Here is a 135,039-nt window from a genome sequence, read left to right as displayed (position 1 = left end):
GTAGGAATAATAAAAACATAGTTCACAAGAGTTCGAGTTCTTAATAAAATGTCTTAGAAAATACAACATCACTATATATATATATATATATATATATATATATATATATATATATTCACAGGGTGTTCCGTTTAAACCTGCAGGACCTTAATTTTCGCAATCGTTAGTCCTAGATATATACTTTCCATTGCAAAAATGTTCAAAACCAGATGCAGAGGTAAGATACTGAAAATTTGAAGCAAAAATAAAAATGAGTCAAAAAATACGAAATTTAAATTTTTATACGGGTCCTAGGTCCCCTAACTAATATTTAGAGAAATAATCTCCATTTAAAGCTATTACTGATTGACTGCGGATTGTATGTAATTTGGCAATCTGCCAAGTAAAGACTATTCCATCTGAATTAATCTAGCAGGGGAGAAGGGAAAATATTGGGATTTTGATACACGCTTTTTATAATGTAACTAGTGCCTTATTCATTTATTGCATTCTCTAAAATAAAATGAGGGGAAGCAAAATTAGTTACCATGGAAACAACAAAAAGAAAAGAAAATATTTTCATTTCGTTCAGGAACGTAAAAGCAAAATGGTAAGCTCAAAACTTAATTGTGAATAAATAAATCAATTAATTTTTGCCGTGAGAATATAGATCGAATATACTTCAGATTTAAAAAATGTTGCTGTGAGCAAATTTTCATTTTTACTAAACTAAGGCTAAATAATAGAGAAGCAAAAGTGCACATCTGTAACAAATCAACTAACACCCCTATAAACTAATAGATACGTCCATTTCCGCCTATAGAACGGATATCAGCCTTTCCATGTAATCGATGGTCAAACAGTACTAACACAAAAAACTTGACATTTGTGCTACCAAAACTCAAGGAGATATTCCAGTTTAAAGTTTTAAGGGACCATGCAAAAGATGAGATTGGAACTTATAATTTGAATAATAACATTCTATGCACACACATAATTTTAAACACTTGTTAACCACTATATTTTTCCCCAAAAGGTGTTAGTGACGGCGAGTGAAAAGTGGTGTAAGTCACAAAGCGCTGCGTTTCATATCTCGGTGAATATTGGTTGTACTTATGTCAAACTTTTTGCGTTGGAATTATTTTTCAGTGGAGATTATTTCCCTAAATATAAGTTAGGGGACCTGGGGTCCGTATAAGAAGTTATTTTTTTTATTTTTTTACTCATTTTTTTTTTTCTTCCAACTTTCAATATCCTAACTCTGCATCTGATTTTGTACATTTTTACAACTGGAAGTATACTAACGGTTGCGAAAATAAAGGTCTTGCAGGTTAAAACGGAACACTCTGTTATATATATATATATATATATATATATATATATATATATATATATATATATATATATATATATATATATATATATATATATATATATATATATATATATATATATATATATATATATTTGTTTGTTTGTGAGGGGGAGGGGTGACACCAAAAATTATCACCCGGGGTGTCACCCATGCTAGGTGCGCCACTGATTATGATAATAACGTTTTTGAATTACAACTTTCAGGATTTTTTTTTTTTTAAATAGGCATAAGTTGTTTTTCCTACGAGTAATAATAAACAATCCTTGCAGCAAGTACATTTTAGGAAGTTTAAAGAAAAATCGGGAACATTTTTGCCAATTTTTTGGGGAAATGATAATTTTGAAAAGAAAGAAAAACGAAATAATACACGTTTTAAAAATGATCGGACAAGTACGATTTTTATAATCGTGTATGAAAAGGTTTCGTTTTGGCAATTGTTTTGTTGCGGGGTTTTGTTTCCCCCGAAGTTTTAATCACATAAAAGTCGTTTTTCAATCAATTTCTTTGTTTTGATGAAAATTCGGGAAATATGTATTTGTTTCATTATGGAGTTCGTGAGAAGGCATCAAAATTCGGGAGTCTGCTGATCGATTCTAGAGAGTTAGCATCTATGTAAGATTAAAAAATTCAAAATGTATTTTTAAAAAAAGTCAACGGAAAAAGTTTTTTTTTTAACTTATTTTCTGTAGAAAAATTTTGTTCCATAGTGCTCAACTTCACCTGAACGTTTTGCTATTTTATCTTGCACAGGTTTTCCTTTGAACACTGAGTTGAGCCACGCCCCCCCCCCCCCCCATATGTGGTCAATATAATTAGTACTCCAAAAATCAGAATTTGAAACGGAAGCTAATTAGGATTGCCGAAACTGATTATGAAATAAATAACGTAATTTTTTAAAAAATACTAAGCACTTTTCATAATGCACTCAGAAGGATAAAATAACTTTTCAGAGTCGGACAGGACATTTTAAGTATTCCTGTAGTTTTCAATTATTCCAAGAAAATGACACCACAAACGAAGAAAAGTGCGGCTTAAGTCATGTAGAGAATTTCTAACCATTTTCTAGCTTTCAATCATAAGTTTGAGTGTTGAAACATGCATATTTTTCTGGGAAAGTTTGGTTTAAAATGACTTGAGTCGAACTTCAATTCGTTTGCGGGGTCATTTTCTTGGAATAATTGAAAACTACAGGAATACCTAAAATGTCTTTTCTGACTCAGAAAAGTTATTTTATCCTTTTGAGGGCATTATGAAAAATGCTTAGTATTTTTTAAATTCTGTTATTTTATTATTTTTAGTTTAAATGTATTTCAGAAAGAGATTTTCCATCACGGGGAAACTTCACCTTATTTTTTCATATAAATGCTCCGTACTAAAAAGAAAAAAAATATATATATACGTGTCTAAACCTTTAAGCAGTTGGCACTAAAAATTAATCCTCCTCTCTAGGATTCATTTGGATCATTCTACAAAAAACGCACTGTGTAAGGTCCAGGGTAGTTAGTTTCAAAAATATTTATTTTTAAATACTTTTTTATTTGATTTAGAAAAGTGTAACTAATTTTGAAAATAATCAATACAAATTAATAATGTTATAATATTTTTTAAATGTTTTTTTTCACTGAAAAGAGGGATACTTGTATGCATCCGTTACGTGTCTCAACACATTTCTTCCCATGTACTTTTTCATTTATTTCCTCAATGCAAAAAAAAATATAACAGATTTTATAGTGAAATTTGATTTATTTAATGTTTTTTTAACAGGTTAAAAGAATCGTGTAATAAAATTAAAAAAAATATGTAGCATTAATAATCTTTTAAATCTCTGTCACAGTATTTCTTGTATCCTCCGTTCAAGATTTGATTACATAATAGAATTTCCTATAGACCCAAAGTATTCGTAAATTTCCAATCACAAACACCCCTGAACACTAAATTTGCAATTTAATGTAGTCACAAATCACAATACTTGAATTGAGGCAGTGAGAAGCAAAGTCATGTAAGTGGCAAAATTAAATATTTGGAGATAACCAGTACACATGGTAGGTAAACCTCACCTCTGTCTTGGAGAAAGAGATAGGACTAGTAGCCCTGGTAGGTTCTGTTTTACAGCATGATTTAGAAAAACTTTCCAATGAAAGTCTACCTAAGACCTTATCTTTAAACGCGTTTTACTCAAAACTTGAAAATGTCAACTTACATCCTTTTGCTTCTCACAGACCCCGAAGTGTTTTTTTGGGGGGGGGGGGGGAAAGTAGGAAATAAGGAATCAAAAATTGAAAAAGTAGGAAAAAAAATCACTTAAAAAAGCATAGGCGGATTTAGGACTAAGTTCCTGGGGGGGCAGGATCTTTTTTTGAGCAACATCTTTAATTCCCCCTCCCCCTGTTTTTGTCTGTTTTCCTGTGATGAATAAGGCCATGCTTTACCTTTTCTTTTGTGTGTCATTTTCATTAATGTGTGTTTTCATGCTGTCCTTTTTGAATTGACCTTAAGAAGGGTGACTGGTATCAAGAGTTACGCAGGGCTCCCTTTTAAGTTGCATATAGAGTATCTCCAATTTCAGGGGGTCCGGGGGTTTCTCCCCCGGAGGATATTTTGTAAAATGGATATAAATTTCTGCATTTTGAAGCCTTATAAGGGTTAATTGGATAGACAAAAATCCCAGGAAAATATAGAAAATTTTTTTTTTTAAAAAAGTTTTATGATTTAAATGTGCTTAGTGATGTAAGTTAATACTTTAAAAGAAATGGTGTACAGATTTAGAAAATAAGTAACATGAGAGTAACATACTACTTATTTGAACAATTCCTAGTTTATACACATGATAAGAAATAAAATTGAAGCACACTTTGATCAGGAGTTTCAAAGACTTGTTTAATTATTTTCAAGGTTTGGTTGGTTAGATTGGGTGTTTTGGTACAAGAGCCCTAGTAGGTTATACTGCGGCAATTCTTTTCAAGGATTTTAGAACATTTAATGATTTAAGGCAACTCATTTGCACTTTCAAGTCTCTGAAATTGAGTACTAGGTTATACAGTTGTACAGTATTGTTCAAACTTAGTAAAAAAAACAGCTATTTTAAGTTTAAAAGAAAAAATAAACTACAGAATTCTCTTTACAATAATCTTTTTTGAAATTATAAGTAGTGCAGAAAACGAAAAGGAATGGAGGTAGTGTATCATTTTTTTTTCTGGGCTAAACAGATTAACAATATGCAGTAGAAGCAAGATAAAAGCAATCAATACAAAAGAATTTCCAAAATACTGCATTTGGGATTAAATAAATAGCAAGATATGAAACATGTGAGTCAGAAAAATTTATTTCAAGCAATATGTTAAAAACGTAAGCACCATGATTTTTACAGTTTTGATGCAGGATGTAGCAAAGAGCTGAACATATTTTGGAATTCCTCCCCCTACCATTTGTTAGAAATTTTAAAATTTCAGGTTTGTAGCCACACGTTTCCAAATATTCAAGGCTTTCAAGCTCTTGAAAATGAAATTAGTTTTTTCAAGCACGTTCCATTTTTAAGGAGCAAATGATGCATTTTTTTGCAAGTTACGGGCCCACTTCAAAGTAGTGGCCCTAAGCCATAACTTGTTTATCTCATAGGCAAATCCTTCCCTGTATGTAATTTACTCTTACCTGCAGATTTTTGTAATTTTTACGAGAATTCGTCAGTTTTTACGGTTAAAGGATTTTCACAATTTTACCAATCTAAACGTGTGAATTCAGAAGGTTCTTCAAAATCTTTCTTCTGTAACAACACAAAATATTTAGTTTTTGAAATCACGCAAATTGAAAATAAACATTCTGAAAAGAAAGAAAACAAATTATAACAAGTAGATCGTTCTGATAGCGGAGCGCAAATGGGGGAGGAGGGTTTCCTTTGTTTTAGGTTCTAATTTGTAAAAATAATCGTCAATTATTATAAGTGTTGCAGCTGAATGCATAGCTCGTTTAGCCTATATTTCCATTTATATACTTTCCAAAATGGTTTTCAGTCAAATAGTGAATTTAGACATATTTTCAGCTCCCCAGTGGCAGCTGTACTAGGGTAACATCCCCAGTAATTGGCACTTCCAGCAAAAATGTCCTAAAAAAAGACTCGTATCCAATTTTTTTGAAAAAGAAGGCTATATACCAACTGAATGTACATTAATTTTAAAGATTATAACTTCAATTCATGTTACTAAATGACAGCAGTTCGTAGAAAAGAGAAACAATTGTGGCTTGTGTCAAATCAGCCATTTTTGTTGCAAAAGCTTCTTCTCTGGCTTAAGGGAAGCATGCACATAAATCCATTACAATCTGACTTAAAATATATTTTAAATTTTCGTTGTCAAAAGTTTTGTTTAGTTGAAAGGTGTTACTTTAATTGTGTAGAAGTATATTTTCGTCCCTATTTGGAATTTTAAAATAATGATGGGTGCCATTTACTGGTGCTTCAATTTTGCTAGTCCCCAGTAATTGGCATGTGTGCCAGGTACAGTGCCCGCCACTAATAAAATCACTGGATTATAAAATCAGCCGCTTTATAGAATCAAATCTGGAAGAACAGAATCATTTCTATATCAAAACATGTTAGGTTTATCCTTTAATAAAATCATCCTCGCCGTTTTATAAGATCAAACTTTTGGAGAGCATATGTTAATTTTTCTCTGAATAGAACCAGGATTTTTTTTTTCAAGGATTTAAAACATTGCAGCATTAATAAAATAACAAATTCCACATTAACAAAAACGGAAAAAAAAGGTGAAGGGTGTACAATTTTTTTTTTTTTTTTTTGAAAGAAGTATCTAGCAGTCTCAAGAGATTTGTTTCAGAGCCATATATTTAGTTGTTGCTGTTTGTTTCTACTTCGCAGAACTGTTTCGACATGCAGCCCTGATCACTCACCACTGAGTCAATCAGTTCGTTCTCATTCAGCTATCTACAAGGGTTGACAGTTCATTTTTACAATTGAGTTAAAATTGTTAGCTAGCAAGTCGTGACTACTTGAGTGCGAAAGATTAATTCGAAATTTTGAATTAATATGACAAGCTTCCTAAATATAGTTAGTGTGATGCTGCAATTAAATTAGGGATTTCTCAATCTTTACTTTCAAATTCTCTTCTTCAAACATACTTAAAGTCAATATTTTAAGACCCTTGAGAAATTTTAAAAATGCACCTTTTGTAAGTTAAAATGTCAACTGTATTTTGCAACTGAACTAAAATAATACAATACAACTAGACTAAAAATAAAATACAACTAATCGTAATTTGTTTCTTTTTTAGAGTATTTATACTTAAAAACCTTTTATTTTTTTCAGTGTATGAGTGCCGGTTTATAAAATCAGCCGCTTTATAAAATCAAATGTCCTCAGAACGAATGTGATTTTAGTAAGCGGCGGGCACTGTACTGGGGAAATAGTCATTTACGCGATAAAGCTGAGTGAAGTGTCATTATCTTCAGTTTTTTGCGTAGATTACGAATATGATAAAGCGGAAATTGAAATCGATAGCTTTTGTACAGTAATAGTCAAAAAAAAAAGCATCAAAATCATCAATTTTTGAAGTTGCGGCTTTTTGTCAATTGGAGTGACTTTCACCAGAAAAATATCCAAATGAAAGTTAGTCAGTAATTAATTTTGTACTGGGGGCTCCGTCCTCTGCTCGATTCGCTTGCTAACCCCCGTTCACCACCTACGGTATCTCAATGCCACCTGCAGCGGGTGGTTTTTCAAGAGAAAGAAAACCGACTTGTTGCATTTGATAAATAAAAAAAGAGGAAAACTTATGCAAAAAAGTATGCTATTTGAGTTTTTAACTATACTTGGGGCAAACCTAACTTGGTAGCATTCGTAAAATCAAAACTGTAAACCGAAGGACGAAACAGCATTAATTTCAATATCTTTTCCATGGAACATTCCAAATTTATGTTTTTATTTCTCTAAAATACTTTTCCAACATGAAGAAGAGTGATTTAGCATTAATTTATATAAAACTAGTGGTACCCGCACGGCTTTGCCCATAATAGAAAAATTAAAAGATCTTTTGGTTCACCTGTGTGGCGAATTTTCTCTCCAATTGGCTTGTATCCATGTTACGATTCCACGTTATGATAATTTCGTATCTCGCCAATTGGCTTGTGTCCATGTTACGGTTCCACGTTATGATAATTTCGTAATTTACTCGTCCATCTTATGATAATTTTGTTCTTAAAATTGGAATAGGAAAAGAACTACATCGAATTTTCAAAAAATCGCTTCGAGCTGCACACCCCCATGCTACAAACTAATTTTGTGCCAAATTTCATGAAAATCGGTCGAACGGTCTAGGCGCTATGCGCGTCACAGAGATACTGACAGACAGACAGAAATCCGGACAGAGAGAGATCCGGACAGAGGGAGATCCAGACAGAGAAACTTCCAGGTTTATTATTAGTAAAGATAAAGAAGAAGAAAGATAAACACATTCTTCCCCATATTATCAAATTTATATGAAAAATGGGCTTAAAATTGGAATAGAAAAAGAACAAAATCGAATTTTTGAAAAATCGCTTCGAGGTGCACACCCTCATGCTACAAACTAACTTTGTGCCAAATTTCATGAAAATCGGTCGAACGGTCTAGGCGCTATGCGCGTCACAGAGATACTGACAGACAGACAGAAATCCGGACAGAGGAAGATCCATACAGAGAAACTTTCAGGTTTATTATTAGTAAAGATAAAGAAGAAGAAAGATAAACACATTCTTCCCCATATTATCGAATTTATATGAAAAAAGAACTTAAAATTGGAATAGAAAAAGAACAAAATCGAATTTTTGAAAAATCGCTTCGAGGTGCACACCCTCATGCTAGAAACTAACTTTGTGCCAAATTTCACGAAAATCGGTCGAACGGTCCAGGCGCTATGCGCGTCACAGAGATAATGACAGACAGACAGAAATCCGGACAGAGAGAGATCCGGACAGAGGGAGATCCAGAGAGAGAAACTTCCAGGTTTATTATTAGTAAAGATAAAGAAGAAGAAAGATAAACACATTCTTCCCCATATTATCAAATTTATATGAAAAATGGGCTTAAAATTGGAATAGGAAAAGAACAAAATCGAACTTTCGAAAAATCGCTTCGAGGTGCACACCCTCATTGCTGCAAACTAACTTTGTGCCAAATTTCATGAAAATCGGTCGTACGGTCTAAGCGCTATGCGCGTCACAGTGATCCTGACAGACAGAGATCCAGACAGAGGGAGATCCTAACAGACAGAGATCCTGACAGACAGAGATCCAGACAGAGAGACTTTCTGCTTTATTATTAGTAAAGATTACCTACTTTACATTATCATTACTCATGTTTCTTATGATGATAAAATTTGTATGTAATTTAAAAGTAAAAAATAAAGTTATTTTCCAGTTCTATTAACATGTGCCAATTACTGGATCACAAGGTGTCATACACTGAGGTATCAGGTGCCAATTACTGGGGATTTTGGTAACTTTTTATATACATATTTTTATAAAAGTATCGATTCAAATATTTTTGATTTTAGTGAACCAAATAGATGCACAGATGTGCACTCTTTGAGACAAAAATATTTGCAAGAGAGTATTTTTTTTCTAAGTACTGAAAACAGAGGTAAGTTTAAGGTCAAACTCTTAAAGTGCCAATTACTGGGGTCTTTACCCTATTTGTATTTAATGTTCTTTTTTTTTATTTCTCCCATCAGAAAAGGGCATTCGCTAATCTCTTCATTTTCATTGAACTATTCAAAAAAAAAAAAAAAAAAAAAAAAAATTTTTTTGTTCTTAAAATTTTGGAAGATGTAATGTTACTATATGAAGTCCTCCCAAAACTGGGGGGCATTGCCCTCTATGCCCCCCCTCTTATAAATCAACCCATTCCCTTCTGAACTATTCAACAAAGAAAAAAAGTAATTTTTTGAAAATTTTTTGGAAGATTTGTTGTGACTATATAAAGTCCTCCCAAAACTGGGGGGCATTGCCCCCCTCTGCCCCCCCCCCATAAATCCGCCCATGTAAAAAAGTAGGAAAAAATAGGAAGCGATGGGACTACACACACGTCAAGAGGAAACAAATTTAGAGTAAATTTTATTTCTAATGTTAATTCTAATATAAACTAACAGTACTTTTGAAGTATTAAAGGGATTTAATGAAATTCTGAGTCGCAAAAACAAAACGAAAGAAACAAGCTGACAAACATTAGTATGAAAAATAAACTGGTGGAAACAAAGATATTGTTACAAATTCTGTAAATAGTAATTATTGTAGTAACGTAACCTGTAAATAGTTTCTCATAATGAATATACAACCCCTTAACATATGGCTAAAGTATACAACCCCCTATCCTTTTTTTTCTTATTTCATTCACTGATTTTATCAATGAAAGTGTAGTTGTAGAACGTTGTAGCATTTTCTGGAATCTTTGAGAGCTCTCTTTTCGGTGTGTATATAAATGGTTACGTTGGATAAAGAGTTGAGTTTCGATTGAGAATTTGTACTGAGAGTGTGTATTAGCTCTGTTTATAGCGAGGCATTTCGCTGTGTTGTTTTCGTATTTGGAAGTAAATACGTGTGTAAACGTTGAGTTTACGGTGTTGAGTGATATTTGTTTAATTGCTGATGATTAATTTAGCAGTTGTTGACGCTCTTTCCTGTACATAGTGTAAATAAATTTCCTGTATTTTTAATCAAGAACTGTGTCATCCTTTCGAGAAAGTTGGAAGCCGCAGCGGATCCGTTACAATTTGGCGCCCAACGTGGAGCTTCTTCTGGACTTTCTTGGAGTAAGTGTGACTTTGGACATTTTTTTTTCATAAAGACTATTAGAATTTATAGACTTTGTTTTTATGGTGATTACTCGCGCAATGGATGATCAATTAAAACAACTTCTGACAGCAATTAATGCTGTGAAAAGTGACTTGACCGAAAGTTTGGCGGCTAATCAAGAACAATTAAAAAATGATATGGCGGCTAATCAAGACCAATTAAAAAATGAATTGACTGCAAATCAAGTACAATTGAAAAACGAATTGGCGGCTAATCAAGAACAATTGAAAAATGAATTGGCGACTAACCAAGAACAATTAAAAAATGAATTGGCGACTAACCAAGAACAATTGAAAAATGAATTGGCGACTAACCAAGAACAATTGAAAAATGAATTGGCGACTAACCAAGAACAATTGAAAAATGAATTGGCGACTAACCAAGAACAGTTAAATAGTGATTTAACTGCTAAAATTACTACAAGTCAAGATGAAATAAAAAGTGACCTAACGTCGATGAAAACCATGATGGAGAATCAACTAACCGCCATGGGAGATAAAGTTGATGCTCTGGAAGAAAAATTTGATACTGTGGAAGAGCGTATCGCCAATGTGGAAAATAAGTTGGAAGAAGAAGACAAGAAATTTACTTCATTTAAGGAAGAAATAATTAAAGACATAGAAAGGAGATTGGCGACCGCGGAAAGCAGCTCTGTACAGTTTGGCGCTCCCACATCTGTTGCTCGACCGTCCATTAAACTGGCCACATTTGATGGAAAAAGTTCGTGGCAGGTGTACAAGACTCAATTCATGATAGTGGCGGAAGCGAACGGATGGGACTCTGCTACCAAGGCCTGCCATCTTGCAGCATCCCTGAGAGATGACGCAGCGGACATTCTTCAAACCCTTCCGGACAGCCAGCGCCTGGATTTCGCCGAACTCACATCTGCGTTGGAGCTTCGCTTCGGTGAGAAGTGCCAGAAAGATTTCAGCCGACTCCAGTTGAAGTCCCGTTTCCAGAAAACCGGGGAAACCCTGCAAGAGCTAGCGGCGGACGTCGAGAGACTGTCTCATCTTGCTTTTTGCGACTGTCCTGCAGATGTTCGAGACAACCTGGCACTCAACTACTACATCGACGGGGTTCGAGATCCGGAAATCCAGAAAGCTCTACGGATGGCGATGTCAAAGACCTGAATTCTGCTGTTGTGTATGCGATGAAGTTGGAGGCCGCCCAGTAAGCAACCCGCAAGGATCGCCATTCAATCCGCGGCGTGAAAACTGATGAGCCTGATCCGGTTTCGTCACGCTTTGCTGAACTGGAAAAGCAAATAAAAGAAATTGCAGGAACCCTCAAAAGGATTTCGGCTCCCAAGGACCAAAATTGACAACCACTTAAGTGCTGGAAATTTGGCGGCGAGGGTCACTTGCGAAGAAACTGTGAAGCTCGCCAAGAAACCGGAGGGAAGAGCGCCTTTCCCTCTCAGGTCCAGGAAAACTAAGCCATGGCAATCTCGCGGGGCGGAGGTCGCCAAATTGGAATGAGCCCCATCTTAAAGTTTTCCAGATTTCATCGACGAGTGGCGGCAGTAATGGACTGTTTGTTTACGCATATGTAAACGGGTTTCCCTGCGAACTGATTATTGACACTGGAGCCAATGTTACAATCATTAGAACAGATGTGGCTCGTCAATTTGGACTCAACATTCTATGGACGCCGCCCTGCGTTACCCTCCAAACTGTGACAGGTGACAAGATCGAGATTGAAGGTAAAGTAAACTTAGAAATTGTGTTTGGAAATGCCACTTACCATCATACTGCATTCGTTGCTGATACCACAGACCCCTTCATTCTCGGATTGGACTTTTTAAAGAAGTATGACTTCAACCTCGACTTCAAGACTAATGAGCTGCACTCGATGAGAGAAGACATAGCCGTTTTCCCCGCAGAAAGTGATGTAAAATCCACTTATCAAATAATAGCCCAAACAGATTTATCGATTCCCTCAAGGTCAGAATCATTAATACCTGGCTCCATTGAAGAAAGCAATAGTTTTCGATTTGGACTCATCGAATACCCTAACCTAGGCAATAACCTAAAAGGAGTGCTGGTAGCATCTACACTTGTGGACCTTTCTAAGGATGTAATTCCTGTGAGAGTCGCCAACGTGAGTGAAAGGCCAAGGAATATCCGGAAAGGTGAAGTGTTAGCAACTTGTACTCCAGTAAACTGCATCATTAGAAGAATCAATTCCCCCGAGACTGTGTCTTCTGAGTCCTTGACATCGAAGTTAATTGGGAGTGCACCATTAACGAAAGATCAAAGAACTGCTGCGGAACAATTGGTGGACGACTTCAAGCATCTGTTTTCATCTACATCGGAGGATGTGGGCCGGACGAATTTAACGCAGCATAGGATCTACACTGGAGAACACCCCCCCTATTAAACAGCATCCAAGACGACTACCGTTCGCCAAGAAGGAAGAGGTTGAGACCCTCCTGAAAGAGATGAAGGAGAATGATGTAATCGAACCGTCATCCAGTCCTTGGGCCTCTCCCATCGTCTTGGTCCGAAAGAAAGATGGCTCCACCAGATTTTGTGTCGATTACCGACGGCTGAATGAAATCACCAAGAAAGACAGTTACCCTCTTCCACGGATAGACGACACCTTGGACACTCTTTCCGGACACAAGTGGTTTTCGACCCTGGACTTGAAGAGCGGCTACTGGCAGGTTGAGATACACCCTGATGACCGAGAAAAGACAGCGTTTACAACTGGACAAGGCTTATGGCAGTTTAAAGTGATGCCCTTCGGCCTCTGCAATGCACCAGCTACGTTCGAGCGTCTTATGGAGATAGTGTTAAGAGGACTTTCCTACGAATCCTGTCTGGTCTACTTAGACGATATCATCATCGTGGGACGCAGTTTCGAAGAACATCTGGCAAATCTTAGGAAGGTGCTGCAAAAGCTTAAGGAAGCCAATCTGAAGTTAAGCCCGTCCAAATGTAATTTGTTCCGCCGGGAAGTGAACTACCTTGGTCACATCATCTCTTCTGAAGGAGTACAAACCGATCCAGAAAAGGTATCTGCTGTCAAGAGTTGGAGTCGTCCCGAAAACATCCATCAGCTGCGAAGTTTCCTGGGGCTCTGCACGTACTACAGGAATTTTGTAAAGGGTTTTTCCAACATTGCACGACCTTTGCATAAGCTGACGGAGAGCAAGCAAAAGTTTGAATGGTCCAAAGAATGCGAAGATGCATTTCTACGACTGAAGGAGGCTTTAACATCAACGCCTATCCTCAGCCTGAAAAATCCTTCATCCTGGACACTGATGCGAGCAACGAGGGCATCGGAGCTGTTTTATCCCAAGAAATTGACGGAAATGAACATGTCATCGCTTACTGGAGCAAATGCTTATCAAAGTCGGAGCGAAATTACTGCGTCACCAGAAAGGAGTTACTGGCCATAGTGAAAGCTGTAGAACACTTCCATCATTACCTCTACGGCCGAAAATTTCTGCTTCGGACAGATCATGCCTCATTAACTTCTCTTTTGAACTTCAAGAATCCAGAAGGCCAGATAGCCAGGTGGATACAGCGGCTCCAGGAATATGACATGGAGATCAAGCACCGAAAAGTGTTATCTCACGGTAATGCTGACGCTTTATCAAGGAGACCCTGTCCTGAGAACTGCCACTATTGTTCCCGAATCGAGAAACAGTATGGAACGATTAGCCCTACCGCCTATCAGGTGACAGTGACTCCAATATCATCAGAACCTGATTCATGGAGTGACGACCAAGTTCGAAAAGATCAACTTAAAGACCCCGACATAAAACCAATTTTGGAGTTCATGGAAAGTGACAGTCGACGCCCTAGCTGGCAGGACGTTTCCATCTTCAGTCCAGCAACAAAAAGATATTGGGCTTTATGGAACTCACTCCATTTACGGAACGGCGTACTGTACCGAAAATGGGAATCTGATGACGGCAAAACATCTAGGTGGCAGTTACTACTTCCCCGATCAAGGATTTCAGATGTTCTGAAAGAAATACATAGTAGTGCGACTGGAGGACATTTTGGTGTCTTGAAAACCCTCAATAAAGTTCGGGAGCGCTTCTTCTGGAGCAAGGCGAAGGATGACGTGGAGAAGTGGTGCCATTCTTGTGACGCCTGTGCTGCTCGTAAAGGACCGAAGAAAAGAAGCAGAGGGAAGCTACATCTGTACAACGTTGGAGCTCCTTTCGAACGAATTGGGATAGACATCCTGGATCCTCTACCAAGAACTGCTAATGGGAACAAATACATTCTTGTTTCCATCGACTACTTCACCAAATGGCCGGAAGCATATCCCATTCCAGATCAGGAGGCTACCACCGTAGCAGAGACTCTAGTCCAACATTGGATCTCGAGATACGGAACACCTTTGCAGATTCATTCCGATCAAGGGAGGAATTTCATCTCTGCTGTGTTTAAGGGCCTATGTCAAATTCTCGGAATTGAGAAAACTAGGACAACACCACTACACCCACAATCGGACGGCATGGTGGAGAGATTTAACCGCACAATCCTGAATAATCTCTCACTTATGGTCTCCAGAAATCAACAGGATTGGGACAAGAAGCTACCTTTGTTCCTGCTGGCCTACCGCAGTGCTGTCCACGAGACTACCGGATATGCCCCATCTCAGATGCTCTTCGGACGAGAGCTTCGGCTACCTTGTGATCATGTCTTCGGTCGTCCTCCGGATGCGCCTGCATCGCCTGAGGAGTACATCCAGGATCTCCAGGCCCGGTTGGAAGACGTTCATAACTTCGCACGAGAGCGAATCAACAACGCGGCGGAGAAGATGAAGACCCGATACGACACAAGGTCTACTGGACATAAATTCAACGAAGGCGACAAGGTTTGGTTACGGAATCCCATCCGACGGAAAGTTCTTTCACCCAAATTGCAGTCGCATTGGGATGGACCCTACAAAGTCCTTAACCGACTGAATGACATCGTAGTGAGGATCCAAAAATCACCTAATGCAAAACCTAGGGTTGTACATTATGACCGGTTAGCCCCATACTATGGCCATAGTTCATGAGTATTACGTAAACAACCATGGTTGATAACATAAAAGTTGGAGATAATTTTTTTTTTGCTTTTAATGTTTAGTAATATTTCTTATTATTATTGTGTTTCCTATGCATTATTGGTTATTATTTAATGTGTGTATTTGTGAACTTGTGATAGAAGTTTGCACCCTTTCTGGGGATTGTACTGCCCGGGACGTGCAGTCCTTGGGAAGAGGGCAATGTTACAAATTCTGTAAATAGTAATTATTGTAGTAACGTAACCTGTAAATAGTTTCCCGTAATGAATATACAACCCCTTAACATATGGCTAAAGTATACAACCCTCTATTCTTTTTTTTCTTATTTCATTCACTGATTTTATCAATGAAAGTGTAGTTGTAGAACGTTGTAGCATTTTCTGGAATCTTTGAGAGCTCTCTTTTCGGTGTGTATATAAACGGTTACGTTGGATAAAGAGTTGAGTTTCGATTGAGAATTTGTACTGAGAGTGTGTATTAGCTCTGTTTATAGCGAGGCATCACTGCCACTACTAGAAGAGGAAATCTGCAGAGCTCTGGTGGTGGTGATTTCCTTCCCTCGCGTAGCTTGGCGAGCCGGACAACTCCTTCGCTACCGCATTTCCAGCACTTCTGTTCTTGTTTCTTTTGGGCTGTTATGCTGCTCAGATGTCTTGTCAAGTCACCGAGTTGTCTCTCAAGTTCAGCGAGGTGGGACGACCTGGAATCAGACTCATCAGCTTCCTGAGTCCGGATAAGATGGCGATCCACACGGGTTGCTTCTTGGGCGGCCTCGTATCTCATCGCATACACAACAGCAGAATTCAGGTCTTTGACATCCGCCACCCGTAGAGCTTTCTGGATTTCCGGATCTTGAACCCCGTCGATGTAGTAGTTGAGTGCCAGGTTGTCTCGAACATCCGCAGGACAGTCGCAAAAAGCAAGATGAGACAGTCTCTCGATGTCCGCCGCAAGCTCTTGCAGGGTTTCCCCGGTTTTCTGGAAACGGGACTTCAACTGGAGTCGGCTGAAATCTTTCTGGCACTTCTCACCGAAGCGAAGCTCCAACGCAGATGTGAGGGCGGCGAAATCCAGGCGCTGGCCGTCCGGAAGGGTCTGAAGAATGTCCGCTGCGTCACCTCTCAGGGATGCTGCAAGATGGCAGGCCTTGGTAGCAGAGTCCCATCCGTTCGCTTCCGCCACTATCATGAACTGAGTTTTGTAAACTTGCCACGAAGTTTTCCCATCAACTGTGGCAAGTTTAATGGACGGTTGAGCAACCGATGTGGGAACGCCAAACTGTACAGAGCTGCTTTCCGCGATCGCCAATCTCCTTTCCAGGTCTTTAAAGATGTCCTCTTTAAGTTGATGAAATTTTCTATCTTCTTCTTCCAGTTTATTTTCTACAGCATTGCATCGGCCTTCAACGGAACTTAATTTTTCTTCAAATTTCTCTTCGATTTTATTTTCCACTGCGATGAATCGGCCTTCAACTGCCTCAAACTTTCCTTCAATAGCATCAACTCGATGCTCTATCTCATTAAATTTATTTTCCATCACAGTCTTTACCGAAGTAAGATCGTTTTTAATTTCCTCTTGGTTAGAAACTAGGTCATTTTTCAGCACCGTTAAATCACTTTTCAATTGGTTTTGATTAGCCGCCATATCATTTTTTAATTGTTCTTAATTAGCTGCCATATCATTTTTTAATTGTTCTTGATTAGCTGTAAAACTTGCAGTCAAGTCACTTTTTAAATGTTCTTGATTAGCTGTAAAACTTGCAGTCAAGTCACTTTTTAATTGTTCTTGATTAGCCGCCATATCACTCTTCACAGAGGTGATTGCGTCAAGAAGTTGTTTTAATTGTTCATCCATTGCGCGAGTAATCACCATAAAAATAAAGTCCTCATTCAAAAAAAGTCTTTATGAAAAAATGTCCAAAGTCACACTTACTCCAAGAAAGTCCAGAAGAAGCCCCACGTTGGGCGCCAAATTGTAACGGATTCGGTGCGACTTCCACTTTCTTGAAAGGATGACACAGTTCTTGATAAAAACACAGGAAATTTATTTACACTATGTACAGGGAATATCGTCAACAACTGCTAAATTATTCATCAGAAATTAAGCAATTATCACACAACACCGTAAACTCCTCAATCGAAACTCCCTTTTTATCCATCGCTAACGGCTTATATACACACCGAAAAGAAATCTCTCAAATATTCCACACGCTTCTGGAAAAAAGTAGACCGTTATCAAATTTTATCAATGAACAAAAAGGAAATAGGGGGATCGTATACTTTAGCCATATGAAAAGGGGTTGTATATTCATTACGGGTAACTATTTACAGGTTACGTTACTACAATAATTACTATTTACAGGATTTGTAACAATATGAAAATAAAATCCGAACGAAAAAAAACGCTTTCGAACAATACAGTAATAAAATTTTTAAGTGTGAAAGAATAAAATGCAATATAGCAATCGCAAAAAAAAAAAAAAAAAATAAAAAAAAATAAAAAAAAAATAAAAAAAAAATAAATAAAATAAAATAAAACTCATATTTTGGTGCAATAAAACCATTTTTGTCAAAGATTTGTTTTGTCAAAAACGAAAACATTCCTTCGAGAGCATCCATTTATCATTTGAAAATAGTACTAACATTTTCAGCTCCGGTTGTCATCAACTATGATACAATAAGCAAAGCAAATATTAAATTAGTTTTAGTTAAAAATAATCAGCAGCTGACATGTATTCTTGCATAAACAGGGGCAGATGTTTGAATTTGAAGAAAAAGGAAAAAGACTAAAAATGCAGAACTAAAATAAATTTGTTCCTTAATATGCGACATAAAATTTATAATAAAATAATTAAACTAAATAAATAAAATAAGTAAACTATAGGGTTTGTATTATGTTGTGTACTTTTAGCATTCAACATAAATTTTTAGTTTCTTGCACGTCATTTATGGGGTGTCAGTGGGGTAATTTCTTCCCTCACTGGCTTTGGCAAATTAAAGCTTAACTATACAAGTTTGTGCGGTTTTTGTTGTTTTCATATAAAATTTGCATTCAGTATACATCCTTTGCTAGCCACCACCTGGGAAAATCAGAATGACGGGCCAGTTTTAATTTGAATCAAGCAATAAAAATGAATAGTTTTATTGGTTTGATGATTTTTTTACCTCTTTCTTGTTCCAAAATTTGTCACTGAAAAAAAAAAGGAAAAATACATGCATGGTAAACATAACATTTTTATCAAAGCCAGAGATCAGTTACTAATGCTTCTCTGTGCATAAAAGCAAAGACATGTAGTTTCGTTCGATCCTCATCATACGACAAAAATATTCATTCGGAAATTGTTCACGAAATTGAGAGTGAGGGGGGAGCACCTGGTATCAAATGCCAGCATGTATCTCTTCCACCCCCCTTGATCAGGCGCCCTGAGTACAATAACTTACAGTAGATACGCCGCATCGGTATAATTGCCGCACCCCGAAAAGAGTAAGAGTCGGTCAAAAAAAAAAATGTATATGTTCCGAAATGCCGCATTGTCATAAATGCAACACACAAAAATATGAGCTACTCCTCGATATTGATGATATATCAGAGTAGAAAATACCCATTAAAAAGTAAAAAAAAAAATACAGTACATATTTACTTCTGGCTCTATCCCCAAACTTTTAAAAATGTAAAGAAATAAAAACGGAATCTCGCATTTAAATTGATTTCCGGTTTTTCTCCAAAAACTCTTTGCAAGGAAAGAAAATGAAATTTTAGAAAACTTTGTAATCATGTTTACGATTTAGAATGAACAATAATCATGTTTATGTATGAAAAAAGTTTGTTTCCGCTATTATTTTTGAAGTGATCCGTTTTTGCGAATTTCTGTTATCTGTGCCTTTTATTTTGTACTAACATCAATAAAATATGTATGGAGCACAGGTTTTTCATTTTTTGCTTCCTTAAGTTCCTTTTATGGTTTTTCATTGCCTTTCTGTTTAAATAGAGCTTCATTTCACTTGTAATCAACTATACAAAAAATTGGCAAATAGGAAATTCTTTTCCCGCACTTTTTGGAGAGTTGGCCGTTTAATTTAATTAAAGCTTCTAATTGAGGGGTAAAAAACATATAATTGCATCAGAATGGGCCAGTATCTCTTTCTTTATTGTTCCGTTAAAACAGTAGAACTGAAGTCGGGGCGATAAAAAGAAAGGTCGATCATAAACACCGCAACGCCATAAAAGGCACTTACGAATATTTAACTTTTAAGCACTCAGACGTCGCAGTGTTCCTTCCAGAAATTACTGTAGTCAGTGAATTGAAAACTTTGGATTCGCTCGTTTCTTTTGCTTTTTAAAATTGAAACATGCAGAAAATTATTAGTGCGGCATTGTAAAAATAAGAAAAAATGTACAATTAGAAGTGCTTTACTAAAGAAAGAAAAAGTAGGAAAAAAAAGGAAAAAGTAGGAAAATAAGGAGAGAGCTCTAAAAAGTAGAAAAAATAGGAACTCTTCGGGGTCTGTTCTCAATGCATAAATGGGGTCGTTTCGAAAATTTTAAAAGTATTTTTTTTCTGAAAGAGCATGCTTAAAAGCATAGGATCTGACCATTTTTAAAATAATTTGTTTAAGATTTTTAAAAAATTGCTTAAATCTGTGCGCTTTCATTATTTACATTTCTTGCCGATGACATCACAAATGATGAAATGCCATTCTGTGTTGCCATTCATAGAGCAAAATATTTAATTCGCATCTTTACTCACGTGTATTGGCAACGACATGGTTGATAGCAAGCGTACAGCGCAATTTTAATTCGCTCCTTTATTATCATAACGTAGAAACACGGTACTAAGATGCGCCAAAGAGCGTCATTTGTGACGTCATCAAGACCACGCCTTGTTTTCAAAAACGTACATTTAAAAAAAATAATTAAAAATAACTGTTGGGAAAATGAAAGAATTTTCTGGATCCATGTTTTTTTAAATTTATTATTCTATCAATTTTAGTGACTAAAAGTACTACTTTCGACTGAAGGAAACAACCCCATTGGTTTTGATATTTTGCATCCCTTATATTTTTAAAAATTTTCATCGCTTTTCATTTTTAAGGATTTTTCTTTTGTTTCTTTTTCGAATTATAATCTTGTATAATAATGACATTTCTTTAAGGTGTGCATCCCTCATAAAGATTATGTGGGTACGTACGCAAGGTGTTGAAGGAATAAATACACAGCCTCTCTTTTTCTTCTGATATTTTATTTGTGTAAGATACACAAAAAGCACATTCTTCCTGCGCTTAAAATACATATATAATGATAAATCTTTTACACAATGTATTACACTAGAAATAAAACAAGCACAGACAACTGCAGATCACATAAGTACTTTGCAACTTCAAAAATCTAAATAAGTACAAAAAGTAACACAAAGATAAAAAGTAAGCTTTGATAGGAAATTCAGTCTTAAAACGTACATTTTGTACAAGTCACTTCAAAAGAATGCATAAAATGTTCCGCTGATAGCAAGAGATAAAATGAGCAATAGTTCGGTTATTGGAAATACTTTGCTTGTAAAAGTTCACGTTTATTCTGTAAATTCTAAAACGATATTCAAGTTATTTTGCGCAATTTAGCTGCCATTTGTTTGTGCATGGGCAAAAAAGAAAGAATGCAACGTCGTAAAATTTTATAGGAATGCTCTTGGTAAATATATTTAGAATAATGTTAAAATTTATAAATGAGTAAAAGTTTTAGAAACTTGTGGTAAAAAATGAAGTAACTTTTTAGTAAAAACAGTTTGAAGCTTTAGAACTTTAATGTATATTTAAAAAGTATTTCAGTGTAAAAATTAGTTCAAACAACGTTATTAATGGCTTTATAAAGACCAAAATTTGATTTATAAAAGTTGCATGTTTTAGAAAAGGTTTATTACAGATGAAAAGTTTTTAATCCGAAAATTTAATTTTCTTTTGGTTGTTATTGTTAGCCTCTATGAGTTAAATTAGATTGTGCATATGATTCTAATTAGTTGTTTGAATTTTGGTTTAAGTAAAATGGTAGGCCAAAATTTTCCAATCATTTTTTGTTGCAATTTCGTCCAAAATAAGCAAATAAATTTAAGATCAGGCGTAATATGAGACCATCATACATCTAGAAGCGTTCTACCTTAGAGGATGGTAGTAGAGCGAAAACGAAAATGAATTCTTGAACAATTTATTATCAAACCACAGAACGAACACTTAGACTTTTCGATTTGTTTTCATTTTTATTTAATCAGCAGTATATTTACAGAATAAGGTTTGTATAAGCATTTCGGATTAAAAACTTTTACCTAGATAGCTTATTTCAAAATCCCCCCTGGTTTTATCTCACCAATTTAAGCATATTTTGAAGAAAACTTCTTTAAGCTTTATTTGACATTTTATTCTTGAGATTAACTGCGATTATGTTATTTAGATCAAAATGAAATTGGAACAAATAAATATGAAATCATAGGTTTAGCGAAGATACAATAATTATTTATTTTAACACAAACTTCAATACTTCAGAATATTTCAAATTAAGGATGTATAGCGCCATTTCATATTTAAATTAATATCTTTGGAATAACAATTCAGTTCTTTCGACTTTGGTTACATGAAGATAAGGATACATCATTTTTACAAACTTAGATTTGTAATAAAGCAACCAAACTTGTAAACTACACGTTTTAAAATCGTGCATCTCTAAAATTGAGCATATATTTCGAAACTCACACCTGTAGTACAAAATTCTACGCGTTTAGAAAATGACGTCAGTTGCTTAAAAAAAGCACCAGGCATTTAAAATCCGCTTCCTAGGATTTGCCGTTTTGGAGCACCAGAATCTGCAGTAGCCTTACATATTTTCGAAGCTCTATTGCCAGAGCTCTTCATAGAATTATCCTCTACTTAAATTACAATCTAAAAATTCAGAGTAAGGACAGCGTGGAACGCGGAAATCGGCCCGATTCACCGCGTTGATTCTGAGTATGTTCCAAACACATAAAAATGGCGAATTATATCTTTATTTTGAATGGAATTTTTCGCGATGCTTTGCAAAAGTTTTTGTCTTGGTGAAAAACTTTTCTGTACGATTTTAGCCTTCATCCTTATGAAAACACATGCTCTAGATTTTGAAAGAATTGTTTTTAACCAAAGAAGGGGGGGGGGGGAGCAAAAAGAATGCTTTATGCACTAACAAAACGACCTGATATGTAGAATTTCGCTACATAGCAACAATATCTACAGTTTCACTCAACCAGACCAATCAACCCACGCCCCTCTTCCAACCAATCTTAACCCACCAATCAAAAGACAGTCATTCATATGTCAACGCGATTGAAATCGTAAAGAATCAAAATTCAAAGCTCTACCTGTAGACGAATCTAAATTAGCTTCAACTTCATAAAAAATAGCTCATTCGGGAAATTTGGAGACAGCATTGCAAAGTTGCAATTTCCAAAAAAAATATTATATATATATGATGTTAGGGGTACATATTTATCATTCGGCTTATTATCCCCCCCCCCTCAAAAAATAAGTTTGGTACGACTCTGAATATTACATCAACAAATAGTTATTTGTTGTAAAAAACGGGATAAATCAATCTGCGATTCATATATTTGTATTACAGCAGTTTATTTTTCTTTTATAGAATCAACGTACATCCACGCTGCCCTCACACAAGTATGGAATACAGAACACAGATTCGACCTTAAAAAAAAGGAGAAAAAAGAAAAAAAAGGATGCAATGGAGTTTTTCCATTGTTCATTCGCACTAAGGCTTTCACTAAACACACTTATATACTAAATATTACTTTAACACTTACTCTAAAGATGTGTGGAGGTTAAAAAAGTAGATTTTGAAAGTGCAGAGTCGCCTGCTAACATGCAACGCTTTAACACAGACATTTACAAACGAGCAAGGTAACAGGCGGCGTGGTAGTCATCGAAGGATTGTACGCTGGGCATGCGCAGAGCAGCATGCGTTTCCAGATCGATCATTACCACCCAAACAACAACAGTGTACAATGAAAAAGATGATCACAACATTCAGCAGTTTTCGGTACCAGGGCTGCCTCGAAAGCGGTACAAAGTCCCGTTATTAATGGCAGTGTGGTTCTGATAACAAGACGCCTCATCTTAAGCAAGTGCATTTCTTCTTGGGAGAAAGAGGAGGACAGGCACAAGGCCAAAGAGTATCGCAGTACGACAAGGACGGATCAAGAAAGTACTTAAGGAGAGGGCGATTGATTTCAGACACTTAACCTTTTTATGAATTCCCAAACCTCAACCCCATAACATCATGGAAGATCTTATGGTTAATTATTTAGCTTTATTTATTTAAGCTTTTAAATTTATTAATTAAGCTTTATTTATTTATTTTTTTTAACTTCCATTTCTAAAACAGTCCGGAGGGGTGAACTGAACCCCATCCCAAACCTTAACGTCATCAAAAGTGCCCTATAATTGCTTTTTTTGGACTTCAGTTACAAAAACTTTCCAGGGGAGAGCCCCCGAACCCCATCTAACATGATCTAAAATTTAGTTTTTGGAACTTTGAAACACTTCCTACACAAAGTTCTGATCTCTGTCACGAAAGTGTTAAGAGATGATACGATGCGTTTTCAAAACTACAATTCTGAAAAAATTCCGAGGAAGAGCCCCCTTTTTCGTAACATTAGTGAAGATCGTCTAAAATTCCGTTTTTGGAACTTCAGTATCGAAAATATGCCGAGAGAGAGAGTTCCAGCACCTCGGCTCAAGGAGAGGCCGATCGCCCCTCCCTTGTATCTGTCCTTGCAGTACGATATTGGCGAAGTAAACCAGCTTTCTCCTCATTTCTATTTTTTGACGAATAGACTTAATCTTTCACCCATCGGTGTTCACGTTATCAAAGCGAAACATTATTCAAATACTCCACAGTTTATTGAGTACTAGTAAACACATGTTAACTGCTGTCAGCGGCAACATCTTAGACTCCAATAAACTTGATTATTGCATCGTAAAGAAAAATTGTTAACTCTTATATAAAAAGATGGAATGCAGTAATTCCTTGACTATAAGTTATTTCTCTAAAGCAGTGCAATTTAAACTCTTCAGGTATTTTTTTCAAAGTATTTTTAGAAACAAACTTGGTTTCCTCTCTTGTTTTATCCCTAAACTAAATTTAGCGGTTTCATTCTCTTTTCTTCTTCTTTATTTAAGCAATACCACTACTATTTTTAAAGGAAATACTTGAAATAAATAATGACTGCTTCTTAAAATCATTGTATTTCTTAAATTCTTATTTTTAAAGAAAATATTGTACGCAACAAAAAATTGTTGCCCTGAGATGAATCAGGTTAAAAAATTAGAACAAAAAGGGCTGACTCTTAAATTTATATTTTGTGCGCGCTCTGGAACTTATTAAAAAATTAAAAAGCTACTGCTTGCACAAGTTTTCTTGAACAGCAAAGTGCAGATAACTTTGCTGTTCTCACATCAATTTCATGTTTAAAAATCTCAGTAATTCTAAAATTTGAAAATAAGTTTCTAATTTGGAAATTCTATCTTTTATAAATCTGGTGAGGCAAGTTTCAACTGTGCACACATGCAGTTCACATAAATATACAGGCATCCTTCGTATAATACGGTACTTGTACACCAAGGTTTCGATATTACACGGTACCAAATTTGCGATTAGTATTACCTGGTACGAAACTTGAATTTAATACTTCATGGTTTTGATATAACACGAAAGTTATGTTTAAAAAAGATGGAATTTCATTTTTGTTCAATATATTATGTTAATATGAGGAGATAACATTTCCGGGCTTATTGGCCGTGGTCTAATTGGAGTAGAAATTCCAGACGTTTCGGCTTGCTTTGCTGCAGCCATCATCAAACCACTGATGATGGCTGCAGCAAAGCAAGCCGAAACGTCTGGAATTTCTACCCCAATTAGACCACGGCCAATAAGCCCGGAAATGTTATCTCCTCATATTGACGCCGGCCGTGAAAGCCTTAAACAATATTATGTTAATGTTTGATAATTACTCTAATAAGTTTTAATTTTGTTTTTATGAAGCTTGGTTTCGTATAACACGGTATACTGCCGTGTGCAGGTAAACGGCAGTATCTGCAGAAATGACTTTTCCAGATATTTGAAGAAATGTGTGTCGGATTCAATACTAACAATTGGAAATGTTTGGAATTAGACGTTTGATTTCACGCCTTATTTTCAGCGGAAGCCTAATAAGCGAGCTTGTACAGTAAAGGTAACGTACAATAGATGACAAAAATGCAAAAAAATGAAAAATTTGCAGTTACTGCCAATTACCTGCACACGGCAGTATACATCCCTTGATTCACATTATTTCTGAGTCTCGTATAACACGGTTTCGATACTTCACGATACATATTGACATGATTTTTACTATGTACATGATTAATTAGTGACAAATAAGCTAAAAAGTTATTTTTAAAAAAGTCGTGTAACACGGTTTCGATACTACACGGAATAAATTAACCGTGTTATACGAGAGACGCCTGTATGTGCAAAAATAAGCAACATATTATGATATTTTTCTCGATTTTTTCCCCTATCGTGATTCTGAAACAATCGTGGCAGATTAAATTGTTTCAAACAACGACAGCCCATGATCGGTTGGTCCCAAACATCTCACGAATTGTAACAAAGAGATGCAATTAATTACAATTAATTACATCTGCTCACTTTTCTTTCACACAATGACTGTAAGGGCAAAAGCACACCATTGTACAGTCAAACTACGAAAAAATGAGATCATTTTGAATACTCGGGCCGATTTTATAATATATTTTCCAAAATTGTACCATTTTTTCAAAATGTTTCATCACATTGTATACAAGTCAAAAAATTTTAAGCATTACTTTGAAATACTTTGGCAGTAGAAAAGTGCAAGAGATGTACGCTTTTGAGGAATCGCGAAATGAAGTGGTGTTAAAACGAAACGTTGTATGAAATATGAAATCCTTCTCGGGGGAAAAAAAAGGCTAAGTCGAAAATTGGAATTTTCTGAACCCTGAATTTTATGTTAAGTTTTCCTCAAACCTTCACGGAGAAGCAAAAAGTATTAATAAGTATAAATGTCGGTTTCGTATGCTAATTCAGGGTTCCTACACATTTTTGGAAATTTCAAGTTTTTAGCGTTTGAAATTCATAAGAAATGAGTAGAAAGTATATCTTCTTAAAAGTGATTCCTAGTAAAGAGAGAGAGAAAAAAGTAGAATTTGTTTTGGATAAAGCGCTTGAAATATATGATCTGCATATTTAATTTTCATGAATATATGTGGAAGTAATATTAATAATAAAAATGAAATAAAATTGAACTCAAGGTTCAGAAAATTCGAATTTCCGAATTAATTTATTATATTGAATATATTTGAAATATTAACAGTTTGGTATGTACTTTTAAAACGAGTGCATAAAGTTAGTGTTTTCTTTCTTTCCGGGGTAATGAAACTGTTGCACTCGCGCATTTAAATTTCCTAAATTTTCTTTAAAAAAAAAAAAAAACATTTTTTTTGTCGTTGTTGAAAGTATAGCAATATGTATCTTGATTGCAAGTATCAAAATTGGACGTGAGTCAAACTTCGCTAATCTTTTATCTCATAGTGGCTAAAAAATAGTTAAATTAAGCTTTGTCTGTTGCACTTCAAAAATTTTTTTATCCAAAAGCTTTGTATTTTTATAATCTTAGCTTTAATTAATCTCAAGTCATATTTTCTTTTTTTCACAAGTAACGAGATTTAACTGCACGTTCGTTACAGATTATTAAAAAAAAAAAGGAACTTCATCCCACTGAATGCGCCATCATTGTTATTTTTGAGCAATAAAACAGACGATCGAATCTTGACCGTGCTTTAAAAATGTGAAACAACGTGAAATGCTTTTAGTATTCTTTTTGAATAATTACTAATCGTTTGATAATTATCATGCTATTTCTTCATTAAAGTAATGTATGGAATAGACTTCAAAATCGAAAGATAGGTTTGTAATTTCTTAGAAATCGTGGATAAAAATATTTTTGAACAATTATTAATCTTTTTTTTCTTGGAATAATTACTAATATTTTTGAACGGTTTATTAATCGGTTTTTATGTCGGTTATTATCGGCTCGGTATTATCGTTTTTTTTTCGTCAATTATTAATCTTTTTTTTTTAAATTACTAATATTTTTGAATTATTACCAATCGTTTAACAATTATCATGCCGCCTCTTCATGAAACGTAATGTATAGAATAGATTGCACGATCGAAAGATTTGTTTGTAATTTATTAGGTACCGTGGATCAAAAATATTTTTGAATAATAATTTTTTTTTTGAATAATTACTAATATTTTTCAAAAATTACTAATCGTTTGATAATTATCATGCTATCTCTTAATAAAGTGTAATGTATATATATAATAGGCTTCACGATCGAAAGATAGTTTTGTAATTTCTTAGAAACCGTGGATAAAAAATATTTTTTGTCAATTTTATGAGATGATCAAAAATATGCCATACAGGTATAAAATTTTCTATCAGGAATGTTGCGCATTACTTTAAAAATTGGTCGAAATTTATTTCGAATGTTTGTAAATTCTTCTTTAAAAAGATGTAAATTGGAATCGTTTTTTGAATGAAACACAATATCTGCATACAATACACGATACATTAAATAAACAAATTTCCTTCTCAAATGAAAAATGATGCATGAGTTTAGGGATGAAAACTGAGAAATATGAGAATGCCTGCATCATTAACGAACATTGTATCACAGATCTTAAGTAGTATGTCATAACAATGTTGTAGTAAAAAAAAATGAATGGAATTTTTATGCCATTTTTCTTTTTCATCCAACCTGAGTTTTCCAGAAAAATAATCATAAATGACTTCATCCGTACAAGAAATCATGAATAAAAATGTAATCTTGTGATGTAAGTTGACGATAAAAAGGATTTTGATGGACATGTATATCTTCAAATACTGCAAAATAAAGGAAACATTTTTCTGTCCGCCTCCATCCAACTCTGAAGCAGTTAAAGTATCATACAAGATATCTATAGCTAAGCTTAAAGTATTCAGAGGATCATTCAACAGTTTTAAGCAATGCCCCCATGATTTTCCCATGACTGTTGCTTGAAAAAAACATCTAAATTTGAAATAACTTTTCGCGAAAACCAATCTGCATAAATGGTAACACTTAACGCTAATTCGTGAAACACCATGTTTTCTTAGGTTTCGTTCGCATACCTTAACCGGTAGCCACTGGTCGGTTGATCACATGACAACTAATGACGTCAGCGGTTATTAACCAGTGGTTCACCAACCAATGCTTCATCAACGCTTTTGGTTGATCACCTTGCTCAGACTATTCGTCTGCGCCAGGTGAAAAATACTTATTATTGATCAAAAATGTCACGTGGTTCAATCAACCAATTTAAATTGCGGTCGACCAACCAGTAGATCAACCGGTGAAGTTAATAGAATAACATCGGTAGCAACCAGCTCACCGGAAAAATCTCCGGTTAGTCATCGGTAGACCGGTTGAGGTATTCAAACGCAACCTTAGAGACAGCTTTTATTCCTTTTTTTAAAAAATCCTCTGAACGCTTTCAGTTGAGATACACACATCCAGCATTTCCAAGCGATATGTCTATTTTTGTTTCAATTTGAGATTGCATCAAACATTGATTAATACCAGAAAACTGTATGAAGGGACTGGATGCACTTGCCATGTCATGTACAAGAACTTTAGAGTTGGATAGGCTGACTCTCCAATAAGTACATTAAAATTCAATCCAAAAGTCTTTTTCACTCCACACTTAATTCATTTTAGCATACGCTGGGTAAAACATATCGTTATTCCACAATTGGCAGTTGTCGTATGGAGACATCTTGCTTTGAACCTGGTTACCGATGATGTTGATGAAATGCGAAGACATCAGGACTTCGCCTCGAATAGCCGGCCTACCATGGTACACGTAGCTGTAGAACAAGTCCTGCATGTTCTTTTCGAATGTTTTGTCCGACGGGGACATGTCCTTAATGTACTGATCCATGATTCCGAAGATGGCGACGATGTCTAGTCCATGAACTGCCAAGCGCACTGAAGCACTTTCATTGGAGAACTGGACCGGAGCGCTTGGCTTGTATTCCATCACATACCACCAGGACGAATCGGTCTGCAAAGCCTCACCAAGAGCATCGGTCAGTCTCTCCAGCGGGCAAATAGTTCGCACGTCGGAAACCTAAAATCAAAACAGATGCGTGATTAAATGAAAAATTTTACAGAGGAAACACTGATGTAGATGCAGTAGCGTAACTATGGGGTCTAGCGCCCCTGGCGGACTAAAGAAATTACCCCTCCTCTCTGGGTCGCCCATATGGGAAGTAACCGGAGGTCATTGTTAACTAAAAAAAAAAAAAAAAAATTTTCTTTGGAACATTCAGATTAATTGATTCGACAAATAGAAGGCAGCATTGTAATTTTTTTTCTTAGTTTCTTTTTTAGAATGAGCTTTAATGATGCCTAATGTTCCTTCTCAGTAGATTCTTGCGAGTTTTTTGAAGAAATTTTCGCATTTTTCGCAATTTTATAATAATAATAATAATAATTAAAAAAAAAAACAAAAAAAACCCTCTTTTTTTTAATCAGTCGAAATGACATCCGGCTGTTGCGCCCCTGGCGAGAGCCACTCCTACCAATCCCTAGTTACGCTACTGTGCAGATGAACTTAAAATGCAAAACTACAATTAAATCCAAAATGTCATTCAAATCGTTAGAGCCGTTTCCGAGATACGAAATATATATATAGTCACAAGAATTACTCATTTATAAAAGATACTTGCAAAAATACCCGGCGTTGCCTGGGTCAGAAATAAATGTAAGAAACAATCGCTACTTCCTTTCGTTTTCTGTTTTAACTGAAAGAACTCAAAGCATATCACTTTGACGTGATTAAAAATCGAGCTTCTTCCTTACCCATTAAAGTAAAATAGCAATAAGTATAAAGAACGAACGAATATTCATTTAGAAACGAAAGCACGAATTTAAGCATATAAAAATTTGAAGAATTTCCAAAATATGAACTAACAAAAACAAAGATCACTGAAAAAACCGTGCGCTTTACTTAATTAAATAGTACACACTCAAAAGAAAAAAAAGCTCTCTACTATGTTTCTTTAAGGATGCAAAAAGTAGAGTTTCTAAATGTTTAAACGATTTTAAACTCATGTCTGCTCCGTAGAAGCCTTGATTCAAAAATTTCATTATGATTGCTTTTATTATTGCTGTTGTTAGGCAACGAATTATTGTAACAATGGGTTTTATATTCGCAACTTCAAAGCTCGAATACGCTACCTTGCGGTGATTACCAATACTAAAGAAAAAGGTAAAACATTCCATTCCACGAGTTTTCTTTGGGGTAAATTTCCGGCTTCAAGCAGTTTGTGGTGTAATGTAATTTCAGAAGAATAAAAAAGAAAGCTTCGCACAAATACGATGAAAAAGTACTGTCATTCACTAAACGTCAAAGCAAGTAATAAGTTCTGGCATTTGTTTGTTTCATCTTTTTTCATCCGCCATTAGACAGTGGCTGCTGAGCCCCCTATAATTTATTGGAGTTGCGAATTTAATTATTTATTGGGGAAATGATATGAAATTTACTGTTTTCCACCATAACTTTTTAAAACTAAGTTTTTAAGGAATAAATTACAGCCTAAGTTGCTCCCTCATAATGTATCTATCTATGGTGAAAAAATGGTTAAAATCCGTCCAGTAGTTTTGAAGTTTACCCCAGACATCCGGTCAGAGATTAGCCCTTTATGTATAAAGATGAGGATGCAATTCCTAAGAAAGCAATGTCATGCTTGCTCCAGAGAGGCCTTGATTCAAATTTACATTACGATTACTTTTAATATTGCTGTTGTTAGGCAACGAATTTTCGAAACAATGGGTTTAATCTTTAATCATTTGATGTAGAAATTACATGACATTTACTGTTTTCGATCACGACGTTCTTAAACTAAGTTTTTTAGCGATAAATTATAGCCTAAGTTGTTCCCCGATTATGTAGCTATCTATGGTGAAAAAATGGTTAAAATCCCTCCAGTAGTTTTGAAGTTTACCCAGGACATCCGGACAGAGATTAGCCCTTTATGTATAAAGATTAAGAAGACGTTATACCAGTGGCGTCGCTGGGGGGGGGGGTGTTCCCCGGGTGTCATCCGTCTGGGGGGTGACACTTAAAGTGGAATTGCAAGTTTTTGAAAAATATGAAGCTAAAATGCATTTTTAAAACTACAATTTAGCAAATTTTCCAGGAGGAGAACCCCCGAACCCGGACCCCTACCCACACTATGAAGTGAATATTATACTTAGGTTAGGTTCAAATTGGCAATACTTAGACCTGCTAGTGACTTCCTCTTATACGAAAAATTTAACTCCATTATATTTCCCTATGTTTGACATAAGTTTGAAACAATGAAGAAGCCATCAATTTCATACACCCCTTTACTTTTTTGATCTTTCAACGACCTGTATTTGCGTCAACGGCAAGTTATGTAAAAAGCGCCATAGTTTTTATTTGTCTTTTGTATATTAGACCACTTAAAATTTCGTTATTGCACAAATGTAATTGTTTCTGAAAATTGTATCCCTACAAAACATAAATGTGAAAAAGAAGCCAAGTTCGGTTGAAATGAGGTGCAGGAAAGACGGTGTCACCGACAAAAAAAATTCAGATCTAAACAGTTACCAAGTTTCATAGCAGTTCCTCATAGAAGTTGGATTTTCCCATGTTCTTCAATTTATTTAGAGAACAATTTTTTACTTTCTTTGATATTGGATTTTAAACTTGCGGCAAGTTTTAGTCATCACTATATATATATATTTTTTTCCAAACTTGCCAAGTTTTAAATCCAATATCAAAGAAAGTAAAAAATTGTTCTCTAAATAAATTGAAGAACATGGGAAAATCCAACTTCTATGAGGAACTGCTATGGAACTTGGTAACTGTTTAGATCTGAACTTTTTTTTGTCGGTGACATCGTCTTTCCTGAGCCTCATTTCAACCGAACTTGGCTTCTTTTTCACATTTATGTTTTGTAGGGATATCATTACTTTTTGAAAAGTTAAATCAAAGGTTATTTTCTAATTTAGACAGTTATAAACGCAAAAGCGTATATTACAAATATATGATTTCCTTTTTTATCCTAGCTGTTATGGTGCTATGGTTTGCGGTTTCTTTTTATTAAAAGTTATGAAGATATTTTGATAACTGGGGACTTGGCGCGATCGCCAATTTCGGGCAATAGTCATCTGTTTTCCCATTTATCCGCAAGGCCGACGTACATTAGCTCCTGGTCTTTAACTTCCCCAAATTTATCGACAACCAGGAAAATTGCTAAGACTGGAGTTCTGTCTGGAGTTTCTTTATTGTTCGGGGGGGGATTATCATAACGTAGATCGTAAAATATCCAGAATTTGCGAAAATATTTCTCAATTGTTGAAATTATTGCTGTCATTTTTGCTCCTCCTGTAAAAGTTTGCATTTAATTGAGATCTAAACTTTTTATAAAATTTTAAAGCCGGTTATTTTTGATTTTAAAGGTTTAGCTCTAGATTTGCAATTTTAATTATTTGATGTTTCATTTTTCATTTTAGCGGAACTTAAAGTATTGTTTCAAGCCCCATTTTGGTTAGAAATGAAATTGTTAATTTAAAACTTCAACAACTTTGTTTTGGCAACGTTTGACGAGCCCATTTGTTTTGATTTATTTGGCGAAATATTTTGCAATCGCGCGGTGAAGTGATTACGCCGTGATGCTCATAAAAAATAGCGTAGTTTTTTGCTATTTTAATGTAGTTTTTTGAACTTTTTAGATCTTTCCCTTTACATATACATGAAAATCTATCTTTATGCCAAATTTCAAGTATGTGAGACACTTGGAAATTCGTAAACATTTTGATGAGTGAGTGAGTCAGTGTTAAAAATGACACTTTTCAGATCTTAATAATTCCATATCTATAAGAGGTACACTCATGAAATTTAGGATTATAGGTCTGCTATGCAGCTCTATTAGACATACAAAATTTCAAGCACGTAGATTTAATAGTTTTTGAGAAATGATAGGGTCAAAAGTAGCTTGAAATGGTTCGTGTAAGATACACACTGGCAGATGTGTCGCCTGATTTCCGAACTTGGCTGACACACTGCCGTGTGTCTAAATAAATTTCATGTTTACCTAGAATATTTAAAACTGTTTGTTAATTTTTTTTTTTTTACTTTTGTAGGAGGGGGTGACACCCATGCCTGGTACGCCACTGGTTATACTCATTCAGGGAAACTTAGATGGGCCATTCCACAAAAAACGGTCATTTTTGTCCCGCACGCGACGCCTCATATATTTCATTAAAAATAATGCTTAAAAATGTTAATGAACAATTTGTTTCTGCTTAACAAATTACAAACTTATGTGTGGTTTCTTAAGAAAAAAATTTCGTCATTATCCTTAAAATTTATCACTTTTTAATGAAATATATGAACCGTCATGTGCGGGACAAAGGATTGACAAGAATCATCAAAATAAATCATATCAACAATCATAATGTCAAGTATAAACATTTGCACGTAGAATTTCATTTTGATTCAGTCAATCAATCAGTAGCTAGTTCAATGTTAAATCTACATTTGCCTTAAATTTTCCTGTAAGAGCTAATGTTGTTTTTTGAACCGTTTAAAATTAAACTAAAATTTCGTTCAAATAAAAAAAAACGAATAAATGAAATGTCCTAGCCGATTATATATACCTTAAAACAAATAAAAAAAGTTTGTTCGAATTTCACTACTCCCTCAAAAATTATTGGGGTAGAACAGACTTATAGACACTTTTTCCCACCTCAAAATTCTTCTTTTTAATTTTTTATTTATATTTACATTATTTAGTTTGATCTTTTTTTGCGATAATGTTTTTGTCGTTACTTTTGCGATGTATCAAGCATTCTTTCATGATTTTCCCTTGAAAACCTCATTTTTGGATAAATACTATAGAGATTACAGAGGGATCGCTTCCCTGCATGGACACTACATAGGCAGTGAAAAAGGTTCTACAGAGTTCATTTATTGATCGTGAAATTTGAATACGGTAACGGCTTGGCGATTAGTTCTGTAATAATAAGTTTCTGATAAGTACTCTAATAGCCGTAACTCATGAGTTACGATTGTGCTCTGAATAAATAACTTCGAATGCATAATTTTAACGTTGTAACTTCGAAAATTATAGCACGTGATTCGTCTTTGAAAACTTCATTTTTGAGTAATACTACAGCGGTAACAGAGAGATCGCTTTCCTGCATGGACACTACGTAGGCAGTGAAAAAGGTTCTACAGAATTCATTTATTGATCGTGAAATTTGCATATGGTAAGGGCTTGGTGAAATATTTACCCTGCTTTTAGTACCACCTATGTAGTAATATTTAAACTATACTGTTAAACATGTAGTCTATTTCAGTTAAGAAAAAATTACCTCTTAAAATCAAAGAATGTGATAATAGAAGCAATTTTCAAAAATTGATACACAATTGTAATATTTTGTAAGTCAAAAATTACCTTTGACTACATAAATGATCAAGTTCTTGTTATTAATATTTGAAATCGAATTTAGACCAACTAATATTCGGTGCAGTCTTTATTTGATTAATATTATGCTTTGTGCAAATGGTCAAGTCCATACGAGGCAAAGTGGATGAATGCAAAAAAGTGAAATAGTTTCATTTACTTTTTCAGTTTTTTATAAAATCTTTTGCGTATTTATTTATTAATTAGTTCACTGACATTTCTTCATTTAATAATTCATTTATTTATTCCTCCATTTACTTAGTTTCTTATTAATTTACTATTTTTTTCGTTTATTTCTTTTATTTCCTTTTTATATATTCATCTTTTTATTTACTCATCCTATTTTATCAAAAAAATTCCTAATGATCGAACAAAAAAATATTGTATCAGAAAAATATTTTATTTTCCACTTTGCCCCATGGAAAAAAAAAGTGAAAATTTTCCATCTTTTTTCGAAGGTACAAATTTACCACCGAAAATAAAAAATAATATTTCAATGAAAGTTTTATTGTAAAATATATGTTTCTTCTTGATGTACCGTAATTTTTAGAACAAATTTCCTATTTGTTCACTTTGAAAAAAGTAAGCCATCTTAACTACTTCACTTTGCTCCACATTCCTCTACTATAATAGCCGAAACTCATGAGTTACGAATGCCTTCAGAGTAAATAACTTTGAATACATAATTTTGAGTTCACAACTTCGAAAAATCATAGCTCGTGATTCGTCTTTGAAACATTTTTAATTGTATGCTGTGACCGAGGCAATACAGTAGACCTTCGTTTTACGCGGATGTGGCAATGCAAACAGATAAAAATTTCACCTCTTTCAAAATCCAAACTCCCCAAGATTGCATATTACACGTTATAAACAGCATTTTGACGTGCTGATAATGAGCCACTGGAGACATTTTAGCGCAATTGGTTCAAAAGCTATTTCCAGAAGTAAAGTTATTGAACTCACACAGTTCAGAACTCACTGGAAGGAGAGCTTTTAGGAGTGAAAGGCGGCCAAAACCAACGAGGATACTGACATCGGTGACGCACAACCAAAAACGTTCACATTGAAAATTTTGAGCCATTCCTAGACAATGGAAATGATCTTTCTGATTTGTTAGTGAAGGAAGATTCTATCATGGAAATGAGGCAAGTGATCATGGATGCGTTAATGCTCTGCAAAGAATTACAGAGAAAAATTCTTAATGACTGCCCAAAGACTATCCTTGCCAGCTCCTCTCTGTAAACAGAGCACGAAATTAATTAATGTTTTTTTATGCATGTTGTGCCTAAAACTCGATATAAGTACACATTAAACTTATTATACAATTAGTCATGACTAGAATGTAGTTTTTTTTTTACCCACGGAACCAAACCCCTATTTCAGCACCAGTATTAGGTCTCAATTTACGCGACATTTCCGTGGAACGTAACCCCCGCGTAAAATGAGGGTCTACTGTACTGCCGTGGGCAGGTCAAGGGCAGTAACTGCAACTTTACTTTTTTTTTTTTTTTTGCACTTTTATCATCTATTGTATGCTAACTTTATTGTAACAAGCTTGATATTTGGTTTCCGCTAAAAAAATCGCGGAAAAACCCCCCGTTTAATTCCAACGTTTCCCGATTGATAGCATCGAATCCAAACCGCGTTTCTTCGAGTATCTCAAACTCATTTTTTCAGATACTGCCGTTTACCTGCCCACGGCAGAATATTGCCTTTACTGATCTTGCTGAACCACCATTTTTCAAGGAAGATGAAACAATTTGTGTTATGGAATTTTTTGAAATCAATTGCTAAATAAATATTGTACATGTAAAAATATTTACCATGGAATGAAACTGTTGTAAAGGTGTTGACAAATTTTGTACATAGAACTGTAAAGCGTTTTCTGTGACATTATTGTTGAATACTTCTAACTTTTCAGTCACATAATCCTTAAAATCTGACCAACTCCATCTCTCCACATCGGGAAGGAGTTTAGATGTCCCAGATTCTTGAGCAGCAGCACCTAAAAGCAAAACAAACGAGTTAAAATTTGCTTCCAAGTTTATGAAATATGGAATAACACTGTTAAACATAATTTAACCTATATTATTTTTTTTTCTTGAAAGTAAAGCTAATATTTTGGTCATAAACACTCGTTTGTGCATAAAAATAACGGTAAAAATGTTTTACTTGGTTCTTATTTTTATGTCGAATGGAGAATTTGTTTTTATAAATTATTACAGAGATTATACACAAAAATTTTGATTTACCTGCAGTGTATTGGTATACAGTATACATTTTACGCAGCTGAACACATTTGAATGGGGTCGTTTCCAAAATTTTAAAAGTATTTTTTTCTGAAAGAACATGTTTAAAAACATAGGATCTGACCATTTTTTAAATAATTTGTTTAAGTTTAATATTTTTTTTTAAATTACTTAAATTAACGCGCTTTCAATGTTCATGCTTCTGTCCGATGACATCACAAATGATGAAATGCCATTTTGTGCTGCGATTCACAGAGCAAAATATTTAATTCGCATCTTTACTCACGTGTATTGGCAGCGATATGGTTGATAGTAAGCGTAGAGCGCAAGTTTAATTCGCTTCTTGATTATCATAACGTGGAAACGCGGTACAAATATGCGCCAAAGAGCATCATTTGTGACGTCATCAGGACCACGCCTTGTTTGAAAAATCGGACTGTTTAAAAAAACTATTTAAAAAATAACCGTTGGGAATATGAAAGTATTTTTTTTGTGTCCATGTTTTTTTTTTTTTTTTTTTTGATTTCTATTTAATTTCAGTGACGAAAAGTACTACTTTTGACTGAAGGAAATAACCGCATTGCATTAAACCAAGTACATTAGCACTTGTTTACATCAATATTTTCTTTCAGCTGTCTATTGATGAACAAAAAGTAGTTGTCAATCATTGTTCCATTTTTGGGCCCTAAAATTAAAATTTGAACAATTTGGTGCTTTTCCTGTCCAGAAGAATCGAAATCACATTTCGTTTTTGTCAGCACAAATTTCCCCATTTGAAATCAACATGTTTCAATGCAAGTAATAGTTATTTCAAGGTATCATAAGTTTGATGAAAAATTATCAAAAAACAATATGAATAAAGTGAAAAACCAACGTAAGTAATAAAGCACAAAATCTCAAGAAAAGATATCTCTTAAGTTTTTTAAGTTAAGTTCAATCATAAGTTTGTTTGCAAAAATGAGAATCCAGAAAGGGACGATTTGTCATGACCCCTTAATCGACCAAGTATAGCCTAAAGCTACATTTTGGGGACTTTTATTCATCAATTTGAGATCTAAAATAGAAGTTAGTGGGCAATTTTTATGAACAACCTCATATTTGCTTTGTGAGTGCTCACGCAAATTCGCCTTTAAATATTCATTTTCAAAAGTTCATTTTTTCATGATGTGAAATGCTATGGAGATCAATTATTTGTTTCAAGTCCATGATAAAATTTAATATGGAACTTAGTGTCAGACGAAACCCATCTATATGGCACTAAACACCATCGTCATGATCATTTTTCTGCAAAAGCCAAGCATTTTAAAAGACAAAAACTATCACATTTAAGCCAGGATATCTCTTGAAAGAGAATCAACCAACTTCACTTTTTTATGAATATTTTCTTAACCACCACATGCAGGACTACTTAAATTTGTTCAAAACGTCCAAGAAAATGTTTCATGTTTATCAGTGTAATTTAATATAGATCAATATTCGATACTAGTGTTTCATAATTATTAAACATTAATAAAGCGTCAACATTATCAGATTCATTAGCATTTTCAAAAATGGATCTTTAAAGAATAAAATACTATAATAAACTTTCAACTTGTAAGAGAAATTTTGGAATAGTCCAAGGAAAATTCAAGTTTGGTCAGTTTGGTGAGACTCAAATCATCCTGGAGTACTCCTGCCAATAAGCAGTTGCTTATTTAGTGTTAAAACGGAGGCAGTAAATATACGGGGAAATTGAATTTTTGTTTAAAAAAAATTGAAACACGTGACAAAAAATGTTGCTTTAAAAATTTTTCTAGTGCCTTTGGGAACCTTTTTTTAATTAATAATTTTGTTTATATATTTTTTTCCCCAATTTTCATTTAAGTGTTGTTAAAGCGGTAAGGATGACGGGCTTATGCACTTTTTTTACTCTACAAATGATCGCTTAAGTAAAACAATTGAAGATAATTAAATCATATATTTTACTGTTTTGATGAAATTCACTAAAGACAAATAATAAAAAAAAAACCTCCCCCCCCATATTTGGTTGAATTTTCATTGATTGAGCAAAACATACATTGATTGAGTAAAGCATAATGCACTCAGTTGCTGAAAAAATAACGTACCAATAACAACGGGAACTTGCTGAATCGTTCCAGATTTCCACATATTTGTAGGAGTGTCGAACAACAATACACCTAAAATATATAAAAAGACTTAAAAAAGGAAAAAAAATAAATCGATAATTATACCGACACTTTACCAGTTGAGTGTTTCAATCATAAATATAACTACAGAAACTACGTACACAGTTATGTGCTAGAAATAAATTTTCTATTCATCAGTTACAGAATGACAAATTAAATACCAATTTTTACTTCCTTACACGTGGATAAGTGCCTAAGAACGTATAGACACGCGAAATATCCATTTTGACGATTCCCGAGTTAGTTACAACGAGTTTTCTCATGACGTCTGTATGTACGTACGAGGCGTGTTTTAAAAGTAAGTTCCGTTTTGAAATAAAAAAAGAACGAGTACAAATAGAGCAAAGAAATTTATTGCACAAAAATCTACCACCCTTACGCTATTTTTCGACATTACTCCCGTGATTTTCCGAGCATTTGTCATAGCGTGGTACAGGTTTTTGTATACCTATTCCTACAAAGTTGCCGCCCGTGTAGTCAACCATGAGACTCTTACAGGGCTTTGAGTGGGACGTTTTTGAACATCCTCTGGTCTACCCCCACCTTGCTCGCAGCATCTTTCATTTGTTTCGGCATCTGAAGTCTTTCCTAGGTGGTCTGTGGCACAACAGCAATAATGAGCTCAGAGAACATGTTATTCCAAGGATGACTACACAGGCGGCAACTTTGTACGAATATGTATACAAAAACCTGTACCACGCTATGACAAATGCTCGGAAAATCACGGGAGGAATGTCGCAAAATAGCGTAAGAGTGGTAGATTTTTGTGCAATAAATTTCTTTGCTATACCTGTGCTCGTTCTTTTTTTTTATTTCAAAACGGAACTTACTTTAAAAACACGCCTCGTATATATGTCGCATAACTCTAGAACAGTATGTCCTAGAAAGTTGAAAGTTGTCGTAGACTCCTAGTGGAGTCTAGTTGTGCACCTCGCTTTTTGGTTGCATTCATGTGTTTCTAAAGTGGTCTTTTGCCCCTTTTGGGGGGGGGGGGGAATCATTGTTAATTTTGATGTAAAGTTAAGTGGTGTTACAATTTGGCGGACATTTGACGATATATCGCCAGACTTTTGTTCGCCAAGTTTTGTCGCCAACTTGGCGACTTTTCTTTTCTTTTTTAAAAAAAATCTGGTTTCAATTTGGCTACTGTTGGTGATATTTAGAGAGTAAACTATTGAATCACATTAAAAATGCCAATAATGGGAAAATGATATTAAATTGGAGTAAAAGGAAGTCATGTGAGGCACACATCAGCTTGTTATTTATAAAATCAGAATAAAAACCAGTTGCCACCTTAGCACTTTAGAAAACCAGAATTGATAAATCTTATATTGAAGAGAATAATCCTTCTTTCAAGTAAAGACAAAAATAAACCATAACTAGCACACTTATTTTAAAGCTACAAAAGCATCCGTTCAGTGAAAATAAAATATCATTTAATAGAGTAAAAACAAATTTTGCACGAAATGAATAGACATTTCTAAGAAGCTTATATAAATTAAAAAATAGTGAAATAAAATTATCCAGCGGATGTCAAGGTGTTTCAGAAGATGTGACAAACTCAATAGAATGTACACAAAAACTTCTGTGGTTATTCTTTAGTGTCATTAAGATAAAAACTCCATTAAGGATTGAGTACAAGTGAAAACATATGTCGTTCCAAGGCTGAAACGGTTATAGAGTTTAGCCTGGATCGTATGAACTTTAAAATGCCAAAAAAAAAAAAAAAGAAAAAAAGAAAAAAACCCTCAAAACGAACATTTTGCTTAATTGTGGTAAAAAAAAATTCTCTTTTAATATAAGGTCTAATTATTTACCATCAACAACAGTCATAACAGGTGATTGTTCTTCATCCGAACTAGGCAGATCTTTGGACCAATCAACTTCCCAGAAGCCAGGAGTGGCCGCCAAAATTTCTTCGGATGTTTTGTTATATAAACATGATATCGAATCGCAGTTCAATTTCCTAGAAAAAAATGTTCAAATTGATTTTAATCATTACTGCAAATATATATATCTGATTTTTTTTTTTTTTTAAATTGTACAGAGGAAATTGATGAAAATCTGTGAAATCTCGAAACGTTCCGCGGAAATAATCAGTGACGTTTCGAATTTTTTTTTTTACAGTGCATGAATCACACGAAAGTTACAAGCGTACGGGCCAGTCTAGACAATGGGGTTGTTTCCTTAAGTCGAAAGTACTACTTTCAGTCACTGAAATTGAAACTTTCATTTTCTCAACGCTTAATTTTAATTATTTTTTTTTTAAATGTCCAATTTTGAAAGTAAGGCGTGGTCTTTGTGACGTTACAAGTGATGTACTTTTGCGAATCTATCTGCCGCATTATGATAATCAAGAAGCGAATTAAATATTGTGCTTTACGCTTGCTATCAGCCATATCGTTGCTAATACATGTGAGTAAAGAAGCGAATTAAATATTGTGCTCTGTGAAAGGCAACAGTGAATGGCATTTCATCATTTGTGATATCATTGGCAAAAGCGTAAACAATGAAAGCGCGCCGATTAAAATACTTTTTTTGAATACTAAACTAAGTTAAATTATTTAAAAATGGTCAGATCCTATGTTTTTAAGCTTGCTCTTTCAGAAAAAATACTTTTAAAATTTTGGAAATGACCCCATTGCCACCACGTTGTCCCGCACTTGACATGACAGCTCATATGTGTCATCACATAGTGATGATTTTGAAGGGTAGTGAACGAAATGTTTCGCATAAGAAATCATACACATCATGAAAAAGAAATCATACACGCGTTTCGTGATTTTTTAAGCAACAAAATCTTGTTCAATTACCCTTTGAAAGTAGCAAGATAACGGCACCAGTAACAGACAGTCATAAGTTTGGATTACAATAAATAAAAAATTTTGGCAGGTAGAACTGATGTTGATGTGGCCCATGAATACGGTGCAACCATCATAGTGAATTTTATGAGCCAGTTGGTATTTACAAGGCAGTGGTGGAACGTTATAAACAGCTACCACGAGGTCCGCTGTTGTTTCATGTTCATTTGAATTTAATAAGGCTTTAGTTCTAAAAAATAAAGAACTTTTGCACATTTTGTAGAGAAAAAGGGAATTTTGTCGAATACTCATCTTTTCCTCATTCAATCTGTTGCTTGGTATCTTCAGATTTTTCGGCGTCTGTTATTGAGGGTCGGACCTTTTTTCGAAATTGAGTAAATAAAAATAGACTTAACTGATTCGGAGGATCCAGAGGCAGCCAAACGTTAGATGAGATGTAGTTGCATAAGAGAAAAATAGTTTAAAGAGTCTAAATACGTTAAAAGACTCAGAAAATTGAGTTAACCTGAGAGCGATGTCTTAAGAATGTCTGTTACAAGTGCCGTATTTTTAATAAGATATACTAGTCGACCCGTGCGGAACTCCGCACTGTGCTTCTAATCGTTTCATAAGGCATTTCGCTCTTTAAGAATTTCAAAGGAAGAACATTATGACGAAGAACCGAAAAAAAAGTAAGCGCAGAAGAGAAGGCATGTAATTTAAAGACATCAGTAACAAAACCTCGTTAAATACAACGTTGTGATAATTTGATCATGGATCCCCTTTTAATCGTACATATTTTCAATGCAAACATAAATGTCATTAAAAGTGTGGCTGAGTGGTGACTCGTGAAAAAGCAATAATTGTGCATGTAAAAAAACAGGTTGTGGCAAATACAGTCCTGCACATGTCAGCATCTGACGGGAAAAAAAGAAACATTAAAAAGATATTTATAGGCACGTATTCGAATTGGCGCCATTCTGACTAACAACCCGACACCCCAACAAACCTAGCAATTGCGCCTTCCTTTTCGAAAGCTATTCATTGAAGGAATGCGTAGTAAAAACAGCAAAAAAGCTTTTTGCCAAAAAAAAAAATAATAATAATAATAATAAGATCATGCATCTGTGTTTTATCATTAACCAGCATGATACGATTTAAAATTATTCGCAAAGCATGGAATTTGATTAAAGAATGACGAAGATCTCACGTAGCGATTGAAACAAACATTCTAGAGAAGTAATAAATTTGATTGAAAATAAGTGTTTTTATCTTTGAATATTGAACTATTTCACATAGAAGGTTGCTTTAACCGTTACGGCTTAAATGCCCTCACATGTTTCTCTTTTAATCGAACACTTAAAATTCAAAACCAAAACCAGTTGAACTGAGTCCGTTCTTAAGTGTAATTTTTCGAACGTAGACAAAATGTATTTTTTTTTTCAGCAGAAAGCAGATAAGTAGAAAATAATTTCTTGCTAATGAAGTTGATAATACTTTTAATGCTTTATATCGTATTCACGCGAATAAAAAATTAAAGGTTTACTGCGTGAAACTCGTTGTTTTAATCGGGCGTAGTATTTTTTCATTTGTACAAAAGGTCGAACACTGCTATTAGAAACATCTACATTTTAGCATACAATAAAAATGTTTTTCTGCACAAAAAGGATTTCTTTAGGTAAATCTAATACTTTTTATGCTTACATTATGTTGAGTGGTCTGGATGTAGTCAACGAACACAGTTCGATTAACAATCAACTTATCCGAATGATAACTGTAGCGTGCATAAAGGAGTCGAAACACCAAGTAGCATTCCCACTGCATTTATTTTATTAGGTGTGTATGTTATGAGCACATGTAATGCGTAATACAAATATAAATTTGATATTATGTCGGACAGCCCAAGCTTGCCCGAAGTTCAGATAGTTTATAGCCGAACGCTCTACCGAAAAAAACTTATCAATTAAACCGAACAACTAAGTCCAGTGCTGTTAAGCTTTATTAAAATATAAACACACACACAGGCTTTTTTTTTTTTTGCCGAAAGCGACGTAAAAAATTTAAAACTGCATTAGAACTTTGCTTTAAAAAATGCATAAGAACTACAGGCAGCATCAAGGTTTTGAAACAGCAAGAGGCGATTTCGAAAACTTGAATTTTCGACCGTAAGTCTTTTTTTCGTCATTGGCCAGCCTGATAAGTTTTAAAATGAGAGGGGACTAATATATAAGATAAGATATTGAAGAAAAATGTTTTTATTTCTGAAAATTTTTACAATTTGTTATCGCAGGCTGCTTAAACCGTTATAACTTAGATGGCAGCACGTGTTCATCATTTAACAGCACGGTTAAAATACAAAATAAATTGAACTATGCTTTCGAATGTAGTAAAAATGTGATAAGCTATTTGTTTTTTTTTGCAAAAAGAAGAAAAAATATATATTTTACCCTTCAAATTGAGGTAGTATTTTCTTTATTTGTACAAAGAGTCAAAAACTCATTAGAAGAATATATATTTCAATATACGATTTATTATTTTTTTTCTGAACAAAAAACAATTCTATTGTAGTCTGAAATCTTAAACCTGTTACTTATATTTTCGCTTACATTATGCTTTAATTTTCTTTCCAGAGCAAAAGCTTCAAAAAAAAAAAAAAAAAAAAAACGTGCAATTTCGAAGTAATTTAGCACAAAATCACTGAATGTTTTCGTATCAGCAAGGAGCATTTCCTTCTCATTTATTTTATTCCCTCACAGTTGTTATTCATTTAATTCAGTGTTCATGTAATGCGCGCTATTTCTCTAATTTTTTTGTTGCAGATTGTTCGGACGTGGGCCCGAACACGTAATCTCCTGGTTACGAAGAGAACGCTCTGCCGATCAAGCTACTCAGCTCTGTCGGTCATAGCGCAAATTAAAGTTATAAGTTTGACCGAAAACCTCATTCTGGTTCTTTAAAACAGTTTTTTTCGGCTAAAAGAAACAATTTTCAGACCTTGGGTCTATTTTTCGTCAGTAGCCAGCACCATAAGCTATAAAATAAGCCGTAAATCAAAGAAATCGATCAAGAATTGAGGGAAATTTGGCGTAGAAACCAAAAACAGGCTACAGAAATAATATATAAGGATGAGCAATCCATACGTGCGGATCCAAATGTCCATTTTCCCGTGGAATAGCCCGCATACGTGTAGAAACATAATAGAATGAAACAAATAAAAAACAGACATAAAACTACGATAAAACCACCAATTAGGAACTGGTTATGTACCTAAGGAAAGCAGCATTTTCTGATCCAATATTATCCAAAGTTTTGTTGCTGAAGTGAGCTGAAGGAGCAGTAAGCCACATTTGGCTAAATAAACCATCAGCTTTCTTGGTGGAAAGTAGAGCAAGTGCAGCAGTCGCAGCACCCCCGTGGGCTAACACAGTTACCTGAAATATTAGAAGGATATTCATAAGCTAAAAGGAGAAGAAATGCCATCCTGAGAATTGGTTTACCCAATATTTACAATCGTTATTCAGAGATGCTAGCATTTGAAAATCGAAATTTTACAGTTAATGTGCCAGAACTTGCGATTTTTAACATTAAAAAAGAAATATCTGTTAAAGTCACGAATTAAATTCCAAATAGCAGCATTAGGTGCAAGGGTGTAATATTTCCTTTTGGTCAAGTTCCTTATTTTAGAGCTGAAAATTAAATTCCTTCAGTGAAAATTAAAAATAATATTTTGTACCCAGTGTAGGACATTTAATTCCAATGATGGATAGAAAAACTTCTAAAATAGAACGATTTTTGTGTTTTAATGATTTAAAAAAAAAACCTTATTTTTCATTGGTTTAACTTTTGTCTAAAACTTATCCTGAGAAAAGTATAAAAGTCTCTTATCTATTCTTTAAGTATGTAATAACAGGAACATTTCCGACCTCATCGGGGTTTTGGGGGGGGAGCAAGACCCCCCCCCCCCACAATTTTTTTAATGCAGAACAAGAGAAGCTCTACGCATTGCCCGAAAATGATTTCTGAATTTAGCTCATTGACATGACATAAATCCCACGTGATGTAACTGTATTCACTTGTTTTTCCTTTACTTTCTTTTTCTAATTTTTTCCCGAACGTTTTGCTATATGTATTTTAGGTTGAATGTTTGATTGGAGTTAATATTTTATTTAGGTTAAATATCACATTTTAATTTTAAAATAACTTTGGCAAATTTATAAGGGAAAAATATAAAAATATTTTATCATCGACATTCAATTCATCGAAAAGCACATGCATCACCAAATCTAAATTTGCTGTATACTGTCCTTAAAATCAGTTCTGTTTCTTGTTGCATATGAAAAAAAAAACTATATATATATATATATATATATATATATATATATATATATATATATATATATATATATATATATATATATATATATATATATATATATATATATATATATATATATATATATATATATATATATATATATATATATATATAATTTTCTATCTGTATCATGAAATCGTATGATGAATAATCTTAAAAGAAATTTCATTTTGAAATTTGGAACTCGAGGCGTACATCCACTAGCCGACAAAAAAACTTAAGAACTTTTCACACATTGCGTACCGCTTAAGAATCTCTAAGACAACCAGGTCAAGGTCAAGGACCGTACGTTTTTGGGAAAACGACACATCATAACGTAATTTAGGATTTATTTAAACAACTGACGTTTATCGTATTTTGAACATTCCCTTTCATAAAGAGAGATGAAACAAAATTTAATTACCTAGTTTCGCTCATTTTTCCATAGACAACTCGATTTTTTCGAAACGAAATTTCTTTCTACTTGCTGGAATACATGAACTGTTATGAACATCTTAGGTCCATAGCAGATGGCGTGTGGAAAACGAAAACATTCGTGAGAGGCAGGGCCTGATTACTGAATAGGTCAACTAGGTCCTAGCCTAAGACCCCCAAGTGGCCTATACTCTTTTATCCAATGTTAAAAAATGTAAGGATTGACTACGGAGGGATCCCGAAAAGCCGTTTGGCCTAGGGTCCTCTGATATCTTAATCGGGTCCTGATGGTGAGCTCTCTTTAAGAGATGGCACGCGAAACGTGAAAAAACTTGTGAGCGTACGAAATGTGTTAAGCACTTGAACGAAAAAAATGAAAGAACTTCAAAAACCAGGTTCGAAATTCTACCTTTTGTGGATCGCCTCCGAAGCTTTGGATGTTCCTCTGTACCCATCTCAAAGCAGACAGCATATCCATGATGCCATAGTTCCCAGAGGTAGGCGGCCTCATCCTCTTGCTCAGCAAATCGAGGGTCATGAAGCCAAACACATTGGTACGGTAATTGATAGTCACGAACGTGACGTCCCTGGCATCGGCAATACCCGTGGTGGGCCTCCACTTGATGTCGTCTGCGGAGTGACCCCTCAAGGGGTGGTCTCCGGGAATGTATACGACCACCGGCCTGAGGATCGGGGGTGACAAGCTCGGCGTGATGATATCCAGGTACAGACAGTCTTCGCTCATCTCCAGGTTATGACCAGGTATGGGTTTCTGGAAGCAGACAGCGCTCGAGTTGTAAGCTTCGTAGGTGTCCGTCCAGCATTCGTTGAAGCTGGGGGGCTGCATGGGGGGCTTCCATCGCAGCTCACCGATGGGGGGCATGGCGTAGGGGACTCCCTTGAACACGTAAATGCCGTTTTCCTTGAATCCCTTCACTGCCCCGCATTCAGTGATGGCTAGCGGCTCTCCTAACGGACCCCTGGATGTGTGTCCTGAGCTAGTGATGACAGAGATGACGCTCACCACGACCAGGGCGATGATGATGCAGATGAGGCTGATGGCCACCCTTCTCCAGTAAGTGCTGCGCTTCTGCTCGCCATCTTGCAGTTTGGCGTTTTTCGCGTCGTCGCCAGCAGTTTCGTTGTCGTCTGTGATGGCGACAGTGACGTCAGTGCCGCTGTCGTTCTTTTCGTTCTTGCCGTCCTCTTCACCCTTGATTTCAGCTTTTCCGTCCTTTGCCAATAGTTCAGTCCCGGCCTCAGCATCTTGTTGCTTGTCAATATTTTCTCGTCTCTTGAAAAGTCTGGAAATAAATAAATTAATTAATGAAAACTTTTAAATTTTAGTTTATAAGATTGAAAGTCAAAACAATGTTATTTTTTCTCTCATGAAAAGCAAGAAATTGGTAAATCGGCCTGTCGTTGATACATTAAATACCTGAAATTTTCCACCGCCTCAAAATTTCCGGAAATTTTACAGCTCAAATAATAAAAGTAGTATTTTCTGTTAATTTCACAGCAATATCGCGTCTTATACTCAGGGCCAACTCTAGTAGTTCTGCCACCCTAGGCAATATTGAAAAGTGCCGCCCCCTCCCATTGAAAAATAATAATATAAAATAATAATTCATTAATTTAATAAAAATAATTATAAAGTGCTTAAAATAAAGTGAGTTTATAGTTAAATTCCAAACTAGGTTTTGCATATCCAAGCACTGGTACACACTTTAAATTATCTTTTTTAACATTAAAGTAGTGCAACTTATGGCACTGAAACAGATATTAATATTTTTAAAAGACTTTTAAGTCAAGCAATTTTCCGCCTCCAAAATTAAAGTGAATTTCTTGTTAAATTCCGAACTATGTTTTGCAAATCCAAGCAGTAACACACCCTAAATATATTTTTTAAAGCTTTGAAACAGTGAATTTTATGACGCTGAAACAGATATTCATACTTTTAAAAAATATGTTTAAATTTCGAAATGTGCTGGCCCTAAAATCTGCCGCCTCAGGCGGCCGCATACCCCAAGACCCGGGCTTGCTTATACTACTGAAACACTAAGTCTAAGCATATCTTATTTTTCAGAAAATAGTGAGAAGCCTTTGAACACTGCTTTTCCGAAACCTTACTCTTACAACCAGAATGAGAGTCTATAAACATAAATTGACCAACGAGTGTGCAACTGACCTTGCAAAAAACCCTGGTGCTTTCTTCTTTGGAACAGCAATTTCTTCATCCTCCTGTTGCTGGCCCTCGCCATCGGTTTCAGCAGCCTTCTCTTCCTGAGCAGCTTTCTCTTCCTCCGCCACCTCCTCTTTATCAGATTTCTTCAGATCTCCTCCTCCATTTTTAGGCGCCTCCTCTTCCTTCGGAGTAGAAATTTTCTCCACTTCAATCTCCTTCTCACTTTTCTTGTCTTGTTCCTCGAGTTCGGCAGTCATGCTTTGGGATGAGCAGTTACACCAGAATTAATGGCACCTGTAAACAAAAAGGTATTCTATAAGCCAGCGTTTCTTAAATTGTGTTTCGTGGAACTCCAGGGTTTCGCGGGGATCAATTAAGGGTTCCACGTTCTTTTATTAAATTCAAAATAGTCCCTTGAAAATCGATAAATAAGTTCTGAATGAAGCATTCAATCAGTATTTTCTGAATGTAGCGGAGAAAACATCAAAAGGAATTGAGGATTGAAAATTCAATTTTTGTCCATGTGTGACCAGCGGCTACATAATTAGTACATGAATACGAAATTTTTATTGAAACGATTTTTAGTTTAAAAAAAATAATTAAAAAATAGATGACAACAAGTATTACAGTAAAACCCCTCCTAACGGACACCCCTTAAAGGCGGCCACCCCTCTCATGCGGACAATTTTTATTTCCCCAGTTCCAATGCAAATCTGTCCTGCGAACACCTCTCTATTGCGGACAAAAAAAAAAAAAAAAAAAAAAAAAAGTTGTCCAGTTAGTATCCGCATTAGAGGGATTTTACTGTATTTGGAATAGTATTTTTTCATTTTTAGTGCAAAAAAGCCATTTATGAATTTAGCCTGGCTTAGGGGTGGTAACTTACTGCTTAATACCCAAGCTTTGCTTTTAATTCACGAGTCAAACCGCACCAGGCTGCGGACACCCGCTGGTGAGATAAATTCACTTTATCTACCAATTTGTTGGCACTCTCAGCTTCAATGAGATGACATCTGCCTCCAGCTCAGTTATTCACCATTCCTGACTGAGGAGCTCTGATAAGAATGAAACTGCTGTCTAAGGATGTGATAACCAGGCTGTCTCGTATATTGCGCGTAGTTCTGCCTTAGGACGGTAACTTACTGCAAATAATTCTCTGAATGTTTCCTTAAAATTCATTACTGTTATTATAATTATCACTATAATTACACGAAGATCATTATTATTACATTTTCAAACCAACAAAATACTTGACACATATTAGAATAGAGTTTCGAGTCTGATTTTTTTTTTCTTTTCTTTCTTTTTACATTTTGCTTACACGCGTCAGTTTTAAGTCGTTAGTTTTTTTTTATACAAACAAAAGTCCACATTGCATTCGACCCATATTAAAATATATCGAGTGGAGCGTGATGCTTTAGTTACTTTATTTATTTATTATTATTATTGCTTCAGTTTTGTTAAATAAAAAAGCAACATCTGAGACAAACCCCATTACCATTTATTTAAAAAAAAAATTGAATTCTGACGTCTTGAATTCAAATTATGTTTTTTCGAGATTGCGAATTGCGGTAGGACCCTACTCGCTAGTTTTCTTTTTTCTACAAATGGAATAGAACGGAAATGGCTAAGAAATTTGCACCCGTCATATTATGACTGGTCATTTTCCAGAATAGGTAATACGATGCACATCCATAAAAAAAGTCATTAGGATGCGTTAATAAAGATAAAGATTTTACTGTCGATAAACACCAGTAAACTTATAAAGATTATTTACAGCGTATGACGTTAGGCATTATTATTTCTCATCAATCTTAAAATATGGGAATTAGTAATCTGGAAATTTTGTATTTAGATAAAGTTTTTATGTTTAAGTTCATTCCTGAAAAAAAAAAAAATAGTAATTTTACACAAAAGAACCCCTTTTTTAATGTAAAGTCTTATTGAGTTTAGCCCTGAAAAAAATATGAATAAAATCAAACCCAGGCGATTTGTTACGATGGCAACGAAAATTTCGCTCTCTAAATAAATATTAAAAACAACCGTCGTAATCTATAACCATGGTAATTTGAAAAATCACAGCAACATAAACTTTGGTGGTCAAGTGAGAATGAAAAGCAACTCGTGATTACTCAAAAAAAAAGTCTCGAGACATGCGGAAATTGCCTACATTTGCTTGAATTATCCAAGCAAGAAAAAGATCACCGTATTACACATCCCCCCCCCCTAATACGCCATGTGCTGCCGCATACATCGACAAAATATTACTAGCAGAAACATAACACCGTTACAGAAGTATCTTTTCAAACTAACAACTTCAGCTTCCAAAACGATTAATTTAGCATTTGTCGCTCAGCGGTCCGAAACAGTTCCTCATCCGCTTCCGGTCAGGGCTATGAATTCGTAGCAGTTTCCAACGTACGCTTAGCGTACCCTTGACCCGCATGAATGAATGCCTAACAGCATCCGCAAGCATACCTGTCACGAAGAGTTTTTGTTTCAGCATCGTTTGAAACACAAGGCAGGAAGTCCTACGATGGGTCAATCCAGAACTAAAGAGATTCATTCTGATACAGTCGAATTTGCTTATTTGCTCGTTATAAATGAGTGTTCATAAAAAGCGAGTTCGTGAAAAAAATCATAAATATTCATCATAGTTGCTTTTTTACTTTTTCATCTCTGTACAGTACCAAATAAGTTAGTAACTTTGCTTTGAACTGTCTGAAGGTATCTTAAACATACACACACTTATATGATTTTTAAATGTTTTATACTCCACAAATTAAAAATAGAGTTGTCATCGCTTGTTCTCAGGATTTATGATTTATCACTAATTTTTGACTGTTAAAGAAAATTTATCAAAAACAGATAAACTGAGCTGGAAGACAACAGAAGTTTTTACGAGTCACAAAATTATTGCTTGCTTTAAGCGGGGTTTGCTCGTTGAAAGCGAGTTGTGTAACATTGTACCGACCAAGTATTTCTGATTTCGTCGCTAAATCCAGGTTCTCGTTAAATCAGGGCTTGTTATAAGCGAGTTCGAATGTAGTAATTTTTCAGATGTCAAACATTATTTCAAAAAAAAAAATTATGGTGACAAAATTTTAAATTGCTTTTTTCCCCCTTAATTTCAGAAGTAAATGGTTTATAGAGCAGGGGTTCTCTCCAACTTTTTCGACTCGCAGCACCGTTTGAAGAATTAGAATTTTCTCCCGTCACCCTAGTCCATCTCTATTATTTGAGGTATTATTTGAGTAAGGGGCATAATCGAGAACTTTTGTTGAAATCAAGATCTCGGAAATCGAGTCGAGTACTTCTCATAATCGAGCGATTGACAATCGAGATGTTTCGAAATCGAGAGCCCGAGCGATTGACAATTGAGATGTTTCGAATCGAGATCTCGAACGATCGATTTCTCGATTATCTTGAATCGATATCTCGGGATGTGATAATCGAACTAGAGCTGTGATAATCAAGAACTCGAGATGTGATAATCGAGTAATTGAGATCTGATAATCGAGTTCTCGTATGATCTTGAATAATCGAGTGATTCGGGTGTGAGAACTCGATTATGCCCATCACTAGTTAGCTTTCAATGAATTCATGCACTAAATTTGCAACGGAAATCACATTTCCTCAATGGATTGAGTACTGTTTGTCTTTCACGAGAAAAGCTCCCGCCGTCAAGTCTGAGCCCGTCTACTAACGTAGAAACGGACTCCGTTCATCTTCTGCAAGGGTTAGCAGGAAGGCCTTTTGGCGCTATTTCGCCACTCGTCTGCTCGCCTTTGTGCAGTCGTAAGGGCTTTTCCAACATTTAAGCTTCCCTTAGAGAAATGAGACGCACCTCGTTGCTATAGCAGTAGACAGACGCAGACATTTCGGAGGTTGTCTTTTCTCGTGATGGTCGGACAGTTGTTAACCTAACGAGTAGGGTTGTGGATTTTCTTAGTACGTGCGGAGTTGCTCCTCACGTTCCAGATTTTTTCAAAAAATTTCTCTCTAAACAGACTGAAAGAAAATGTTTCACTTTTCCAATAAATTTCCTACATAACGCAAATTTCTAAACACTGTAAAACATTTTAAATAACAAAATCATAACTAACTTCAGACGTGACTTTAAAAAAAAATATTTCCGTTTAAATTACATTTCACAACATCCGTTGCAACTCCGACAAAACATTTAATAAGTTGCAGATATTCAAGCAATCAATTTCTGTGCATTTTCTCAGCAAAGCCGTAACGAGTCGTCGTGCACCCACTGGAAAAAGTGATCATGTCGCAAACTGCACGTGAACGTTAATCCCTCCCCCCCAATACTTTTTCATCAGCCGGCGCCTCGACGACCATACAAATGTAAATGACCCTGCTTCATGAGAGATATGAATTTCGAAACGTGACTTTGTGCAAGTGTGTAGTAGTTCCCTGTTGTTTATGTCGCGAATTTCAAAGTTTCAGCACAGTATTGTTTTGGAAGCACTTATTTCAAGGTTGAACGTTTGCGGTATCTTTGAATAATGGGTGATGCCGAATAAGAATAGGAAAAATATCTATTTTAAAGACAGAAGAAAAAAATTCTTCTAGTGTGAAAATAATACAATTTCTTTTATCAAATAAAGATATTGAAGTATACTATTATATTAAACAGATATTTGAAAAACTCTTTCAGATGATTTTTTTAAGTAATCTAAGGTGAAACCTGTTTTGTGATGAAAGATTCAAAATGCAGCTTCAACACATTCGAAGGATGCTACCAAAAGTGTCAATAGTAACGCTAAAAATCAGGAATAATTCTATGATAAAATGGAAAGCGAATGAACAATGTTAATGATAACATTAAAAAAGAATGAACAATGTTAATGATAACATTGAAAATGAATGAACAATGAGTGATAACAATGAAAAGGAATGAAAAATATTAATGATAACATTTAAAGTGTTGAAAATGAATGAACAATGTTAAAGGTAACATTGAAAATAAATTAACGATGTTAATGATAGCACTGAAAATGAACGAACAATATAACATTGAAAATGAATGCAAAATGTTAATGGTAACATTTAAAGTACGGAATAAACAATGTTAATAATGTCATTAACTAAATGAACAATGTCAATGATAACACTGAAATTGAATGAAAAATGTTAATGATAACATTCAAAGTGTATGAACAATTTTAAATATAACACTGAAAATAAATAATTTTAATGATAACACAGAAAGAAATGAACATTAATGACAACATTTAATGGTTCATCACGTATTATTAAACAAGAGAAGTTTGCTTCAGTGTTGCACTTCATATATTAGCTGAACATAAAATTAACTTTAATAGTATCATCATTTTGGAAAAGCGTCTATCTCAAGAAAAATAAATTTTGAATAGGAATTTGAAAATAGTAAATGTGGCTCTAACTACTGCAGCTGACTTCTTCATCAAAGGAATAAAATATTTCTTTGCATTTTTTTTAAAAACAGTTATGCAAGTTTATTATATAGTTTACACTATAGTAGCGACATAAAATGAAGATGCAGTTTTGCAAACAATTGGAAGAAAAATACGATCCCTTAATTGAAGTCATTTCAGCTCGAATAACTGTGAAATCCGATGATAGATGGCACCACCATTTTTCCGAACGCGTTCTTTTTTATGTTGCCATCATTTTCGTATGACTTGCTTTTATATATATATATATATATATATATATATATATATATATATATATATATAACATAAACGGAGGGGGAAGGCAGGGAGGGGGGGATCTACCTCAATAATTTAAATTGTTATTAATTTCGCCATTTTCATTTTTAACGCAAACTTTTTAGAATTAAATGATTAATGCGCAAGCTTGTAATTTCAAAAATTCAGTGTATATACTCAATGTATATTTTATCGAAAGACAACAATAATCACAACTACGTGAGTGGAAATTTCACCGCCCCTTACCTTCCTGCCCCCCCCCCTAAAGGACTGGCCTCTGGGTACGATTCGATGACTACTACTAATAACCTTATATTTTGAGTCATCTCTCATTGAAAGTAATTTGGTTCCCCCAAAAAAAAATGTCTTACACTAATTGAAGCGAAGGCTAATTGGCCAAAACCGGCTCACTATTGCTAATTTTATGATGAAGACATTCTTGTTGTCTTGTCTCTACAGTGTCCCTCATTAGTGTTATTTTATTTATTTATTTTTTGATGGACTTACACTTTTGAGGGAGACAGAGTAGGGTCGGTGAGTAAGGAATTTCAACATGTATTTTATGTTTAACTTATTTTTGGTTTCACAAGAATTTATGCTTGCTCTTCCTTATATGTATGTATGTTATTTTATATTCATGAATTTTTCTTCCGAAAACCCAAGGGGATACATTTCCCCATTCTACTTACAACCCTTTCAATCACCCATCTATAGAGAAATGAATCATTGCTTTCTCGTCCTAAAATGTCAAAACCCAGTCAAAATTTAAAAATATTTTATAATTGTCTCATTAGGACTCGTATTACAGTATTTTAATGATACTTTTCTCCGCACGCACCCCACCTCTTAGCCGTAGGCCTTAGGTTCCACCGCCCGGGGGGTCCGCGTAGCGGGCCCCCCGCACGGCTGAGTGCGGCGGTCGATAGTCGTATCATGCTACGGACGCGCTTGGTACTTATTGCGCCGGGGAAGGTCCCCGTGCTGGGCGTCAGCCCAGCTGGGAGTTTACCCCTTGATGTGTGGGTCTTGCTCACCGTGAGATACGGTATATCTCCCCGTACCTCTTTAGTGTGCCATGACCCCCATATTTTAATGATACTGGGTATTTTACTGCATGTAACTTTTGCATTTTTTCGTGCAAAAATATATTTTATCAGCAGTAGTTGTAGCAACATTTTACATGGGGGAGTCAAATTTGTTGCTTTAAAAAGGATTACAAGAATACTTTTGATTTTTTTTAATGGAAAGGAGAGAATATCACGGTTATTTTTCTGTAGCAGCAACTGAGAAGGATAGAATGCAGGGGCACAACCCCTGCAACAATGGAGGAGAGTTAATACCGTCCCCTTCAGAACCTTTAGACTTGAACCTCATAGTTAATCCTAGAAGGTTAATACATAAGGTAAAAACAAGAGTAGTGGCCAGTGCTTCAGTAGTGGCCAGTTCAAGGTTTATATTCAAACTAGCCTGCGTGCCCGGCGTTGCACGGGCTACTTAAAAAATGAAAGAGCTGTTCAATTGATGTTTTTGTATTATTCTGACATTAGTTTCTAAAGCGCTAAGGAGTAAATAATTACGCGTAATGCAAGGTTTGCAAAACACCAGTAGAGCAAATTTTTGGCAAAAACCTCTTTAACGTTAATCATATTTATCAATAAGACAAGTTATGAGTATTTTCAATTAGCACAAAAGATGAAAATATATGCATTCTCAACTATAATATGTGCTCACTTTAAACTGAATTAAATCTGATAGAATATATCTGAAATATTTATGTACAATTACAATCAGCTTTTTACATAAAATGACACACACTTTTTTGTTGATTACGTGAAACTAAAGCACCAAGACTTATTAAATACCAATAAGCATTAATTTAATATCAAGCCATCAGATTCCAATTAAGCTTTAGTTAAAATCCTTAAAAACAATCTTTTTTGTTCAACTTTGTTTCACTTAAAGAAATCCAAACAATCCTAATTTAACGTGTTCTTTTAACGATACAAACTGTATTGCAAAAATTGAAACAGGAAGGAAAAAGAGATTTATTACAATTCGAAAACTCACCCTTGTGACGGAAAAAAGTCCAACAAAATAAACAAAATTAGTCGCACATCCTAAATGTACCCAAATATGAGGCCGGTGAATGATAAACTTACACTTCAATCAATAAACATTACTAAAGAAACATTTTTCATATGCTGAAAAGAGTTAAGAACGTTGAATGTGAAAAAATAAGAAAGGACAGACGATAAATGTCCGAATAGAGCAACCAATTTTAAACTAATTAAAAATGAAATTCTAGGTGGAAACGTTGTTTTAAGATTTGGACAGCAGCCAAAAAAATCTCTTTTGACACAATTATTAGAATTTTATTTGCTCACCCATATGCAAAATGGCAACAGGAAAGAAATAAAAATTCCTGAATAGCGTTACATTAATTAACGTTTTAATTAATATCTCCGCTAATTAAAGTCGTACAATTATGAAATTGGTCCTATTGTTTTCTTTGGAAAATTTCGAATTGATCGGTATCTCGTTTGACTCCCGATTCGCAGTGGTTCTCGAGAAGATCGATCTTCAGACAGACAGACAGACAGACGGACGCGAACAGATTTTAATATTATAGTGGAATATTAGATTCCAGGTCTCTCAATGGGTTCAAAATTGCATCAAATGTGAAGTGAACTCATTGGGAAACATGTAATCCTGTTTTTTCAAATATAAACCATGAAGTGGCCACTACTGAAGAACTATTAAGCACTGTCCACTGCTGTCATGTGTACTTTATACATCTTAATGAACATATCCCATTTCCAGCAGAGAATAAAATTCTAGTTGCAGCGGTGTCGCCCCAGTTTCGCCGACACGAAAAATCCTTCCCACTGTTTTTCAGTTTCAATCATACCGTTTGTTATATTTAAGGGGGAAGGAAACTTTTAATGTCGGCAAAACTGGGGGCAAACCGTTGCAGCACTGCTAAGATGAGAGTTGGAAAAATACCTTTCTGCTGGAAAGTAAAATAAGGAAAAACAATGTTTGATTGCACAAAATTGCCGATGACTATGACCTTCCAAGAATTTCCTCATTCGACAATTTTTTTTCTGATGATTCTGCAAAACTATTATCATTCGACAAAATTTGGAGTTCTGTTCGGCAAAATTATAACCATTCGGCGAAAATTATAGTTCCATTTGAAAAATTATCATTATTCGGTGAAATTTGGAGTTCCATTCTGCAAAAATTTGGTGTTCCGTTCTGCAAATTGAGAATTTCCGCCCTCCCAAAAATTTAAGTTTGGGGCCCCTTGGACATAATATCAATCCTGTCAGCAGTAAACGTCCGTTGAAACAATATTTAAGTTTCTGCTCCATTTCTGCCATTACTCACAACAAACTCAAGTCTTATCAAGATAAAACAAATAAAATTTCGAGCACCTCATATTGTTATGCTTAATCAAATCATCAAACTTTGTACAGTTCCATCTGCAAGACGAAACTATCGCTACGAGGTAATTCGGACTGAAAATCCAATAAGTAACTGAGTTGTCTCACGCAAGCGTTATTACAGATCATAGAACAAAAATGAAAAGAAGAAATACACCAATGACCTAGCCCCCATAAACCTTGAAAAGAAGCCTTCGACCGTAACCTTATCCTTCCGTCCTGCGCGCACGCAGACGATTTGAATTTGTCCTGTCGGCACACTGATTCAGCGGGGATATGGAAATGGTGAGAATTCTATTTCGATTTTGAGCACTCATAAGCTTGGGTAGTTTTATGTTGAGGGTGTGTCCGGGAAAATGGCAAAAATAATGATCATTTGAAATTATAGGGATTGAAGAAAATGGGCTTACTCATTAAAAAAGGGAAGGAGCTTCCAAATTAAAATCTTAAGAAAAGAAAATTTTTTGGTGAATCGTTTTTAACACAAAATGATATGCAGCTTCGTATTTTATGAAATACGTTTAAGATCGTATGACGATCAACCTTAGAAGTTAACTTCAGATATTTTTTACGAGCGGTGCCCTCACGGCTTTACCTGTAGTAGAAAATAAAAAGGTCATTTGGTTCGCCTGAATATTTAAATAATGGATGATGAATTTCTCGCCAATTTGCTTTGTTCATTTACTCGCCCATGTTATGGTAATTTGCTCGTCCATGTTATGGTAATTTACTCGTCCATGTTATGGTAATTTACTCGTCCATGTTATGGTAATACGCTCGGTAAAATGGGCTTAAAATTGGAACAGAAAGAAAAAAATCGAATTTTTGAAAAATCGCTTCGAGGTGCTCACCCCTATGCTAAGAACTAATTTTGTACCAAATTTCATGAAAATCGGCCGAACAGTTTAGACGCTATGCGCATAACAGAAATGCAGACTTTCAGCAAGTATAAAGATAAAGGAAAGATGAAATCATAAGTAAGGTGTTTCTTGAAGGGGTGGGGTCCTTGGCGTAGACTGCACCATTGAAATGTTTAGAGGGGGTGGTAACTTAGGATGCTTTTTGATCTCCAGTTGGGGCATCTCGTTATTGTGGAAGCTTCTTTGCAGCATTTGAGGGGTGCACGGCCGCCATCTTCCTTGTGTGGGGGGCGCACCCCTTTTTACAAGATTCGTTCGGCTAATGAGGATGCAGCCATATCGCATGTAATCAACTTTTAAATCACTTGAGTAAAAACATATTTCCTTAATGAAGTTTGATTATGAAGCACCGAGATGCAATATCTCATACCTCCTGTACAACACAAGTTTAAAGTAAAAAATGTTTAAAAGAATCCAAATATCGATCGATTTTTAAAAGCGGATAGAAAATAATCATGTAAAAAAAAGAAAGAAAATTGAATTAATTTAATTATATTTTTAAAGAAAAATCATATATATATTTATATAGAAGTAGGCAACCATGAAATAGTATGGTGCTTAAACTACTATCTTTTGAAGTGGCAAAACCAGAAGTGTAAAGGTTTAGGAAAAGGGGCAAGGTAGTGAAGAAAAACTAACTGTACTTTAGAGAAGATAGATGCTCCTGATTTGCATTTTAGGTATGAAGAGATAAATCCTACCAGGATCAACTCCTCGCTGGGGTTTGCGACCCTTAAATTGATGCGCCTTGTGACAATAGCAGCACTAACATCTTAATTAATTTTCCAGCTTAAATGTCAGAACTCTTAAAGTAGTGAAAGTGAAAAATAAATTTCTCGTTCCTACCAACATTCTATTTTGATTTCATTAAACATCATTAATGTTCACTGATTCTTTCGAGGCTATTATCAAATAACGTGGCAAAATTTGGAGTTCCAGTCGGCAAAATTATATTCATTTGGTAAATTTTGGAGTTCCATTCAGCAAAATTATCATCATTCGGAGAAATTTGGAGTCCCATTCGGCAAACTTATCTTCATTTGGCAAATTATGGAGTTCCATTCAACAAAATTATGATCATTCGGAGATATTTGGAGTTCTATTCGGAAAATTGAAAACTTCCGTCCACCCAAAAATTTAAGTTTGGGGCGTCTCCGAAAATGGCTCTATCTAATTAGATGTTACAAAGAGAGAGAAAGTGAAAGAAAGGACTGAAGACAATTCCTTTTACAGGTCAAGAACTTAGCATTTCTTTCTTTTTTAAACCCTTCTTGTGTCGCCGCGTTAAACCACAACCCATGTCTCACGACAAACGAATATGTAAGCGATGAAATATTTTTTTCAAGTATCCAAATAACTTAGTTTAAATACAGAGCACGTACTCAAAACAATAAAATAAAAGTTTAACAACTAAGCAAATATAATAATAATTAAGTTATATCAAGGAGTTTTTCTTTTTTGCTCCAATGTTTAATCTGAATTTACATTTAAAATAAGATGTTTTAAGAATTGTTTAAGGAATTCTATTTCTCGACGATTTTACTCTATAAATTCTTCATATATATATATATATATATATATATATATATATACACACACACACGCAGTTGAACTCTCTTAATACGATCACGTTTAATACGAAATCACGGCTAAAACGAAAAAAAATGTGTGACCTCTTTATTTAAAATATTCGTGGTTGGATACTATAGTTTTCTTTTATAGAAATTGTTCGTCATTTTGTAGTAGAAGTCCCGTTGTGCATCGATAAGAAAATAAGAATTTCGCATAGAAAATAAATCTCGCACATTTCCTTACCTGTGAATATTTCAATTTACCCAAAGATATAACTGTTCATCTTCCATTGTGGATTACAACCTATTCCGCAACTGTCGATTGTCATCTTCCTTTTTCAATATTCTTCAAAAACATTTTAAGAAACAAGTGTTTTTTTTTCTTCTGAATGTACTAATAGTTAGAATACAATATGTGTTAGTAGTAATATTTTTTAAATGTAGGTAAGCATTTCTTCGCTTTTTCCAAATGTCATTCACTCACGGTTGTTACGAATAACGCGAACAAATTTGTGGATTTTTGGCAGTTCGTATAATGTCGTATATGTTCGTATCTGTGTCTATTCATTTGATGCATTTCTACGTAAAAGATATTTTTACAGGAAATTTAAAAATGTCAAAAGTTTACTTTTTTAAAGGAAATTGAGTTCGAGAACAATTAACTTCAATTTGTCCGCTTTTCTAACATGCTTCAGTCAGCAATGCTGTAGTGGTAAAAGTAGTAAACCCCTTTTCCTAAACTATTATTATTATTGTTGTTATTATTATTATTTCCGGGTATACCACTGGCGAGATGTCTTCGAATATCGCCAATGCCACTTCTGTTTTGGACAATATGAAGTCTTCGTGCCATCAGTGCAGAAAGATCTGCAAGTTAAAGCAACAAGTCCATTAATAAGTAATAAAATCTTTCCTTCCATTCATCGCGTTTATTGTCATGAGTCATCTGAAAGACGGGTTTCACGCATCACTGCTCCAAGTAGGAAAATGTCCAGTCATGCAAGGCCTAGCTAGAGAGGCTAAATATCTCACCAAATCATCCCGGGAAGTGGAAGGTTTCATTTTGCTACCATTTAGCCTGCCTTTTGATTATACAGAAGAGATATTTTTTTTAAGGAAAAATCAACAAACGTTAATGATCACCAAACGCAAGATCAGATCATGCAATTTACATAAAATATTCATATAACACTAACTGAAAAGTTGATTTTTTTTTAATCCCAGGTTGTACTGAGTCAACCCATTCGTGTCAAAAAATGTGGGAGAAATATCAGAAATACAAATGTATAAAAATGTGCTGTCTTCCTTTTCTCTGTCAGTTTTTTTCCCCTTCCAATTTCAAGAGATTAAAAAAAAAAATAATAATAAAATCGATTTTTCTTTTTTTCACCCTTAACAGCCCAAAATATCGAAGTTCTGAAAATTTGTACAACAAAACGTCGTTCATATCCTCTCGGCACAAAGGTATTCATTTATTTCTTAAATGCATGACTATTCGCAACTCCAGAGCTCGAATACGCTACCTTGTGGTGATTAACAATACTAAACAAAAAGGTAAAACATTCCATTCCACGTATAACGTAATTTCAGAAGAATAGAAAAGAAAGCTTTCCACAAACACGATGAGAAATCACAGTCATTCACTAAGCGTCAAAAAAAGTTACGGCATTTGTTTGTTTTACCTTTTTCATCCGCCATTAGACAGCGCCCCTTACAGTTTATTGGAGTTGCGAATAACGTTGAAAAACCAAACGGCTTTCAGCCGTTAAGCTATAAAAATAGCTATAGTAAATAGCTGTAGAAAAGAAAAGAAAGATGTATAATGGGCAAAAAAACTGAGCTGGAAAAATATCATGATGGTTATGGTCCCCCTCCTTTGTCACTTTTGACCAAAAATATATTTGACCCCGCCTTTTACAGTCGATCGTAGCTTACTGGAGAGGCGGGGGCGTTTAAGGGGTTGACAGACCCATGGGATGTCGGAGAGGAGGGAAAACGCGGAACAGCAGCTGCACCAGACACCCAGACAGGGAGTTTCTTCAAATGAATTCTTCAGCAGACGGTGACCTAGGCACCTAGGGCATCCACGATAAATCTGTCGTTTGCTTGACGTTCTCCACGACTTGAACAACCAAATATTAAACGCACTATCTACAAATGTGACATTTATTTTCTTTGAGGCTGCATGCTTTAAGAGCACTAAAGAAATATTATTTTTAACGAAAATTAATTTTATTTTCATATTTCATCGTTTAAGTTTTATTTCTGTGATTTATGTTTTTAAATTTTCTTTTGATGGATCTCTATCGTTCTAATGAAATAATATACTCTTTGGTATCTGCTACTATAAGTCTTATTCATTTTTAGCACAAGACAAAAAAAAAAAAAAATTAGTTTGAGTTCTGAAATTTTGAATTCAAATTATATATTTCGCAATCACGAGTTGTGACAGGATTCGTGGAGACTCATTGGATTTATTGTTTCTAGAAAAGGCTCCTATCCCCCCCAAGCTTGCCCCTCCTCTTAGGCGGTTAGGCGTGTACAGGTGTGTGTGTGTGTGTGTAGGCTTTTGCGTGTGCATAGACCTGTGTGTATGTGTGTATAAGCATGCGTGTGTGTAGGACATAGATGCCACCGACCAGGAGAAGCAGAATCCGGGGGACACTGCTCAGGACCGGAGAGCCGCGCCGAAAGAGGACGGTGGGCGGTGGTGCTGCAGAGGCCCCTGGTCCAAGCTGAAAAAGGCACGGACACCACAGACGGTCACGTGAGAACCCACTTGGTTGTAGCGAGTAGACATCATGGTCCGTTCATTGACAGAGTTCGACTGTATTAAATCAACGAGTTATGCTTTAAAAAAATATATATGCTGCTATAAAATAGCCAAGGAAAGGAAGGTTCACGAAATGAAAGTACATAACGAATGAGAAAACATTGATTTTTTTTTCACGAAACATTAAGGAAATTCAATGCAAAATGTCGGTGAACGAAACCATTACAATTTTTAAAAAGGTTTTGCACCCCAGGGTACATTTCATTTTTAGGATAGGTTGAAACAAGACAATTTCAATGAGTGCAATCTTTTTTTTTTCATGAGTAGTTTTAATCAGTTTTACCATTTGATTAATAATAACAACTGGCGGAAGATCAACTTTGCGAAGGATGTTTTACAGCACATCGTCAATTAAAAAAGTTTTTCGCTTGTTTTTTTTTTTTTAATTTTTGTTACTGATGATTTCCAATAATAAAAGTTAAAGCTTAAGGCGCAGTATGCAAAAACTACGGACTTTCAGAGATGAGCTTTCACTAAATTAGGTGAAGTTAAACAACCAAATTTTTTTTAATTATTTTTTCCAAGGAAGACTATTCATGCCAAAAGAATAGGAGCAAAATTGAAAAAAGATTCTAGTGATAAGTTAACACTTGCAACAAATAAGAATTAATTAATCTGCTAAGTTTGCTCTAAAGGGCCACTGCATGAAAAAGCAGTCATTTTGTCCCATACGGGACAGCTCATATATTTCATTAAAAACTAATAGTTTCAAAGGGACAATTATTTCAAAGGGCGAACATATTTTTTCTCTTCATGAACCACACATACGTTTGTGTTATCTTAAGCAACAAAATGTTTTTTTTTATTACCCTTTAAAAATATCATTTTAAAATAAAAACATGCTATCATGCGCAGGAAAAAATACCCGTTTTTTCGTGGAATGGCCCTAATTCATTTTTCCAAAAGAACCTTTGCATTAAAAAAATTTTTTTAAACAACTTTTAAAGACCGTAGGAATCCTGCTCAACAGCTCTGTACAAAATGTAAGTTTTTGGCCTCACAGGGAACAAAACAAAAACAATCGTTATTTCACTACCCTTTTAAACAATAAGAAGAAAAAAAAACGCAAGGTATCAAGCTACTAGAACGGTAAAAAAAAAAGGGTAAATATATAAACTTTAATCAAGCTTCTCAAGCGAATCCAATTCCGAGAGATAAGTTCAACAAATTTTACTCTAACTATAACAGTAGAAGTTGTTTTGAAATTACCAGAAGTTATACGGCCGAAAGAGTCAATGAACCAAAGGACGATTTGAGTCCGTTTTTTCCTTATTTATCCTCGCTCACCAAGTGCGAAAAGATCGGTTTCCAAGATGTGGAGACAAAATTGTTTACACAGATCGAGTCTGTGCGGTCTTGGAGAGTACGGTCACAGTCAATTTCATGTGAACTTCCCGGGAGAATTCTTCGAGTCTAGAGCTCCCCACTTTTAACGACCCCTCACCCCATCTGTCTCAACTGACCTCAACGTCAAGTTTTGGTTCCGCCCTGCAACGCTGCATCCAAATAGTGGTTGTTGGAAAAGCCTCAAGCGATAAACGTTAGCGGAAAAATTATCTGACTGTTTTGAGGAAATCTTTCTTCTATAAATGTTATAAACCACGAACGTTTCCAGGTATTTCTTCTTTCTAAGAAATAAAATAATGACTATTCAGCGTAGTTTAGAAATTTTTTTTTTTTTACTTTCTGTTGGTAACTCTGAAAGGATATTTTTAACTATTCTCTTTTCTTTCATTCTTAAACAAACTAAGATTAAAAAAAAAAAAAAAACACAAAAAGACGCTGACGCATGAATAGAGTGAATGGCGGATCCAGTTTTTGGTTTTAGAGTTGATCAATATATTAGGGCGGATTTAGAAACTTTTCAAGGGAGTGGCAATTGATTTTTATTACTTACTTTGTACAATGTATACTGGTTTTAAAAAGCTTGATCACAAAAGCTTTGGATTTAAATTTCAAAACAGTTCGGGGATAGGGTCCCAAACCTTCCTTCTCCCAACACGAATGAAACTCGTCTAAATTTGCGTTTTTGAACCTCATTTTCGAAAAATTACTTCTGGAGAGTCCCTCAAAGGATCGCCCCTCCCTTGTATCCATCCCTGTCAATATTGGAAGGGATGTCACGGGTTAGTTTTGGGCATAAGTAAAGGGTCTGGGGGTGAGTTTTTGGAACCCTAAGTCCGATAAACGCAGCTTCAAGATTCAAACGCAGCTTCAAGATTCAAACGCAGCTTCAAGATTCAAACGCAGCTTCTTTCTTTTTTTGAACGTTATGAACAGTGCACAACCTAGCACCCTCAAGCTAAAATTCATAAAGCATGCTAAGTGCTTGTTGCGATACCCTAAATAATGAATGCTCCAAAATGGCAAATATGGTATAGTCGGATTGCAGGAAATTTTGTATTTCATAAGCACAAGAAAGTCGTTTAGGAACTTAAGTCTACGGATTTACTCAACTTGAAACATCTCCTTCTCCAAATCGAATTATTTTCACCAAAATGATGGAATCCTGTCAATTGAGTCACGTATGCGCTGCAAAATAAATCGATACAGACCACACGCAATCATTTGTGGGCCAAAGCAATCTCTGGCAATGGATGCGCATTTCCATCGAACCCCAGCGCAACACATCATAAAAGTCGTGTAGACTTTCTCAAATAGAGGGCCACAGCTGTTTGCGATCTGTTTGGGTTTGGAGGGCGTAAAAAAAAGGGAATTTTTCGAACGAGGGGTGGCAACAGGCGAGAGGGTGGACGGGGGATTTTGTGCAAAAGTCTCGTCTGGAGACATACAAGGGGATCAGGGGGAGGAGGCATGAGTCACGTGCTCCCGCTCTTCGGGATAAGGGCGGAGGTCAAGGGACTATATAAAAGTGAGAGGACACGAAAATAGAGATTTGAGCAGTTTTCATCAATGGCTTTACAGCTATTCCAGAGCTGTGATCGCATGCGCGGGGTTAGTAAGTCTGGTCTACATTTCACGCTTTTCTGGCGTGAAGCGTTACAAAAAAAAGTACAATTGATATGAGAGGGAAAACACCAAGGACTTTTTTTTCTGGGGGGGGGGGGGAATTCCGGAAACTTTGGAAAGTTTGAAATTTTGGAGAGAAAAAACTATTACACAATTTTGAGTACGATTTCTATGCTTTGTCACCGGAAAGAAAAAGCATTTTAGGTAGAGAAAAGTAAGTTCGAATTTAATAGTAGTCACTAAAGATTGTAACAGTTGAAAAAAAAAACGGAAATTCTGGGGGGGGGGGACGGTTTTAGGGGTTTATTTCCACACGGGAAAATTGAAACTTTTACTATATCCGGCACTAAGTAATGTACTCAAAGATGTACAACGACATTCCAATACTTTTTTTTTTTTTTTTTGTTCAAAATTTCTCATGTTCAGCATCTCACATGAAACAAACGACTAAATTTGATAATGCGAGCTGTCTGCAAGATGATTTAATTTCCCTGTACACTAAAGTCTTATTAACCACACGGCAAGCTGCTTCTTATAGATTAAAGCATCAAGACTATCCAAAAGCTCTGGCATCCTACATCTTCAAGAATTCAAGTAAAGAAAATTACATTTAAACAAAGATTAAACCGACCTAAATTACAAAAAAAAAAAAGGCTGAAATATTGAAAATAGCTGCAGAGAAATAGTTGATACTCAGTTCACGTAAATTATTGGATGTTAAATAGTTGAGGAAATAATACATGGATGTAAAGAAAATCAAAATGAGGTCACAAAATAATCTTTGATTCTCAATTTTCTTCTAAAGAGTTTGAAGTCGCTTCGTTTGGTGATTCAATTAACGAACGAAAGAGTTAAAGCGTTCCATTTTATTATTTCTCATTCTCATCTCTTTCTACATAGACCAGAACATCCAGAAGACTTAAAAAAATTCACTTCAAAAGAATAGAAAAGAAAAAAAAAAAAAACGTAAACACGAAGAAAAATTATTCACTCACAAAGATTAAAAGCAGTTTTCATACGTTACGGCGCGGCGTTTGTTTGTTTTACCCCTTTCAGCCGCCATCAGCCAAAGACTGCAGCGCCTCCTACAGTTCATTGGAAGTGCAAATAGAATCATGTTAAATGGTTTAAATTTTGAACATTATTACGATACATTTTTACGGAAGAAACTTACAGAATGCAATGCGAAATATAAAAACCCTTTTTTGTATTACGATCCATTTTTACAATTCGATTTTCTCTTCCTTCTAACAAAACCTCAACCACAAGATTTTATTCAAATGGAACATCAATTTTTGAATAAGACGTCATTTGAAATATACTCTCTGATTTAGTTAAAAGATTCGGGATATATTTTATTCACGACCCGTCTGCAATTTATACTTCTTTATCATTCCTTCGCAGAGCTAAAAATGCAATAAAATTGCAAGTTGAAAAGAACGCTTCAGAGAGCAATATTCAGGCAGCGAAGAAGCTGGGGACACGCGCGTAGCCAGGTGCCATTTCTTTTTCTTTTTTTCGTTTGTTGCTAAGCAACGGGATCTGGAGACATGTGAAATATTTCTCGCATGAGGTGGGGGAGTAAGCTGCTCCCTGTTGCACAATATCTTTAACTCCCCGTCGCCCCTTCTTTTTCAACGGTTTTTTTTTCTTCGTCTGTTTTGTGTAAGGGGCAAGGCGTGGGGACTAGGCCCTGTAAATAGAATGCAAGGAAAACCCTCGAAGCTTTCACCCTGCTGCGTAAGATTTGGATGGAGAGGTTCTTTAACAAAATGGGGGACATTTTTCCCACGCGCTCTGCTATGCTAACAAGCATGTGACAGAAAATATTAGGACTTTTTTTTTCCTTTCGCCTACGTTTCATATCGAAATTTTTCGAAAGTTATTTTTTATTTTTATTTTATTGATTGGGTCGTTCAGTAGTTATTCCTTAAAACTTGACGTCAACGCTTTGTGAAAGTTTCAGTTGTTCTTATTAACAGTAAAATGTTCTTCCGCGCGTTTACTTACGTGTTATTTGTTAGAGAAAACTGGGAGGGGGGGGGGGACTGTGCAGAAGAAAATGCTAGTTAAGAACTGATTTTTTTAATCCTTGGGAAGCTAATCAAAGAAGAATCAATTTCACTAAAAATGACTATGCGACAGCCATAGACATCTTTATGGCAACGGCCTTGATCAATATTGGCAGTCTAATTTAAATTACTTCCTGAGCGGTGGTGGGGAGCGAGCAGGGGGCGTCAGACCAATTTTTGAAAGGATATATATTACCATACCGAGATTGGCCACAAACAGGGATGCCCCGAACAAAAATTTTTTGGTGGGAGGTTTACCGACTAAAATTCTTAATTTTACTGAATTATTAAAAATGAGAATGCACACCTAACAAGTCACAAACTAATCACTAGTAACTAGTAACTAATGCATGCCTAGTCAAATATATTTGTCAAAAAAAAAAAAAAAAAAACCAATAATGCTAAATTATCTCCAAATTTGCCGTAGCAATGCAAAATTTGCCAAATGAGAACTTTTTTTGAGAGGTGATCTACCAACAACGGGGCCACAAATCGCGAGTTCTTGGAAAGGCCAAACTTAATAATCCATTCTATATTGTATATTACATAGTTTAGAAATAGAGAGAACAAAGTTTCTCTAGCTTTATCAAGCAATTAAGATTGCTTCGCGAGCCACAAGTGGCCCGCGAAGCTGATTCATGGGGCTCGTTCAAAATTATGAATCGAAAATTACGTTCTGGAAACTTTTCAAACCACTAACCAATTTCATTCGGTATAAAAAATGATTGCTCCGAATTTGCAGCCAAAAGGTCAGAAATTGGTTTCTAAAAGACAAATGAAAATTTCGTATTGATAAAATAAGAATGAATTATTATAACAATTCTAGATTTGTAAATTTCTCCTTTTCCGTGCTTTTCCATATTATCTCGGAAAAAAAAAATATTTAAATTTAATATGCGTTTTGATTCGCGAGAGTCATCGTAACATGAAGTCCGGCCTTCAGGTAAAAGAAGGTTGAGCATCACTGGTTTAGAGCCTATTAAAGTGACTTTCATTTCTTGATAATAGCATTCGCACTAATGAAAAAGAATCGTATTTCACGTAAATTTTTTTTTTAAAGTTTTAGAGTGGAATTTCATTTAAAGTGTTAAGAATTAATGAAATCTGTCTAATTTGAACACATTTTAAAATTATTTCGTATAGTACGCATGGTTAAGATGCCGATAGACCGAAAAATTCTTTTTTTAAAAATGATAAAAAAAATGACTCCAGAAAAACAAATGCTCTTGAATGTTGTGGGAAACTGTTTATACTTACCTTAAAATTAATTCGCAACCCTAAAAAATATGTAGTCGTAATTTATAAAATTAGTAAAGAAAATGTTATAGTTAAAAATAATAATGCAATTCATGAATAAAATGAAACGTAAATAAATACCTAATAATCTTCAACAAGATCGAAATTTATTGTATTCTTAAAATTGGAAGAATGCTTTTTGTTCCGTAGCGAATTCTTACATCATGAAAAACTCCGTACAACATTAACATTTGCTAGTGGAACACATTTGAAGAGAAAATTTTTTTACAAGATTCATAAAGAAAATGCTTTTGTCTACTTCAAATTTTTTTTCTCATCCAGTTAAAATGAAGATTGTGTGAGTTTCGACCAGTGGTGGATTTAAACATGGATGAAACAAGTTGAAACCGGCTTAGATGAAATCAGTTTTGTCCGGTTTTGGCCACTGGCATGAATGCAGAAGACAAATAAGTTAAAGTTGAATACAAATGACTAAAGTATTGAAATCAATATTTACGAAAATAAAAATACGCAATTAATTGCTATTGATTATTTAAGCAAGCAGCTAATTTTGCTTATTTTGGAATAATTAAATTCTACAGCATATTTGGAAATGTCACATAAAATGGATGTGATAACAAGATCACATAAGATGGATGCGACAACGCGTTTTTAAAAATGCAGTTCTCTAACTTAGAAATGAATTTTATTATCAAAACTATTTACTTCACAATAATTGACTACATGATGCATGTTTTGCGGAAAAAAGCTATTGCGCTTAGATATTTGTACTATACGGTGTTTCAAAACAAATTTAAATGTGTTTTTTGTTAGTTGTAGACACTTTTTATTGACATAGGAAAAGTTAAATTTTAACTGCTAAAATAATTTCAATAATGCAAATTACTTGAATTGTCACTATAAAATGACTACATGCCTTTTATTTTATTTATGCAATACACGTATTGTACTAAATGCACAAACACATGAAAAAAAGTACTTTCACAATACAGTTTTGGTCAGATCTTAGCAGGTAAACTAGTTTTGGCCGATTTTGCCATGTGGCATGAAGAAAATCAGTTTTTTTCAGGCCGAAAATACAACCCTGGTTGAAACATCCAAAATTTGGTTAAAAGCATAAAAACCAACATTTTTTACAAGTTAACTTCTTTTAAAATGAAACATATCATTCAAAACTCGTAAAAAATGATTGAAAAAATTTGATCTACAAAACGGGGGGGGGGGGGGGGAATAATATTGAAAACAAAAAAAAAATGTCAATTTTTCATTACCGTTTTCTGCGATAAAAAAAGCCTAAAAACTTAAAAGAAAACCAAAATAATAATAATAATAAATAATTAAAACAACATAAACATTTATCATCAACATCCTTGCCCCGATAAAAATATTTCAATTGTTAAAAAAAACGTTAAGGTAAAAATTAAGTATAGAACATTTTTGAAAACTTGACAATAAATGCTTTAATTTCCAACAGTAAATATTTTTGGAAAAACGCGTCTTTCTAAGACGAAACTTGGCGTACAGAGAAGTTTATATTATTCTCAAGTTAATTTATTCTTTTTTTTTCGCAAACATCACGGTTTAAATGAGTTCTAATTTAGCCATGCGTGCTTTGTTTTAGGCCAATATCCACAAAACAACGAGCTGTTGGTCGGTTACATGACAAAGGTCCATATCTTTTCTAACATCAGCAGTGGGAAAAAGAAGAAGAAAAAAAAGTGAGTTTTATTTTTATAGATTTCCCCTTTTGTATTTTTTCCGTTTTATGGAACATCAATTTTGTAGAATGGCATTGAATGCAGTAGTTCTTGCAACGGAGGTACATTGAACTTAACAAATGTTTTTTTTTTATTTGCTGTTTTAATTTAAAGCCGAATGTTCTGTTTGTCTACCGGACTTCCTCAATTTAGTTAAATTCTTCATCAAGGATGTTTGCAATTTTGACATTCAATATTAAGGATTAATTTTAAACCAGGTTTTTTTTATTATACCACACAATATCATTCATCATATTTTTAAAAAGAAAACAATAAGAATTTAAATCAAAAATTTGGAAATAATTGCATCTTATTCGCTATACCAAAGACTTTTTATAAAACATCGTGTATCTAATTTTGAAAAATTGTATTTTAAAGAGCACATTGATCAGACTTTTAATTTATCGGAAATTTTAATGGTAGTAGGTTTTTTCATGACAACTTGGTTTTCATCCTCATATATATACACAGCCGATAATCGAGTAACCCGCGAGACCCCCCGACACTGAAACTAGCGCCAAGACATGATAATATGTTTTGGTCATGTTTTGACATGCAGGGAAAGGCTTTATCGTGACAAGGCTGAACTCGATCCGGTAACTTAACTGTTTTACTGCTAAGACTGTGTCATTTCAAGGGAATGAAGAAACGATAAAATGGTCAGCAATGAACGCTACATAGTCGAGTTTAGGGTTCATCCACTGAAGTTAGGGTTACAACTTCAACTATGAAAATATCATCAAGCAGGCAATGGCTTCGTTTAAATGTAGAAGCAATTTTCACCCGTCATACCTTGACGGGCGATTTTCTAGTCAATAAATATTAGTAAAATTACCACGGATCATTCACGTGTAACGCTCAGGAATGATCACTGATTACAAAATCTAAAAGAATTTTTTTTTTTTAAAGTGCAGTTTGATTAGCCGTTTGTCCCATGTTCTTAATTTTCTTTAAAACAAGTTTTAGTGCGTAACTTGGTGACTAGCAGAAAAGAAAACTCCTTGTTGAAAGTTTTTGTAGTATTTTATAAAATTCCGCAGGGACAATTTTTACGATTGTTTTGTAATCACAGAGTTGAAACGTTATTAGTGGAAATTAATTACTTGTAGGAAATGTTAGTAATTCTTTTATATTCTAGTCATTTTTCTTTATATAACTAGGATAATTTAAATTAATTTAATGGCATGATTTACATATTTTAAATGTAGATGATGGCATTAAATTGGCAGTTGTTTTAGGCGATTACAGCTTATAAAAAAAACCTTTTAACCTATCCAATAAAATGTGAATTGCCAGAACGAAAAGTACATGTTTATCATTGAACTTTCTTATGGTGTTTCGCATGTTCTTCAGAATTATTTTGAGCTAAGGCTTTCTCGAATGCCGAAAAATAATTAACTAATAATATGGAAATACTCTAATTTCACAATTATCCGTGTGTGTCTTATCCGTCCAGTTAAAAAATTATCTGATTGTCCTTTTGTTTTTCTTTAATTTCTGGACTTTTTGTTAAATGCATGACAAAGGGAAAAAAAAACTTTTATATATCACTCGATGGTATTAAAATGTTAAGCAAGTAAAAAATCGCAGTATAATAATAATAGTTGAGCGAATGGTAAACAAACATATGTAGGAATATAAATTAATATCTAGGAAGTGCCAAGTGAAGTGACTTGGTTTGTGAAGCTTCAAATGTGTAACTCAATGCCAGACTAACGTTAGTCAAATAATCGCTACTTTCAGGAGAACCGAAACACGATCGCTTGATGCATGGAAAGGATTAGGCTCGCGTCTTTTTAACACTGGTAAATTAATGCCATGGCTCGATGCGAAATAGTAGTCTACATGCAATGCACTAATGAACGGATCGCAGTTTTTGTACTTGCGTTAGTCTGGCTGTAAGGTACAGAAATTAGGCATTGGTTATGCGTTGGAAGAAGAGGGGGGGGGGGGAGGTTCTCTCCTAGGGACAACTTCTTGGTTAACTATCTCCTGCGAAAATGATTTGTGTTCATTTGAAGCATATTTAGTTTACAGGACCGTTTTTAATTTAAAAACTGCTATCCTGTCAAACGTTTTTAGGAGGAAAACCAGCCCTGTAAGTTGGTTCAAACAAGGAAGCAGACCGTGAAACAAATATTAAACAAGACATCAAAATATTTTCATTACATTTATCTCGATGATTTTTTCACTCTTTGAAAGAAGATGAATTCATTTCAAATTTTGGTTTGGTTTTATTTTCGCAAAGAAGTTAAATGAAAATTAACGTCAAACTGAGCGCAGGAAGAAAATAAATACATAAAGGAACAAAACTACACTCAAAACAGTTTTTGAGTGCCGTCTTTTTTTTTTTTTGGTGCGGTGTATGAAAATTTCAATCAGATTGTGACTCAATTGACGAAATTACTTATAAAACGAGTGGCGGGGGCGGAGGTAGTATCGTCAAGTGACGACAGGACACTCCACTGGGAGGATACAGTGACCTCCCAAAAACTTCCTTATTCGGGAAATTTTTTCCGACTATTCAGCAAAATTATCATCACTTGGTTTATTTTGGTTTCAAAGAAGCAATTCCTAGTTATTTCGTAAGTTTTTGGGTTGTTTTCTATGTGAGACTTTTTTTTTATGCGGTCCCTATCCACCGTATAAAAAAGATATTTTTTAACTGTGTTGCGAAAACAACTTTTTATACCTACTCGTGAAGTCTCGAACAATTTTTTTATGCGGTCCCTATCCACAAGGGTTCGAAAATATCCGATATTTTGATATATATAGGATATTTTGATATCTGTCCGATATTTTCAATCAACACAAATTAAAGTCTTGAAAATAGTAAATGCATTCTCAAATCACTCTTTACTTTTTTATATTGTTATTACAATATGTAAACTTAAAATTAAGGGGTTTTTTTTCATTATTTATATCTAATATTTCATTTTACATTTTTACCAGCTTTAATGGAGTTAACTAAGCATTGGCTGTTTTGCACATTTTTCTTCTGTTAGCTGCTTTAACACAGTTGTATGACTTAGAAATAAAAGCTATGCATTAGTCGGTGCACTGTCATAAGACATTTTCTCTTTTCTGACCAACGTTTAACAATTACTTAGACAGTTGTAATATGAATTTATTATATTACTAATAATTTTATGAATATATAAAAAAATGTATATTACTCTGTTATATTACTGATGTACTAATACATCCTAAAAATATAGTACATAACTTTTTGGGTTATTTTTAATATTAAATGAACAATATTACTATGTTCATATGATTTTTACATTGAAAATAGCGTAGTTGAAAAAATAAATATCGAAAATATCAAAATATCATGATATTTTCAAAATAAATATCGGATATATATCAACCGATATATATCGGCGAACCCTGCTATTCACCGAATGAAAACAGATTTGGGTGTATTTTCATTACACCTATCTCAATTATTTTTTCATTATTTGAGTAAAGACAAGTTCAGGGTGGCGACAGGAACTGTGAAAAAAAGTTCCCTGACTTTTCCCTGATTGAGTTCACCAAATTTCCCTGATTTACGTTACGAATGATAATAGTTTTCTTTCTTTGCTCTACTTGAAGTCCGTTGTATGTTTGTGTAAAATGCAGTATTTTAAACGTTTTAAGTTGTGTAAACTTGTTGAACTAAAGATATATTTTAAAAAGATGCTACTTTTTTAATAAAATGGTTTAAAAAAAAGACATTTTTTGGGGGGGGGGGACCTACAAAACAGTATATTAAATTTTTACACATGGAAAGATTATAGAAAATTTAAAAAAAAAAAACTTCACTTCCAGAAACTACTTAGCATAAGAATTTTTAGAAGCTATTAAAATGACTTTTAAAATCATATGTGTCCTTATGACAGAACTAAAAAGTAATTGAAATTATTTTGAACTAAGTTTTTAAACAGTATAATAATTGTTGCACGAATAACAAGTAATAGTATTCTTATATAACTAATTGACATATTTATGCAAAACAGATGAAACCATTTGACATCCATTCATAGGGAGCTTTTCTCTAATCAAGAACATAGGTTTTAATGAATGAATACAGCATTTTAACAATAAAAAATAAAGATATTTACTTAAGTACACAAGTTAACTCTATTTCAAATGATTTAAGTATGTAACGAAAAAAATCTTAGATTGCTTTTGTAACAAACAACTTTGAAATACAAGGAAAAAAAAGCAATTAGTTAATTTCAAAATATATAAAAGAAGAATACAACTTGGTTATAAAATTAAAGAATTACTTAAGTCTGAAGAAAAGAAAACCTTGAAGATCTGTGGTGACAACAAATAGTATAACGGCAAAAAACAAAGTTTTTTTAAATTGAAAGTTCAATTTTAGCAATTAAACTAAAAATGCGAAGAAGTTTAAGCTTTTATAGTATTAATTCAAAAACCAAAGATTTCTTCTTGAAATCGTTACAGTACTTAATTACTTCGAAACAATGAAAAAAGGCAAAGGAGCTAAGGCATTAATGAAGGCTTCCTCTTTGCCAGTACGGTTGTTTATTTTACGGAGCATTGAAAGCGTAAAAGGAAATTTCAAGCTAGGTAAAATAAACTACCTAACAGACATAGAAGCAATCTTAGGAAGTTCATCCTGTGGTTAATAAGTAAGATTCAATGTTGAGGAAAAAAGATGCACAAATATGCGGTAGTGTATAAACACACCTCATTAATTTTACCTTTTTTTTTGAACAGATAATTGGTGGAAAATGCGTAGGGAATTAGAGTATTTAATTTTGTAAAGTGAAAAAAAAAATTTTTTTTTCTTCATAAAATCAATTTTCCCTGATTTTTTGTTATTTTTTCGAAATTCCCTGATATTTCCCTGATTTCTCCCTGATTAATAAAGTTCCCTGACTTTTCCCTGATCTCCCTGATTTCCCTGATCTGTAGCCACCCTGAAGTTTATTTTTGACTATGGTTTGCATTTGTTCTCGCATAGAGAAAACAGCTTGAAATACAGTGCTGGCCAAATTATTAGACTAAAGAGCTTTTTTGTTTTTTTGTGCACTATTTGTACTAAAATACTATTTACTTTACTGTTAAAGTACAGTACATACTGTACACTGATTATTACGTTATTTTAACATAATTTAATATTTGCAGGAGGCAGCACTGTCTGCTTTGTTTATGTTCTTTGTTTATCTAACTACCAGGAAGATAACCTCAATCAGCTTAAACAGTTCACTAGTTCTTCTTGTCGGTGTGTTCTGTTATATTTAAAGTTAGTTTCAGGTAATTAGCGAGTATGTGCATGTGAGTATATATAATAGTGAGTATAAACGATTTTTTACCTCCTTTTTAAAAAAGTTAAGAAATGGTGTAAACCTTGTGAAAAGTATGCCAAAAAGACTTAAAATGCTCATTAAGAACAAGGGAATGCTTACTAAGTATTAGATAATTATTTCACTGTTCGTTTATGTGTCTATAGCTATGTAATCAATAAATAATTTGCTTTTAAAACAGTCTTAGTCTAATAATTTGGCCAGCACTGTAGTACCAACTTGGAGACGGGAGAAATGAAAAAATAAATTAAATGAATAAAGCAAAAAATATCTTTAATACATCCATCTAAGTAATTGTTTTTACTATACGCACTAAAAACTTTATTTTTTATGTCTTTTTTGCTGAAACTATATTTTGAAACACAGCGCATTGGACGCGAATACTTTCAACAAAACGACCCGTCTTCAATATATCCCAGTACTTACTTGATATACAGGAAGCTTAGATAAATATTGGCTCAAATACATTCAAAAAAATCCCAGACTTTTGAAATATTCAACTTAGTGTCGAAAATACTCGAAATCCTAAAATCTCACCATCGACAGATAGAGCGAACCATGAACCAAATTCAAGTAGAGAAGGAAAATGAAAAAATCATGTTCCAAAAAGTATTCGAAATCGGAAGTTTACTTTCGTCCAAAGAACTTCGGTTGATGCAGAAGTAGGAAATATCTTGAATAATGCGAAGCAAAACCTTCTTGGACAAGATGAAGAGCGACGTCGAGGGATTCATGGAGGAGCATAAAGTAAATTTTATGAAGGAAGAAATTGAAAGAATTCTGCGTGTGTAGGCTCGTGCATTTCTGTGTATGTGAATTGATTATGATGGGTACGTTTATGGCAAAAAATTTAAGAGTTGATAATTTTTAAGATATTATATCCTCATAAATATAAAGGGTGTTTTTTTAGAGGTAGAGAACTTTAGGTTCAAATAAAACGCAGTTAAATGCCGTTAATTGCCATGAACGTTGCTTTATTCGGAAGATGATTCTTTGCCATTTTTATTTAAATATGATTTCTGGCATATGGTCACCTCGACTGGCTCGGAGGAAAGTCCAATTGGAAAGTCCAATTTTCTCACTTTTTGCAGCAATAGAGGCCGTATGTCAGTGATAAGGTGGCGAATGTTCTCTTCCAAGCCGTCAATCGTCTGAGGCTTATCAGTGCAGACGAGAAGACTTCACATAGCCCCACAAAAAGTAGTCCAGTGGTGTTAAATCGCATGATCTTGCAGGCCTGTTCATGGGTCCATTACGCGAAATTATTCGTTCATCAACCGTTTCTTTCAATAAATCAATTGTGACACGCGCTGTGTGGCATGTTGCACCGTCTTGTTGTCTATTCATGATGAAATGGCAAACCAAACTGTACACTAAACAAGTGACAGCTATCAAAATGTCACACATATCAAACAGTGTTACCAACTTAAAGTTCTATACCTCTTAAAAAAAAAAAAACACTTTATTAGCCAATGATCGAGTAACGCTCCTGACGTCATCAAAAATAAAACTCGCCCCACAGCATGATAATTTGATAATATTTTTTTGGCAATGTTTGACATGCAGAGAAGTGCTTTATTTTGACTGGATCCGGAAACTTAACCGTTTTACTGGTAAAACTGTCATTTTAGGAGAATGAAAAAACGAAAAAGTGGTCAACAAGGAACGTTATCTACTTTAGTTTAGGGTTAATCCACTGGGGTCAGGGTTAAAATTTTAATTATCAAAATATCACCCAACAGGTAATTGCTTCGCTCAAATGTAGAAGCAATTTTCACCCGTCATACCTTGAAGGGAGATTTTTTAGTCTTGTATTAAATATTGAGGATAAAAATAAGAGGAAGCAGACGTAATTCTAAAAGAATGAAATATATGAAGAATTAATTCATGAGGATGAAAATTTCTAATAATGAGTAATCGGTAATAACTAATGGAGATGGCAAATAGGAGGAAATAAAAATAGTACTACAAGAAATAAAACATTTACTTTTATTATGAGATAGTTGGTTTGAGTTTTTAACAACTTGCAAATCTGGTATAAATTTTGGAAATGGCAAATAGGGGGAAGTAAAAATATTGCTAAGAAACAAAAAGCTTACTTAATAGAATTTTTTTTTTTTTAAAGATTAAGAGTTTTTAAAAACGAAGCATTAAGAGTTTTTAAAAACGAAACATTAAGAGTTTTTAAAAACGAAACATTAAGAGTTTTTAAAAACGAAACATTAAGAGTTTTTAAAAACGAAACATTAAGAGTTTTTAAAAACGAAACATTAAGAGTTTTTAAAAACGAAACATTAAGAGTTTTTAGTCTAGAGAAAATATTGCGGATGACAAATAGGAGGAAGTAGAAGTAATGCTATGATAAAAAGTTAGTGAAGAGAATAATTCACGAGATTAAGAGTTTCGAACAACGAGGTATTTGAGAAAAGAGATGCACCGATATTCAGTTGGTGTTCGGTATGCTGCATATTCGGCAGACAAACCGAATATTCGGTTCGGCCGAATACTTCAATATTCGGAAACCGAAAAGTAAAAAAATTTAAATGTTCGATAATTGGTAAAGAAACATATTTTTTTTACATTGAATGAAAGTTACAATATAGTACCACAGCACCAAACGAATTTAAACTATTACTTAAGAATTTAATCACTTTCCAAGTAAGTTTAATGCAAGGGAAATCACTCAAATGTAAAATTTAATTTTATTGCTTTTCAAATTTTCTTAAATCTTATGACACATGACATTAACTTACTATTATAAACTCATTTAAATATGATACAGTAACCAAAAAGCAGTAACAAATATTTGAAGACAACTTATTTCTATTTAACATTAACTGCTTATTCTTTATCTAAACAAGCAGCTTAAAAAAGGCCAACACTTGACCATCAATTTTTCAATATCTTAATTTCTAAAATTTTCCCCCATATGAAACATTAAATGTTGTTTAAAAACGACCTAATTAAAATTAATCATTGTAAGTAAGTTTAATAAACCTTTGCAGTTAAAGAGAAAAAAATAAAAATATCTGGCAATGCTTGAAGTTTACTCTTCAACTAGCGGTACCCGCGCGGCTTTGCCCGTAGTAAAAAGTTAAAAGGTCATTTGGTTCGCCTGTATATTTATAAATAATGGATGATGAATTTTTTGCCAATTTACTATGTTAATTTGCTCACCCATGGTCGCATATGGTAGTTTGCTCGTCCACGTCATGGTAATTTGTTCGTCCACGTTATGATAATTATCTCGGTAAAATGTTCTTAAACTTGGAATAGAAAAAGAACAAAATCAAATTTTCGAAAAATCGCTTCGAAGTGCTCACCCATATGCTACAAACTAACTTTGTGCCAAATTTCATGAAAATCGGCCGAACGGTCTAGACGCTATGCGCGTCACAGACATCTATACATCCAGACAGAGATCTAAACTTTCAGTTTTACTATTAGTAAAGATTTTAGTGATTAAACATTTTTTTTATTAGTTACCGAAGAGATTAACATGTCAAAAAATCATTTAACTAAATTATAATTTATAATGATGTTTTAAACAGCTTTGTTTTGTATTTGTATGTAAAGGTAAATGCAAGATTCTTGATTATCACATAACATGTCACCACTCACCATGATTATCAGTTATCAAAGCATCAGTTATCAGGAAAGAAAATAATTATCCATTTATGTAGAGTTGCAGATAAGCATAAGTCAACTTAGCCATTTACTATCAATTTGTTCTGCTTTTGGAATGATTAATTTGAAATTAATAATTATATTTAATGTAGGTAAATTTGTGATGTTAAATGGAAATGCATGAACATTTTCCGAAATAGATTAACATTTTCTATTTGATATTGGCATAAAATTAAAGTATTACGGTTTTGAACTTTAAAACAAATATTCGGTATTCGGCATAATATGCGGTTTGAATTTCAGCCGAATATTCGGTATTCGGCGAAATATGGTATTCGGTGTATCTTTATTTGATAATAATTATTGGAGACGGCAAATAAGAGAAAGTAAAAATAACTCTATAAAAAATAAAGTTCATTTTAAAAGTTCATTTTATTTTTGCAAAATTAAATCATAAAGAACTTTTGGCAACTTGCGATCTAGTAACAGATATTGGGGAAGGCAAATAGTGAGAAAAAGAAGTAATGCTATAAGGGAAAAAAACATTAATCTGATATCAAACCAGCTTCTGTTCTGGCATACTAAGAGCGTTTTCGTCGAGAAATCATAATGAGTCCGAATTTCTCCTTGGTGGTGGGGGGAGGGGGGTCTTAAGTCCCCCTTACTTGTATTTATGTTAGCATACTAAGATTAGCGTTGTGGCTGAAAACCAGATTTCTGAGGGTTGTTAACTTCTTTACGGCGTTCTTGATTAAAAAGTTTTCAATGCAATTGTAACTTTGCACAACATTTTTGTCTCTCACTTAATTTTTATCTCTCTTTATTTATCTTAAAATAATAGGACAAGGATAAAATTCATGATATTTTATGATATCATGCTCCGTTGATATTTGTGTATGAACATTCAGTCTTTTATGTATCTTTTTCTTTAATATTTATAGAATAAAAGTATAAGAGTCACGCGGGATTTCTATATTAAAACTGCATGGATTCTCCATCCCTCCCCAATTTGTACCGAGTTACTATAACAGTTTTCATAGTTAATCGAAGCACGATTCTGAGTAATAGAGCCGGCCGAAATTTGTCTCTTTTGAACATGCATGCGTCATCAATTTAAAATTTCCCACAAATATCAAGCGTTAATTTTCGATGGCATTATCACGCAAGTCCTGGTTACATTATGTTTCCATAAAGTCAGCACGCAAACTCTGATTGCATCCTTTATCTTTTCGGATAACAGTCAATTAACTTGCTTTCAAAATAATAAGTACATTCTTCAGATTCTAGTCTACACAAATCGATGAAATTAAAAGCGAGTTCACCTATCTCAATAGTCAATAGCAGAGGTGAATTGTCGCAAGTACACTAAAGGCTCCAACGACATAGGGGCCTCAGGCGGCTCAAAGACGCATGTGAAACAAATTGTTTTACAAGAGCCAGCAGATTTTTAATCGATGATATTCAGAGCTTAATTTTTACCAAAAGAAATGCAGGAGCCCTACAGTTCACACCATGTCTTTTTACGCGCAAGTTGCCTGAATTTCGCCCAAGTGTTAAAACTTGCATAAAATTGAAAAGAAGTACGGGAGCCTAGCTCCCGTGAGCTTTTCCAGCAAATTAGGCTCTGATAATGTTACATTGGGAATAATTTTCGACTTTTTTTTTAAATTTATTTATTTATTATTTTTATTGTAAATATTGCTATAAAATGGAGTGTTAACAATACAGAAAATGTTTTTAGTAAATTTTACCGGAAAATATAAGCGATTGCAGCGCCAATTTGTACAATATGTGACTTATAGAGCGAAGCATATAATTCTCCGTTTCCGATCGCCCGTCAAACACTAATTGATACACAGGGATTAGAGAACCGGTCTATGAATAAAATGATCTCAGGCTAGAATCCCACTGCTAGCATCTCGTCCATTTTACTAAACGCAATTAGCCACGGAGCTCCGTTTTTTTTTTTTTTTTTTTTTCATTGCCGTAAAAATTTTACAGTAAATTTTACTGTAAAAAGTACTAGCGATATAGATTCCAGTGGACAAGGCTAACGGCTAGAATTTATAACGAATATATTTTTTATTACTCTGATAGGCTCTCGATCAACAGGGATCGGATTGTCCAAAACTCCCCCCCCCCCCCCCAAAAAAAAAAAAAGTAAATATTTTTGAAAGCCAGGAGGTCAACTGATCCCCCCTGGTTACCAAATTGACCGGGAGCGCCCCCAAATGCTTAAATCCGCCTCTGCTCACTAAATCCTAACAGCATCCCCCACACGCCATCAATCGATTGCGCTTTGAAACATTTTTCCAGTACGAAACGCAGACTCGACAAAAGCTAAACAGTCATTGCACCTCCAGGCTCTTAGGAAGAAGAAACTCTTTCACGCTCAATTACCTCATAGGCAAGATGAATTATCGAGATTGTTCGGCGAAAGCATTCATTTCTTGATGATTGTCTACCGGTGACTTTCATTAGGGTACATCCCCATTTATGTTCCTGTGGTACAGTCATTGAGATAGCATCACCGTTGTAATCGATATCACGAGCAGCTCTACTCTACTGACCTGTTTTAAAAACAATTTGTTGATTAATGATAAGTGCGTAGATATATTTGGTGCACTCTATACTAACCCAAAAATACATTCAACAAACCGATGTTAAGTAAAAATTAAGTTTGGGAACTTTTTTTGGTCGCCAATGAAGACTATCAGTTTTTTTCTAGTTGCCACTTATATTTTTTGTAAATCAGCAGAAGTAACAAAACAACTCAACTTTTACAACATTGCAACTAAAACATAAAAATCAACCGAGACAGAAATGGTGGAGGCAGTTATATTACATGAAGTAGATTAGTGCTGCCTAATCTACGGCCTGCAGGCCATATGTGGCCCGCGAAACAATCCGCGTAGCCAGTCCTCTTATTCCAATGTCACGAAACGAAAACCACTTTCTGGAAACTTCCCAAAAACAACAGCGAGACTGTCTTTGACAATCCGGCTGCAACATTCGCCGAGTCGTAATCCAGTAAATCATTTCTCCACTCAACCACCCCTGAACTTTTTCTTTATTGTATATTAATTTCAAAGATTCAGGCTAATTGACAAAATGTTACAAAATTGCAACCAAATATTCTAAAATTGATTTCTGCAAAACAGATACAAACTTCTCATCAATAAAAAAATCTTTAACAAATTATGGCAGCAATTCTTAGTTTGTAGTTTTCTGTCGTTTTCTATGTTTTCCCATCTTGTCTAGAAAAAAAGTTACATTTTATAGATGTTCTCACCCGTGAGATTCACCTTATTAAAATGAATGCTGCCAGCGGGTAAAAAGAAAAAAAAAAAAAGGTTGGGCACCACTGGAGTATATCATCAAAGCCTTTTGCCATCGTGTACCACGTGATTGGGTACTGTCAATTGCTGAACTTGCAATTTACCATGCCCGTCAGTTTTTGAAGACTAACGTAAGTGCGTCATAAAAAAGCACCCTAAGGCACATTTAAACACACATTTAAGGCACATAAAGGCACTTTTAAAAATCTGATAAGGATTGTATCTTTCAAAAATCAATGAATGTGTACTTCCGTTAGGTTTGAGAAATTCAAATATTTAGTGTAAACACCTCCAGTCAAAACGGGGGGGGGGGTGGAATCTAAATGCATTCAGTGTGGTCTGCATCAATCATTGATAGAAAAACAATTAAATATAATATCTTCATTCAGAGAAAAAAAAAGAAAAACTCACAACTCGAAATACTTAACTTCAAAAAGAAAAAATAACAAAGCAACAAGAAATTCCGAAACTTGCTCAGTAAAGAACATTGAATTTTGAAAATAAGAATGCAATATTCACGACTTTTACGGAAATTTATAAGAAATAATATCTTATTTCAGCACAAAATCGTGTTTTGTATTGTCTTGGCGAAATCTTTCTCCACATTACAAAAAAACGTATCTAAAATGATTCATTTTTTCCTCAAAGCACACAACTTATAATGCTTTAAAAAAAAAAAAAAACACGAATTTTCATTGTCTTTAAGATTATTATTTAAGCCCAAAGAAGCTGCACATTTTTCTCTGAAGATCAAAAAGAACAAGATGTGGAAATCTCTTTTTTGGCAATCTGAGCTCTCCTTCTTCTCAAACACTGTTCATCCATAAAACAATTTGTCCTCTGATTTCTGTCACAGTGGGAAACGGAAGATTAAATCAGGACATTCTTTGAGTAGCGCAAATCTCAGTTTTTCCACTCAATTTCTTTCTTTCTTCCCAAGAGGGGATGGCTCCAGACACCTTGTTTGATAAGGAACGAGTTATACGATCACAATATAGTTGCTAACATGGTGAACATAAATTGCAATGAAGCCATTTGGATTCTAAGAATCAATTTTTATGTGGGAAGTCTCAGAATTGATTTGATATTGAAATTCAAGAACTGAATTCACGTTCACCCAATTTTTTAAAAATTGTTTTCTTTTCTTTGCTCTATTTCATTTTCAAGGCGTCATTTTGAAAGTTTTTGCATATGCTAAAAACTACAGTGAAACCCTGATTTTACGTCTCCGAATCTACGTTTCCACGCATTTAACATTTTTTCATCGGGTCCCATCAACAGTGTTGCTGCTAGTATTTCCCGTATTTTACGTTTTCCCCGTCTTTTACGTTTTTAGCCCAGTCCCTTGAGAAACGTAAAATCGGGGTTTCACTGTTTTTGGGAAACCTATGTTCTGGATATTCTCAAGACATTTGTTTTATACTGGCGCTATAAAGTTGTGTTTTGGATCTATTGAAATCGCTCGGGATATTACTGCTTGCGTAAGCTGGCGAAAAAGGTTACATTTCAAAAAAGAAATAAAACCTTCATTTAAAAGACAACATATCTTCCCGTTCAGTTGTTAAAAATATTAGCCAGAACCTTTGATCAAGAGCAATTTCACGGTCAATTCAGATGACCGAATGGTATATCGCCTCGTGGCAAAAAGCAATGCATCATCCATCATTTGCTGAATTTAGGTCAAATTCATTTTGACATAAAACTTGATATTTAAAAAAATCTACTAGGTCGCGTGTAAAAATAAATACCGGTGATTTACAATCAGAGCCAAATAGATAAATAAGGAAATACTCAGCACTGAAAAATTTCAAAGAATAAAGTTTGGTTTTCAAAACACAATGGATCAATGAGAAAAAAAAAAGTTAAACGATCAATTTCCGAGTCTAGCTTTACAAAAAATCTAAATGTGCTTAGTGAGTAATACAAAAATCATTTTATTAGAGTTCAGCAGCGTGTATAATCAAAAACAAATAACAAGGTCACTCTAAATGATGGGACAAAGGATTAACAATGTGAAAGAATTCAGCAAACTGCTTCTTTTTTTTTTTACTGTATGCATGGATTTATGCGTGTTCTAAACATATATGAACATAAAAATATCGCGGTTTTAATCCATCAATCTGAAAAGAATTTAAATGGATATATAAGCTATGCAATGATGAGAAATCTTTTTCCACCCCAAACGCAATAAGTCTAAGACTTGCGATCAATAAACATAAGCAGCCTCAACATATCTTCCATTTTAGCAGTAAGTTACCACCCCCTAAGCCAGGGCTAAGGGAAAACTACATTCAATATACCAGATGAGATAACTGGGCTTTCTGGTACAGTGCATATCTTCCTTTATTTTGTTTTCAAAAATTGATAAACTCTTTAAGAGTACAGTGAAACCTGTGTAAGTTGACCACCTGCGGTGCACTACTTTAGTGGTCAACTTAAACGGGTGGTCAACTTACAGAAGTTGGTTTATATGATAAAGGCTAATTCCGTGTCAGAAAAAAGCGGTCAACTTAAACAGGTGGTCAACTTGCAAGGATGGTCAACTTCACAAGTTTTACTGTATTACAAATAAATTCCATTAGCGCGGACTTTTTAAATTTCAGGCAAACAGTAGCAAATAGATATTGACTCTTCCACCGATGGCAACAATAATTTCGACAGTTATTTTTGTCTTAATTATTAAAAAAACACTGAACGTTGAATCCATTTTTAACAGATCAAACATTTTACAATCAAGGGTTACTTAATATTAAAAAAAAAATAAATTTTTTATACATAATTTAGATCCGACGGTAATAGAAAGTATTTAAGTGATTTAATTTAAGGGAATCATTAATTTCATTTTATTACATCTGATTTACTTTCACGCAACTCCTTCGGTGCATTTTGCGAGCAAAATGGAGGCATCCACAAACTACGTGACAACCAACGTTTGCCGATCGATTTCGGAAAGATTTCCTTTGGCCACATGGTTTTGCAAACAGTTTTCCATACGAAAGTTTGAGGGTTCAATGCCCGTGCTTTTACGTTTCTGGACAATCGTCAATATATAGAAGTGTTGTTTCAATTTTCAACAACAGAAGAAAAATCGGAAAAATATTGGAATACCCCCTCCTCCCAGGAGCAAATGCGTATTCCTCATATACAACAAAGCACCCCTGGAAGAACGAGACCCCCCCAGAATTAAAACTGAAAATCATTTAAAATTAACCACCTCTAAAGATTTTAATGGCTTAAAGATAAACCCCCCCCCCATGTGGGCACCCCTCAGATCATCAACTTCAACGGATTTAAATCTGTATGTAATTCTTGTCTGCTTAATAGTTTTAACAATTCTCACTTTAACTTATAAAAAGAAATATCGTGCTTTTAAACATAAATAGCAAAAAAAAACCCCTCAAAATACTGTACCCAGGAAGCATTGTGCCGGCAAAGCACTTCCATGGGGCGTACGTGCCCAAACCGACCCTCTGGTAGTCTCTGCTCAATGCACGACACCTATCAGAAGAGTTTCGGAAGATGACCCAAGTCGTTACTCAGAATATACAGTCGCTGCTGGAAGCAAATTCTTTGCATTTTAAACGGCAGAGGAATCCCCATCGACGATAGCAATCTCATCCGGCTAATAAATCGTCGTCGAGTTCGAACAACATTCAAATGTTTGGAATGCAACCTGCGTCGCGAGTTCGAAAGAGCTGCGCGGGTGAATGTCCCAGTCATCGTTTTGCCTGCTGCCCCCATAGCTCACGCATTCCTATTATCCAAGCTCTACTGCCATCAATTGGGGATCAGGCAGGCGAGACGGTTAAAGCTGGTCTCAACTTGAAAGTGAGCGCGTCTGAGACTTCCTTTCCATTTTAGGAATTTTTAACCCATGAGTCCGAGTGATATCATCGAGCAGTCTAGTTCCTATCAGATTCGCCTTTTTTTGCATACAATGAAGGTTATCGTTAGGCCTATAGTTAAATGGTCGCTTTTTCGAAGATATATATAGTGCATATTGGAAACGAGTTATCGAGTAGAGACCTAGCACCAAAAAAAAAAAAAAAAAAAGGCTATTACGAAAATATTAATAATAATAAGAAGAGTGTGAACAGCAAATAAAACCTAATGAACTTTCTCCAGTTTTACTCAATAAATCCTTAAAGTGATCTTAACCCTTTCAGTTGGAATTATGAAACACTTAATCAAAAATGTAAACATTCGGTACACATTGTACTATGGTAAAGATTATCTTGTCGACAAAATTTCAAGTTTGTAGGTGAAAAAGTAATAGAGTTATGATATGTCCAATAATCCGGACTTATTATTTTGAAAAAATATGATAAAATAACCATGAAATATCAAACAAACTTCATTATAAAATGTTCTTCAAAAAATTATAAAACATAGCTTTAGCATTTGAAATGATTAAGAAAATTATATGTAATTTTAAAAATCAGAAAAAAAAATCGTTTTTGTGACGAGAATCCATGTGTGGAAAAATGAGTCACTTTTTATTTCCCAATCCCTATATGTTAGCGTTGTCACTCCCAAAACGAAAAATTCTTTCGCAGATAATAAGCAAAATGTGAAGAGTAAATTACAAAAAAAAAAAAAAAAAACAATATTAATAATAATTTAATAAATTATTAAATGACTAGATAAGTTGCCCGGCTTTGCCCGGTCTACCTTGAAAATAAAAATTGTGTCAAGTGACGTATATTCAACAATCAGGCTTATATAAATAAATTTAAAAAAAAACATCATGCAAAATTTCCCTTCCAAACAATGACGACAGATATTCGCAACTCCAATAAACTATAAGGGGCGCTGCAGCTGCAGCCACTATCTAATGGCGGATGAAAAAAGCAAAACAAACAAATTCCGTAACTTATAATTTGCTTTGACGCTTAGTGAATGACAGTAATTTTTCATCGTGTTTGTGGGAAGCTTTTTTTTTTTTTTTTTGTATTCTTCTGAAATAACATTGCACTATAAACTGTCTGAAGCCTGTAATTTACCCCAAAGAAAATACATGGAATGGTACGTTTTACCTTTTTCTTTAGTATTGTTAATCACCGCAAGGCAGCGTATTCGAGCTCTGGAGTTGCAAATTAAAATACTTTTAAGAAATTAAATCGAGGAAGATGGATTCAAAAACCGTAACCATGGAAATACAAAATAAAATAAGTTTAAGGAATTAAAATGCGAAAGAAAATGGTTAACAATTTGAATGAAAGTGAGCTTTTTGAACTTCATTTTAAAAGGCTTGTAACTTTTTCTCCTTTGGAGATAGAAGCCTAGTTTTTCGACCATAGTTCGAGATATATCTGGAGTAAAAAATGTTGCTCATTCCAATGGTGTCAAAAAAAAAAAAAAAAAAAAAAAAAAAAAAAAAAAAAAAAAAAACTGTGGGATTATTTCTTCACTTTTTATTGATAGATTTGATGAAGGAAGTAGTGCCTAAATTTCAGCTAAGCCTAAAAAAATTCCGCCTAAAAACGCAAATTATTCCCGCCGTAGTTATGTTAGAGCATTGAAACAAATTGAGTACAACTTGGAAAATTCTACCGTTTCGAACAATATATAATATTAATATGTGCAAGAAATTTTTCACCCCTATATTTGAGAATTTATGTGAAAATGGGGCCTAAATTGGAATAAAAAAAGAACTACTCATCGATTTTATTTTATTTTTTAATTCGAATCGTTTTGCAAACCTTTTCGATGTTAAAAGAAAGATGCTGTGAAAATTTCAGCGAAATCGGCCGGGTAGTTCTCGAGTTTTGCGCGTTCAAACAAACAGACGCTTTTTGGAGACTTAATTTTATACTATGTAGAGATTAGCAGCTGTTTAAAGTTCATGTCCGGTATACCGCACGCCAGGTCTAAAGGGGGTTATGAGCTGGAAAATCAACGAAGATCAATAAAGTTACTGTTCACATATTTTGCAATTCCGAACAAGTTTCTCACCAAAATGTTTAGAACACTTAACTAGTAGGGTCTGACGAATCTCGGGTGACAAAAGAAAAAAAAAAAAGAAAAAAAAAATATATATATACATATATATATATATTAATTTGAATTTTTGGCATCTTGAATTCAAATTATGTTTTTCGCAATCACGAGCGTGTGTGTGTATGAATGCACGTGTGTGTTTGTGTAGACGCATGTGTGTGTGTTGTGTGTGTTTGTGTAGATGCATGTGTGTGGGTGCGCGTGTGTGTGGTGTATGTATGCATGTGTGTGCGTGTTGTGTATGCAGTGCTGTGTGTGTACGCGCGCGTGTGAGTGTGTATGTAGGCATATGTGTTTGTGTCTGTGCAGGCATGAGTGTGTGTATGTGTGTAGGAGTGTGTGTATGTGTATGTGTGTGTGTAGGAGTGTGTGTTTGTGTCTGTTCGCAGGCGTGAGTCTGTGTATGTGTGTGTAGGCATGTGTGTGTGTATGCGTTTGTGTGTAGGATATGGACGCAACCAGAAGACGGTTTTCGCAAGAGGAGCAGCATCGTGAGGCCGGTCGACGCGACGGTGGTGCTGGCGGGAAAATAAAATGATAGGAATTCAAAACAGTCAAATGAGAACAATAAGCAATCGTGATTGCTTAAAAAAAAAAAAAAACCTTGGCAACTAGTATTTTCAGAAATTTTATCTGGCGTCTCAAATTCTTTCCTGACTACTAAAATTTTACATTTTTTGCTGGTCGCCGTCAATAAGTAATAGATTATTAGTTTCTTTTTGAATTTTATTGATTTTTATTACATAAATAAAAAGCTGTACATAAAAGTATACGCAACCGTTTCTGATAAAGTCTACCATTATCAATATACATTACGCAACTTTAAAAACTATCCATACTATTAAACTATCAATTTCAGTGAGGTCAATAAACACGAACTATAAAACTAACAATAGATAATCATCGTTGAAGTAAATTATTAAACTTGAGTTTAAAATAATTGTTTTGAAGAAATAAAGAGAAAACAATGGATATATAACATTGCTCAATAGCGTAAGAATAATACCAAACCTTTCCAAAGTAGCTATTGTTCTCCAACAATTCTAACGAACTTATAATGAAGTCATAATATTGCTTCTAAAAACATTTTATCTCACGTATTAAATATGAATGTTTTTAAAAGATGTATGTTACATCCTGTTACTTAATTAAATGTTTCTTATTAACTTATGGGAAATAAAAAGGAGAGCGCTTCATGGTATTTGAATCTAGAAAAATTTCTTCTATTAGATTAACAATGCAATACACTTTGAAATCATTAATTTTTGAAACTTATATTTACAGAAGAGTGATTACAACACACTGCCACGTGTGGTAAAACTGGGGCTTTTTATTTATATTGATATATTCAGATTATTTATGACTGGAGGTTAAAATTTTGCTAAACTAGTGAAAGTAGAGGAATGTGGGGAAAGAGAAATAGTTAAGATAACTTACCTTTTTCAAAATGAACTAATTGGAAATTTGTTTTGAAATTTACAGTACATAAAGAAAGAACAATGTATATTGTAATAAAACTTGCATTGAAATTTCTTTTTCCCTTAAAGGTAAATTTGTACCTCTAAAAAAAAAAAAAAGTGGAAAATTTTCACTTTATTTTCTTTCACAGGGTAAAATAATAATAATAATTTTTTTTTAATGAAACCTTTTCAGTTTGATTATTAAAAATATTTTTGATCAAATGTACGAGTAAATAAAAGAATGAATAGATAATGAGACAATAAACGAAAAAACAAATCCATATATCAGAAAAATAAATGAGAATAAAATAGTAAATAAATGAGAAAATAAGTAAATGAATTATTTACACACTGTTTTATGTTTTATAAACAATTTTATGCAATTTCGTAACAAAACATGTTTTTTTTTTCTCGCAATAAACTTAAATCCACTTATTTGGGGATTTAGTCTGTTTTTTACCCATTTCACCCAGATTATCTAGATTTTCGGTTCTCCAAATTACCCTCAGTCTAAGTTAGTCCGGGTAACCGAAACTGCTCTGTATTTTCCACTGACAAAATAGAGCTTGAGTCGCGTTGAGAAAAGCAGAGGTCCAACAACCTCACAAGAAAAATATACTATTTCATTTCGTTAAAATTCAACCACTTTCGACTGCATTATGAAAATTCTATATTTCAAAATGATAATTCTTCAATCGGGTATACACCGCAAAAATTTCAACTCGTCTTGTTTAAAAAAAAACAAAAACAAAAAAAAAAAAAAAAAAAAAAAAAAAAACTCCTGGGTTGATCGTGACATTACACAACATACAAGCAGCTATTGCACGAAAAGAGAAACACTAATCCTTCACGAATTCTAATAAAAATCGTCCAGGTTTCTGTTTATACCCCGCTGCTCATATATTGAGTCCTTTGTCGTCGCATAGGCTACTCTGACTTCTCATAAAACGGATACCACTGGAAGAACCATAAAGTGTTTTCAAAGACCCGATACTGTTATCGATTTAATACGGATAAGACGTAGCCCGAGCATTACGATGGCTGAAATTGTAAATCATTTGATTCCTTCTCGGCACTGCAATTTTACCAATAATATATTTCATGGAAATTTTACAGATCACAACGTTCTACCCCCGAAAGCTTGACAATTGGTGAAGGGTAAAAAAATTGGATTTCAAACTGTTCTATGTAATTCTCAAATCAATTTTAGAATATCGCACAAAATATTTTAAAAGTAATAATAATAGTTTCCTTTTGTGCAGAAAACAAAAACTAAAATAACCAACGTACAAAGAGCAATACAATTAAAATTTTATATAACTGTTATTTAGGTTAGGTTTTTCTTTGATCTTATGCCCTACCACTGGTACTGCTTTACAAGGTTAGGTTTCAGTTGATTGGACAATTCTTATATCTTTTCATGGGTAACGTAGATTAGCTTTACAGCTGATCTTATAATTTTCCAAACCTAGCATTGGTAAGGTGTTACATTAAGAGACTCAAATAATTTGTTTCGAATTTTAAAGAATATTTACGAAAAATTCAGGAAAAAGAAGTTAATGAATTAAATATTTCATTAACAAAAAGAAACTTTGCATTCAAGTCCTACACCATAGTTGGAAAAAAAATATATTGTAGGCTTTTTTTTTATATTTCAACATACTAGCTTTAAGTTGAACAACATTTGATGTGGATGGTGTTTTCTTCTTTCAAAGTAATGCAATTATTGATGTATTTTTGAAATGTACCCTATTTTTGTGTTTTGTTTTAGACCAACAAGCGTTGATAGTTTGCATTTAAAAAATAGTGATTTGTACGTATTGCTGGTATGACATAAAAAGTCTCATCGGCAACACGTACAAATAATTATTTTGTTAGTATACAAAACAAAAAAAAAAATAAGAAAAAAAAAGATGATACTTAATGTTCAGATACATAATGTTTACTTTTTTGCAGATATTATAAAAGTAAAAGCTATAACTTAAATAAGTCTACGCGCATTTGAAAATTGCATTTTTATGCATTTTATTGCATACAGAGTTCGAAAATATCATGATATTTTCGAAAATATCCGATATTTTGATATATATCGGATATTTTGATATATATCCGATATTTTCAATCAGCACAAACTAGCCTTCAATATAGTAAATACATCCTCAAATCTCACTTAATTTTCCTATATTATTACAATATATGGACTTAAAATAAAAGTTTCTTTTTGATATTATTTACATTTAATATTTCATTTTAAATTTTAATCAATTTTAATGGAGTTAATTAAACTTTAGCTGTTTTACTCATTTTTCTTCTGTTGCTACTTTTACAGTTATATGATTAGAAATAAAATATACGCATTAGTCGGTGCACAGTCATAAGACATTTTCTTTAGATCTGACCAATGTTTAATATTTAATTAGGCACTTTTAATGTGAATTAAAATTTTTACATTACTCATAATTTCATGAATATAAAATACAAGTAAAAAAGGAATATTATATTACTTTGTAAAAATTAATGATTTATTAATACATCATAAAAATATCATACATAACTTTTTGGTTATTTTAATAATAAATGAGCAGTATTACTGTGACTAGTATAATTTTTATATTGAAAATACGGTAATTGAAAAAATAAATATCGAAAATATCAAAATGATATCATGATATTTTCAAAATAAATATCGGATATATATCGTGATATATATCATGATATATATCGACTGATATATATCGGCGAACCCTGATTGCATATGATGCGCATTCTGTTATCAGGAAAAGCGGAAACATCGGTGAAAACTTCATGAAAAAAAAAAAATGTCACTACCAATTGCAACTACCTCCAACAAGTAATCCAATTTCCCCTGGTGATCTTCACTAATTCGATGACCAACAAAATTAGCTTCATAGAAACTTGAAGTTCACCGTCTCTCTCTCGCTGGAGCATCTATTTCTTTCAGACAACAGCAATTTCGGAAAAAGAACACTCAACAAGATGAAACCCTTTTCTTCGCTATTGACCAAGCTTCCCGTTCATGAGATTTTAAAAGAACATCGAGAAATAAATGAAAACGGAGAGCGGAAATAAAATTTATTGATATTAACTGTTACTTTATATAGCAAGAAAAAATAAAACACGATACGTCTCGTTCGAAAAACAAAATCAAAGGAAGAAAAAATATTAAAAGCAAAAGTGGGAAGACACTTCAAAAAATCCAACAAATAACATGGAATCGAAACAATTTCTTAAGAAAACATTTCAATTTTTATCAGTAAAGGGCAGGTAGTTTAAAACTATTATAAAAATACAACTCAATACACTCAAACCCGTCTTTGTTCGGTCTCTCTCTCTCTCTCTTTTTTTTTTTTTTTTTTGGAGAATCTTTTTTGTGCGGCATATGAAAATTTCAATCAGATTGGGACACAATGGGGTCGTTTCCAAAATTTTGAAAGTATTTCTTTCTGAAAGAACATGCTTTAAAACATAGGATCTGACCATTTTAAAAATAATTTGTTTAAGTTTAATATTTAAAAAAAAATACTCTAATCGGTGCACTTTCATTGTTCAAGCTTCTGACGATGACATCATAAATGACGAAATGCCATTCAGTGTTGCCATTCACAGAGCAAAATATTTAATTCGCATCTTTACTTTCGTGTCTTGGCAACGATATGGTTGATAGCAAGCGTAGGGCGCAATGTTAATTCTCTTCTTGATTATCATAACTAGAGACGTACCGAGTACTCGGTACTCGACCTACTCGGCCAATTTGCCGAGTACTCGGTACTCTTCCAAATTCTGATCAGATACTCGGTCAATACCGAGTAATTGCAAAAAATTGAATATTGTCCGAGACAGATACTAAAATTTATTTAAAAAAAAAAGAGCAAGCATTATATTCTGAAATCATTTGCAATTAAAATTTATAAGTCAAATTTAAATTTTGAGAATAATGAAGTTTGTAATGATTCAATGGAATAAATCTTTATTTTAATGTCCCCAAAGTTAATAAAACTTATTTATTGAAAATTGTGCAAAAAAAGGTAAGTATAGAAAATATGGAATTTTTATAATAAAAATGGATTTTTGCTACAAACAAAAATTAGTTATAAAAAATATAAAATACCTTTGCTTAAAAAATAAAAGGAAATAAAACAATGTTAAAAGCACAGTGCAGGAACACTGCAGACACGTCAATGCACAAAATGGGAGCTCGTTGATTTAAAGGCATCCGACAAAAGTCGGATTTTTTTGTTGAATGTCTACTGATTGGTATGAATTTGTTTTAATTCCAACTTGATTAATCATACCTTTTATTTATTTTTAATTTTAAAAATAATTTTTCTGTAAAAGTTTTGACAAAAACAAAATTGTTTATTTAATGCGTAATTAAATTTCAGCAGGAATTTAGTTTTAAAAACTATTATATGGACAAGTACAATACATCACATGTGTGTCGGTGGTTCTTCTTAAAACATAATTGGTACTTGGTAACTCGGCCGAGTAGTGGAAGGCTGAGTACTCGGTATCTCGGTACTAGTCCGAGTAGTGAAAGGCCAAGTACTCGGTACTCGGCCAAAGTGCTACTCGGTACGTCTCTAATCATAACGTGGAAACGCGTAGAAGGACGCGCCAAAGAGCATCATTTGTGACGTCATTACCACTCCTTGTTTGAAAAATAGGACATTTAAAAAAATTAATTAAAAAATAACTGTTGGGTAAATTAAAGTAATTTCTGGGTCCATGTTATTATTATTATTATTATTTTTTTTTTTTTTTTTTTTTTTTTGCTCATTCCATCAATTTCAGTGACTAAAAGTACTACTTCTGACTGAAGGAAACAACCCCATTGGCGAAACGAGTGCGAAGTAATATCTTCAAGTGACGACAGGGGGGCATCCCGATGGGAAGTCAGTGTGACCTCAAAAAAATTTCCTGATTCGGGAATTTTGTCCGACTATTCGGCAGAATTGTCATCACTTGGTTTATTTTGATTTCGTTTAAAGATAAGTTTTTGGGTTATTTCCTACGTGAGACTTTTTTATGCGGTCCCTTATCCACCGCATAAAAAAAAAAAAAATTTTATACTGCGTTGCGAAAACAACTTTTTATAGCTACTCGTGAAGTTTCGAACATTTTTTGCATGCGGTTCCTATCAACCGCCTAAAAACAGGTTTGGGTGTACAGTAGATTCCCGCTACAACGCGATCCGACTAACGCGAAATGGCTATAACGCGGTTTTTTTCACCAGTAAAGAATTTTAGACCTAACGCAAATTCCTCACCCACAACGCGAAAATTTTCGGTGCGGAATAGTGGTGCGTAAGTATCGGCTTTGTTATTGGTTACTAAACACTTTTTTTTTCCCGTGAATGGACCTTCATCTCTTTAGCATCACTAAGGAGTGGAAGTTCCCACACCGTACTAGTCTGAACATCGCTTATACAACTAACTACTCTACATTTTCCATTTATTTTTTTCATTCTAAATGCGAAAGTTGATGAAATATAATGACATCTAAGAGCGCTATTTCATCTAAAGTTTGTGAGTATAGAGGGAAAAGGAGAAAGTTTCTGACAATTAAAGAAAAGCTAAAGCTTCTCGATGCTAAAGCTTCTCGAAAATCTGAAATTCAACTAAAAAGTGCATCAAAGGTAGCACGACAACTAGGTATGAGTGAATCTTCCATACGTACAATTAACAGTCAAGAAAAGGAAATCCATCGAAGTTCACCGAGTTGTATCTAAGCAAAATGCAAAAATTATGAAAATGGAAGTTGCTCTTGCATTGTGAATAAAAGAAACCAGAAAGTATTTCAAAATTTGATCACGCAGCATAAATCATCATCATCCTCACTTTTTTAAGTTACAAATATCATTACTGGACCTACAGTACAGTACAACCATAGTGTATTTCTTTTTCTTACTATATACCATACTGGTTTATTTTATGGCTTTCTTTCCCACTCATCATTAATTTTGTGCAACGTAGCAGTATTTTATGTTAAATGAAACGTTTTTTTTTAAATTTAAAATACAAATAAAAATTCAGTTTTTTTTTTTTTTTTTTTTTTTTTGTAAGCAACAGTATTGTATAGTTAAGAAATGGTTTTTAACAGTTTGAGGTGGTTTTTACAAGTATCTAAAATAATTGGGTATGTTTATAAAAGGTTTTACACATACCCTTTTCCACAACGCGAAATTTCGACTTACGCGAGGGGTCTTGGAACGCATCCCTCGCGTAAGTCGGGACTCGACTGTACATTGTTTCGGGTGTGACATTTTCACGAATAAATTTGTGACATAACCCATGAGAAAAAAGTGTTTAAAATCCGCCCTGGTCCTATAAAACTCAATGTAGAGATTTATAAAACCCTCTGCGTGACCGGTAGCAGTACTAGGCAGAGGCTGGAGCATAAAACAAAGTTTCTGCTATTCCTGCTTTTTTCTGATTGAGGTTATGATTGCAAGTTGTCTTGACAGTTGTTTCTTGTGTCTGCAAACTTTCACATGTAAGTTCATGGAAACATCTGGTATCATCAAGGTCAAGATAGTTTTATGTTTGCCTCCTATTTCTTAATAAAATAACAGTGTTTTAAGGTTATAGCTATATAATTAACACAGTAACTAATATAAGTTAGCAAAAGATCACTGGTTGCCTTAAAATGGGGCTACACCCCAAACCACATTTCATCATTAAATTATGATAAGTAAGGTTTGTAATCTTTTAAAATAAAGAGGTTGCTACTATTTATACCCGATAACTTGCAGATCTGGAGATAAAAGGGGTCCGAAAGTAAAAGAGAACCCTTTGAAGTAGGAAATAAGCGGATTATTAAGGAATGGGGGAAAATATAACAAGTAGAGTTAAAATTATTGTTAAAAAAAAGGCTTAAGGTGGTAGCACAACGTCTGAAAAATGGTAAAAACAAGGTTATCAGTGCACATTATGGGTTTAACCAAAAAATCAGTGTAAACCTAGCAAAAATAATGAAATTTCGGGTCCAAGTAGCCCTAGTTTACGGTATCATCTTTCTTTCTTTCATTTTTTGTAGACTAACAAAGTAATTATTTGTATCTACGCATTACCGGTGAGACTTTTTATGTTACATCAGTAACACGTACAAATCACTATTTTTTAAATACAAATTTTTCGTTTCATATAGTCGATACTTTATATGATGTATATTAATACCAAGTGAGAATACTACAACTTTGCTATAAAGTTTTTTCTTTTTGTAAAATATTTACTTTCTTGAAATTTACAATAAATGTATTTGATAAAAATATTTAAGTTTCAGCTTTTAATAATGAATTGAACATACGATTTTACTAAATAGGTAAGTTAAAACATATATTACGATATTATAATAGAACAAATTTAAAATGACCCACATAGAGTTCGCAAAAATATCTTTTACATTAACACAGTATTTGCATTCATTAAATTTCTGACAATTAGTGAAGCGGAAATTATATTTCATATTATAAATTAGGAATCATTACCGTTACACTAATATATTTATCAACAATTCGACACATACAAATACTGTTGAAACGAAGAAGGAATTACAACTCTAAACCCATGGAACTTAAAGTTAAGATTGCTATTTCGAAACGTTTCTCATATGCTTTGCAAATCATGAGCTTTAGTATAGTTTTTTAACAAATTACTTTTTTGTTAGCAATTTTCTTAAATAGGTTTAAGTGACGTTTTTATTATTCCGATAGACTTCAGATTACTATTTCGAATCGACACAGTTTTATCATGTGCTTTGCAAATCATGAGCTAAGTTGCTTAATATAGTTTTTAAACACATAACTTTTTGTAAGCAATTTTCTTAAATAGGTTTAAGTCATGGCTTTGCAATAGACCGCAATGTTTATACGACAACAAGAAATGTATTTTATAGCTTTATTTCATAAAACAGAAAATAAAGATCTTAAAAGAACATTTCATGGAAGGAAGTAACCCATAAACCGAATGCAACTAGACCCATAAAAACCCCGGTTGGTCGAAGCACTGTTCCCCAATTATGGCGACCTACCCTCTTTCTTTTCATTTTTTAGTACTCTTGAACTAGAAGAATGTTCCACAGAAGGAAAAAAAAAGCATCCCTTCTTTCGTTACAAGGGTCGTATCAAATGACAGGCCATGTGCTGCCCGTCACACCAAGGCTCCCCCATCTTCACTTGGAATTCCAGAGATGGTAAGCTGGGATGTTTGATTGTCAACTGCTGTAGTTAGCACTCTGAAAAGAATGTCTCTCTCTCTCTCAGTTTGGAACACGGTTCCTATTAATTCCAAAACGTAAATCATGGGGGAAATAATGCCCGAAAGAATTGTTATCAGCAGCACTCTTTGGATGTTTTTTTTTATTTGGGGGGGGGGGGGAGGCAGTTGGCAAAATTGGTTTCTGTCATAGCCTAATAAAAGATAGAGAATGAAAGGCTTGCTCGCTTCAGTCAGCATTAGTGATGTAAAATACCTGGGTATTTATTTTTAGGGATAAATACCCAGGGTATATACCCGGGTAAATACCCAAATTGGGTATATACCCAGGTATTTATTTCAAAAATTTATATTCAACTAAAATACTTTTCTGTGTGTATTCCACTACGTACATATATAACCAACCATATACTAAACAATAAATTTTTGCCCAAAAATTGTATTTTGATCACATATTCAAAGAATTATTATGTAAAATAACTTAGCAATCTAATACGATATTCGCATTAAATGTGCTGGTTATGCCTAATCGATGTTGATAGCCAAATTTCAGATATAAAAAGCCATTCTACAAAAAGTAAAAAGCTTAACTGGTTACAAAAAAGGAAACATCAATTTTTTAAGGTCTTAGTCTTTTATAACCCAGTAATATGTCCCTGCATGACATCAAAATGTAACAAAATGCAGCTCAATTTTTTTATTAATATTTATTTACCTATATCCTATATGCAGAAATTTCCTCTAAACCTAGTTCAAGTGTTTAGGTGTATTCTGCAGATAACGTATCAGTCCTTAGTTCGCTTAATTCATTTTGATATTTTAACTTTCACTTCATAATTGTATTTCAAGCATATGTATTGAGCGTGAGAAAAAAATAGAGACGTTACAGCTGATATGCTTTAATTTAAAGAGCAAAATAATTTAATACTAAAAATAAATGCAGTACAACATAAATGTTAGCACAAAAATACTTGATTGCTCCTTTTTCAGTAAAATGTGTTTGAAGATGTTTTACGGTTTATGTTTTTTTAAAAACAAAATTATTATATTTTTAAAAACCTATTTTTTTTTTTTTTTTTTTTTTGCAAAATGCCCAGTTATTAGGGAATTTGCCCTGCCTTTGGATAAATACCCAACAAAATATTAACCTTCCCACCCGACATTACTATTTGCGTGTATTAAAAATAGTTTGAATAAATTTTCATCATGAAGTACCAAGGAGCAAATGCAAATGAGCAAGGCAACAGAAAACAATATTTTGATTTTTTTTTTGCTTATTAATGTGAAAACTGTTTATATTTGCCAGGTTATCACTTAAACAGCAATAAAATAAATAACAACATAGTCTTAATAACTTCTCAGTTTATTCTTCCAAACATCCCTCATGCTTCCTTATTTTTTTCCTTTTGGATATGACTAACTTAAATTGTGAGTTTGAAATCCTGAAGTTCATCATTGGATTACTTATACTTCTCCAATTATGACATTGAAAAGAAAGATTCTTTGGTTCACAATAGGTTTATTTCATAATTTCATCGAATCTTTCAATAAAAATTAATATAAACTGTGTTATACATATGTATGTATCGGTTTTACCAATTATTTCATATTTAGATTTTTAAAAAAAATTCCCATTCACTTTTTGCTTTTTTTGTAAAATACCCAGTTTTTGGGTATTTACCCAGGCCTTGGGTAAATACCTGGGTAAATACCCAAAAAATATTTACCTACCCACTGGGTATTTACCCGATCCACATCACTAGTCAGCATATAAAATTGTAGCTAGCGATAATAACATTTTACTATTTACTTTTTTCGATAAGTTAAGTGCAGTCATTCAGGGATTCACAGTAATTTCAAGACATTCCGGTAAACTTAGAGCCTTTTTTTTTTTTTTTTTTTTTTTTTTTTTTTTTTTCCGACAACGAAAAAAAAAAACCCTGGAAATCATAGATACAACCACCTGGAAAGTTCACGAAATTAGTTTTCTACTCCTTATTTTAAAAAAAAAAGAAAAAAAAACTACTGCACACTGCTAATTACATTATTCAATAATGCCGTGGGCAGGTAAACGGCAGTATCTGCAAAAATCAGCTTCCGAGTTGTTTGACAAAACGCGTTTTGGACTCAATACTAACAACAGTTGGAACTGGACGGGGTTTTTTCCACGCTTTTTTTTTTCAGCGGAAACCAAGTAAGCAGGCTTGTACAATAAAGCTAACGTACAATGGATAACAAAAAAAAAAAAAAAAGAAAAGAAAGAAAGAAAGAAAGAAAAATGAAAAAATTGCAGTTACTGCCCCACATCAGAATAATTCTGAAGTTGCTGTTTGGAAGCTGTAGTTAAGGTTGCTGAAATTGTTCTTCCTGTATTGCAATTTATAAATGGAAAAATCTCGTGGTTTTCTGAAGCAAAAAAGGGAGAGTTTTTAAACATTTAGAAATTTTATTTTGTTGCATTAAAGTTGCACTTTTATTAAAACTATTAATTTAAAAATTTCGTACAATAAAAAAAGTGGCTTTGCAGAAAACCTAGAACAAGAAGCCTTGAGCGCCAGAACTACGTCATAGCATAAAGGGCCAAAATTTGTCTGCTTATGGGACCATTTCATTTATTACGTAAGGGTCCCGAGGGGGAAGGGGGGTGGAAAAATCTCTACTTACACATACTTGGGGTGAGGAGAGGGGTCAGACCCATTCTTACGTAATATTTTCCAAGTCGATATTTTATATTAGAAATCGCGCGGGCAAGTGGTTTGGCAGGGATCATATTTAATTTGCTTCTGGAAGGTAAAAAACGTATTAGGATGAGCTGTTTCTTGTTTTTTAAGGAATGAATAATGTAAAATATAATAAAAGAATCGCACTGTGTATGGCGTGTCTTATTTTTAATTAGTATCGCATTATTTTCAAAAAATATTTGTCAGTCAGTCTAGATTACTTTTGGTAAATATTTCTTTACACCAAAAAGGTTTAAAAATATACATAAAAAAGTGAATTTAATAACGATTCTAGTGATATAAGAACCGTTATTTTATTATTTTGAAAAACGAAATGGAATCTCACGTAAGATGGGGGGGGGGGTAAAAATCTCACGTACCCTTACATGGGGAAGGGTCAAATGACCAAAATCATCCTTACGTAATTAATGAATGGCCCCTAAGCACATCACAGCAAGTAAGAAAAATTTTCTATTATTTCAGCTGAATTGCTCTATGGCTTTGAAAGGAAACAGATCGCAAAAGGTGCGCTAAATTGTTGTAAAAACTAAACATCATACATTCATTCCATGTGATGTGACCAGGTGGTCCCCAGGCAGCATCTCCGATTTGAGGACGTTTTAGAGCTGTGCAGATACGCCTTTGAAACTACCTATGCATATTTTCATTTTCCAAGACGCAAATCATGAGGATCTAGGATACCTCAAAAAGGAAAAAAAGAAAGTGGGCTCTAAAATGGCCTCCAATGAAGGATCAGCAAAACATGGCAATTCGTGTCACATAGTTGATCCGCCATTTTAGACCCCCCCCCCCTCTTTTTTTATTAACCCAAGATCTTCAGGATTTGGGTCTTGGAAGCTGAAAATTTCTATAAGTTAGTTTCAAAGGCATGTCTGCACCGCAATATAATTGCGTTCAAATCGGAGATGGTCGGGTGGAGACGACGAGGCCACTTGACATGGAATAACTCAGTTTTTGACGCACCTTTGCTATATGTTACCTGCCAAAGCCAGCGCGACTCAGCTTAAATAATAGCGAACCTTTCTTATCTGCAGTGATGCGCATGCGCAGAAATTTTTTGGTCATTTATACAAATGACGTTGGTCTGGCATTCATTAGTTCTTGGACTAATCTCATTTATAAGAAAAATTGCTTTTTTTTACAACTTGAGAGAGAAAAATTGCTTTTTTTTTACAACTTGAGGTGGGGGAGAGAGATTTTACTTATTTACGATTTTTATGTAAACCAATAATAAAAAAAAGGAGAGAGAGAGAGACACGCGCTTTTGGTTCGCTGACTCTCACTCACAGCATGTGCAAAAGAACAAAAATAAAAAACGCGATTTGTTATTCCACGCATGCCATCAGCAATCGTGTACTACTATCGACATAGACTTTTTTTCCCTCGCTTCTTGTTTAAAACTACCGACACTGGTCAATCTTTTATGTTCGCATTGAATAAAATTTCCATTCAGCTTTTGTATACTTCGTTAAAATACGTATATAAAAAAAAAGAATTTTATTTGAAGTTGTTTTTGACTGTGGTAGTAATCGTGGAGCAACATAAGTAAGAATAATACTTTGGCAGGATACTATGTCAAAACAAAACTTTATTCATGTTTGAAAACCATTTCTTTTCTTTGATTCTATTATGTAAATAGTTGACCTAAAAGAGTAGAAGCATTAATATACAAAAATGGAATTAGGGTGACAATAAAATCATTGCTTCCTGAATCTGCATTTTTTTTTTCAAATCAATGCAGCTGCATAACGTTAATTGTTAAAGCCGTATCAAAAAATGTATGCTGTTTGACTACGGATTGTATGTAATTCGGCAATCTGCCAAGTAAAGACGATTCCATCTGAATGAATCTAGTAGGGGAGAAGGGAAAATAACGATTGGATTTTTATGCGCGCATTTTATAATGTCACTAGTGCCTTATTCATTTATTGCATTCTCAGAAAAAAAACAAGGGGAAACAAAAATAGTTACCATGGAAACAACAAAAAGAAAATAAAATGTTTTCATTTCGATCAGGAACGTAAAAACAAAATGGTAAGCTCAAAACTTTGTTGTGAATAAATAAATAAATTTTTGCCGTGAGAATATAGATCGAATGTACTTTAGATTTAAAAAATGTTGCTGTGAGCAAATTTTCAGTTTTACAAAACTAAGGCCAAATTATTGAGAGGCAAAAGTACACATCTGAAACAAACCAACTAACATCCCTATAAACTAATAGATGCGTCCATTTATACCTATAAAGCGGATATTAGCCTTTCCATGTAATCGATGGTCAAACAGTACCTTTTTGTTTTGTGAGGTATCTTTTGTCTGATTTACCAATAATTTATTAACTTTATGCGGCATGGTGGTTTCACGTACAGTAAAAACATTTTACCATATAAGGTAACAAAAACGATTTGGAATGTGCGTGGGGAAAAAAATAAATAAATAAAATAAATCCGCAACTAAGTTAAATTTTAACAACAATTACTTTTCATACACACATAGAAAATCCAGTTTTCCAGAAAATAAATAAGAAAATACGTTCATGTCATGCCTGAAAGCATTAGAAAAACTATTTTCTTACCTTTTACTCCAATAATGAATAAGTCCAAAATTTAAAGTCACAAGAATTTCAATATCTTTTATTTGAAAAGTTGTTATGATGAAGTGCCATTCAGTGTTGCCGTTCACAGAGAAAAATATTTAATTCGCATCTTTACTCACGTGTATTGGCAACTATATGGTTGATAGCAAGCGTAGAGCGCAATATTTAATTCGCTTCTTTATTATCATAACGTGGAATCGCGGTAGACAAATGCGCCAAAGAGCATCATTCGTAACGTCAAGACCACGCCTTGTTTGAAAAATGGGACATTTTAAAAAATTAATTAAAAAATAACTGTTTGGAAAAAAAAGGTATTTCCTGGGTAAATGTTTTTTTTTTTTTTTTTTTGCTTATTCTATCAATTTCAGTGACTAAAAGTAGTACTTTTGACTGAAGGAAACAACCCCATTACCACTGATTTTAAAAATTGCTTTTTTTTCTGCGGCAACCAAATAAACATGTTTGTGCCATAAAACTACAGCAATATAGATATCGAAAATGCAAAAAAATGAAAATCGAAAAATCTGCAGTTACTGCCTTTTACCAACCCACGGCAGTATTCCTGCAACTACCTCGCTATTACCTGCCAGCTCAAGCTTCAAACGGACCCCAATCCCATCATAAAAATCAGAGCTGCGGAGTCGAACTGATTTTGGAGTAAAGGAGTCAGAGTCGAAGGCTCTAAAATTCCCGGAATCGGAGCCGGTTAATTTTTCTCCGACTCCGCAGCCTGATAATAATCAACTTGGGATTCACAAAATTCTCCCGAAGGGCTGTTCTTTTTTGTAGAGCATAACACGACGTTACTTTCAAAAAAAAATAATCCTCATATATACCAAATAGGCAATTGCTTCGTTTGAATGTTGTAGAAGCAATTTTAACCCGTCATACCTTGACGGGAGATTTTCTAATACTTATACAATTTTTTCTCATTAGTGACGAAACGGTGTTCCACTTCGATTTCTGAAAAGGAATACTGAAGCAATTTCTGCTACGAGACTTTTCACATATTAAGGTAAACATTAAATGAATATAATTACCATGATGATTACCATTAAATTCTCGGAAGAAATCACTTCACGTGAAACATTATTAACACGTACAGAACTCATTAGTTCATATGCTTAAGTTTAAGAGCTATTCCAAATTTCATGCACTTTAATTTAATGGAGCGCCTGGCAGTGAATTGGGAAATTAATTACCAAAGGTAGCTAAATATTCCTTAATATTGACTAACTCATCGTTAGGTGTAAAAACCACAAATAAATTTCGAGTATATAGTAAACGTTCATCTGCTCTTTAAGTTATTGCTCTACCGGATCATTATTTTCTTCATTCATTATCATCCTTTTAAAAATGTGATGGTGTTGTTTCCATCAGTCAAAAGTACTACTTTTAGTCACTGAAGTTGATAGAATGAACAAAAAAAAAAAAAAAAAAAAAAATGGAGCGAGAAAAAAAACTTTAATTTTCAAAACGTTTAATTTTTAGTTGTTTTTTTTAAATGTCGGATTTTTCAAGCAAGGCGTGGTTTTTATGATGTCATAAGTGATGAACTTAGGCGCGCTGATTGTTGACGCTTGCTGTCTATCGCGTTTCCAGATTATGATAATTAAGAAGCGAATCAAATTGTATTGCGCTCTACGCTTCCTAGCAACCATATATCGTTGCTACTACATGCGAGTAAAGAGGCGAATTAAATATTGCGCTCTTCGCTAATGGTATCAGTGAACGGCATTTCATCACTTGTAATGTCATGCGCAGAAGCATAAAAATGAAACTGAATCTATGCACCGATTAAAATAATTGTTAAAAAATATTAAACTTTGTCAAATAATTTTTAAAATGATCAAATCCTAAGTTTTTAAGCATGCTCTTGCAGAAAAAAAAATACTTTTAAAATTTCGGAAACGACACTATTGCTCTTTTGAAATTTAAAACATTGCTTCATTTGTGAAAGAAACAAAGTCGGTTTTTTAAAAAGATGACCAGATTGGCCGCCTTGTAGTTCGGAAAGTGAAAATGTGGAAAGTAGAATTCTTTTTCACAGAGATTTGCATTGTAGTTCGAACGGGAAAAGAAGTTTATAAAAAGTTGGAAAAGTCTCCATGTGATAATGACGATTAAGAACTAGTAAATTGCGGCCATCACGAAACTTTCTCGTACATCTATAATGATGAATTTTTGAATTTAACGTATAATCTCTCACGTAATCGCTACTACAAAATTATATAATTCGCAAAAGCAGGAAGATTTCGAAGTTTGGGAAATTGGCGGTTTTAATTCATTAGCGTTAATTCTTTGGCTCCAATAACTGATCGAGGGATGTTTTTCCTTTGCATGCGGAAACAAAGAATAAGGAAATATTTATTTGCATAGGCTCACCATAAAACATTAAGCTACCAAAATAAAGTTACGCGCTTAAAAATTTGACGACCGTGCCATTTCCCATTTATTAAATGGTCCCCGCAAAATCAAAATTAAAGAGCGTAAGGGACAGGGTGAATATCAGGAAAAGTGCCAATTTTACATGGAAATTTTCGATTTTTAAAGATAATCAGAAATTAAAGTTAATTGGGTAGTTTGATTACACATCTGTAACAGTTTTTTCAATAGAGGCAAGGTCAAAGTGAACATTTAACCCCATTTTAGGGGGGGGGAGATGTATTTGACTGTTACAGATCTGATGCAAGTGTTATGGATCTTACAAATTTTTATACTTAATGGGCATGATACATTAACTGTATAATTTATATGAGTAATATAATATAAATATGTAGTAAATAGATGTAATTTTTACAGAAATTTTAATTTATATTGATAGCCATTAAATTATTACTATCATAACATCTCACGTTGAAATTTTCAATTTAAAAATAATTTTAGGAAAAAAAATAACACATAAGGAAAACGTTTTTAAAATAAAATTTAAAAAAAAATCTTAAAACAAGCTTGAAAAACAAAACTAATTCAAGAAAGTCAGAGTTTGGAGGGGGGGGGGGGGGCGGGTAGATTTGAACAAGTAAACAAATTTACTTTTTTAAAACAAAGAAGTTTCGAAAACTGCTTGTGAAACTTCTTTGAGAAACGACTGGGGTCGTTTGGTTTAAACCACGCTGGTTAAACCGTGATTTAAACCAGTGGTTTAAATAAAAAAAAAACATGTTTTTTTCAGAAGTTTTTTTTTTTTGGAAAATATCATTCTTTTCCCCCAAATGTTTTCATAAATTTTACACATCATTGCAAAGAGTAAAATCTAATTAATGCAGAGTAACTAGCAAAGCTTTATAGATAAATTACAGATTAAATAAATTTAGAAACTTAATAGTTTTTAAGGTAATGCAAGTAGATTAGGCATAAAATTGCGCTTATACCTGCACACTTTTTGCATCTCCGATAGACGATGTAGTCAGAGCAAAAAAAGAAAATATATAAAATTATGAAAACAGAAAATATCCATGTAACTCTTTAAAAAAAAAATTTAATGCCAAATTTTCACCCTTTCAAAGAACTTTTTTGATCCCAATATATTAAAAGAAGTCTCATGTATGAATGGTGGAAGAATCAATAAACATTAATTTTTATGACATTCTTCATTATTAAAATATGTTAAAAGAGTATTTTCATTGAAGTTTGTACTGAAGCTTTTAATTAAAATGATTTTTTTTCTTTGATAAAAAAAAATATATATATTCTTAACTAGGAAAAATAATGTCTACAATGGAAAACATAATGATTTTCTTGAAACCTACTTGTCCTGCATCTATAATTGTTGTCACTGATACATTAGGAAAATAAATTACATGATTGAACTTTTTTTAAATTTTTGAAAAAAATATGAGTTGATCTTTTCGATTTTTAAAGTTGTGTAATGTACATCAGACTTATGATTCATTTGCAGATACTGCAAAATACTTATTCATGTTTAGGAATGCGGGATTTTAATTTTATTTTTTATTTATTTACAGTAGATAGCCATGATTACGAGGAAATTAATTTGCAAGAATTTATTCTTGGAAAAGTTTTTTTTAATGGATAAAAATATAAAATATACTAGCTGCTTTGTTTAAAAGGGGCTACTACTTAATTTGTTCTTTTACGTATTTATTTATTTATTTATTTATTTATTTTACGCTTTTATTTCTTCAGATGAGCAAAAAATGTTTTATTTCTAGAAATCAGGTTAAAATGTTATGTTTGAAATAATTTGCGATTTAAACTAATGCTGAGAATATTGATCAGATACTAAGAAAGTCGATATTGGTATACGGGAAAGTAGGCTCGTTTAGTTCTGGACGGAACTTCTTGTTTAAATAGTGTTGGTGTAATTTCTTGTGCACTTTTTGGCATTTCCGTACAGTTTAAATTTTAGGTTTCAAAACATTAACGAGCGGAGTGATTGCACTTTCGAATTCCAGCTTTAGGTGGTCGTCTTTTTTCTCCAAAACGTACCGCTGTTACAATGCTAATGTCAACTGTCATGGACTCATCGATTTCAATGAGATTTCTCACTTCTCTGAAGACTGCTCTCCATTCTTACTATCATTGACTAAATTTATTGCCGAAGTGCTGGGTTTGATAACAGCTTCAGATTTATTATTTTCTCTATCATATTGGTCATCAACGCTCTCATCTCTGACGGATAACAGACCGTAGCAAGTATCTGTACCATAAGCACTGTTACAACGTGCCTATCCGACTTTGTCACAACTAACCCCGTGTTACGACATTTTGAATTTTACTAAATAGGTTTGAAATATTATCATGATCAATCAACGAAATGCATAGAATAACAGTTTGAAACATAGGTATTTAAATAGTGTTCGGAAAATTTTCACACCTCAGTACCCTTAGTGGCAATGACAATTCCATCGCAGGTCACAAAATTTACTTTTGCTGCAGAAAAAACTATAAATATTTTTATTTTGAATACAGCCCAACGCTATATCCTAACTTACTCAAGACACTAAGACCATCACCCTGCTCACTCAAATGACACGACAGGTGTTGAAACCTATTGGCTCAGTCAGGAGACTCGATGGCACAACTAAACCCGGTCTCCTCTTAGAAGAAAGTAAAACGAATTCTTTGAAAATTGAGTGTATGCAACTCTTTTAACTCTTTAACAGGATTACTTTCAATAACTACACAATGCTCTACATAACAAGTACGCTGAACTCTACTTTCAGTTATGAATAAAGCAATCATCACTCGGTAACTACGTTTTTCCGCACACTCTATCGCAGTATTGATCAAACCATGCATCAGCTACTCAGAATTCCCCGACCAGTCCTGCAAATCAAAGGATTCTGAGCAAATAAAAGTCCATTAAATCTGATGACGGTGGCAACACTGGAGAGACACCATCCATCCACAAACAAGACAGAACAAAGAAGTTCGAGGTCGAATATGCCCTCTGATTGGTGGGCGCGGGCTCTAATGATGGCTAAATCACCTTTCTGGAAACGTCTGTACTGGGGGAAGCTTGGAGCTCATGTATTTAAGTGTTCCAGTCACGCGTAGTTGCCTTAGATGCACTCTCGCTTCCCTTTCTCAGTGCGATAAACACTAACTGAGAATGATGGTTTAAACTGGAGATAGGGAGCAATGTATACACATCTTTTAGCTTTTAAATCGGCAAAAAGGTTCAAATATTATTGTCAGTGTAATAAACATTAGCCAAGTGAAGTATGATGGTTTGAACTGAAAATAAGAGCGTTGCAGACACTTTTTAGTTTTTAAATCGGCGAATATGTGTAAATACATATGGGCAGTAAGACAAAAACAAACGAAAATGAAGGTTTAAACTGAAAATAAGTACGTTGCAAACAATTTTTAGTTTTTTTAATCGGTGAAAATACTACCGGTACTAGTGGTACCCGCACAGCTTTGCCCGTAGTAGAAAATTAAAAGATCAATTGGTTTGCCTGTATATTTACAAGTAATGGATGATAAATTTCTCGCCAGTTTGCTATGTTAATTTGCTCGTCCATGTTATGGTAATTTGCTCGTCCACGTTATGGTAATTTTCTCGTCCATGTTATGATAATTTATTCGTCCATGTTATAATAATTTGCTCGGTAAAATGTTCTTAAAATTGGAATAGAAAAAGAACAAAATCGAAGCCCCAGCAGAGCACTATAATCCCATTCTTAATAATCTCAAGTAGCTTTATTTTACTAACTTATGAATCTGATGAATAGATATGATAAACGTTACTTTATTAGTTCATCCAGAGACATCATTGCCTCCTATAAAAAAAAAAAGTCTGACTATGGATTTTGCTCACCTTCCTAACCGAGAAGCTCTTCGGTCGACGAACTAATCTTCAATTACCTCAATTAAACATAAATAATACCTCCTGTCAGCAACTCATTCGTTGTTTTTTAGTCTAAGCCGTAATCACGAAGGCCAGTTTTCTTTGTTCTCGAAGGGACAGTTCCAAGTCCCCTGAGGCCACTGGAACTGGCTTCCGCATGGGTGGAGAGAAGGAGCAAACGATTCATTTTGCATCATGAATTATGTAGCAAGTTGACCTTCATTTCATTTTTGCTGCAGCAGGAGACAATCTTAAGATCATAATAAGTACTTGTGCACTAGTTTTGTCGTCAGCATTTTAAAGAGCAGCCGACCCCAAGTGCAAGGAGCAAAACTGAAAATTTTATTGCAATCAGATACGATTCAAAGAAAATAAAAATTCAACTAAACTGCGTGTTTTTGGTATTTAGGTATTCTCAGCACAAACGCATAAAACTGTTCTGAACTAGCTATATGTCGCTAAAATCACCAATTCTTTGCCAGTATGTAAGTTCAAGCTTGATATTAATTGTCGAAAAAGTTCCACAAGTTTTTTGGGAAAAAGTCCCAAAAGCTTTCCAGTAGAATTAGTTGATGTGAATTTTAAAAAATCTGAAAGGATATTGGAATTTCCTTCTAAATTGGCCTGTCATTTAGGAGGCAGGGGGGCTCAATCGTTCTCCCCCCCCCCGGCTTTGAAAAACTAATGTTAATTAATAAATAGTCAATATATAATTGCCACGGTTTTTGCTGTTTTCACATAAAATTTGCATATAATTCTCACTATTTGCCACCATTTGTTGTAAAAAAATCTCTTCCCAAAATCGTCCTCTTAAAAGCAAGCTGTACACAAAACTAACTTTTTTAGAACATGCTATTGTAAATTAGATCCTGTAATACCTCATTTTTTAATATTTTATTTATTTATACGAAAATGCTAAAATATACGACAATCCTATATTATTTAATACCGGAAACATTAATCTACTCAAATCCTAAGGATTTAAGGAGATTAATTTTTCCCGTACATTAAAAAATGTGTTTATCGACAATCAAGTTTTACAAAGAGGTTTCTCTTTATCGTCTTTTTAGTAAAATATTTACAATGTACGAAAGAGAGAAAAATTCTGTTGAGGATAAAGGTGAGTTAAAATAATCAATATAGCCTATGCTGAGGATATTTTAAGTTACTCTTATGATACCGAGTGTGATGAAGTTCTCGTCAAAACATTTAAGTACGACATAAACACTCTCTCTCTCTCTGACACATAGATACTTTCTAAATACAATACCGAAAGAGCTCTCAGTAAATTCAAAGAAAGCTACTAAATCACAACTTTAAAGTCACTTAAGCGAATTCCAGTTCAACAAAAACTTCCCTCAGATGCCTCGTAACACGTGCAAGGTGCAACATTAAATTTCTTTCAAAATGCATTTTGCATGCAAAGGTAGTTGATACCGCTTTATGATCAATAAAGCTCAACATTCTCTACGAGAGAGGAGGTTTTTGCTGGCGTCTCGGGCAAATGAAGTTAAGTCTTTTAAGGAACGTCGAGAGTGGGGACCATGTTAAGAAGATGATGTGCTTAGTGTTCACCTTCAATCTCAGACGACATCCTCTGTTTTCACTTTGTTTTCCCCCCTTTCTCCTTCTTTTACTCCCTTTATCGATCTCCAAGTATTTAAGTTAAAAATGAGAGGCATAGAAGTAGGAGGGGAAGCATAATCGCAGTTAAGAATTAGTACAAATGAACAAGTGCGCCCATATAGGGGGGCTCGAGCCCCCCCCCCCCCTTGGAAATTAGAACTTCCTTGCTTTTAGTACTTTTTCCTTTGCAAAAATATAAAAATATTTCTTCGCCAGCCATTAATGAATAAATAATTAAAAATGTCAAGTTTTAATGACTTTAATCTGTCCTGAAATCTGCTTCCATGGGGAAAATATCCTGCTAAAGTATGGTTAAAATTTCTGAGCCCCCCCCCCCTTACAATTTTGCATATGGGCGCCCATGCAAATGAATGAAGGTAAAAAACTCGATACTTAAGCTGGGATCGCAAGTTTTTTTCTGTTGTTGGTTATTATTTTAACCCTATCTGGCCCGAATTTTATACAGGGGTAATTTTTTTCTCTGTTTATAAAAAACAGCAACATGCATTACGTAGAACTTTACATACCAATAATGTATTTTGAATTCAAGAGAATGGAATATAAAACTGCATAACAGAGAATTACAAAGATACAAAATGCGGCTTGCAAAAATACATTATTGAGTTAACTTATTCGCCTTTAATTTAAACAGTACGTACATTTAAACGGCTGTCCGGATTGAGCGAAATCTGCTTTTCAGAATTAATGAGGCCTTACTTTTTTTTTTTTTTTTTTTTTTTTTGAATATTGGCCCAGGGTCATCGAAAAAAAAAGGTTTGAAATTTTAAGGTTTTCTTATGCAATTATTTTATATTTCGCTCAGTTGGAAAAGAGTGCCACAATACGAAGAAATGAAATTTTACAGGAGAAGCGTTTGAAGTTGAACTCTTCAGTCAATTTGCATTAAGTAAGTTTTCTGTGCTCTCCAGTGGTTAATATTAGGAAAAAAATCTGTTATTATTTTCCAAAGAAGATAACGTCATTTGAAAGTCTTTAAGAGAAAAAAAAAAGGAAATTAAGAATTTTGTATTGTTGCACTCTTTTTCCAAATGAACGATTTATTCATTTATTTAATTATTTTTTTCATTTATTTCAATATTATTTTCTGAGTACACATTACGATACTAAAATGAAGGATTTCGCCTTTTGCTGGAATTGTATAGTAGTCTTTTTACATGCTTTTCATTGATTTTGAGAACTTTGCTTGGTTCTTTGTTGAATGCAACCATTCATCCTTCAACAGAAAACACTCAGAATTTCTCATAAAAATATTGAACACAACAAGTTTTGTGTGAAAGCAGGGTTGGCAAGTTTCTGCCAAGGCGGTTAAAACCACTGGTAGAAACCGGTTAAAACCGGCATAGCAAAAACCAGTTTCTGCCACATTTGCGGCAGAAACTGGCAAAAACTCACAAAATGACAAAAAATTAATTATTGACACACAGTAGAAAATACATGGAAAAAATAATTAATTCGTTAACTAAAGCACAATCTATTGTTACTTTGCAACAAATGTTACATTGTTTGGACCCTGCAGTTGCCTCTTAGAAAAGGTGGTTTCAAAAATCCAAATAGTTTTCTCAATTTAATGTGCACAAATGAGGAACTTTGGACTATTCTTGCAACAGAAGAGCTAGCAGGCAATGCATCAAAGAACAAGCAATATTCGTGAAACTTTCATCTGTTCATATTTTTTTCAAACTTGTCCACCATCTGGGAAACGGTAAAAATTTGACTGGAAAAATAAGTTTGGAGAAATGGGGCCAATTTATTTTGTACAGCTGTGACATTAGGTACATACAAAATCTAGGATAATATTGGCAAGTAAAATTCTGACACTTTCTTCTTGAAACATGTGATAATTTCAATCACAAGCAATTTAGATGAAGCATATAAAGCGAGAAAATTACAATCAGTAATTTCCTATATTTAGTTTTGTATGTCACTCCTCTTGCCTAAGAACCTATCTGATTTTTGTCCTTGATTACGAGCATCTGCAATTGAAAAGTTCCCTTTTTGAACTAAATCAAGGGCACTAGCATAGTATTTTATTTTTTACAATGATGAAATGATGTTTGACATCTCAGTTTATTTGAACGAATATCTCATTTAGTAATTACTTTAAAAGTTAAGTAAAGTTAAAGTTATTAAAGACACTTTTAAGTTTTTGCCAGTTTCTGCCGGTTTTTACCGGTTATAACCAGTTTCTGCCACTGGCACGGCAAAAACTAGTTTCTGCCGGCAGAAAGCCAACCCTGTGTGAAAGTGACTTTTAACTAGCCCGTCATTCCCACATAAATGCAGATAAACTTACATTTATTTTAAGATTTAACTACTCCATCAGAGTCAGAGAAGTATATAAGTTATTTTATTGTTTTTATTTGTCAACAGTATAACTGATGTAGTATGAAATTAAAAGGGTGTTTTTTTAAGAACAGAAGTAAAAGAAGAAACTTGGACTGAAGATTTTTAACTAGTTAATTTGTGATTTTAACCTGCAGCTTTCGCGAAGAAATATTTTGTTACTAAAGATATATTTACTCATATTTGTCCCCTCCCCCCTTTTAAACTAGTTTTAAAATATAAAATTAGTTCCAGTTTTATGATTTCAATTTGTACATCATTTTCGAAGAATTTAATCTGCAGAGCATTATGTTAATTTTGAAAATTCGTCACCTCAAAATGCTAAAAAACTAATTTCCAACAAAACAACTCTCCTTTCTCTTTTTCTGCATTAAAATACTGCTACAAAATATCTAAATTGTAAACAAAAGTACATTACTCATTATTATAATTAAAGTAATTAAATAACAATACAGAAAATACTAAAGCATTTCTAGTCGATCTAATTTTTTTTAATAAACTTTTTGTGCTCTTATTGAAAAGTGCTTCCCCCGATTTATTTTTCCTGTTATTCATTTCATTTATTCATTTTAACAAATGAGAATCCATACTTCTCTTTTTTTATTTTTTGGATAGGGGGTTTTTTATGAATAATAACTTATTTAAAACTTTTATAAATGCACTGATCAGATCTATCATGGAGAAAACAGTAACACAATGCATCATTTCAAAAGGAAATTTCTGATGTAAACACACAAACAACAAATCGAAAGATAAACAGCTGCACAACATTCCCATAAAACACTTTGTTTAAATAAGCAAATAACGAGTGCGCGTAAAAACTGTTTCACGTTCCTTTCAGACTGCTAGGAGAGCCCCTTGATACATCCGCATCCGAGATGTCTGTCTCCATGGCTACGATCTCCGGATGCGGGAGGATGTGCGCCATCTTTTCCACGCGATCTGCTCAAAGCCTCGCGTGCGGGCGTCGGCATCCCATTAAAAAGGGGAGAGTTCTTCATACTTCACAAGGACGTCTCTTCGGGGCAGAAGTTAAATTACTTCCGTTACATGTCGCAGGTGATTTTAAACCCGATCATCACTTCACTTCGGGAACGACTTAATTTTGCTGTTAAACATTCGAACGAGGAGGGAAAATGTAACAAGCTTTTCTAAAATGTCCCCTCGTCGTTTATTGAGTTGAATAAAAATTGCTAATTGCTCTTTTATGCTGCCGTGTGCAGGTAAAGGGCAGTAACTGCATATTTTTCAATTTTCTTTCTTTCTTTTTTTTTTTTTTTTTTTTTTTTTTTTTTGCATTTTCGTCATCTATTGCACGCTAACTTAGTTGTACAAGCTTGCTTATTTGGTTTCCGCTGAAAAAAAGGCGCGACTAAAACGTCTAATTCAAAGATTCACCAACGGTTAATATTGAATCCAACACACATTTCTTCAAGTACCTCAAAAAACTCATTTCTGCAGATACTGCCGTTTACCTGCACACGGCAGTATGGTTCATATTATCTCCGTATTATTAAACGATATATTACTGCATAGCGTATTGTGCTAAAATAAGATATACAGTCGGACCTCCATATATCGAAGTAGCAAATTGCCGGAAAAAAATTCGATATATAGAAATTTCGATGTATGGAAACGATCTTATTTTATCATAAAAGTATTTTAAAACATTAAACTAAAAGCTAATTTTTGTGTATGGAACCCAATTTATAATTTATACGAGCATCGGATTAAATGAAAGTTAATGATTTAAAAATTAACAGAAATTACATTTTTACGTCACCATACATCTTCATATTCTTCGGCAATTCAACTTGATCGAAAAGTTAGGGGATTTTCGTTTTAAGAATGTGATTGAGAGAAAAGTAAAAAATCAATCTTCTTAACTCGAATGATTTTTACTGAAGCTAAGAAGACTAGGAATGATAATCAACAGACAAAAGAGATAACTTGTAGCTGATTTTACAGTGTTGCTGACTACAACTAAGATTTTAAATAAACTTGAGGGAATTTAAGAACTTCAGAACGGAACAATGACTTAACTACACACTCTTCAACCCCAGATTCCTTATGTGTTCCATAGCAACCTTTAGTGAATATAATTTTCTTCTCTAACCTTCATTTTTCGTGAGACAAACAGTCTAAAGAGGAAAAAAAATCTACGAATGTCTCGAAAAAAAAAAAAATCGATATATAGGGATTTTTTCGATATATAGAAACTATTTTTCTATATGATGAACATAGAAATTTGCTGGGATTTCGATTTCTAGAAAATTTCGATTTGTGGAAGTTCGATATATGGAGGTTCGACTGTAATGAGAGAAAAAGTCATCTTCCAACAAGTTGAGTTTCCCTCATATTAGTTTAACCTCTGATATTAATGATATTTAAACTAATAAAAAAAATAATTCAGTAAATATTAATAACTATAATATATACTGTAAAACTTATTTTCGCGAGCCTATTGTTATCGCGAGAATTTAAGCCTCGCGAAATGTTTTTTTCTTTAACTTTTGGTTCTGTTCAGATAAAATTCGCGAAATTTTCATCTCGCAAAATCATCGATACCATCATTTTCACGAAAATTCAAGTTCGTGAAAATAAGTGTGCTTTTACAGCACTCAAAGGGAAATCTGACAACCAGTGTTGTGAAGAAAAAAAAATATTATTTTCACGGCTTTTAAATTTTCCAACAGATGTATTAGATAAGAATAAATACGTATCTTTGAAAAACGTGTCGAAATGCATTAAGAAAAGGACAATTTTTCAAATGGTATGAAATGAGAAATTAAGAAGAGAAACGTGTACACATTTAAAATTCGATGTTGGGTGAAAAATTATGTTTAAAAAAAATCTGAAAACATCCAGCATCCAGCCTTTGGCATTCACTCGAATTTTTATGACTTGAATTCAAATTATGTTTTCTGCAATCACGAATCAACGGATAGGACCCTATCCGTTGGGTTTCTTGTTTCTACAAATTTAAATGGAGAAGAAATTCGTAATATTATGATTGGTGATTTTGTAGATTAGGTAATACGAGACATATCCATAAAAAAGAAATGGTAATTAGGATGCGCTAATAAAGATAGAGGGGAGAGCGGTAATGAATGGGCCATGGGGATGAATGAGCCACTAACCTAGGCCGAATATTCGGTATTCGGCCAAGTCACTAGGGAGCATGCCAAGTAAAATCATAACAAGAAGTTTGCATGTAAAGATTTCAATTGCCAACCAGATTTTGTTTGCGGGCACTGTACTATTATATTGGTAGTTAATCAATCAAGATACATTAGATTAAAATATTTAGGAAGGATCCGTTTCAAAATCTAGCAAGGTGATATATTTTTAATTTAAGACATAAAAAACAGTTATAAGAAGTATACATTTAGAGAAACTTTTCCTTCTCAAAACAAATTAAGATAAGATGTTAAGAAAATAAAAATGCTTTTATGCCAAGAAAGTTAGGAAACGTTCAGCTTTCTAAATAGAATAAAAAACGATATTTTAGAGAAAAATATTTTAACTTTTAAGAGGTCAAGTTAAAAAAATGATACTGTCATGACAAAAAAGCATTCAGTTGTATATTTTATCTTTTATAGCATAAAATCTATTGAAATAACTGCTACCGTTGAGCAACTGTTTTTGTGCATTAGCTGTACTTTTAATGAAGCATACTGTGTGTGTGTGTGTGTGTGTGTGTGTGTTTTTTTTAATTTAACAACGTGTAAAAAGATTCTTTGTTTCGAAAGAAACAAAATGCTTTGTCTCGGAGTAGGTAATTTTCGACATAATAAAAGCATCACTGCCCATTTTCTGCCAGTATTTTAACTTGCTCTTTATTCTCCGTAAAAAGCCTCCATTAAACTTAAAACAAATATCAGCTACTTTTAAAAGACAATGTTTGCAGCTTCAATTGAAGATATTCATCAAACGTAATCAAATCACTTCTCAGGGGGGAAAAAAAAGATCAAAATTCACTCAACCGTTTCCTCGCCAAATAAAACTGTAACTTTTCCCCCTATTACAGCAGTTCATTCTTTTACGAATCGAGCTCAATTTCGGAAGCCAAGCCATATCGAAACTCATAACAGACCAATGAGAACCCCGTGTTATTCCAAAGCACGATTGGCAAACGAACTGCAGTCTGTGGCGGGAAATGCATTACTTTAATGTTTCGTGTTCTCTTATGGGGAAGGGGAATGGTGAGATTCTACTGTTGGCTGCAGATTATGGCAGTTTTGGGAAGATATTGCATCCCTTGATGGTCGTTTCTCAAATGCAGGTCTACCCAGGGTGGGCTATTAAGTTTATCTTCATCTGGTTTTCTTTACATATAATTTTATTCTATCTGCAATAAACAGAAGCATTTAATTAAAATCGAAGAATTAGGGGGATAACTTAAAATGATTTTTATTGGAAGGGTTGGAATTAAAATAAACACTGAGTGGTATTAGAAAAGAAAGACAGGAGTTTGGAATTGATAGTTAGTTATTGAACTGAACTAAGAAATGATCAAACCATGTTTTCTGTCATGTGTTCAGCATTTGATGAAATCATTAAGTGGAATATTTGGCACTCATATTTCTTAAGTCACAAAAAAATTTTGTTTTTCTTTTTAAAACACTTTATGAATTAATTGATTTTATAACACATAAATTGCTTGATTATTTTGCATAGTTATCATTAAAAAAATGTAAATTTCTTTTTACAGAGTCAACGTAATTTAAATATCTTCGGAATTATAAAACCTTTGTGTCTGCCAAACGTGCAAAAGCATTAAAAAATTTCCCCCTAAATTTAGAAAATCGATATTACCATGAATTTTTTTTCCTATTATGACACATTTAATGTCTTTCAAAATCATGTTCGTATTTACATTTGCTATATATATATATAAAAATCAAAGTCTGCAAATTTTTATCTCAACTGATTTAGAAAACTTTCTCATGTATCAAGACTAGGTTCAATTAACGGAGTGTAAAGTTATTTACTGTGTAATGATACTAATAGAAAAAAAGTTGTGATTTATTGGTTTATCCTCCATACAACATGGTATGCATCCTTTTTTTGGGGGGGGGGACATCTGCACATTTATTATGCACAGACAGCATTTTCTTCACATTTACTAAGCAGCCAACAAGATCTATGCTACATTTTCAGAATTCTAAAACTTATGCATTAACTAATAGTCAAAAAGCACTTCTAAAATTTCTTCCTCATTTAGAAATAGCATATTCCTATTAATTCCCCACTAGACAGTTTTGTCTCCACAATGATCATAAGTTTGACACCTTTTAAACTGATGCTCTTACATTTACTGAATCAATAGTTTGTAATTTTCAATAATCAAATTAATTAATTAAACTTAGTTCTACAATTTTTTTCCCTCTTTCTAAGCATAATACGTTGTTTAAAATTAATAAACAACTTTCAGGTACAACATTTCTAATTGAAACACGCCGATGATTCAAAAAAAAAAAAGATTCGGCGAGCAGCTAGAAACTTAGCATTCACAGCCACCTTTCGCAAACTTAAAACCAGTACATGTAAAACGTTGTATGACCAATTCGAACATGCTAGCACGTTTTCATATCCCTTGTGCAGATGAAAACACAAAAGTCGTGCAACAGCGCTCCAAGAACGTTTTTGATAAATAATACGTCACATTATCCGCCGACTCTTTATTGCTAACAATTTCAAATATTGCTTCAAGCTAAACTTGTTTGTAGATTTCTTTCGTCTTTTCCTATAATACAATATTTGTTTCTCGTTATTTATGATGTCAGGCTCTGCGCGTGTGTGTGCATTTTTTTTTTTTTCTTCTTCTTCTTCTTCTTCTTCCCCCGCTTCAAGGTGCAGTCTGAGATATAAGAGATCATTAGGCTGTCTCTTCAAGAGAAATACTCCACGTGTTCTCACAAACACCTTCCACCAAAAAATATAACAAAACAAAAGTTTTAAAGAGAGTGTACTCTGGACAATTATGCAAATAAATTCACGTTTTAGAAAGTGTTGCCGAGTACAGGAAGTATGGAACCTCATTCTAAACATAGCATTTGTACTTTTAACACGCAGAGTTGAGGGGTTGCAGGTTCATTAAAAATGCATTGCCAAGCTCAGAATTTTTTTTTTTTTTTTTTTTTTTGTCCCGCCCAAGAGTGAATAGAGTTGAAAGATTACATCATGACAGAGACCATTTCAGAAATGAAGTTCATTTGATGATAAGAATCGGTTTATGCACGAGATAATGAAAGTGATTTAGTATTCAAACGTATTTAATTTATCTACCACAAGTTCAAGCTCCTAGCAATAAAGAAATAGATTGAATTTTAAACCATAGCTGTTGTGGTAACTATGGTAAAACCATGAACAGTTGCCTTACCAACTTATTTTTTCTTTCTAAGTGTCAACTTGACACTTATAAATAAAAAATAAACAAGAAAAACATAGGCACCAAAAGATCAGCTATAAGCTGAAAGGCAAATTTAAATACCATTTTTTTATAAATTAGATTTTTTTTTAAAATTTTATCTCTTCTTAATTTATGGTTTCTTCATTAGTGTCAACTACTAGTGCAGTGTTTATTGGTGGTTTAACCTTATACTTCATCAAATTTGGAAGGGGAAAAATATTTTAATGGTATTTGCGCCGGTTTGCTCTTTTCCTTTTATTTGGGGGAGGGGGGTGGGAGGTCCGTTCCTAAAATGGAATGCTTCACAATACTCTCGAAAGCAAAAAAATTCAAACCTAATAACCTTTCACAAAACTTTAGGCATGCATTTGCATAAAAGCAGTTGTATAATAGGAGACATTAATATCTTGATAGTTCCATCACGGAAAAAAAAAATTTGCTTTCATGATAGACATTTTATGATGGTTGATATTTATTTCAACAAAATATAAAAGTGTAAAACTTTGCAATAAAATAAACAGTTTTTTTTTCTTTTCTTTTTTTTGTAGTTTATATTATTTACCATTAATAATTTTTTGTAACTTCTGCTGACTTTAGAGATATAAGCTTCATTTTTCCTTTGCATGAAGTTGTTTTGCATTTTATTTTGCATTTGTTTCAACGCTTTCTTTTTCCTACACATTGTTTTATTTCTCTAAAGAAAGCTTCGTCATATCTCATACATGTTTAATATGTTGAAGTAAATATTTTGAAATTACAACATTTTAAGACTCCATGTTAAAAGCGTAAGGCATCAGTATCTGTTTCTCAGAATAATCAAAGAATTAGAAAGCAAAGATATCTTAAAATATCATGTTTTCAAACCCTGAGTAGAATAGATAAGCTTCTTCAGTTTCAGTCGTGAATAGCGTTGTTTAATTTTTCAAATGTAGCTTTGGTTTTCCATCTTGTATAACTTTTTTTTCAAATTCATAGCCAATGGGATTTTTAAGCATTCTAATACAATTGTTTTTTGATTTAATAGGCATAGAAAATATGTATCTTTAAAAACCACACCAGTGCACAAAAATTTTATAAAAACATCAATCAAGGTTTGCTAAAAATCTGAGCATTAAAATCCCTGAATCCTAAAACGTTTAAAATGGATAAGATATTGTTTTAATCGAAAGCAATTACTTGACATATTTCGAAATCAATGATGTCTTAAGATGAATGGCAATAAACAGACGACTAAAAGGTGCATCCAAAAGCTCACTTCCTTTGCATTGAAAAAGGGGTTCCTCGTAACCCCTAAGCACGTGCAAGCAATTTCTTGCAAATTTGTGCCCATTTATGTTGTTTCATTTTCACTTCGGGCCGAAGTCCAAAACCTCTTTTTAGCAAAAGACTACAAACAAATCCACTCGCGCAAAAACATGCAGATTTTTCTTCTTACTTTTTCTTTTTTTTGGGGGGGGGGGCGTGATATTTGATACATATCGCTGCTGACCCCTTGTAAACTCTCGCCCAAAAATCTCTTCTCCATGGGGGAATGGGCCCGAACAAAACGAACAAATGAACTCGGTCGCGTGTAGTGTGGTGAATCCTCTTATCCTTCCAAGCAATAAAAAAGAAAAGAAACAAACTTTAAAAAAAAAGAATAATAATAAATGAAAAAGGGCGTGGATCGAAAAAAAAATAAAGCCCGGGGATGTACTTTTACTCGGAAAAAAAGTTGCCGCAATGTGAAGTGAAAGCGCAGTGCGGGGGGATTTATCATTTCATCCCCTTGCAATTTTCCCGCTCAAAGAAGGTCACGGTGCTTAGCCCCCTTTCCCCCTAGCGAATGCATCAGGTTCTCTGCACGAGGGGCACTTCCCATATTGCAATGAGTCATCGACATGAGAAATTGAATTTGAAGATGTCATTACTTCCGACTGTCGGATGCTGGACACTCCGAGAGGTCATGAAGATGATGAAACTGGCTTTGCTTCTAATAAGCTAAAAAACGCCGACAAATATTTCTTTTCGCTTTTTTTTTTCTTCAACACTAATGTTTCAACTGAAAGTTTTTCCTGTCTGGGCTAAGAGTAGGATTTTAAAAGTTTTCGCCAAAACTACAGAGGAGCATTGGATTTTTCAGTTGTACAGGGCTGTTCCATCCAGCTGAAATCTTACAACAGAAAAACAACAAAATATTTATCCTACTTGAAGTCACTGCGCATTGTATTCAATAAGATATTGTCTATAAAATCTTTGAGACTGTTAAAGGAACATCTGAGAAATTTGTATATGATAGAATGTTAATAGAAACTTACGATGTGGAATTAATAAACTCTAAAAGGGGAAAAAGATACAAACATGTTGCGGAAAAAAGCAGATGGTTTTTGTTTCTGTTTCAAAGAGGGGATGGAGGGGGGGGGTGGATTGACCAGCCAACGAGTTGCATAATAATTTTTTCAGATTACTTTAACTTCAAAAATATGTCCGAAAAAAAGAAACTATCCTAATGTAAAGCACGTATCGGCAGAGGGCTGCCGATTTAGATCGTGCAAATGCGATTTGGGCCCCAGAGTCCTTAAAAATTAAATATATATATATATATATATATATATATATATATATATATATATATATATATATATATATAACAATTCTTCAAATTGGGGGAAAACAATTCAAACATTTAATTCTTTGAAATGATCCATTCGTATGAACAATAGAAGATCAACTTTGGAAACAAGATCGAATGGATTTACACTTACTGACAGGCAAAATATATTGACATTACTGAAAACTCAAATCATCTTGTGCGATATGTTTGCAACGTGGAAAAGTAGAATAAAATGAATTAATTAGGTTTTTTTTTCTTTTTTGAATAGATTTGAGCGATAACCATAATTGATAAAACTTTTTAAAATGCTAAAAAAAACTCTTGTACTCTTTTGAATTAGTCATCAAAACAATAATTGAATTAAAAAAGTGAAAAAAATATTTGCTATGAACACTAAAAAAAGCTCCAAAATTTACTAAATTTAATTTTTTCAACTGTTTTTAAAATCCAATCTAATACAATTAGATGCTTCAAAACAGTACATTATATCATTCTCTAAAATCAGTTGAATTATTTATGTTTTTGTCTAAATAACATAGAATTATTTGTTAGTAGAGTTTAAAAATTATGAAAATGCAATGGCTCAAATACAATTTTAAAATACGAACATTTGGAACACTCATGGCATAAAAATTACATCTTTACTAATATAATAAAGCTCAAAGTCTCTCTGTCTGGATCTCTGTGACGCGCATATAGCGCCTAGACCGTTCGGCCGATTTTCATGAAATTTGGCACAAAGTTAGTTTGTAGCACGAGGGTGTGCACCTCAAAGCTATTTTTCGAAAATTCGATTTTGTTCTTTTTCTATTTCAATTTTAAGAAGATTTTCGGCGCAAAATTATCATAAGATGGACGAGTAAATTACGAAATTATCATGACCTGGAATGGGAGAGCGAATGAACATAGCCATAGGGAAATTCGTCATCCATTATTTGTAAATATACAGGCGAACCGACTAACCTTTTAATTTTCAACTACGGGTAAAGCCGTGCGGGTACAACTAGTAATAAACATATTTCTCGAACTATGAAAAATTCACGCGATGTTATGATGATTGCAAAATGAATATCGGTTAATTTCTTTCTTAGGCTTATATGGAGACCGGAGCAATGAGCTTTACCTTTCATTAGCCTCTTAAGACATTAAAACCATTACGCGATAATGATACGGTATAACGCTTACGGCATCATTAAGAAGGAAATGTATCAACCAAAAAAAAAAAAAAAAAAAACGAATTCAAGTTTTTTTTAATCTATATTATTGATAAAAGGGTAATTAGTCTTTTATTGCTTCATTATTTCAACACATCTTAGGTAATTAAAAAGTGCTTTCTTTTTAATTCGAGGAGTAAAATATTGGTGGTTACAGCAGACTAATAAAATCATACTTCACATCAGTTTGCCAGCTGTCGCGGGTAATTACACATTATTCCATCCACGTGACATACATGGAACTGAGTTGGATCAGTTTTACTGGTAGAAAAAAGCAATGAAATCTCGCGCGAAATATTTGTAACTTTCAAATTAAAAAGTATTTTCTATTTGTAATGCTTGGCATACATTCCTTCTAAAAGTCACATTAGGCCATGCCTTTAGTCTGAATTTGGAATGCATCGAACGGCGCATTGATATTGATTAATTTTTAAATTACAACTATCAGGAACGTAACCGGAAACTAATCTCAGGGAGGGTTTAAAAACTTTCATGCGGAGCTTTGCGCTATTTGTGCTAATGTTCAAGTCGTGGGGTTATCTATTATGAAAGCGTTTTATGCAATTAATATACAAATGAAAGACATTTGGGTTTTGGAACAATATTTTTTGGAAATTTTTAAATATAAACGATCATTTAAATGTAGGGTTCACTGATTTAAATCAACTTGATTTTAATCGTGATTAAAATCATGATTTAAATCAAGTGATTTTTTTTAATCATTGATTTAAATTGATTTTAATCAAGTGATTGTATTAACATAATTTTTGATTAAAATCAGTTTTATTTATTTTTATAAATTAATTTCGCATTTTTAGAATGTGTGATGTGTGGCTCTAAATTTAAGTGCTGCCTTATACAATCTTAACTCCAACTGGCAAAAGTAGATCCCTCTTTCTGTGTGTGTGTAACAAACAGGTTCTAACTCTTTCAATATTGCTTTTACTCCAAAATTAATTGTTCAGAACAAAATAAAAATTTGCAGTTTTTTTCATACACCATGACATATATGTTATAGGTAGTGAAGAAAAGTAATTATTCAACATATTATTTTACACTAAAAATATAAAGGATGAAGGAAACCGTATCTTTTAGCAAAGCTTAAAACAAAATCACATCGTATCTAAACATTATAACATACTAATAAAATCTTTAAAAAATGTTGAATATTTAAAGTATACTTTTTCTATTTTTAAAAGTCAGTTGAATGGATTCATTAGTTCAGATTGCTTTATTATCAAGGTTTTTTTCCCCTTCTTCATCCGAATTGAACACTTGAATCAATTTCAGAACTTTTGTTGATTCTAAGCTGATGAACATAGAAAACTGCCAAATTTTAAGAATCTTTTCTTCTAAAAAGTATGCAAATTATAATTCTAGAAAATAGTGGTATTACTGTTTGCTAGAATTATAGTTAATGGATTGGTGGTTGTAGTTGGGGGGGGGGGGAGTAACCTTTAATTTTAATTTGAATCATGCATTTGGGTAAACAGATCTACTTAAACTATTATTAAAAATAGCTACTGCCATGAAATGAAAATAGCTAAAAAAAAAGTGGCTGTTTCATGTACAGTATGAAATATATTATGTTAATAAATGGTAAAGTAATTAATACCCACAAATTTTTGAAGATTTAAAAAAAATTAAAAAACTGATTTAAATCAAAAGATCCGATTTAAATTTTAAAAAATCCCGACTTTTTTATTTAAAAAAATAAATAAATAAAATCACGAACCCTGTTTAAATGTCAAATCGAACTTTTCGGAAAGGGGGGGAGGGCTGGTCGAACCCTAAGCCCCCCCTTCACCCTTGTATACAACCCTGAAAACTATGCTGTTTACGGTTCATGTTTAAAAATTGACCATTAATTAAGGGTGCCCACGGGATGGAGGATGGCGCTTCCTGCTTCAGATGGTCTTTTTCTCCGTTTCGGGAACCCTCGTTTGCAGGGTGCTCCATAACATTTGAGGGGCGCACCATTGCTCTTGGGGAAAGGGCACCCCTGCATTTAGCAGTGATGATAATAACATTTAGATTTACCCATTTGTGCACGGCCTCTGATAATGTTAATTTGGTAAAACGTTGAGCTTCTTTAATTTTCCACATCCCTTAGAATAGAGGCGTATGAATTTAAAACGGCCTTTTTATCAACAAGACAAAAAATGATAAAGGATCGTATTTAAATCATCGGTTTTTTTTTTTTTTTTTCTTTTTCCTGCACTTTAACAACAACATATCTCTTAAAAATTCCATTAGAATTTGACTTTTTTACGTTGTTTTATTGCTCATGCTAAGAACTGAACATCTTTTACTTATTTATTTTTTGGTATCATACAGAGATTTCTATTTTATCTATGCGCAAGTTCTTGCAAAAGAAAAAATACTTAATCACCGACTTTCATTTTTTCATAAGGATGACAAGGACATTTTAAATATGTATTTTTCTTCCATATAATGCTACGTAATATTTTGCTAACTTGCAGATTTAACTTATGACTGCATATGATTCAAATTTAATATTCAGAAGCTAAAATGTGAAACAGGAGCATTATTCATATTTCTTAATAAAAACTGTTCAGAAATGTGTTCTAATTCTCCTATTGTACATTTCAGCTTCTGAGCATTAAAACTAAAATTACGTGCAGTCAAATAAAGCCAAATTCAACAATATTACAGCCAAGCATAATGCAAATTACACTTGCAGTTATCATTTTTGATCAGCGATATAGGAAATCAGCGTCACTTTCAGACGCCTTTTTTTCTCCGAGTAATTTTTTTGTAAAACATCAGTTGATAGTCAAACAGTAAATAAAGTTGAAGTCTCTTCCTTTTTAAATTAAAATTGTAAATGTAAATGTATAATCACAAAAAAAAACATGAATGTATGTTATGATTATAATTTAAACAGTAAAAGAAATTAGTTTAACTTTTACTAGTAAAGTATTGGTGAATTAATTAACAAATAATGACATTGTATTCAATCAAGTAGAACAGTATACATTCTGATTTTTTTTGAAAACTAATTTCAAATAATGAGAATTATTAAGACAGAAAAACAGAATATTATGAAAAAGAACAGGCAAAAATGATCAAAAGTTTCGATTTGGAAAAAAAAACAGTACTTCCCCTCTCAGCAGAGAAAATACAGGTTTAAACCACTCAAAGGAGAATTTATAAATTGTATAGGAATAATGCAAATAGTTCTGGATGCAGTAATCGATATCCCGGGTAAATATTGATGATATTCTTCAAGCTTTAAAAACTGATTATCTAGGAAACAAATTGACAGATTCATACGAGAAAGTTCTGAACGATCTCAGAAAGAATTGAGGGAGAAAAGAAACTTACTTGCTGCTGAGGAGAAAGAATACCGAGAGTATATTTTTTTCTCTTATGCCGGCTTTTTGCAGATCACAGAACAGAACACAACGGACGCTTCCCGATTTCGCTCCCACCAGTAGCGAATGCGCACGCAGAACACAAGCGGTTTCTTCTTTTCGAAAGCGGCTTGTCAACCGGCGAAAATGATGTATGACGTCATACAACGTTTTTGTGGCGCCATCTATTGTGCAATGCGCTCTAGCTGTTCTCAAAATTTTATTCGCGTTTTTAAGGGTTTTCCTAGTTTGATTTTGTATGACAGAAAAGGTGAAATATTTTCTCGTATCTTGAAAAAAAGAAAAAAAGAAACACCAACCAAATATTTGTATTTTAACATCATTTGAATCAGTGTTCATTTAGTTGATTAATGGTTACTTCATTTCTTACAAAAATTAAAAAATACATCTCGAAATTTCGAAGTGCTTTTATTCAATTTATTTATTGATTTATTTATTTTTCATGAATTGAAGCCAAAACAATTATTTTATCTAAAAAAAAGTGGAAAGATCTCATTAGCACAATTTCCATTTGTAAAAACATTCTTAATATTAATCTATATATAAATAAAATATGTAAAAACTCCAGAATATTATGCATTAACTAGCTACGTGCTGTGAAGTATCATCTTGCGAATAAACGTTATGTGAATTCGACAGCCACAAAATACATTGTTAATGTCTCTGTTGCTATAGGTTGCTACTGTGGTTTTAGACAAATAGCTTTCCTACTCCATTTCACATCATAGCACTCAAAGCCCCTCCGAGAAAATTTCAAGAATAGTTTAAAAACCCTTTTTTGAGCATAAATGCAAAAAACTTCCCTTATAATGCATACAAAGTCTAACAATAAGGAAACAATGAGAGGGGGGCCATCGCTACTCTGAAAAAGTTTCAAAAATAGTTAAAAACCTTTTTCAGAGTTGAATATTAAAATTATCCTTATTATTTCTCAAAGTCTAACATGAATATAAAAACAACGCCGAGTAGCTATAAAACCACACAGGAGGAAATTTCAAGTATAGTTTTTAAGCCTCTTTCCGCTCATAATTGAAAAAAAAAAAAAAAAATTCATTGCAGTTCATGTGAAGTCTAGCATGAATGGAAACAATGGCAGAGGGAAGGCATGGCCACCCCACGAAAATTTCAAAAATATCAAGTGTATACCAAATATTTGAGTTCATTTAGCACTTATGACCGCGGTGTCTCCCACAAAGCGAGCAACAATACCCGGATGGTTTCCGGTCTTGGTACACATATTTTTTGCTATGTCAGAAAAAAAAAAAAAAAAAAAAAAAACCACGATTTTGAAACCTAGAGAAAATTTCTGTCTAGTTCCATATGTAATTCGATATAAAAATATGGTATTTTGAGAAATATAGACTCACACCCCCGACAAGCCAATATCTCGCTATTGGATAAAACGAAAACTATTTTTTCAGCCCCCAATTTAAGAAATGGTAAATTATTTTAGTTATTAACACCTACACATATTAACTATATCGTATTGTTCTTTTTCATATTTTAAATGTGTCTCATTTCAAAAACTTAATTTTTCCAATTTTCAAAGTAAAAGTATGAATTTTGCTTACAAATTTACGTTGCAAAAAACCTACGCTTATGTACATTGGAAATAAAAGCAGCTCCTAGCTTAAGATTCAAACAAATTCGTACAGAAATTTTTAAAGAAACACTTTCTATGTATATAATATTTTAAAAATATTTTTTTTACTAGCCTGTCAATAGATATACTACTTGTTTTAATATTCCATCCGAACAGACGAACGAAAATTTGTTAATAAAAAGTTAATGCGCAATCATTAAATGTATTTTATTAAGTTAAAGTTAGATTTAAGTTTTAACCTGGCTTTATTTGCTGTGCTATGTAATTATTCTTCATTCCCTTTTTAATATGGGACCCTCCAAACCACTACTCTTGTTAATATTACCAAAGATCATCTACAAACCGCGTTTAAAAAAGTAACTTGTAAAAGTTTCCAGGGGAGGGTTCAGGGTTCCCCACCTTTCCATTTCGCCAACATCGTTCAAGATAAGCCTAAATTTTGTTTTAAGCGCCTGAGTTTCAAAATGTTTCCGAGGGAGAACTCCTCTCCCCCCTTACGTCATTGAAAGTTTTCAAGAATTACGTTTTTGGAGCTTCAGTTTCGAAAAATTGCTGGTCCTCTAAGAGTTACTCATGAATCATGGATTGCCTACATTTCTAATTTAAAGAGTTCAATTTTGAAAAAATTTTGGGAGTGGACCTCAGAATCTCTTCAACTCCTAACCTTACCAAAGATAGTCTAGAATTCGTTTTGAAGTCCATAAATTAAAAAAAATTCCTGGGATGGGCCTTTTAATCTCTCCTCCCCTTAACATCACCAAAAATAGTCTAAAACATCCTTTTTAGAGCTGCAATTTCAAGCAATTTCCGGGGGAGCGCTCCAAACCTCTTCTCCCCTACCATTACCAAAGATAACTAAAATGCATCTTTAAGATTATAAATTACTCATAGAAAAATTTCTTTGTGTGGGCCCTCGAATCCCTCCTCCGCGTATCATCACCAAAGATCGTATTAAACTGCGTTTTTAGCTCTACAATTACAAAAAAAGAACCTCCGCACCTCCCTCTTCTTAACATTATTGGCGATAATGTTTGCGTATTTAAGGTTTCAATTTAAAAAATGGGGGGAGGGGGTCGCAACCGAGCCCTTAATATTACGAAAGACAGTTAAAATGCATTTCTAAGATTACAAATCAGAAAAATTTCCTTTGATGGGCCCTCAAATCTCTCCTCCCTCTAACATCAAAGATCGTCTAAAACTGCATTCTTAGAGCTACAATTTCGAAAAATATGCAGGGGAGCGCCCCAGAATCCTTTCTCCCCTAACATTACCAGAGATTGTCTAAAATGCGTTTTTAAGACTACAAATTCAAAAATTTCTCCGGGGGAGAAACCCCCGGACCCCCTTTACTTCGGAGTTAATATTATACTTACGATTGCTTCATATCGGTTTCCTCTCAAAACAGAAGTCCTATACAGTCGCCTCAGAAACTACTAGTACTAATTACAGGAATACCACTTTGAGGCGACGAAGCCGATATATCAACACGTTTGTTAAGAAAAGAGGAAAATTATGGGGGCTTATTGCAGCCTTTATGTTCAACTTGTGTCGCCTAGTGAAAATTCCGAAAAAATGCTCTGGTTAAAAAGTGAGCTATATTGATATTTACAAAATTCTAAAATTTCCAAAGCATCATATTTTTCCAAATGGCCCCCTCCGAAAATTCTGTCTGGATCCGCCCCTGAGGTTCAACCTCCAAAAAATTAATGCACCTAAAATTTAACCATCGTGCAAAGCTGTATACCGCTTTCTCTCAAATATTTAATTAAAATTTTCTTACATGTTTTGGAATAATCCTAAATATGAGGGTATTAAGATCAACTGTAGTTTTTGAATGCCGTAATCAGAAAATCATATATTTACGTGTTTATTTCATACTTTTTAGGGTGAACCAAATTTATGTAAATACTAGAGGACCCGACTGACGCTGTTCTGTTCAAACTTTGTAAACTGAAAAGTTTAAAAAAAAATCAACAAACTATGAAGTTTTTAAACCGTTTTGATGGAAAAAAATTGTAAAAAGAAAATTTTTTTAAAGATACTTTGTGTCACAATGCGTACATTTTATTTCAACTTGATTTATCTAATGACCATTGAGCAGTTGTCATATTAACTATTTTTTCTCGCGTACTTGGAAGATCATCATATATTGCATGATTTGTTCCTTCAGTCACACTTAAAGGATAAAAATCTTTCTCAGATATTTAGTGTAAAAAACTTACTACTCAATACATCTAGAACAAACGGAAAATCCCGCTGCAACGTCAATATATGAAAAATTATTTAACTATCGAAAAGCTATCATTTAAAAAATTGATAAAAGTGAAAAATACTCCTTGAATAAGTGAACCCCCCCCCCCCCACAACCCTTACGGTATAAAATAAACATAACATTCTTCAACTAAAATGACTGAACATTCTTTTCAAACGAAAAACAATTCTTTGCAATTTAAAATATATTGCTAAATAAATAAAAATTACATTAAATTACATTTGGTTAGGAAAATCTGAGGCAATGATCCCGTCCCATGGTTCAACTACGAGGACAGGAAGACACGTTTTGCGTGAACCTAGTGAAAGAAACCCGATTTCTTAAAGTGTTTTATTTTAAAATATATCACGGAACCTAAGTTTTTAAGAAATGAAGGCTTCATTTTCTCTACGTTTTATTCTATTCTCAATTGAAATATCACGGTGGGAAATTTTCATTACAAAACGCAAAGCTGGCTTTCTTATTGTCCTTTGGCAACGGGTTAAATATTTATTTTAATTCTCGCTCAACAATAGGTTAAAATAACTATTAATCATCTAGGAGTTATAATCATCCAATGTAAAAATAAATTAATTAGTTAACAAAAACGTTTCCGATTCTATCCATCGCGCTTCTAAACCATTCTCAGCACAACTTAATTACACACAAAAAATTTGATCAAAATCGGTCCAGCCGTTTAAAAGCCTTATGGTTACAAGGGTTCGCACAGAAGAAATATATGTATTAAGATTCTTTAGATTTAAAAAAAAAATGTTTTCCCTTTGAAATTTATTTTACGTAAAATAATCTTTTATTTAACAACTAGTGGTACTCGCACGGCTTTGCCCGTAATAGAAAAATTAAAATGTCTTTTGGTTCGCCTGTATATTTACAAATAATGTACGGTGAATTTTCTCGCCAATTGACTTGTACCCATGTTACTGTTACATGTTATGATAATTTCGTATCTCGCCAATTGGCTTGTACCTATGTTACGGTTCCACGTTATGATAATTTCGTAATTTACTCGTCCATCTTATGATAATTTTGTTCTTAAAATTGGAATAGAAAAAGAACGAAATCGAATTTTCGAAAAATCGCTTCGAGGTGCACACCCCCATGCTACAAACTAACTTCCTGCCAAATTTCATGAAAATCGTTCGAACGGTCTAGGCGCAATGCGCGTCACAGAGATCCTGACAGACAGAGATCCAGACAGAGAGAGATCCTGACAGACAGAGAGAGATCCGGACAGAGAGAGATCCTGACAGACAGAGAAAGATCCGGACAGAGAGAGAGCCTGACAGACAGAGAGAGAGATCCGGACAGAGAGACTTTCAGCTTTATTATTAGTAAAGATAAAGATATTCACTTTAGTTGAACAAATGTACTGCGCATTATGAGAAAATAGCTCTAAACACTGCAAGTTTGTATGCTTGATTTAAAAACAGTTTTAAACAATTCTATAGAGGTTCTCAAACTGGGTGCCGTAGGAAGAGACTAGGGGTGCAACGAAATGCCCACGGAAACAATGAATGGTTATTATAATTAAAGTTACTATTTCAAAACACTCAAACCTTTTAACTAATGGTCAAAATGACTTGATATTTCACCAGAATAATCATGAGACATTGGAATTTTGTTTGGTGAAAGAAAAAAAAAAACTTCGAAATTGCGCTGTCTGTATATTCGATAAATGAAACTGTAGCAATAGAGAGAACCAGTCTTTAATTCATTTTTTTAATGAAATTTTTACTTTTAAATATCAGAAGATATTTTATGCTCACAGCAATGTCTACGGAACTCTACTCATGTCACGTCTTAATAATTACATAACGACAATTTGAAAAACAGCACCAATAACATTTGGGAACTATTTTTTCCCCCAACGACAAACGAACAACTGTTCAAGAAAAATATCAAGTCATTCTAACCGGTTGTTTTTAAATTAAGAGCATTTTAAAATCATAACTTTTATTTATAACTAGCGGTACCCGCACGGCTTTGCCCGTAGTAGAAAATTAAAAGTTCATTCGGTTCGCCTGTACATTTACAAATAATGGATGATGAATTTCTCGCCAATTTGCTTATGTTAATTTGCTCGTCCACGTTACGGTTCCACTTTATGACAATTTAGTAATTTACTCGTCCACGTTATGATTATTTGCTAGGTAAACTGTTCTTAAAATTGGAATAGAAAAAGAAGAAAATCGAATTTTTGAAAAATCGCTTCGAGGTGCACACCCCCATGCTACAAACTAATTCTCTGCCAAATTTGGTGAAAATCGACAGAACGATTTAGGCGCTATGCGCGTGACAGAGAGACATCCGGACAGAGAC

General features: G+C 33.7%; 1 protein-coding gene across 1 annotated transcript; it reads right to left on the bottom strand.

The window, feature by feature from the left end:
• Positions 1–27,003: 27,003 nt before the first annotated feature.
• LOC129221557 (neurotactin-like) lies at positions 27,004–128,920 on the bottom strand. Its single transcript, XM_054856051.1, has 8 exons — positions 128,796–128,920; positions 49,075–49,365; positions 47,296–48,190; positions 45,365–45,528; positions 41,114–41,262; positions 39,216–39,287; positions 36,685–36,866; positions 27,004–29,490 (listed from the first exon to the last, which is right to left on the bottom strand). Exons 2-8 carry the CDS (start codon positions 49,326–49,328, stop codon positions 29,065–29,067), a joined length of 2,142 nt encoding a protein of 713 aa, XP_054712026.1. The 5' UTR covers positions 49,329–49,365; positions 128,796–128,920; the 3' UTR covers positions 27,004–29,064.
• Between the last annotated feature and the right edge of the window lie 6,119 nt (positions 128,921–135,039).

This window comes from Uloborus diversus, chromosome 4 (assembly GCF_026930045.1).
Source record: "Uloborus diversus isolate 005 chromosome 4, Udiv.v.3.1, whole genome shotgun sequence".
Classification (NCBI taxonomy): domain Eukaryota; kingdom Metazoa; phylum Arthropoda; class Arachnida; order Araneae; family Uloboridae; genus Uloborus; species Uloborus diversus.
The sequence above is the reverse complement of the archived record's forward strand: the minus strand, read 5'-3'. Positions and strand labels throughout refer to the sequence as shown.

Bases quoted from the DNA above. Each gene is read 5' to 3' on its own strand.
- LOC129221557 (XM_054856051.1), bottom strand. From the start codon at position 49,328: ATGACTGCCGAACTCGAGGAACAAGACAAGAAAAGTGAGAAGGAGATT. The intron at 45,529-47,295 runs GTAGAATTTCGA...CTAATATTTCAG, and splicing joins TCGGAGGCGATCCACAAAAG to GTAACTGTGTTAGCCCACGG. The intron at 41,263-45,364 runs GTACATAACCAG...ATTTTTTTCTAG, and splicing joins GAAAATGCTGCTTTCCTTAG to GAAATTGAACTGCGATTCGA.